We start from the raw sequence: 113,363 nt of genomic DNA, 5'->3' as shown, positions 1-113,363 counted from the left end.
GACCCCACTGCAGAGAAAAATGCACCCACCCCGTCATCCAATCTTCTCCCAGACTACACAAGACAATAGACACCCAGGTTGAGTCATTCTCCACCTCTCCAATATCTTTCCCCCACCTGCAGAGTCTGCTCCTGTAGAGAGGAGACCTCCTGCAAAGATGTAACAGCCTCCCCACCAGTTAGAGAGCCCTCCATTCAGGCCGATGCACCAGAGGTCCCCCGCTCCGGGGCTGAGCCCCCATGCACCACCCCGGCGACACAACAACCAGGACCCAAGGCCCCAAGGCCCAGCCAGAGCCCCAGCCTGGGGGCGGAGCACCCCCAGACCCCCAAGCCTCCACGCCCATCCCGGACCCACCCAGGGGCAGCCAGGCTACCAGGCCAGTAACCAACGTCCACCAGCACAGACCCTCCCCCATCTCCGCTGTAAGCAGCCACAAGGAAAACACCATCTAAGAGCCACCAGAGCCCCTTACCAGGTCATGGCCACAGGGAAAACGTCCCTAGGGAATCCCTAGATGCCCTAAGGCCGTCCCGACCCCCATATCAACCACAATAGCGAAGGCAGAACTAAACCATGACCCCCCACCCCCACTAGGTGATGAAGCCAATCAAAGTAGTCCAGAGGGATTGATCAAATGTGATGGCAGAGGCTGTATCAAGACTAATGTGATCTATTAGATGGTTTTTATATTGGTTAGAATTAAGATTATTTTTATTTTTCCAGTTAATGAGGACCATTTTCTTGGCAATGCATAGGGCCGTAAAAACAACGTGGGCTGTGTTTATTTCTGTAGTGACCTCATCCAAGTTGCCCAGCAAGCATACTAAAGGGGAGGCTGGAATGTTACATTTCAGACACTTTGATAAGTCATCACATATCTTGCGCCAAAACTTCTGAACTGGTGGACAGAACCAAAGAGCGTGGATATAATTGTCCGGTGTATTTGCTGTGCAGTGTGAGCAGTTGTTGGAAGACGTATAGCCGATCTTGAACATCCTATGACCAGTATAGTGCACTCTGTGTAATATTTTGTATTGTATTAATGGCAAACTGGGATTTCTGATCCATTGAAAGGTTTTTAAGCATATCTGAGACCAAAGGATTTGGTCTAAGCTGATTGATAAATCTGCTTCCCATTTTGCAATCGGAAGGGATATTGATTCATCTACTTTAGAAAGTGTACTGTATATTTTAGACAATAATTTTGGGGGGGGGGTTAGATTAAAAAATTGTACCACACTTGGTGGTTTTGTAATTCAGCTTCACTGGAATTAAATTTCTTTTTTTTACTATGGATTTAATTTGTTGATATTCCAAAAGTATTTTCTTGTTGATCCCATATTGTGTAACTAGTCTGTCAAATAAAATAAAGTCTGTTCCTTCCAATATATGTTCCAAGTTTTTAATTCCTTTATAACTCCAAACTGGAAAGTTTATCATGTTATTGTTTTGTAATATGTCCGGATAGTTCCAGATAGGTGTACGTTTGCATGGGATTAATGAAGACGCCGTCAATTTTAGAAACTCCCACCATGCTGTCAGAGAAGAGCTGATATTGATGCTTTTAAAGCATTCATGTCGTTTGATGTTTGAGCTGATAAATGGTAGGTCTGAAATCTCTAGGTTATTACATAGTGCCTGTTCTACATCTATCCAGGTTTCATCTAAGAAGATGTGTTTAAACCATCTAGAGATGAACTGAAGCCTGTTGGCTAAAAAGTAGTGATTAAAGTTAGGCAGATCTAATCCTCCTTTATCCTTGGTCCTTTGTAGTGTTTTTAAGCTGATACGTGGGGATTTATCTTTCCAAAGGAATTTAGAAATATACGAGTCTAGAGATCTGAACCAATCTTGTGATGGCTTATTTAGGATCATTGAAAATAAATAGTTTATTTTTGGCAAGACCATCATTTTTATAGCGGCGACCCTTCCCATGAGTGATATGGGTAGAGAAATCCATCTAGCCAGGTCGCCTTCTACTGTCTTTAAAAGTGGGATGTGGTTTAATTTAGTTAATTCTGCAAGCTCGGGAGAGATATTACTAACTCATCTACACAAGTCGTGTTGTAGAAGGTACTTTTGTTTTAGATAAATAAATGTTGAAATATCTTTTGAATTAGTTAAATGTCAGAATAAAAAGAGGGAGCTGTCTATTTTAATCACTTTCATCAAATGTAGGAGTACATGTACACTAAGTTTATTGTTAATTAATAAGAAACTCCAGACGATTCGATTCTGAGCTGAAGAAGCTTCTGATAGGTTAGTAGAGTCCATGTGAGTAAACTGGTGGCACAGCTGTGGATGCATATAAGGCAAAACACAGAGCCTGTTTCTGTGACATGGGAAAATCAAGAGATGTCAACCAAAACACCAGGAAAAGAATTGTGGAGCTCCATAAGTGTGGCTCAATTTTGAATACAGTTTGGTGCCATTTGCAATTAAGAAATACAGATAGTTTCTCTCTTTACTCTCAAAGTTAACAAATATGTTTTTTATATTTATCAATCTAAAAAAATAAACATTTAGTCTGATTTGATGTTACAATTAAAAAGTGTTTTTGTTTTTATCTGAAGAGTTTGTAAATATCTGGTTTCAACTGTATATTTGATGATGTTGGTGTTTGGCTTGATTGTCAGCACAAAGAGGGAGAGAGAGGGAGGGAGAGAGAGAGAGAGAGAGAGAGAGAGAGAGAGAGAGGAGCAGAGAGGGAGAGAGAGGAACAGAGAGAGAGAGAGAGAGAGGGAGAGAGAGGAGCAGAGAGGGAGAGAGAGAGAGGGAGAGAGAGGAACAGAGAGAGAGAGGGAGAGAGGGAGAGAGAGGAGCAGAGAGGGAGAGAGAGGAACAGAGAGAGAGAGAGAGAGAGGGAGAGAGAGGAGCAGAGAGGGAGAGAGAGGAGCAGAGAGGGAGAGAGAGGAACAGAGAGAGAGAGAGAGAGAGAGAGGGAGAGAGAGAGAGAGAGAGAGAGAGAGAGGAACAGAGAGAGAGAGAGAGGGAGGGAGAGAGAGAGAGAGAGGAACAGAGAGAGAGAGAGAGGGAGGGAGAGAGAGAGAGAGAGGAACAGAGAGAGAGAGAGAGGGAGGGAGAGAGAGAGAGAGAGAGGGAGGGAGAGAGAGAGGAGCAGAGAGGGAGAGAGAGGAACAGAGAGAGAGAGAGAGAGAGGGAGAGAGAGGAGCAGAGAGGGAGAGAGAGGAGCAGAGAGGGAGAGAGAGGAACAGAGAGAGAGAGAGAGAGAGGAACAGAGAGAGAGAGAGAGAGAGAGAGGGAGAGAGAGGAGCAGAGAGGGAGAGAGAGGAGCAGAGAGGGAGAGAGAGAATGACGACAGAACAGAGATGGAACAAGAGCAGGTGAGACACATGTTAGTCAAATGGTTGTTTGCCAAAACTCATCAGAACATGTATCTAGTACCTAGTGTTTCTTTTTAGATACCATTTGTTACTTTTCAAATTCTATATTTATTAAGTTATGCAGGCTTGTTTGCACAACAAGGCTAAATAATTATATAAACCTTTCTCAATCTAAATATTGTACTTTGGTAGAATTAAAAAATAAGTGTAGTGCAGGTCTATGATGATTTTTAGTGCTACTATCATCTAGCTCTGATTCTGGTTCTGTCTTGGTTACTGTTGTAGTCCTGTTTTAATTCCGGATCAGTTCTGGGTCTGGTTGAATTGGGGTTTAGTCCTCGTGTCTTGATACAGGCCCGACTTTGTTCTGCCTTGCTGCTTAATTAAAAAACTACTTTAAGGTGTCCTGCATATGTATATAGAATAGCATCTGGCTGCAGTTTAAAGACTTTTTTTGTCTCGGTCTTGGTCTCGTCTCAACTTGGTCTTGGTCTTGGTCTCGATACCCTCTGGTCTTGGTCTTGTCTTGGTCTCGGATTAGGCGGTCTTGACTACAAGTCTAGCATACAGCAAATACAGAACATGTGACTTTAAAGCATCCAGCAAAGTGATAACTGTCCTCTGCCCACTAAGTAGTGACTCTACAAAAGATTATTTTCAATATCATCTTTATATTATATTTAGTTATTCTCCAGCGCAACAATGTAAGGAGCTCTGTGATTGGTTAGGAAAGGACAGACTGGCCACCTGGATTTTTCTTCACTGCACATTGATCCATAGCTTTGCTCTGTAAAGGCTAACAAAGTGCTTTTGCTTTACAAAGACATTCAGCGTCGGTATTCACTCTTTTAAAATGCCACTGAACACTGGAGTGAAATGGAGCCCTGATCCTCAGAGTTTTATTGTTGCTAACATTTCTTATAGATAGCACAGATAGTGCCCCACTGCAGTAATCACTCATGTCTAGATATTCCTGTTAAAACGGAGTTTTTCCTCCCCACTGTTGCATAGCAAACCTAGCAAACACAAACTATTGTATAAAACGATCTAATTTAAACGAACAATCATATTGAAGCTTCAGACAGCCGTCATATGACAGTGAAACACTGCCATCTGCTGGACTCGAATAACAAAGACGCTGCTTTGACGGGTGAGGGAGTTTCAACAAGTCTGCAACGACTCAAGCATCAAACTACAGAACTATTGTAGCGGACATGGTGCTCTAATGACTGCTTCATTAACGCAGGTCAGAAAGGATCAAACATATCAATAAATTGTGAAATACAAAAAATTACTGTTTCACTGCACACACAAACCTTCTCTTATTAGCACAACACTGCCCAGGCCTCAGAGTGTATTCCATATAGACTATTAAACCTTAGCATGTTATTTTAATGTCTTACAGGTAAAACAGCCAAAAAGTAAAGTTAACTGTAATTTAAAATATTCAGCTGCAAAAATGCTTTTAGCAAATAATTTTTTATGACTGCTGCTAAAATTCAATACTAGATTTTTGCTGGTCTGATTAAAAGGTTAAATGTAGAAGTTTTGGGATAATATATTAATACTTCCAAAACAATAAAGTTGTTGTAGAGAATCTATGTTCATTATTGTTGCTCATCATGGAAAGACAAAGACATTACACCCTCCTACTCTCTGCACACAGTGGTCTGAGGGATCTTCCAGGATCGGGGATTTTATTTATTTTGTTCTTTTTCGGTCTTACTGGTTAGTAGGTGGTGATTTTCTACCTGTTGATCTCACATTTGGAACATGATTTGCTCTGGAGCAGATTAGGTTCAAAGCATGAGTTGACCTGGCATTATGTCTTGGATTACAAAAAAATCCCACATTAAATCTTGAAGTTAACCGGATAAGACAGCGTTGTGTTTCACAGTAAAGGCCTCAGAGAGTTGTTGCTAACCAAATTCCATCTTGTATGGCCACTCAGCATCTTATGATGTTTTGTAACCTGCCACTACAAAGAAGCAGTGAAACAGTTTCTGTTTTAGCGCACATACACTGTGTGCTGAACAGTATAAGGGCAATAAAGTGATGGTACAGAAATCTGCATCTGGTCAGAAGGAAAAGCACGCACACTTGGAAGACTTGGCCAGATTTTTATAAAATTATTGGCTGACAGTGGACAGATGAAAGGATGTGGATGGTCACACCCTCGTGCAGTAAAGACGGCGTTCGGTTCATTGAATACACAAAACCAAACACACAAAAGACACAATAAGACAGCTGATCAGTTTGCTTCACTGACTCATCTTTTTTTTTTTTTTTTTGCCTGTCCCGTTTGGATCTTTAGCCATCAGAATTGTTGTCTGAAGGCCAAGAAAGATGCCAAGCGGCTTTACTTTACCAATTGGATCATCACGGTCTTGCGTTTGGGCCATTTGATTGACCTTTATTATAATTATATATTTATTTGATTTGATTTTTGGTTGTTACAGATGGGACAGACATGACTGGGGGATAGGACAGGGAGAAAGAATGAAAGAAAGAGAGGGGGAGAAAAAAAACATAGAGGGGAGAAGAGACGGTGAGAAAGGGGGGAAGAAAAAAAGAAAAACAAACAAAACACCTGGATCACCTGTATGGAGATAAGAAAAAACAGAAGAGAAAACAAACAAGAAAGAGCAACATAATAAATATAGCACCATCACAATAAAACAGCTAACAGTAGATAACAGTAGATACCAAATATTAGATGTTATGTTACAGCACGCAAGATCGACAGCGCACAATGTGCTTTCAGGCAGCAGCCAAGAAAGGTGTAGTTTGTGTCTGTGAACACCTGTGTGCACACCTGTGTACACACCTGTGTGGATCAGCACGCTTGTATTCAAAAGGTTTCTCCATGTAACGATCTGCTAGGGAGTGTGGGGAGCCATAGCCCCGTCCCCCAGGGCATGAAGCAGGTATGGAGGAGATCCAGGCCCCAGACATCCAGAGGCCCCAGAGTACGAGGACCCGAGGAGGACCACCAGGGGGCCAACGTGCCACCCTCCTGGGAAGAGCTGAGGAGAGCCCCAAACGAGAGGTCACCCAGCAGCCACGGAGCAGAGGCCAGAGGGGGTTGCAGTGATGTGCCCGCGGGCTCTGCCAGCAGCCAGCTGTGCCAGAGAAGACCGGGTATCAGGCCAAGAGGCCTGAGGGCACCCGACCCCCCGTAAGGGGCCTAGCTGGGCCACAGGTGCCAGGCCCCGCCAATCGGCCACCAGGAGTGAGTCGGTAAATACATGAGCGCCCCGCCCCAGACACCAAAACGAATAACAATAATGGATTGCATTTATATAGAGTTTTTCTAGGCACCCAAAGCGCTTTACAATTCCACTATTCATTCACTCTCACATTCATAAGACTGGTGGAGGCAAGCTACAGTTGTAGCCACAGCTGCCCTGGGGCAGACTGACAGAAGCGAGGCTTCCCAAATCCCTGAGCCACAGTCGCCCCCAGAACCACCAACACACCAACACCAGCCACCGGCAGGGAGCGTGCCGAGGGGGGAGAGGTCTCCACACCTCGGAGAGCCCGAGATGTCCCCAGAGAGGTGGAGTCTTACACCCAAGCTCCCCCGCTGACCCCAGTAGGCACCCACACACTCTGGAACCCACCGGGGCAAGAGGGCCCAGGCCCATCCGGACCGGGACCCACAGCAGCAGCACCACCCGGCCCCACAGAGTCCGGGACAGCCCACCCGACCCCACTGCAGAGAAAAATGCACCCACCCCGTCATCCAATCTTCTCCCAGACTACACAAGACAATAGACACCCAGGTTGAGTCATTCTCCACCTCTCCAATATCTTTCCCCCACCTGCAGAGTCTGCTCCTGTAGAGAGGAGACCTCCTGCAAAGATGTAACAGCCTCCCCACCAGTTAGAGAGCCCTCCATTCAGGCCGATGCACCAGAGGTCCCCCGCTCCGGGGCTGAGCCCCCATGCACCACCCCGGCGACACAACAACCAGGACCCAAGGCCCCAAGGCCCAGCCAGAGCCCCAGCCTGGGGGCGGAGCACCCCCAGACCCCCAAGCCTCCACGCCCATCCCGGACCCACCCAGGGGCAGCCAGGCTACCAGGCCAGTAACCAACGTCCACCAGCACAGACCCTCCCCCATCTCCGCTGTAAGCAGCCACAAGGAAAACACCATCTAAGAGCCACCAGAGCCCCTTACCAGGTCATGGCCACAGGGAAAACGTCCCTAGGGAATCCCTAGATGCCCTAAGGCCGTCCCGACCCCCATATCAACCACAATAGCGAAGGCAGAACTAAACCATGACCCCCCACCCCCACTAGGTGATGAAGCCAATCAAAGTAGTCCAGAGGGATTGATCAAATGTGATGGCAGAGGCTGTATCAAGACTAATGTGATCTATTAGATGGTTTTTATATTGGTTAGAATTAAGATTATTTTTATTTTTCCAGTTAATGAGGACCATTTTCTTGGCAATGCATAGGGCCGTAAAAACAACGTGGGCTGTGTTTATTTCTGTAGTGACCTCATCCAAGTTGCCCAGCAAGCATACTAAAGGGGAGGCTGGAATGTTACATTTCAGACACTTTGATAAGTCGTCACATATCTTGCGCCAAAACTTCTGAACTGGTGGACAGAACCAAAGAGCGTGGATATAATTGTCCGGTGTATTTGCTGTGCAGTGTGAGCAGTTGTTGGAAGACGTATAGCCGATCTTGAACATCCTATGACCAGTATAGTGCACTCTGTGTAATATTTTGTATTGTATTAATGGCAAACTGGGATTTCTGATCCATTGAAAGGTTTTTAAGCATATCTGAGACCAAAGGATTTGGTCTAAGCTGATTGATAAATCTGCTTCCCATTTTGCAATCGGAAGGGATATTGATTCATCTACTTTAGAAAGTGTGCTGTATATTTTAGACAATAATTTTGGGGGGGGGGTAGATTAAAAAATTGTACCACACTTGGTGGTGTTTGTAATTCAGCTTCACTGGAATTAAATTTCTTTTTTTTACTATGGATTTAATTTGTTGATATTCCAAAAGTATTTTCTTGTTGATCCCATATTGTGTAACTAGTCTGTCAAATAAAATAAAGTCTGTTCCTTCCAATATATGTTCCAAGTTTTTAATTCCTTTATAACTCCAAACTGGAAAGTTTATCATGTTATTGTTTTGTAATATGTCCGGATAGTTCCAGATAGGTGTACGTTTGCATGGGATTAATGAAGACGCCGTCAATTTTAGAAACTCCCACCATGCTGTCAGAGAAGAGCTGATATTGATGCTTTTAAAGCATTCATGTCGTTTGATGTTTGAGCTGATAAATGGTAGGTCTGAGATCTCTAGGTTATTACATAGTGCCTGTTCTACATCTATCCAGGTTTCATCTAAGAAGATGTGTTTAAACCATCTAGAGATGAACTGAAGCCTGTTGGCTAAAAAGTAGTGATTAAAGTTAGGCAGATCTAATCCTCCTTTATCCTTGGTCCTTTGTAGTGTTTTTAAGCTGATACGTGGGGATTTATCTTTCCAAAGGAATTTAGAAATATACGAGTCTAGAGATCTGAACCAATCTTGTGATGGCTTATTTAGGATCATTGAAAATAAATAGTTTATTTTTGGCAAGACCATCATTTTTATAGCGGCGACCCTTCCCATGAGTGATATGGGTAGAGAAATCCATCTAGCCAGGTCGCCTTCTACTGTCTTTAAAAGTGGGATGTGGTTTAATTTAGTTAATTCTGCAAGCTCGGGAGAGATATTACTAACTCATCTACACAAGTCGTGTTGTAGAAGGTACAGTATTTATTGTTGTATTTATTATGTACCAGCTCAGGTAAAGAAAAATGACGTGTAACCAGATGGTTTTTTTAGTAACTTTTTTTATTGCTCAAACACAAGAAACATGCTTTGAAAAACAAAATTGCTGGGCAGCACACAGCCCTGGAATGCTGCTAAAAACAAAGAAAGAAATTAAAAAGTGGCTAACGCGTGTTCAGGTTGTTTACTAAGCTCCAAAAGAAATGACAGAGTCAAAGGTAAAAAGACAAAAAAGCGACAGTCTTCCTCCTGCTGTGACTGACAGAGAAACAGCTCATGTGTGTTCAGTGAAATGTGTGTGATCATGAGACTAGTCATTGACATCGTCCAGACTGTAAAAGTATCACAGAAACACAGTCACCTTTGGCACTGCGTCACAAGCCAGCCATGGCTGATGACAGAATCACTGAACAAGTGGCAGCATGTTACTGTTACGACATGTTAATGCTTTGGACCACAAACTCAAAGCAACACGAGCTTCAGGAATCGTTCGATGTTCTGTGATTACTTTGCAGTTTTAGAGAGATTCAAATTCATTGTGTGTTTAGCTACAGGTTAACAGTCTTCACAGCTAAGTTTTGCTTCCACCAAAGAGAAAAGAAAAAATAATATTAGGGGCTTTCCTGAACATACTTAACACTAGTTGTTAGCCGTCTAAGACCAGAATGTCTCTTGCAAAGTGTACAGGTAAATTATTTTCACAAGCAACTGCAACATATCTGTTAGTGAGGAGATTACCAGTATACTGGCATCTGGGTTTTCTGGCTCCCACATTCCTTAGTTCACACTTAACAACTTTGAACATCTTGTGACTTTTTGTCATTTGAAGTGTTTCATCAAATTTTCCCTCAACACAAATGTTTTTGATCTCACTTGGATTATCAAGGATGAACGTGTTGGTATCTTTACAGCTGTTGTCAACATTGTAGATCTGTTTCCTTCTTATAACCGTATCACAATCCATTGCAGTCATCTTGGCGTTTATGTGCTGTCTTCTAAACTGGCCATAGCGGGTTTCTTCAAGCGTTGAACTCTCAGTGGCAATGAGCAGCAAACAGATAAACAGGATCCTCATTATTACCTGGTGAAGAAAAAACAGAAACAATATTCTGATGGAGAATTTTATCCAGAAAAAGCACAAATTATTGCAACAAATATGTAATAAATTTGAGTCTACATGCTAACTTGTGGTTCCTAAAGTACAATGGGAAGTGATAGGTTTGTAGCATAAACCACAGTTTACTACACAGCAAAAATCAAGACACAAGTAGGCAAAGTTCTTTGTGTTACTCATGCATGAGGGAGACCTGCCTGGAGCCAAGTGTCTCTCTGAAGAGGAGTGAACGCACCCCCCTCTTCATGCTACACAGAGTTGTTACAGACCTCCTAGGATGAGACATTCTTTCAATCTACAAATGAATATATACTTCTAAGCATATATAAATATATATTTCTAAGCATAAATGACAATCCAACAATACAAATCTAACAGGAAGCAGAGGCTTCAACTATCACCCAGCCCTCTCCTGTTGAGCCTGCTCCTATTCTGGCTTCAAGCCCAGCAAGAAGCGTCGGATCAGCTGCTGAATGATTGCTTAGTTACTTTGCTTTTGTCTTTGGGTGCTCAGGGACTTCTCATACACTCCTTCCCTTTCATTCATATTCTACTGTTACATACACTATGTTGCCAAAAGATTCTGTTCCTCTGCTTTCACACACACATATAAACTTGAATTACATCCTATTTTTAATCCATATGATGTCGACCTCCCTGTAAATGCTTTCCACAGCGTTTAGGAGTGTATGGGGAATTTATGAGGTCAGCCACTGATCTCACACATTAACTTGCAGTCTCTGCTCTATTTATGAGCAGTTCTGTCAGGTTGAGATCAGGACTCTGTGCAGGCCAAACTCGCTCATCCATGTCTTTATGGATCTTGTTTTGTGCACTGGTGTGCAGTGACGTTGGAACAGGAAGGGGCCATCCCCAAACTGTTCCCACAGACTATGGAGCATGAACGTATCATAAGTGTTTTGGTGTGTAGAAGCATTAAGAGTATCTTTTACTGGAACTAAGGGGCCGAGTCTTAAATTGCTGTTGAATCTAAATGTCTTATAGTGAGACACATTAGAATTTTGATTTTGTCTTTTCACAAACTGATCGCCAGCCAGAAATCTTTACATCACACAATGAAACAATTTGCAAGAACTTAAACGTCGACTCGGACATGAAATCATCATAAATGTAAACGCTGGAAGCTTTCCTCACATCTCCTCGTGTATTGTGGCTTGGTCTGTAATAACAAATCTGCACTGCACATCTGAAAACGAATAAAACTCAACTCAAGAACCTCACGACCTTTGCTGCACTAAAAGGCATCCAGCATGAGATTACCTTATTTTTGCTTCACTGATGAGTGAATGAGTGGTTGTTGGTTGGTTGGTTGGTTGGTTGGTTGGTTGGTTGGTTGGTTAACCTGCAGCGGTTCAGGCACAAGTGGGTCGTGTGGAGCAGCAGGTGAAAGGCTCTGAAGCTGGCGAAAGATTACAATAAATCAAATACATGACTGAATAGGCAACATCTGATAGTCAGTGTGAATGAAAATGAAAGATTATCTAACATAAAGACTGGTCTCAAACTGTACATGCATGTAGCTTATGCAGGATTTGTGTGCTCACAGAACCCAGATAATGTCAGCATGTTTTTAAGCCCGTGTCTGGATTGTAAAAGTAGGTAAAGTGTGGCAGGAGCGAGGGTTGTTATACTTCCTTGGAGGTGTAGAACATGAGCCTGTTGAGAATTAAATATTTTTATTGTACAAACAAAACATTCTTACCAAATGAGGAGCGAAGACTCGAGATGAGCAGAGTGTAGCTGAGACACGCTGTTACGTTCAAGTCAGTCAAACTGGAACAAAGAACACTTGGTTCTTGTCACTTTCATTTTTATACATTTCAGCAGCACCGCCTTATGTAATCATTTAAATTATCACCTACATCACCAGTGCACCAGTTCTAAGAAAATGTACCACTTCTCTGTTTGTGTTTCAGAAACTTAATGCAACATGACCACAGCATCATGCAAATGTAGTTTGTCACTCATAGCTGGCTTTTCTACTGTTTTACGAAAAAAAAAGTTTTCTTGCATATTTGCAGGCCAAACAATCAGGTTGAACGATCAGGCTTGACGCCTCCATTTCTACCTGTTCGTGTTTCCAAAGTAGAATCACTGTGGCGATCGCTTTAAAGGCTGCATGGCTTTCATTGTTACATTGTGTTCATACCTAAATACTAAGAGAAAGTTCATATGTGTGTCCTCATTAGGACCGGGATTTGTGTTGGTGTGTGGGACTGTTTCCTAAGGTTTATACTGTTACTGGTTATAATGTGACAATGTGTTTCAGCTATTTTACAGAGTAACACAAAAGTAGAATAAAATAGAATAATCCTTTAATTGTCCCACAAGGGGAAATTTGGTTGTAACAGCAGCCAAAAAGACAAATATACAAACAAACAGGACACAGGACACAGAACAGAAACATACACAATTTTTCTTACATATTTACATTAAGGACAACGGTTACTATAAACAGAGAGTACTGTACAGTTATTAAATTAAATAAAAATAATTACAGGTAAGAGGCAAACCAGGTTGTAGTGCGAATTGGTTAATTAACTAACTTATTGCAGTTACAGCATTGATGTAAACATCTATGTTTGTTGGGAGCAGTTCTGATTGTACAGTCTGACAGCTGTACAATCGGGTGATGCCTCCAACATGCACAAACATTTGACCCACAGCATGCAATTCATCTGCATGAATGTAATAACTTTAATATGCTGCTTAGAGATGGTTGTAGATCTCAACGTGGAGCCAGTTACAACCCAATAAGAATCAATAAGAGAATCATATTGATAAGTGATATTGAGAATGCCATCCCTACCTGCTTGTGTGTCACCCTACTTGCTCATAGGGGTTCATATAATTGTTGGGTCTTCTGTTGTCCTTGTATTACTGTAGGGTTTTATCGTACAATATAAAGCACCTTTGTGATTTGGTTCTATAAAAATAAAGTTTAATTAAAAATAATATTTTTTCCGCTGTGCCTTGGCTCAGCCGGTTTCTCTTTTTGGTAATAACCTCTCCATCTCTGGAGAAAAACCCTTTCACGTGGTACTAAGTAGGCAGGGGTTTAAGGGTATCCCACAGAAAGCCTGTAAAGATTTGGATAGATGCACCTCTGCTTAGATTATATAGATTAGGTGTTGTTGTACCCCAGTTGCTTGGCACACACACAAAAAGAGGTGAAAAAGGTGAATCTCCAACATGAGCAGAAGAATTTTGCAGGGATCCAATAGCACATACAGTGGTCCCTCACTGTTTCGCTGATTTTTTCTTTTTTGTTGCATTTTTTATTTATTTTTTTAAGTGCATTGTATTCTGCGTCCTGACTGGCTGTAGACAATTAGACCATTGTCAATCAATCTCGTGTTGTGTCTCCTGTACAGTACAGAATGCGTTCAGCTGGTCAAATTTACATAAAGCTTCGATCGCTAGCAGTGTGACTCTGACGTGCTGTACTGTATGTTTGTAAGTTTTCTCCCCAACAAACACAACAATGTCGACAAAACATCGTCACCGGCGGGTGCCTTTGGTTTCCTTCTATAACACTGGACTTATTTTTCTACAAGACTTTGAGAGTGTTCAAACAAGAGAGAAAAGTGTGAAAATGTTCATGCCTGCCTGGGAAAAGTGTATAAAGTGTGTAGTGAGGGGTTTTACAGCCTTAAAACATCTATAATAATTGTAAAAAATAAAGTTGGCTACTTCATGGATTTCATCTATCAGTGACTCCTGCGATAAACGAGGGACCACTGTATATGGTCATTAATCACACCAGCACTCAAACCACTTTCTGAAACAGCAAGACTCTAATAATTTTCTTATCAGAGACATTACTCACTCTTAAATAAGCAAGCCTTGATACGTGCTTCATAAAAAACGTACTGGATTTCTCCACAAATGTTCAGTATGTCCCATCATTATTTATTTTCCTGTGTGCAGATCCCGTGGAGAAAACAATGTTGTGGTGAGCTGTTCAGGATTAATTCTAAAGTGTGTGAAGTGTGAAGTGGTTTGGATCTGTCAATGCCCTGTGGAATATCGCTCGCTATCATAATGAACAATAAGCTCATTTTTAACTTTGTTTCTTGAAAGGATATATTTTGCAAACTCTTGAGTCATGAGTTCTGTAGCTGCGTCTTTGGCTCAGTGAATTTGAATATCTTACTTTCACAGCTGTCTGTTGCTTATCTCTGCTCAGATATAGCGTTCTCATTTCTGGTTTTTTAATCAGTATAAAATGGTTTGTAAGGAACTTACAAAGCAGTTTCACCACTGAGCACCATATATGGTTAGTCTTTCTTTTACAGGCATTTATCAGAAATGCATCATCACTACCAGTATGAAGACAATGACTGCAGCGCTATTTGATCAGAATATGTTGTCTTTATATTGCTTGTTTTATGCTAGCATCTTCTTGCAATTGGGGCCTTCATTTGTTTCTCTATTTGGCTCCAGGAAGGAAACTATAAAATACTACAAGGTCAAATATCAACCATGGCTTTCGCTCTAGCATCCACATCACATAGACTATCTAGTCTTTTTATGCGGTACATGATCCCAGTTGTAGCAGAGTAACAAGCACATTACACATTTTAAGATTACTTTGATGCTTTTTTTTCTGATTTTGAAGTTTTCTCAGGTGTATGTTCAGGACAATTACTGGAAGCCACATTTCCTTACCCTTACCTCTAATGAATCTCTGTAGCCAATAAAGGCCCAAATACAGCTGCCCTCAGTTCTTATAACATACCAAAAGTTTGTCATGGCCTGAGGCATCTCATAGTAACGTGAAAGGTATCTTTCCGCATCCTTATGAGATGCTCCAGATTCCCATTTGAAAACAACCGAACGCTGCTCGCAGCAGTAACACACACTTGTAGCAGAGGCTCCTAACATTAACTCTATCCATAACTTTAACCTTAACCCTATCAGGTAGTGTTTTTCAAAGCGATTCATGATTAGAACAAAAAGCACATTTACATGTATAGATTCATTCCAAACGGCTCTCATGCCTCCAAACGCATACTGATGATTTGTCACATAGCATCGTTACCTGTCGGGATGAGAACGTGTTGTTTCCAAAGCACCACAAATTGGGGTGTCTGTAGCTCAGGTAGGAAACCTACTAATCAGAAAGTTGCTGGTTCAATCCCCCTCTGCTCCAGCCTGCATGCCAAATATCCTTGGGCAAGATGCAAACCCCAAGTTGCTCTCCGATGCATCCATCGGGAGGATGAATGCGTATTAATGTTAGATAGAAAGCACTTACAGAGAGAAAAAAGAAGTGATTGGGTGAATGAGGCAAGTTGTAGAGAGTAGAAAGGTTTTATATAAGAACCAGTTCATTTTTATATTTCAGATTTATTTTCAGTTTTCTACTTTTTACATGTAAGATTGATGTACATGTATCACATCTAACTCGGTGACAGCAAATTTGAACAACTGTAATCATTTTTTTCCGGCATCTGAAATATTAGTTTAGTTTGGGGTTGTTGTTTTTTTTGTTTCCTTTTGGCTCCTGATATTAGTCAACTACTATTTGTCAATGTTGAATAATGATAAATGAATTATCTACAGTTGCCTCAAAGCGGTGTATAATGCAATTTCACCAGCTGAGACCGCATCCTTTTTTTAGGTTTGATAGCATTTTTAGTAGATAATGGCAGATGGCTTGAGCATGAATTTAAGCTGCAGTTTGGGGAAGGTCACAGAGGGGACAGCCAGCGACTCCTGAGCTGTGCAGATCCCTGAGTGCTAATGAGAAGTAAACAAATTGGAAAAAGGAGGGAGTGCGGGGCTCAAAAGCAAGAACATACAGCCTGTAGTGCTGAGTGAAAACAAATATGTTCAAATTATACATTTTCACAATTTATTATCAAATGGTCAGAATTTCAAAGTAGTTTTACATGACGCCATGGACCTCCATCTCTCTGGCTCAAAGACAAAGGCCAAGAGCAAGAAAAAAACAAGAGGATGCAATGACAGAAGAAGCTGTGTCAACACACAGCTTCGATGGAAATGATGATGCAGCTTCAATAAGTGGTGCAAAAGTGAATATGAACGGTGCTCTGAGCTGAAACTGCTTTGCAGCTCCCAAAATGTTGATTCTGAAAACGTTACATCCAGATGAAGAGAATCAAAGTTTTCGTTACATGGATGATTGAGCAGCGTTTGATTAAATGAACAATAACTGCTGTTATTTGAATAAAGGAAAAAATGAGTACAACATAATATCTGAACAGAGATATAACATGTGCTAAATTAACATTCACTGAGCCAGCCACTTGCTTGCATGAGATCTGAGACACTGGAAGCAGCAAAACAGCTTGTAACATGTTGTTATGTTTGATTCAGGTGGACTGAAAGAGTCTAATACGGGTAAACTATTAATGATATCAATAAATGAAAGACTGCAGTCCACTTTAGCTAACTAAATAAGATCCAGAGGAGGCAGAGCATTAACAAGAACACTGTCAGTGTCTGTGTGTCATGGTTCTGGGTCTTTGTCCCAGTGTTTTGTGTTGGTGGACTTTTGAATGTTGCTTCATCATTATTGTTGTGTTCTTATACTGACTGAAGTTTCCTAGTTTACTTTTCCTGCATTCGTGAATTTTCTGATTATTGTTTTTTCTGTGTCTCCTGTGGATGTCAGTCTTGTTGTCACGTAACGTCTGTCATAGAGTTCGTCTCTGTGTTCTGTCCTCGGCGTCCCCTTAGTGTCCCCAGCCCGTCTTGTGTCTCCCTCTCTTTGTGTCTTAGTGCTGTCTCTGGGTTTTGTCTCCTTTACCTGTTTCCAGTGTCCCTCTCTTTGTGTGTTGTCCTTGTCTCCTCAGTCCGTCGTGTGTTCCCATGTTTGTTTATTTCCATCCTAGTGTCAAGCTCATGTGTCCTTATCTCAGTCTCTGTGTTCGTGCTACTTCTTGTCTTATTTTGATAATCCTAGTCTGTGTTCCCATGTTTGTCCACTCCCGGATCACCCCTCAGTGTATATACTGTCTCTGTTTTCCTCTGTCCTTTGTCAGAGTGTCTGTTCACCTACCCCCTGTGTCTCCATATTCCCAGTGTTCAAGGTTTCCAAGTGTTTTCCCAGTTTAGGTTGTCATGGTTGGTTCTGTTTGCTACTCAGCCAGAATAAACAGCTCGCTCTTTTTAAAAGTAGGCTCCAGAATGGATGATGGCATGTTCGCATGTCTTTATGCAACACTGAGTGTGCTGAACTAAAGGTAGGCCTAGTTTCATTTTCATGGTCATTATTATCAAGACAATGATTACGCCTTATTCTGATTATTTCTCCCTTTTGGAGGTGTAACGTTTACATGAGGGGTGTAGGAACATTTCCCCCTAAATATGTTTAGATACATTTTTGTTGAAGTCACAGTTTTTGTCGTATTGATGATGCAGCTAGAATAAGTGCTTTTAAATAAAAGAATAACCATTCAAAGTGCTCAGTGGTGAAACTGTAACTCTTTCAGAGTTTGACAGCTGGACAAGTGATGCCGTATTTAAAGAAACATGAGATGAGTGCAGCATATTATCTGAACAGAGATCATTCAATGAGCAAGAATAAACACTGAAAGAGAAACACTTCACTGTTGATTATCATATGAAGTCTAATGAAAGCTGTTAATCTGTTAATATCCTGTTAATCTGCAAATACAGAACATGCGACTTTAAAGCATCCAGCAAAGTGATAACTGTCCTCTGCCCACTAAGTAGTGACTCTACAAAAGATTATTTTCAATATCATCTTTATATTATATTTAGTTATTCTCCAGCGCAACAATGTAAGGAGCTCTGTGATTGGTTAGGAAAGGACAGACTGGCCACCTGGATTTTTCTTCACTGCACATTGATCCATAGCTTTGCTCTGTAAAGGCTAACAAAGTGCTTTTGCTTTACAAAGACATTCAGCGTCGGTATTCACTCTTTTAAAATGCCACTGAACACTGGAGTGAAATGGAGCCCTGATCCTCAGAGTTTTATTGTTGCTAACATTTCTTATAGATAGCACAGATAGTGCCCCACTGCAGTAATCACTCATGTCTAGATATTCCTGTCAAAAAGGAGTTTTTCCTCCCCACTGTAACATGGCAAACATAGCAAACGGATAAACCAGCTGAAGCTTCAGACAGCCGTCAGACAGTGAAACACTGCCATCTGCTGGACTCCAATAACAAAGACGCTGCTTTGACGGGTGAGGGAGTTTCAACAAGTCTGCAACGACTCAAGCATCAAACTACAGAACTATTATAGCGGACATGGTGCTCTAATGACTGCTTCATTAACGCAGGTCAGAAAGGATCAAACATATCAATAAATTATAAAACACAAAACGTCTCTTATTGCCCAGGGCTCAGGAAGTGAGTGTGTTCCTTATAGCCTATTAAACCTTAGCAGGTTATTTTGATGTGTTACAGATGAAACAGCTATCCAGTAACATTCAGCTACAAAAATGCTTTTTTATAATTACTTTTTTACAGCTTCGCACTTTTACACAAGTTTTATCATCAGTGTCACAATGGCTGCTGCTAAAATTGAGTACAAGATATTTGTTGGCCTGATTAAAGGTCTTGATGCGTGCTCAATCATCCAGGGAAGTAAATCTCCAAAAGTTGATTCTGTTCTTCTGGACGTAGCGTTTTCAGTCAGAGAAACCAGCCGACTGAAGGAACAATGGGCTGGGAGGTCAGTTCCTTAATCATGATTATGCAAATTCTCATGACCATTGATCAACAACCACTGATCAATGGTCTTGAGTACCATTCACAGAGAGTTGGAGAACGGCTGCAATCACAGCATTGTAAGATGGTGACAGATGTACCCTTAGGCCCCCTCCTTGATTCAGAGAGGGTCTTTCCCTTTTCACGTAAATGGCCTCCTTGACTCCGCCCTCAAACCAGCGTTCATTGCAGTTATTGTTGACAATCACATTGTATCGTGTAACCATCCAGCTCACATATTCAATGTAAATGATTTGTTGAACTCAAGACATGATGAATGTTCCTGCATTAAAACACATCCAGCCTAGTGTTCTCACTCTCCCTAAATGGATCTGTTACATTAGTGATATGTGGGAGTTGTGTTTCAGTCTTTTCCACATGAGGACATTTACATTTAGTTTTTGCTTTACTGATGAGTGGCTGGTTAACCTGCAGTGGTTGAAGTATGTGTCGGTCGTCTGGAAGAGTAGGTGTAGAAGACGTCTTTAATGAATGTAATGCTCTGAAGGTGTCAGTGATTACTGTGAATTCATTATAAAAGTGGATTTCAGTGAATAAAGACAGGCCCTCATGGTGAAGCTCAGGAGTCCATAAAGTGTAACAGGAGAGCTGTGTCATACTTTCAGAGATTTTACATGAGCCAGTCTTTCAAAAAATACATAAATAAATAATTCATTCATTCATCCACAGGAAACACAATGCTCATATCTGAAAGTAAACTCTGATATATATCCCCGACTAGCGTTACTACTAAATAAAGGCTAAATAAATGACTAAATATATAAAGACACTCTCCAGAAGAAGAAGTTAAAGGGATTTTATTTATTGTACAAGCAATATCTTCATAAGAATTACAAATTCTGCAGACATATTACCTTCTTACTGAACCTGTATAACTCACACACAGACGTGTCTGCTGCTTATCTTTGTTCAAACATGATGTTTTATCTTCTCTTCAAAACACATTACTCATCTTTCTGGCATCGTGTTACATGAAAACACCTGCATTCTACCTGTGTCATTGTACCACAAAGACAATGATTGCAACACTGTGCTTGCAAAATAGAAGAAATAAGACGACCAGCAAATACATCAAAGATGGTAAAAGTGATTCCATCTTTGTGTCTCCTCCCATTGTTTCCCCAGTCTGTCTAGTTCCCATATTCCCAGGACACCGCTGGACAACAAGTGGGTATTCCAAGACTGAGAGACAGCCAGAGTTGGCAAAAGATCAGACATTCTTAAGTAGAAGTAAAAATACTATTGTTCCAGTGAAAGTTAAAGTACTGATTCAACTTCATTACTCAGCTAAAGCAAAAAAGTACAGGCTCGAAGCACTTACAGAGAAAAGCATACAACAGAATGCTGATGGCGGCAGTAACACACACTTGGAGGAGAGGCTCCAGCCGTCCATTCCAGCCCTATCCCTAACATTAACTCTAACCATAACTTTAACCTTGACCCTATCAGGTCTTGTTTTACAAAGCGATTCATGATCAGAATAAAAAACACATTTACACATACCGATGATTTGTCACATAGCATCGTTACCTGTTGGGATGAGAACGTGTTGTTTCCAGAACACCACAAATTGGGGTGTCTGTAGCTCAGGTAGAGCAGGAAACCTACTAATCAGAAAGTTGCTGGTTCAATGCCCCTCTGCTCCAGCCTGCATGCCAAATATCCTTGGGCAAGATGCTAACCCCAAGTTGCTCTCCGATGCATCCATCGGGAGGATGAATGCGTGTTAATGTTAGATAGAAAGCACTTACAGAGAAAAAGCATAGAAAAAAGTGAGTGCATGAATGAGGCAAGTTGTAGAGAGTAGAAAAGTTTTATACAAGAACCAGTTCATTTACCGTTATATTTTAGTTTCATTTTCAGTTCTGTACTTTTTACATGTAATATTGATTCATTAGATTGACTACATGTATTAGACCTAACTTGCTGACAGCAAATTTAAACGACCGTAATAATTTATTTTCAGCGTCTGAAATATTTATTTAGTTTGTTTTTTGTTTTCTTTTTGGCTCCTGATATTAGTCAACTACTATTTGTCAATGTTGAACTAATAATGAATCTAAGAACAGCTATTTGTCACGGTTGTCCAGCGTCAACCGTGGGGATGTGAGGAAGGAGGAGCCAGGCACGGAGCTCTGAATGCAAGCAGTGCGTTTATTTACAGTGAATGGAAAATAACAATAAATCCGCAGTGCGTTCCCGACTCCCGTGAAATGTCCTCTTCCCAGTGCTAGTGTTCCTTGTCTCCGCTCCTCAGTGTCTGAGCACCCCGTGCTCGCTGCCCTCTCGTCTCCACGCTTCTCCTGGGGAGATAACAAACAGGCAGCCGTAAGACACATACAATGCGGCAGACTATCCGTACTGACTGGCCGAGAGACTAACGTGAAGTCACGCAATGATCCAGCGTCAGAGAGAGCGCCACCGCATTCTTAAGTAGCTCCTCCGACAAGGCTTGATCAGCTGTGTGATGGTCTTCAGGTGTGGCCAACCACCTGGCAGGGCCACACCCACCAGGCCTGAAGGTGCCTGTAAACAGGTGCTCTCAGAAACTCCGGCATCCACACACACACACACACACACACACACACACACACACACACACACACACACACACACACACACACACAAGCAGGGAGAACGAGGGACAGCACACCAAAAACACACATGTCCATAACTGCTGGGTCGTTTAGACTCCTGAGCTGTGCACGAGGGGTCGAACACCCACTGGAAGGCCGGGCACTTGTTTTCAACCGTAATATACCTGATGTGCTCAGGTAACCTGTAGCGCCATGAAACCTCTGTCACACCAGGGCGCATAAAAAATGATGCTTTAAGAGACTGATGGGATCGGGCAGCAGGGAAAACATCCACAAAATGCTACTTTCAGTTTTTAAGTAGAGTCATTACATGCTTGTTAAAAGCAAACTCTCATATAGTTTTTAATGTGCTTCTTTCATTACAATGACTAGATAAAGAATGTGGCACTGTCTCTATTTAACACTGGCTACCCCAAAATGTTTCCAAACCTTCAACCGTAACTTTCACTGAGAGATTTTTAGATACGGTTATTGAAGCTGTGGGGTTAATTTTTTAAGTAACACGAGACGAGAGGCAGCAGCATACACACAGAGCATCAGTGATAGAAAGCTAGGCTAACATAGGGTAGCTACCTGTTCAAGGAGAAACATGTATAGGCCCATCTCAAGTGCCAGTGAACATCTAAATGATTCAGGGAAGACTTTGGAGAAAGTGCTGTGGGGAGATGAAACGAAATTATGTGGCTTTAACTGACCTTTTGAAATAGGAGTGTGATGCAAAAAATAGCATCCCTGCAGTCAAGCAGAGAGATGGAAACATTATGATGTGGGCTACAGGACGACTTAGTCGGGGTTCCAAGCAGTCAGGAAATGTGACATCGTCAGACTGCAGGCCACGGATTGGCTTTTGTCTTTCACTAAAATCAAAACTGCAGTTTTTTTAAAACCCTGCAACAAGGCAAATAGCTGCACAACACCGTGGTTTCCAAGTGTGACAAAAAGCCACAGATACATCATCGCTGCGACGTCTTCCTTTGTTGTGGCATTCGTGTTGCTCATAAATGACAACATGGACATCGGGCCGCTTTGCTGTAATGACCCCACGCACATTAGGTGGTACTTGATTGTAATGGAAAATGAGTCACAGCAAGCTGATCTGAGTATGTACTAATGGAGAAGTGCTATAAGATCACGGAGTGGTCTAGTCAGTCTCCAGACATCAGTACTGTAGAAAATCTGTGGAGGGAGCTGAAGTTTCAACTTTCCAAGTGGCAGTCAAGAAACTTACAGGATTTAGAGAGTTTCTGTAAGGAGCAGAGGGTTAATGTTTGTGTGTCCTCACTGTAAAGACTGCAGGTTACTGGAGCGTGTCGTGTCATGTTTCCTGTTGCTCTGAGGTGCATCCAACAAATACACAAATCATTTACCACTAATAATAACACCTCCCCCACTTAAGTGTGTTCAACAGGAAGCTAAAGACTGGTGCTGTTAAAGTGTTCAAAAAACAGCAGGAACTCGGTGTGAGGCCACAGTGGGCCAAAAAACACAAGATGACCTCCAGCAAGGACAAAATGTATCTGGACGTCTCTGTGAGCATCTGTCTCACTGTGTAAGTGTAGCACAGTGTCTGTGTGTGCATGGCTGGGCAAGAGAAACAGCACAACTGAAAGCCAGCACTCAGACGAGGACCCGGTGCATCGTCTGTCTCATCTCAGCCAGTTTACTTACAAACTCTTTAAGTTTGAATTTTAAAGCCAACAATGTGCACAGGGCAGTGATATTTAAAATGAAGGTAAACTACTCCAATCTCTGCAGCCCCAATTGTGTATCTCACACACACACACTAAGTTCTCCTCCTGCCTTCAGCCCAACCGTTGAGCGCGATGACAAATAGAGCCGCAGAATTTTGCTGCTGTGTAATTAAATTGAGACGTGGGGTCAAAATTCCCACCTAGATTGAGTGAGATGAAATAGAAATCGGCTCTCCTCTAACTGACTTTATAGAAATAATTACATCAGCTGCATTTATAACTGTTATTAAATAACAGCAGCACACGAGAACTAAAGTGTAATCCCAGCACATTTCGCTTCGCTTGCACTGATTCTTTAGAGATGACGACCGTGGTGGGTAATTAAGGGCAAACAATATACAAGTGGCGTGAAAAATGGAGGCTGCATTACCTTTCCAAAGCTTCCTTTCCCGATGGCCCGCAGTATCTGGAAGTGGTCAAAGTTTACTGTGGAGAAAATGAGAAGCAGTTAGTGAGAACGTGTCAGTTTGAGCTGAGCTATAAAACAGGGAACATGACATGTACAGCACTGTGCAAAAGTCTTGAGCCATCCCTCATTTGCTTCCAGGGATCCGGACTTCCCTGTAATCTTTAAAGTGGTATTAAGGAATAGCTCTCCAGGCTTTTTAAAGTGTTTCTGATTTTTAATCCAGGGCTTGTATTTGACCACTTTTTGTCTGTTAAGACCCTTCACACTAATCTCTGAAACATTCAAACATAAACAGACACCTAAGTCACGGAAAGGACCAGAAAACTTAACAAAGAACCAATTTTAAATTGTATCTGTACACATTTACTTGCAGCCTATTGCAAAAAAACAAAACCCCACATCATTTGTTCTCACTTCTTTAGTTGAAGAATGCAGTTAATAACACCGTTAACACAGACTGACCTGGCAAAACACGAAAAAATAAGGGGGTGGTTCAAGACTTTTGATCGGTACTGTATGACAAATGCAAATGTGCACTTCACAATGTATCGCTGCACTTCGGCAGTACTGTGAAGATTAAATGTTTTTTCCTTCCCGATGCATGTGAAAGGTTAAGACTTACATCTCCAAATGTACTGGAACTGATTTGAACCAGAGGACTCAGCCACACTGTTACTATGTACTGCATAAACACGTTTACCGATGAAGGTAAATCAGACGCTGTCCTGACTGTGTGGCTAAATTTTGTGCTGAAAGCATCAAATCAATTGAATATGATTAACTTGCTATGAGAGGTTTTTACTCCAAGTGTGACTTTTTCTGGCTTCATACACCTTTCAGGGTCAAATTCAAGCACTTTGTAAGCACGTTTAATGTCCATTTTCAACATTTTCCAGCACATTACCATAAAAAGGATGCATATTTCACTTCGCATCACCTGAGTAAGACCACGTGAAAGGCCAAATTAATAAGTCTTCTCATCAGATATTGATGCTTCTTTCTTATGTGACACAAAAAACAGGAGGAGACAGATCTTTGCTTGTGTTGTTTTTTAAGTTCATTCATTCAAAACTAACTGTAAGACGCTTAACTACATTGCAGTCTGTGTTATTGTTGTAGACCTAATTATCACCTTTAAAGTGTTTGTGCTAATAACATCATGTAGAGTAAGACAGGCATAGAGAACAGCACTGACTGGGAGAGGCTTTGAACACATGACATACTCAGATCAATTCAACACTTTAGACTTTAAAAATGCACAAGCGTCTTTCAAAAACCCATTTATTTAATCTATCATCATTGATATTATTATGTACAGTTAGAATGTACTGTTCATCTCCCTTAAATAAACAGGCAGCCTTAAAGTGTGAAATAGTCACTTGTCTACTGTCTCAGTGGCTGATAGTGCCCCACAGGCCTCAATGTCAGCTCGAAGCCATTATGTTTCAATTGTTTAATGATAAACAGATTTTGAATGAAAGCGAGGAAACTTCGCTAGCACAAAAAGTGCCTATTCTTTCTTCCCATATGGTTCAGTCATATTACCGTCATTTCCCCCTAAGCTGTTCCCAAAGACACCAGGTTAATACTTGAAAAGGCTGCAGCGATACACAAAAATATCATCAATATTCTGTTTACTTGGTGACAACGTCGCTTTTAGCCTTCAATCAGAAAGCCTGACGTTGGCTAGTTAAGCATCGGGCTAACGTTTAACGCTTTCACTTGAGGGAAGTAACTCGTATTACTGCTACTGCTGTGTAATCTTGGTTCAATTCACAGCATATTCTACAAGTTACCCTGCAATAACTAACTGTTAGAATAGCGCCACCGTATTGTATCGCACTGAGTGCACTTCAATCCTTTATCCCGCGAGTTTGCTAGCTAGCAAAATAATAATACCAATTTTAAACAAATAACATGTGTAACGTACACACTCGAGAAAATTATTTACTAGTACTTACGCAAACTCCCCCGTTGTGAAAACGTACAAATCCTTCTTGTATTTTTCGTTTTCCAGCAAACACTCATTAAAACGGCCTCCAGGCACATTAGCGCACTCACCCCCGACTGATCAGGGAGGGGGTGGGGGGTCACACATTGAAACAGACTAACGTGCAGAGGTACAGCCCAGGCAGAGAAATGTTGCTTTTAGACTTTGCGACTCGTTTTATTTCTCTATCTGATAAGAAAACTATTCAATCAGATAGTTCTTTGTGGTGAATGAAATACGGTTACAGTTTCAAGAAGTTTTAAGCACCAAATCCGAAATCCAAGCACTGCAATATTAAAATCCAATTCAATTTCTTGTTTGCTCCGAAATCTACGACATGACTATATACAGAAAAGCTTGACGTGGTATGCAAAAAAAAACCCCGAAGACAATACAAATACAAATACATGAACAAAAAATGTTTTAACTGTCAGTTATGTCATTTTAAAATTTTCCAAAACTAATATTTTCTTTGATTGACTGATATTAAATTGATTAGAGTCAAGTTTAGTGTGAACAATATTACACAAGCAAGCACGTGTGCGCATGCGCACATATTAGAATCCCTTCGATCGCTTCTCATATGTGCGCATGCGCACATATTAGAATCGCTTCGATCGCTTGTGACGTGGTAACTTTGCTTTGATCCTTTCTGACGTCATAACTTTGCTTTGATCCGAAAACCTATAAATAGGAGCGCTCACCTGTTACTTTATGCTTAACGGACGTTGACCTGCAGCAACTAAAACCCTTTTGAGAAGATTTGAGAGCAATTTACGAGAGAAACCAAAACAAGTTCAGTTTTGTTTCTCACCAATTCACAGCGCAAACTTTACACCATGTCAGCCAACCCATCCTTCGGCTCAGATGAGCTTGGAATATCTAAAGGGACCATTTTGGGAGATCACCACATGGTGGAGGCTTTTCTTGGAGAAGGAAGCTTTGGTGTTGTAACCAGATGTCGCGATACAAAAAACAACAAAACTGTTGCTGTTAAAGTCAACAAGAGCGACCCTGAAATTCTGCTCCAGGCAAAACTGGAAATTTTCATCCTGGAGCAGCTACGACGCTTGGATCCAGACAGGTGCAACATCGTCGAATGGAACGGCTATTTCCTCGATGGAGAGCGCATTTGCCTGAATTTTGAACTCCTCGACCAAAGCCTGTCAGACTACATAGGGGACCGGAATAACCGAGGTCTCCCAATGAGAGAAATCAGGCCAATTTTGCATCAGCTCGCAAATGCTCTATTCCACCTGGGTTCTGTGGGAATAGTGCATGCTGACCTCAAACCTGTCAACATCATGGTTGTGAACCGCAGTGAGTCTCAAGTCAGAGTCAAACTCATAGACTTTGGCATCGCATGTAACACCTCTGCAGTGATTCCTGGTGACTGTGTGGGGACAATTGGTTATTGTGCACCTGAGATTATGCTTGGCACTCCATATGATGAAGCAATTGACATGTGGTCTCTAGGGCTGGTAGCTGTGGAGCTTGCTACAGGGGTGCCTCTCTATCCTGGGGAAGACGATTATGACGTTTTGAAATTCATAATTGAAACCCAGGGTCAGCTACCAGATCATCTCCTAGAGTCTGGCTTGTACACTGACAGCTATTTCATCGAGGATAACCACAAGGAACAGCGCTGGACATTTAAGACCCCAGAACAATTTCAATACGAGACAGATTATCGATCCAAAGAAACTCGATCGATAAAACTTAAGTGTCTCGATGACCTCGAACAACTGCTGAAAGTTAGGCGAGGACTGGAAAATGGCCAAACATTATTTGTAAGGCTAATCAAAGAAATGTTGGCCTTGGATGCAAATCTGCGCATAACACCCTCGGAGGTTCTGAAGCATCCCTTTTTCCACCCTGGCCTCTCAAGGAGAACCCCCTGCACTGACATGAATAGTACAGGGGGAGAACTCCTTGTGCTCTCTCAGCAGCCTTCAAGCTGGAAAAGTCATGGATTGCAAAAATTCAGCTGCAGTTTCCAAAACTCAGTTGAATTTCCTCAAAAAGGAGACATCAACACCTCAGCCAACCCATCTGCCTCTGAAGATGATCTTCAAATAACGGAAGGGACCATTTTAGGAGATCACCACGTGGTAGAGGCTTTCCTTGGAGAAGGAGGCTTTGGTTTGGTAACCAGATGTCGCGATACAAAAAACAACAAAACCGTTGCTATTAAAGTCAACAAGAGCGACCCTGAAATTCTGCTCCAGGCAAAACTGGAAATTTTCATCCTGGAGCAGCTACGACGCTTGGATCCAGACAGGTGCAACATTGTGGAATGGAACGACTATTTCCTCGATGGACAGCGCATTTGCTTGAATTTCGAATTGCTTGACCAAAGCCTGTGGGACTACATTGGGGACCGGAATAACCGAGGTCTCCCAATGAGAGAACTCAGGCCAATTTTGCATCAGCTCGCAAATGCTCTGTTCCACCTGGGTTCTGTGGGAATAGTGCATGCTGACCTCAAACCTGGAAACATCATGGTGCTGAACCACAGTGAGTCTCCCGTCAAAGTCAAACTCATAGACTTTGGCCTCGCATGTCCTGCTTCTGCAGTGATTCCTGGTGACCGTGTGGGGACAATTGGTTATTGTGCACCTGAGGTTATGCTTGGCATTCCATACGACGAAGCAATCGACATGTGGTCTCTGGGGCTGGTAGCTGTGGAGCTTGCTACAGGGGTGCCTCTCTATCCTGGGGAAGACGATTATGATGTTTTAAAATTCATAATTGAAACCCAGGGTCAGCTACCAGATCATCTCCTAGAGTCTGGCTTGTACACTGACTGCTACTTCATCGAGGATAACTACAACAAACAGCGCTGGACATTTAAGACCCAAGAACAATTTCAATACGAGACACATTATCGATCAAAGGAAACTCGATATATAAAACTTAAGTGTCTCGATGACCTCGAAAAACTGCTGAAAGTTAGGCGAGGACCGGAAAATGGCCAAACATTATTTGTAAGGCTAATCAAAGAAATGTTGGCCTTGGATGCAAATCTGCGCATAACACCCTCGGAGGTTCTGAAGCATCCCTTTTTCCACCCTGGCCTCTCAAGGAGAACCCCCTGCACTGACATGAATAGTACAGGGGGACAAAACCTTGTGTTCTCTCAGCAGCAATCATCGTTTGGGTGGCCAGAATTCTAGGGGAGCTAGAAATTCTTGTGGAAAAAAAGCCCAAAACAATAACATCAACAAAAAAAAGCAATGAATGTGGTCTTAAACTTGGGCACAATTTGGCTTGAAATCCATCAACTAATCTCTCAATATTCAAAGCTGAGCAGCAGACAACTTACCATCACATCAGTCCTTCAATCAGACCTACAACAAACGTCTTCAGTCTCTCACCCCAACCGGTCGCAGCAGATGGCCGCCCCGACCTGAGCCTGGTTCTGCCGGAGGTTTCTTCCTGTAAAAAGGGAGTTTTTCCTTCCCACTGTCGCCAAAGTGCTTGCTCATAGGGGGTCATATGATTGTTGGGTTCTCTGTATGTATTATTGTAGGGTCTACCTTACAATAATACATACAGCCTTGAAGTGACTGGTGATGTGATTTGCTGCTGAATCAATTCGGAACTAATTGGAAATCTGGATATTAATTAAATAAACCTGCTTTGAGCATCAATTAATTGTTGTTTGAAATTCTTTATAAATATATAAATATAGTGCCACTCTTCTACTGTTTAAATTGCAACTGTTTAAAACTGACTAATTTATTCATACACTTGAGCATAAACACATGCACAGTAAATGGCCTGTACTTGTACAGCGCTTTACTTAGTCCCCAAGGACCCCAAAGAGCTTTACACTACATTCAGTCATTCACACATTCACACACTGGTGATGGCAGCTACATTGTAGCCACAGCTGCCCTGGGGCGCACTGACAGAGGCGAGGCTGCCGGACACTGGCGCCACCGGGCCCTCTGACCACCACCAGTAGGCAACGGGTGAAGTGTCTTGCCCCGGGACACAACGACCGAGACTGTCGGAGGCGGGGCTCAATCTGGCAACCTTCCAATTACAGGATGAACTGCGAACTCTTGAGCCACGATTGACCTATATACACATATACTTTACAGTACTAGTCAGTGCTTACATACTAGTTCTTTTCCCTACTTTTTCATGCTTACTGGTACAAATGCCTGTTACTAGAGTTAAATGCTATCGATGTATTCTCACAGTTATGGAACTGTACAAATGCATACAAAATAACGCTCACGTAAACATAACTGTGCACTAGTTTGCCCTTATTGCTGCAGTTTGTTTCAAGTTGTTCTCTCTCTCTCTCTCTCTCTCTCACTCACACACACACACACACACACACACACACACACACACACTCACTATGTAACGTTTCAGCAAAAAAATACCGCCCCTTCCCCCCACAGTGACACCACCACCACTAGTCTGCACAGCTGACATAAGGCAGCATGGATCCATCCTTTCATGCTATTTATGCCAAATTCTGACCCGACCATCTGCATGTCAGAGCAGAAATCAAGACTCATCAGACCAGGCAACATTTATCCAATCTTCTCATGTCAAATTTTGAGAACTGTAGCTTCAATTTCCTGTTCTTAGCTGACCAAAACGCTCTTCTGCATTCTTTGGTTGCAACAAATGGTTGTATGAGCTACGGTTGCCTTCCTATCAGACATTTTTCTCTGACCGTTGACATCAATAAGGCAGTTTTTCCAAGAGAACTGCCTTTCACTGGATATTTTCTCTTTTTTGTCACCGAAAAGGGTGTCTGTGTTACTTCTTGTCTTATATATATTGTCTCTGTTTTCCTCTGTCCTTTGTCAGAGTGCCTGTTCACCTACCCCCTGTGTCTCCATATTCCCAGTGTTCAAGGTTTCCGAGTGTTTTCCCAGTTTAGGTTGTCATGGTTGGTTCTGTTTGCTACTCAGCCAGAATAAACAGCTCGCTCTTTTTAAAAGTAGGCTCCAGAATGGATGATGGCATGTTCGCATGTCTTTATGCAACACTGAGTGTGCTGAACTAAAGGTAGGCCTAGTTTCATTTTCATGGTCATTATTATCAAGACAATGATTACGCCTTATTCTGATTATTTCTCCCTTTTGGAGGTGTAACGTTTACATGAGGGGTGTAGGAACATTTCCCCCTAAATATTTTTAGATAAACTTTTGCTAAAGTCACAGTTTTTGTCGTATTGATGATGCAGCTAGAATAAGTGCTTTTAAATAAAAGAATAACCATTCAAAGTGCTCAGTGGTGAAACTGTAACTCTTTCAGAGTTTGACAGCTGGACAAGTGATGCCGTATTTAAAGAAACATGAGATGAGTGCAGCATATTATCTGAACAGAGACCATTCAATGAGCAAGAATAAACACTGAAAGAGAAACACTTCACTGTTGATTATCATATGAAGTCTAATGAAAGCTGTTAATCTGTTAATATCCTGTTAATCTGCAAATACAGAACATGCGACTTTAAAGCATCCAGCAAAGTGATAACTGTCCTCTGCCCACTAAGTAGTGACTCTACAAAAGATTATTTTCAATATCATCTTTATATTATATTTAGTTATTCTCCAGCGCAACAATGTAAGGAGCTCTGTGATTGGTTAGGAAAGGACAGACTGGCCACCTGGATTTTTCTTCACTGCACATTGATCCATAGCTTTGCTCTGTAAAGGCTAACAAAGTGCTTTTGCTTTACAAAGACATTCAGCGTCGGTATTCACTCTTTTAAAATGCCACTGAACACTGGAGTGAAATGGAGCCCTGATCCTCAGAGTTTTATTGTTGCTAACATTTCTTATAGATAGCACAGATAGTGCCCCACTGCAGTAATCACTCATGTCTAGATATTCCTGTTAAAACGGAGTTTTTCCTCCCCACTGTTGCATAGCAAACCTAGCAAACACAAACTATTGTATAAAACGATCTAATTTAAACGAACAATCATATTGAAGCTTCAGACAGCCGTCATATGACAGTGAAACACTGCCATCTGCTGGACTCGAATAACAAAGACGCTGCTTTGACGGGTGAGGGAGTTTCAACAAGTCTGCAACGACTCAAGCATCAAACTACAGAACTATTGTAGCGGACATGGTGCTCTAATGACTGCTTCATTAACGCAGGTCAGAAAGGATCAAACATATCAATAAATTGTGAAATACAAAAAATTACTGTTTCACTGCACACACAAACCTTCTCTTATTAGCACAACACTGCCCAGGCCTCAGAGTGTATTCCATATAGACTATTAAACCTTAGCATGTTATTTTAATGTCTTACAGGTAAAACAGCCAAAAAGTAAAGTTAACTGTAATTTAAAATATTCAGCTGCAAAAATGCTTTTAGCAAATAATTTTTTATGACTGCTGCTAAAATTCAATACTAGATTTTTGCTGGTCTGATTAAAAGGTTAAATGTAGAAGTTTTGGGATAATATATTAATACTTCCAAAACAATAAAGTTGTTGTAGAGAATCTATGTTCATTATTGTTGCTCATCATGGAAAGACAAAGACATTACACCCTCCTACTCTCTGCACACAGTGGTCTGAGGGATCTTCCAGGATCGGGGATTTTATTTATTTTGTTCTTTTTCGGTCTTACTGGTTAGTAGGTGGTGATTTTCTACCTGTTGATCTCACATTTGGAACATGATTTGCTCTGGAGCAGATTAGGTTCAAAGCATGAGTTGACCTGGCATTATGTCTTGGATTACAAAAAAATCCCACATTAAATCTTGAAGTTAACCGGATAAGACAGCGTTGTGTTTCACAGTAAAGGCCTCAGAGAGTTGTTGCTAACCAAATTCCATCTTGTATGGCCACTCAGCATCTTATGATGTTTTGTAACCTGCCACTACAAAGAAGCAGTGAAACAGTTTCTGTTTTAGCGCACATACACTGTGTGCTGAACAGTATAAGGGCAATAAAGTGATGGTACAGAAATCTGCATCTGGTCAGAAGGAAAAGCTTGGAAGACTTGGCCAGATTTTTACAAAATTATTGGCTGACAGTGGACAGATGAAAGGATGTGGATGGTCACACCCTCGTGCAGTAAAGACGGCGTTCGGTTCATTGAATACACAAAACCAAACACACAAAAGACACAATAAGACAGCTGATCAGTTTGCTTCACTGACTCATCTTTTTTTTTTTTTTTTTGCCTGTCCCGTTTGGATCTTTAGCCATCAGAATTGTTGTCTGAAGGCCAAGAAAGATGCCAAGCGGCTTTACTTTACCAATTGGATCATCACGGTCTTGCGTTTGGGCCATTTGATTGACCTTTATTATAATTATATATTTATTTGATTTGATTTTTGGTTGTTACAGATGGGACAGACATGACTGGGGGATAGGACAGGGAGAAAGAATGAAAGAAAGAGAGGGGGAGAAAAAAAATAGAGGGGAGAAGAGACGGTGAGAAAGGGGGGAAGAAAAAAAGAAAAACAAACAAAACACCTGGATCACCTGTATGGAGATAAGAAAAAACAGAAGAGAAAACAAACAAGAAAGAGCAACATAATAAATATAGCACCATCACAATAAAACAGCTAACAGTAGATAACAGTAGATACCAAATATTAGATGTTATGTTACAGCACGCAAGATCGACAGCGCACAATGTGCTTTCAGGCAGCAGCCAAGAAAGGTGTAGTTTGTGTCTGTGAACACCTGTGTGCACACCTGTGTACACACCTGTGTGGATCAGCACGCTTGTATTCAAAAGGTTTCTCCATGTAACGATCTGCTAGGGAGTGTGGGGAGCCATAGCCCCGTCCCCCAGGGCATGAAGCAGGTATGGAGGAGATCCAGGCCCCAGACATCCAGAGGCCCCAGAGTACGAGGACCCGAGGAGGACCACCAGGGGGCCAACGTGCCACCCTCCTGGGAAGAGCTGAGGAGAGCCCCAAACGAGAGGTCACCCAGCAGCCACGGAGCAGAGGCCAGAGGGGGTTGCAGTGATGTGCCCGCGGGCTCTGCCAGCAGCCAGCTGTGCCAGAGAAGACCGGGTATCAGGCCGAGAGGCCTGAGGGCACCCGACCCCCCGTAAGGGGCCTAGCTGGGCCACAGGTGCCAGGCCCCGCCAATCGGCCACCAGGAGTGAGTCGGTAAATACATGAGCGCCCCGCCCCAGACACCAAAACGAATAACAATAATGGATTGCATTTATATAGAGTTTTTCTAGGCACCCAAAGCGCTTTACAATTCCACTATTCATTCACTCTCACATTCATAAGACTGGTGGAGGCAAGCTACAGTTGTAGCCACAGCTGCCCTGGGGCAGACTGACAGAAGCGAGGCTTCCCAAATCCCTGAGCCACAGTCGCCCCCAGAACCACCAACACACCAACACCAGCCACCGGCAGGGAGCGTGCCGAGGGGGGAGAGGTCTCCACACCTCGGAGAGCCCGAGATGTCCCCAGAGAGGTGGAGTCTTACACCCAAGCTCCCCCGCTGACCCCAGTAGGCACCCCCACACTCTGGAACCCACCGGGGCAAGAGGGCCCAGGCCCATCCGGACCGGGACCCACAGCAGCAGCACCACCCGGCCCCACAGAGTCCGGGACAGCCCACCCGACCCCACTGCAGAGAAAAATGCACCCACCCCGTCATCCAATCTTCTCCCAGACTACACAAGACAATAGACACCCAGGTTGAGTCATTCTCCACCTCTCCAATATCTTTCCCCCACCTGCAGAGTCTGCTCCTGTAGAGAGGAGACCTCCTGCAAAGATGTAACAGCCTCCCCACCAGTTAGAGAGCCCTCCATTCAGGCCGATGCACCAGAGGTCCCCCGCTCCGGGGCTGAGCCCCCATGCACCACCCCGGCGACACAACAACCAGGACCCAAGGCCCCAAGGCCCAGCCAGAGCCCCAGCCTGGGGGCGGAGCACCCCCAGACCCCCAAGCCTCCACGCCCATCCCGGACCCACCCAGGGGCAGCCAGGCTACCAGGCCAGTAACCAACGTCCACCAGCACAGACCCTCCCCCATCTCCGCTGTAAGCAGCCACAAGGAAAACACCATCTAAGAGCCACCAGAGCCCCTTACCAGGTCATGGCCACAGGGAAAACGTCCCTAGGGAATCCCTAGATGCCCTAAGGCCGTCCCGACCCCCATATCAACCACAATAGCGAAGGCAGAACTAAACCATGACCCCCCACCCCCACTAGGTGATGAAGCCAATCAAAGTAGTCCAGAGGGATTGATCAAATGTGATGGCAGAGGCTGTATCAAGACTAATGTGATCTATTAGATGGTTTTTATATTGGTTAGAATTAAGATTATTTTTATTTTTCCAGTTAATGAGGACCATTTTCTTGGCAATGCATAGGGCCGTAAAAACAACGTGGGCTGTGTTTATTTCTGTAGTGACCTCATCCAAGTTGCCCAGCAAGCATACTAAAGGGGAGGCTGGAATGTTACATTTCAGACACTTTGATAAGTCGTCACATATCTTGCGCCAAAACTTCTGAACTGGTGGACAGAACCAAAGAGCGTGGATATAATTGTCCGGTGTATTTGCTGTGCAGTGTGAGCAGTTGTTGGAAGACGTATAGCCGATCTTGAACATCCTATGACCAGTATAGTGCACTCTGTGTAATATTTTGTATTGTATTAATGGCAAACTGGGATTTCTGATCCATTGAAAGGTTTTTAAGCATATCTGAGACCAAAGGATTTGGTCTAAGCTGATTGATAAATCTGCTTCCCATTTTGCAATCGGAAGGGATATTGATTCATCTACTTTAGAAAGTGTGCTGTATATTTTAGACAATAATTTTGGGGGGGGGGGTAGATTAAAAAATTGTACCACACTTGGTGGTGTTTGTAATTCAGCTTCACTGGAATTAAATTTCTTTTTTTTACTATGGATTTAATTTGTTGATATTCCAAAAGTATTTTCTTGTTGATCCCATATTGTGTAACTAGTCTGTCAAATAAAATAAAGTCTGTTCCTTCCAATATATGTTCCAAGTTTTTAATTCCTTTATAACTCCAAACTGGAAAGTTTATCATGTTATTGTTTTGTAATATGTCCGGATAGTTCCAGATAGGTGTACGTTTGCATGGGATTAATGAAGACGCCGTCAATTTTAGAAACTCCCACCATGCTGTCAGAGAAGAGCTGATATTGATGCTTTTAAAGCATTCATGTCGTTTGATGTTTGAGCTGATAAATGGTAGGTCTGAAATCTCTAGGTTATTACATAGTGCCTGTTCTACATCTATCCAGGTTTCATCTAAGAAGATGTGTTTAAACCATCTAGAGATGAACTGAAGCCTGTTGGCTAAAAAGTAGTGATTAAAGTTAGGCAGATCTAATCCTCCTTTATCCTTGGTCCTTTGTAGTGTTTTTAAGCTGATACGTGGGGATTTATCTTTCCAAAGGAATTTAGAAATATACGAGTCTAGAGATCTGAACCAATCTTGTGATGGCTTATTTAGGATCATTGAAAATAAATAGTTTATTTTTGGCAAGACCATCATTTTTATAGCGGCGACCCTTCCCATGAGTGATATGGGTAGAGAAATCCATCTAGCCAGGTCGCCTTCTACTGTCTTTAAAAGTGGGATGTGGTTTAATTTAGTTAATTCTGCAAGCTCGGGAGAGATATTACTAACTCATCTACACAAGTCGTGTTGTAGAAGGTACAGTATTTATTGTTGTATTTATTATGTACCAGCTCAGGTAGTATAAAGAAAAATGACGTGTAACCAGATGGTTTTTTTAGTAACTTTTTTTATTGCTCAAACACAAGAAACATGCTTTGAAAAACAAAATTGCTGGGCAGCACACAGCCCTGGAATGCTGCTAAAAACAAAGAAAGAAATTAAAAAGTGGCTAACGCGTGTTCAGGTTGTTTACTAAGCTCCAAAAGAAATGACAGAGTCAAAGGTAAAAAGACAAAAAAGTGACAGTCTTCCTCCTGCTGTGACTGACAGAGAAACAGCTCATGTGTGTTCAGTGAAATGTGTGTGATCATGAGACTAGTCATTGACATCGTCCAGACTGTAAAAGTATCACAGAAACACAGTCACCTTTGGCACTGCGTCACAAGCCAGCCATGGCTGATGACAGAATCACTGAACAAGTGGCAGCATGTTACTGTTACGACATGTTAATGCTTTGGACCACAAACTCAAAGCAACACGAGCTTCAGGAATCGTTCGATGTTCTGTGATTACTTTGCAGTTTTAGAGAGATTCAAATTCATTGTGTGTTTAGCTACAGGTTAACAGTCTTCACAGCTAAGTTTTGCTTCCACCAAAGAGAAAAGAAAAAATAATATTAGGGGCTTTCCTGAACATACTTAACACTAGTTGTTAGCCGTCTAAGACCAGAATGTCTCTTGCAAAGTGTACAGGTAAATTATTTTCACAAGCAACTGCAACATATCTGTTAGTGAGGAGATTACCAGTATACTGGCATCTGGGTTTTCTGGCTCCCTCCTTCTTTAGTTCACACTTAACAACTTTGAACTTCTTGTGACTTTTTGTCATTTGAAGTGTTTCATCAAATATTCCCTCAACACAAATGTTTTTGATCTCACTTGGATTATCAAGGATGAACGTGTTGGTATCTTTACAGCTGTTGTCAACATTGTAGATCTGTTTACTTCTTATAACCGTATCACAATCCATTGCAGTCATCTTGGCGTTTATGTGCTGTCTTCTAAACTGGCCATAGCGGGTTTCTTCAAGCGTTGAACTCTCAGTGGCAATGAGCAGCAAACAGATAAACAGGATCCTCATTATTACCTGGTGAAGAAAAAACAGAAACAATATTCTGATTGAGAATTTTATCCAGAAAAAGCACAAATTATTGCAACAAATATGTAATAAATTTGAGTCTACATGCTAACTTGTGGTTCCTAAAGTACAATGGGAAGTGATAGGTTTGTAGCATAAACCACAGTTTACTACACAGCAAAAATCAAGACACAAGTAGGCAAAGTTCTTTGTGTTACTCATGCATGAGGGAGACCTGCCTGGAGCCAAGTGTCTCTCTGAAGAGGAGTGAACGCACCCCCCTCTTCATGCTACACAGAGTTGTTACAGACCTCCTAGGATGAGACATTCTTTCAATCTACAAATGAATATATACTTCTAAGCATATATAAATATATATTTCTAAGCATAAATGACAATCCAACAATACAAATCTAACAGGAAGCAGAGGCTTCAACTATCACCCAGCCCTCTCCTGTTGAGCCTGCTCCTATTCTGGCTTCAAGCCCAGCAAGAAGCGTCGGATCAGCTGCTGAATGATTGCTTAGTTACTTTGCTTTTGTCTTTGGGTGCTCAGGGACTTCTCATACACTCCTTCCCCTTCATTCATATTCTACTGTTACATACACTATGTTGCCAAAAGATTCTGTTCCTCTGCTTTCACACACACATATAAACTTGAATTACATCCTATTTTTAATCCATATGATGTCGACCTCCCTGTAAATGCTTTCCACAGCGTTTAGGAGTGTATGGGGAATTTATGAGGTCAGCCACTGATCTCACACATTAACTTGCAGTCTCTGCTCTATTTATGAGCAGTTCTTTCAGGTTGAGATCAGGACTCTGTGCAGGCCAAACTCGCTCATCCATGTCTTTATGGATCTTGTTTTGTGCACTGGTGTGCAGTGACGTTGGAACAGGAAGGGGCCATCCCCAAACTGTTCCCACAGACTATGGAGCATGAACGTATCATAAGTGTTTTGGTGTGTAGAAGCATTAAGAGTATCTTTTACTGGAACTAAGGGGCCGAGTCTTAAATTGCTGTTGAATCTAAATGTCTTATAGTGAGACACATTAGAATTTTGATTTTGTCTTTTCACAAACTGATCGCCAGCCAGAAATCTTTACATCACACAATGAAACAATTTGCAAGAACTTAAACGTCGACTCGGACATGAAATCATCATAAATGTAAACGCTGGAAGCTTTCCTCACATCTCCTCGTGTATTGTGGCTTGGTCTGTAATAACAAATCTGCACTGCACATCTGAAAACGAATAAAACTCAACTCAAGAACCTCACGACCTTTGCTGCACTAAAAGGCATCCAGCATGAGATTACCTTATTTTTGCTTCACTGATGAGTGAATGAGTGGTTGTTGGTTGGTTGGTTGGTTAACCTGCAGCGGTTCAGGCACAAGTGGGTCGTGTGGAGCAGCAGGTGAAAGGCTCTGAAGCTGGCGAAAGATTACAATAAATCAAATACATGACTGAATAGGCAACATCTGATAGTCAGTGTGAATGAAAATGAAAGATTATCTAACATAAAGACTGGTCTCAAACTGTACATGCATGTAGCTTATGCAGGATTTGTGTGCTCACAGAACCCAGATAATGTCAGCATGTTTTTAAGCCCGTGTCTGGATTGTAAAAGTAGGTAAAGTGTGGCAGGAGCGAGGGTTGTTATACTTCCTTGGAGGTGTAGAACATGAGCCTGTTGAGAATTAAATATTTTTATTGCACAAACAAAACATTCTTACCAAATGAGGAGCGAAGACTCGAGATGAGCAGAGTGTAGCTGAGACACGCTGTTACGTTCAAGTCAGTCAAACTGGAACAAAGAACACTTGGTTCTTGTCACTTTCATTTTTATACATTTCAGCAGCACCGCCTTATGTAATCATTTAAATTATCACCTACATCACCAGTGCACCAGTTCTAAGAAAATGTACCACTTCTCTGTTTGTGTTTCAGAAACTTAATGCAACATGACCACAGCATCACGCAAATGTAGTTTGTCACTCATAGCTGGCTTTTCTACTGTTTTACGAAAAAAAAAGTTTTCTTGCATATTTGCAGGCCAAACAATCAGGTTGAACGATCAGGCTTGACGCCTCCATTTCTACCTGTTCGTGTTTCCAAAGTAGAATCACTGTGGCGATCGCTTTAAAGGCTGCGTGGCTTTCATTGTTACATTGTGTTCATACCTAAATACTAAGAGAAAGTTCATATGTGTGTCCTCATTAGGACCGGGATTTGTGTTGGTGTGTGGGACTGTTTCCTAAGGTTTATACTGTTACTGGTTATAATGTGACAATGTGTTTCAGCTATTTTACAGAGTAACACAAAAGTAGAATAAAATAGAATAATCCTTTAATTGTCCCACAAGGGGAAATTTGGTTGTAACAGCAGCCAAAAAGACAAATATACAAACAAACAGTACACAGGACACAGAACAGAAACATACACAATTTTTCTTACATATTTACATTAAGGACAATGGTTACTATAAACAGAGAGTACTGTACAGTTATTAAATTAAATAAAAATAATTACAGGTAAGAGGCAAACCAGGTTGTAGTGCGAATTGGTTAATTAACTAACTTATTGCAGTTACAGCATTGATGTAAACATCTATGTTTGTTGGGAGCAGTTCTGATTGTACAGTCTGACAGCTGCAGGGAGGAAGGACCTGCGGAAACGCTCCTTCATGCATCTAGGATGCAGCAGTCTCTCACTGAAGGAGCTCTGCAGTTCAGCAACATCTACATGCATGGGGTGGGAGACTCTGTCCATCAGAGATGTTATTTTGGCCAGAGTCCTTCTGTCTCCCACCACCTGCACTGGGTCCAGGGTGCATCCCAGAACAGAGCTGGCCTTCCTGATGAGTTTATCCAACCTCTTCCTCTCAGCTGCCGATAAACTGCTGCTCCAACATACCACACTGTAAAAAATGACAGATGTAATGTGTAAATAATGCATTGCAATACTTTTAAGAACACTGTTCTGTGTAATGCATTACTTTTTTGACTAGGTTCATGTTTCCCCAGTATTGAACTCTATAAGAACGGGCGATGCCTCCAACATGCACAAACATTTGACCCACAGCATGCAATTCATCTGCATGAATGTAATGCCTTTAATATGCTGCTTAGAGATGGTTGTAGATCTCAACGTGGAGCCAGTTACAACCCAATAAGAATCAATAAGAGAATCATATTGATAAGTGATATTGAGAATGCCATCCCTACCTGCTTGTGTGTCACCCTACTTGCTCATAGGGGTTCATATAATTGTTGGGTCTTCTGTTGTCCTTGTATTACTGTAGGGTTTTATCGTACAATATAAAGCACATTTGTGATTTGGTTCTATAAAAATAAAGTTTAATTAAAAATAATATTTTTTCCGCTGTGCCTTGGCTCAGCTGGTTTCTCCTTTTGGTAATAACCTCTCCATCTCTGGAGAAAAACCCTTTCACGTGGTACTAAGTAGGCAGGGGTTTAAGGGTATCCCACAGAAAGCCTGTAAAGATTTGGATAGATGCACCTCTGCTTAGATTATATAGATTAGGTGTTGTTGTACCCCAGTTGCTTGGCACACACACAAAAAGAGGTGAAAAAGGTGAATCTCCAACATGAGCAGAAGAATTTTGCAGGGATCCAATAGCACATACAGTGGTCCCTCACTGTTTCGCTGATTTTTTCTTTTTTGTTGCATTTTTCATTTATTTTTTTAAGTGCATTGTATTCTGCGTCCTGACTGGCTGTAGACAATTAGACCATTGTCAATCAATCTCGTGTTGTGTCTCCTGTACAGTACAGAATGCGTTCAGCTGGTCAAATTTACATAAAGCTTCGATCGCTAGCAGTGTGACTCTGACGTGCTGTACTGTATGTTTGTAAGTTTTCTCCCCAACAAACACAACAATGTCGACAAAACATCGTCACCGGCGGGTGCCTTTGGTTTCCTTCTATAACACTGGACTTATTTTTCTACAAGACTTTGAGAGTGTTCAAACAAGAGAGAAAAGTGTGAAAATGTTCATGCCTGCCTGGGAAAAGTGTATAAAGTGTGTAGTGAGGGGTTTTACAGCCTTAAAACATCTATAATAATTGTAAAAAATAAAGTTGGCTACTTCATGGATTTCATCTATCAGTGACTCCTGCGATAAACGAGGGACCACTGTATATGGTCATTAATCACACCAGCACTCAAACCACTTTCTGAAACAGCAAGACTCTAATAATTTTCTTATCAGAGACATTACTCACTCTTAAATAAGCAAGCCTTGATACGTGCTTCATAAAAAACGTACTGGATTTCTCCACAAATGTTCAGTATGTCCCATCATTATTTATTTTCCTGTGTGCAGATCCCGTGGAGAAAACAATGTTGTGGTGAGCTGTTCAGGATTAATTCTAAAGTGTGTGAAGTGTGAAGTGGTTTGGATCTGTCAATGCCCTGTGGAATATCGCTCGCTATCATAATGAACAATAAGCTCATTTTTAACTTTGTTTCTTGAAAGGATATATTTTGCAAACTCTTGAGTCATGAGTTCTGTAGCTGCGTCTTTGGCTCAGTGAATTTGAATATCTTACTTTCACAGCTGTCTGTTGCTTATCTCTGCTCAGATATAGCATTCTCATTTCTGGTTTTTTAATCAGTATAAAATGGTTTGTAAGGAACTTACAAAGCAGTTTCACCACTGAGCACCATATATGGTTAGTCTTTCTTTTACAGGCATTTATCAGAAATGCATCATCACTACCAGTATGAAGACAATGACTGCAGCGCTATTTGATCAGAATATGTTGTCTTTATATTGCTTGTTTTATGCTAGCATCTTCTTGCAATTGGGGCCTTCATTTGTTTCTCTATTTGGCTCCAGGAAGGAAACTATAAAATACTACAAGGTCAAATATCAACCATGGCTTTCGCTCTAGCATCCACATCACATAGACTATCTAGTCTTTTTATGCAGTACATGATCCCAGTTGTAGCAGAGTAACAAGCACATTACACATTTTAAGATTACTTTGATGCTTTTTTTTCTGATTTTGAAGTTTTCTCAGGTGTATGTTCAGGACAATTACTGGAAGCCACATTTCCTTACCCTTACCTCTAATGAATCTCTGTAGCCAATAAAGGCCCAAATACAGCTGCCCTCAGTTCTTATAACATACCAAAAGTTTGTCATGGCCTGAGGCATCTCATAGTAACGTGAAAGGTATCGTTCCGCATCCTTATGAGATGCTCCAGATTCCCATTTGAAAACAACCGAACGCTGCTCGCAGCAGTAACACACACTTGGAGCAGAGGCTCCTAACATTAACTCTATCCATAACTTTAACCTTAACCCTATCAGGTAGTGTTTTTCAAAGCGATTCATGATTAGAACAAAAAACACATTTACATGTATAGATTCATTCCAAACGGCTCTCATGCCTCCAAATGCATACTGATGACTTGTCACATAGCATCGTTACCTGTCGGGATGAGAACGTGTTGTTTCCAAAGCACCATAAATTGGGGTGTCTGTAGCTCAGGTAGGAAACCTACTAATCAGAAAGTTACTGGTTCAATCCCCCTCTGCTCCAGCCTGCATGCCAAATATCCTTGGGCAAGATGCAAACCCCAAGTTGCTCTCCGATGCATCCATCGGGAGGATGAATGTGTATTAATGTTAGATAGAAAGCACTTACAGAGAAAAAAAAGAAGTGATTGGGTGAATGAGGCAAGTTGTAGAGAGTAGAAAGGTTTTATATAAGAACCAGTTCATTTTTATATTTCAGATTTACTTTCAGTTTTCTACTTTTTACATGTAAGATTGATGTACATGTATCACACCTAACTCGGTGACAGCAAATTTGAACAACTGTAATCATTTTTTTCCGGCATCTGAAATATTAGTTTAGTTTGGGGTTGTTGTTTTTTTTGTTTCCTTTTGGCTCCTGATATTAGTCAACTACTATTTGTCAATGTTGAATAATGATAAATGAATTATCTACAGTTGCCTCAAAGCGGTGTATAATGCAATTTCACCAGCTGAGACCGCATCCTTTTTTTAGGTTTGATAGCATTTTTAGTAGATAATGGCAGATGGCTTGAGCATGAATTTAAGCTGCAGTTTGGGGAAGGTCACAGAGGGGACAGCCAGCGACTCCTAAGCTGTGCAGATCCCTGAGTGCTAATGAGAAGTAAACGAATTGGAAAAAGGAGGGAGTGCGGGGCTCAAAAGCAAGAACATACAGCTTGTAGTGCTGAGTGAAAACAAATATGTTCAAATTATACATTTTCACAATTTATTATCAAATGGTCAGAATTTCAAAGTAGTTTTACATGACGCCATGGACCTCCATCTCTCTGGCTCAAAGACAAAGGCCAAGAGCAAGAAAAAAACAAGAGGATGCAATGACAGAAGAAGCTGTGTCAACACACAGCTTCGATGGAAATGATGATGCAGCTTCAATAAGTGGTGCAAAAGTTAACATGAACGGTGCTCTGAGCTGAAACTGCTTTGCAGCTCCCAAAAAAGTTGATTCTGAAAACGTTACATCCAGATGAAGAGAATCAAAGTTTTCGTTACATGGATGATTGAGCAGCGTTTGATTAAATGAACAATAACTGCTCTTATTTGAATAAAGGAAAAAAATGAGTACAACATAATATCTGAACAGAGATATATCGGACCATGAAAGAACTTTCTGCAGCCATTAACAAACACCAGAATAAACACCCCGAGGCTGCTTTTATTGTTGCTGGCGACTTCAACCACACCAACTTAAAGACAGTCCTCCCCAGATTCCACCAACATGTCTCCTGCCACACCAGAGGAGACAAGACTTTAGACCATGTGTATTCCAACCTGGCTGGAGCCGTTTCTGGTCACCACCCAGAAACGGATCACCATGTACCCCAACCAGAAGCCTTGGATGAACCGGGATGTTCGTCTCCTCCTGAAGGCCCGCAACACCGCCTTTAGGTCAGGATATGCACACGCCTACAGCACAGCCAGGGCTAATCTAAAGAAGGGCATCAAAAAAGCCAAACACCATTATAAAAAGAAGGACACTTCTCCAACTCCAACCCCCGACGCATGTGGCAAGGACTCCAGACCATTACAGACTACAGGACCACCAAACCCTCCCCCGCATCCTCTGATGTCTCCTTCCTCAACGAGCTCAACAACTTTTATGCTCGTTTTGAGCGAGGGAACCCCACAACCACAACCAAAGCAGACATGACGCCAGACCACCAACCTCTGACTCTCTCCCCCACCGATGTAGGAGCGGTGCTGAGCAGGATCAATGTCCACAAGGCTGCAGGTCCCGATGGCATCCCCGGGCGTGTTCTCAGAGCGTGTTCTGGGGAGCTTGCAGGAGTGCTCACAGACATATTCAATCTGTCCTTGGCCCACGCTGTGGTACCGGCCTGCTTCAAATCCACCTCCATCGTCCCGATACCCAAAAACTCCAACCCATCTTGCCTCAATGACTACCGCCCAGTAGCACTCACCCCCATCATCACTAAGTGCTTAGAGCAGCTGGTCCTAGCACACTTCAAATCCTGTCTCCCCCCCACCCTGGACCCCCACCAATTCGCATACCGCCAGAACAGGAGCACAGAGGATGCAGTCTCCATCGCACTGCACTCTGTCCTCTCACACCTGGACAACAACAACACCTACGCCAGAATGCTGTTTATAGACTTCAGTTCAGCATTCAATACAATCCACCCCTCACAACTCATCAAGAAACTGACAGACCTGGGCATCAGTTCCCTCATCTGCAAATGGTTACTGGACTTCCTGACCAACCGCCCCCAACATGTCCGGCTGGATAACCACTGCTCATCTACCATCACAATGAACACCGGTGTACCACAAGGCTGTGTGATGAGCCCTTTCCTCTACTCCCTCTTCACCCACGACTGCAGACCTGCTGATGGTTCCAACACCATCATTAAGTTTGCAGATGACACCACGGTGATTGGCCTCATCAGTGACAACGATGAGGCCGCCTACAGGGAGGAAGTGGATCGTCTGGCTGAGTGGTGCGACAGAAACAACCTGCTGCTTAACACCGAGAAGACCAAGGAGCTCATCGTGGACTACAGGAGGAATGCTGACCCACATCCACCCATCCACATTAAGGGGACGGCTGTGGAGCGTGTGAGCAGCTTCAAGTTCCTGGGAGTCCACATCTCCGAGGATCTCACCTGGACGACCAACTGCTCCAAGCTGGTCAAGAAGGCTCATCAGCGCCTCTTCTTCTTGAGGACTCTGAGGAAGAACCACCTGTCCTCAGACATCCTGGTGAACTTCTATCGCTGCACCATCGAGAGCATCCTGACCAACTGTATAACAGTCTGGTACGGGAACTGCTCTGCCTCGGACCGGAAGGCGTTGCAGAGGGTCGTGAAAACTGCCCAGCGCATCGCCGGAGCACCACTTCCTGCCATAAAAGACATCTACAGGAAGCGGTGTCTGAAAAGGGCTGGGAAAATCATCAAAGACCCCAGTCACCCATCACATGGACTCTTCACCCTCCTGCCCTCTGGGAGGCGCTACAGGAGCCTCCGGACTAAGACCACCAGGTACCGGAACAGCTTCTTCCCCACAGCTGTCAGACTCCTGAACTCTGCCTCCTGACATCTGACCCACGTTAACATATGGACTGAACATACACACACCCACAATGGACAACTGTACCCTCAAACACACAATAATAACATGGACTGAACCACCACTCACAACCACTAGCACTTTATATAGCCTCTGTAGAAACTATCTACACCCTCACTTATCTTAACTGCACTACTGTATAGCTCTGTGTAAATAATCATTCTGTACATTCGATAATCTTTAACCCTACAACTGTTTACAACTTGCATAGTTCCCATTTCTGTATAGCTGTATATCTCAGATTTCTGTAAAGTTATTTATTTCATATTCTGTATAGTTTTTCATATTTATATCCTGTTCATAGCCTGTACATAGCTTGTACTCACTACAGCCTGTACATACTTATAGTTATAGAATATTCACAACATACTTCATACCGTGTACATTATAACATACCATAATAGACCCATTTCTGTAATATACTTACATATCTATACTATTGCTAATATATATTGTAATATATCTATATCACTAAAGCACTTCTGGATGGATGCAAACTGCATTTCGTTGCCCTGTACCTGTGCGTGTGCAATGACAATAAAGTTGAATTCTATTCTATTCTATTCTATTCTATTCTATTCTATATAACATGTGCTAAATTAACATTCACTGAGCCAGCCACTTGTTTGCATGAGATCTGAGACACTGGAAGCAGCAAAACAGCTTGTAACATGTTGTTATGTTTGATTCAGGTGGACTAAAGAGTCTAATATGGGTAAACTATTAATGATATCAATAAATGAAAGACTGCAGTCCACTTTAGCTAACTAAATAAGATCCAGAGGAGGCAGAGCATTAACAAGAACACTGTCAGTGTCTGTGTGTCATGGTTCTGGGTCTTTGTCCCAGTGTTTTGTGTTGGTGGACTTTTGAATGTTGCTTCATCATTATTGTTGTGTTCTTATACTGACTGAAGTTTCCTAGTTTACTTTTCCTGCATTCGTGAATTTTCTGATTATTGTTTTTTCTGTGTCTCCTGTGGATGTCAGTCTTGTTGTCACGTAATGTCTGTCATAGAGTTCGTCTCTGTGTTCTGTCCTCGGCGTCCCCTTAGTGTCCCCAGCCCGTCTTGTGTCTCCCTCTCTTTGTGTCTTAGTGCTGTCTCTGGGTTTTTGTCTCCTTTACCTGTTTCCAGTGTCCCTCTCTTTGTGTGTTGTCCTTGTCTCCTCAGTCCGTCGTGTGTTCCCATGTTTGTTTATTTCCATCCTAGTGTCAAGCTCATGTGTCCTTATCTCAGTCTCTGTGTTCGTGCTACTTCTTGTCTTATTTTGATAATCCTAGTCTGTGTTCCCATGTTTGTCCACTCCCGGATCACCCCTCAGTGTATATACTGTATCTGTTTTCCTCTGTCCTTTGTCAGAGTGCCTGTTCACCTACCCCCTGTGTCTCCATATTCCCAGTGTTCAAGGTTTCCGAGTGTTTTCCCAGTTTAGGTTTTCATGGTTGGTTCTGTTTGCTACTCAGCCAGAATAAACAGCTCGCTCTTTTTAAAAGTAGGCTCCAGAATGGATGATGGCATGTTCGCATGTCTTTATGCAACACTGAGTGTGCTGAACTAAAGGTAGGCCTAGTTTCATTTTCATGGTCATTATTATCAAGACAATGATTACGCCTTATTCTGATTATTTCTCCCTTTTGGAGGTGTAACGTTTACATGAGGGGTGTAGGAACATTTCCCCCTAAATATTTTTAGATACATTTTTGTTGAAGTCACAGTTTTTGTCGTATTGATGATGCAGCTAGAATAAGTGCTTTTAAATAAAAGAATAACCATTCAAAGTGCTCAGTGGTGAAACTGTAACTCTTTCAGAGTTTGACAGCTGGACAAGTGATGCCGTATTTAAAGAAACATGAGATGAGTGCAGCATATTATCTGAACAGAGATCATTCAATGAGCAAGAATAAACACTGAAAGAGAAACACTTCACTGTTGATTATCATATGAAGTCTAATGAAAGCTGTTAATCTGTTAATATCCTGTTAATCTGCAAATACAGAACATGCGACTTTAAAGCATCCAGCAAAGTGATAACTGTCCTCTGCCCACTAAGTAGTGACTCTACAAAAGATTATTTTCAATATCATCTTTATATTATATTTATATTATATTTAGTTATTCTCCAGCGCAACAATGTAAGGAGCTCTGTGATTGGTTAGGAAAGGACAGACTGGCCACCTGGATTTTTCTTCACTGCACATTGATCCATAGCTTTGCTCTGTAAAGGCTAACAAAGTGCTTTTGCTTTACAAAGACATTCAGCGTCGGTATTCACTCTTTTAAAATGCCACTGAACACTGGAGTGAAATGGAGCCCTGATCCTCAGAGTTTTATTGTTGCTAACATTTCTTATAGATAGCACAGATAGTGCCCCACTGCAGTAATCACTCATGTCTAGATATTCCTGTCAAAAAGGAGTTTTTCCTCCCCACTGTAACATGGCAAACATAGCAAACGGATAAACCAGCTGAAGCTTCAGACAGCCGTCAGACAGTGAAACACTGCCATCTGCTGGACTCCAATAACAAAGACGCTGCTTTGACGGGTGAGGGAGTTTCAACAAGTCTGCAACGACTCAAGCATCAAACTACAGAACTATTATAGCGGACATGGTGCTCTAATGACTGCTTCATTAACGCAGGTCAGAAAGGATCAAACATATCAATAAATTATAAAACACAAAACGTCTCTTATTGCCCAGGGCTCAGGAAGTGAGTGTGTTCCTTATAGCCTATTAAACCTTAGCAGGTTATTTTGATGTGTTACAGATGAAACAGCTATCCAGTAACATTTAGCTACAAAAATGCTTTTTTATAATTACTTTTTTACAGCTTCGCACTTTTACACAAGTTTTATCATCAGTGTCACAATGGCTGCTGCTAAAATTGAGTACAAGATATTTGTTGGCCTGATTAAAGGTCTTGATGCGTGCTCAATCATCCAGGGAAGTAAATCTCCAAAAGTTGATCCTGTTCTTCTGGACGTAGCGTTTTCAGTCAGAGAAACCAGCCGACTGAAGGAACAATGGGCTGGGAGGTCAGTTCCTTAATCATGATTATGCAAATTCTCATGACCATTGATCAACAACCACTGATCAATGGTCTTGAGTACCATTCACAGAGAGTTGGAGAACGGCTGCAATCACAGCATTGTAAGATGGTGACAGATGTACCCTTAGGCCCCCTCCTTGATTCAGAGAGGGTCTTTCCCTTTTCACGTAAATGGCCTCCTTGACTCCGCCCTCAAACCAGCGTTCATTGCAGTTATTGTTGACAATCACATTGTATCGTGTAACCATCCAGCTCACATATTCAATGTAAATGATTTGTTGAACTCAGGACATGATGAATGTTCCTGCATTAAAACACATCCAGCCTAGTGTTCTCACTCTCCCTAAATGGATCTGTTACATTAGTGATATGTGGGAGTTGTGTTTCAGTCTTTTCCACATGAGGACATTTACATTTAGTTTTTGCTTTACTGATGAGTGGCTGGTTAACCTGCAGTGGTTGAAGTATGTGTCGGTCGTCTGGAAGAGTAGGTGTAGAAGACGTCTTTAATGAATGTAATGCTCTGAAGGTGTCAGTGATTACTGTGAATTCATTATAAAAGTGGATTTCAGTGAATAAAGACAGGCCCTCATGGTGAAGCTCAGGAGTCCATAAAGTGTAACAGGAGAGCTGTGTCATACTTTCAGATATTTTACATGAGCCAGTCTTTCAAAAAAATACATAAATAAATAATTCATTCATTCATCCACAGGAAACACAATGCTCATATCTGAAAGTAAACTCTGATATATATCCCCGACTAGCGTTACTACTAAATAAAGGCTAAATAAATGACTAAATATATAAAGACACTCTCCAGAAGAAGAAGTTAAAGGGATTTTATTTATTGTACAAGCAATATCTTCATAAGAATTACAAATTCTGCAGACATATTACCTTCTTACTGAACCTGAATAACTCACACACAGACGTGTCTGCTGCTTATCTTTGTTCAAACATGATGTTTTATCTTCTCTTCAAAACACATTACTCATCTTTCTGGCATCGTGTTACATGAAAACACCTGCATTCTACCTGTGTCATTGTACCACAAAGACAATGATTGCAACACTGTGCTTGCAAAATAGAAGAAATAAGACGACCAGCAAATACATCAAAGATGGTAAAAGTGATTCCATCTTTGTGTCTCCTCCCATTGTTTCCCCAGTCTGTCTAGTTCCCATATTCCCAGGACACCGCTGGACAACAAGTGGGTATTCCAAGACTGAGAGACAGCCAGAGTTGGCAAAAGATCAGACATTCTTAAGTAGAAGTAAAAATACTATTGTTCCAGTGAAAGTTAAAGTACTGATTCAACTTCATTACTCAGCTAAAGCAAAAAAGTACAGGCTCGAAGCGCTTACAGAGAAAAGCATACAACAGAATGCTGATCGCGGCAGTAACACACACTTGGAGGAGAGGCTCCAGCCGTCCATTCCAGCCCTATCCCTAACATTAACTCTAACCATAACTTTAACCTTAACCCTATCAGGTCTTGTTTTACAAAGCGATTCATGATCAGAATAAAAAACACATTTACACATACCGATGATTTGTCACATAGAATCGTTACCTGTTGGGATGAGAACGTGTTGTTTCCAGAACACCACAAATTGGGGTGTCTGTAGCTCAGGTAGAGCAGGAAACCTACTAATCAGAAAGTTGCTGGTTCAATGCCCCTCTGCTCCAGCCTGCATGCCAAATATCCTTGGGCAAGATGCTAACCCCAAGTTGCTCTCCGATGCATCCATCGGGAGGATGAATGCGTATTAATGTTAGATAGAAAGCACTTACAGAGAAAAAGCATAGAAAAAAGTGAGTGCATGAATGAGGCAAGTTGTAGAGAGTAGAAAGGTTTTATACAAGAACCAGTTCATTTACCGTTATATTTTAGTTTCATTTTCAGTTCTGTACTTTTTACATGTAATATTGATTCATTAGATTGACTACATGTATTAGACCTAACTTGCTGACAGCAAATTTAAACGACCGTAATAATTTATTTTCAGCGTCTGAAATATTTATTTAGTTTGTTTTTTGTTTTCTTTTTGGCTCCTGATATTAGTCAACTACTATTTGTCAATGTTGAACTAATAATGAATCTAAGAACAGCTATTTGTCACGGTTGTCCAGCGTCAACCGTGGGGATGTGAGGAAGGAGGAGCCAGGCACGGAGCTCTGAATGCAAGCAGTGCGTTTATTTACAGTGAATGGAAAATAACAATAAATCCGCAGTGCGTTCCCGACTCCCGTGAAATGTCCTCTTCCCAGTGCTAGTGTTCCTTGTCTCCGCTCCTCAGTGTCTGAGCACCCCGTGCTCGCTGCCCTCTCGTCTCCACGCTTCTCCTGGGGAGATAACAAACAGGCAGCCGTAAGACACATACAATGCGGCAGACTATCCGTACTGACTGGCCGAGAGACTAACGTGAAGTCACGCAATGATCCAGCGTCAGAGAGAGCGCCGCCGCATTCTTAAGTAGCTCCTCCGACAAGGCTTGATCAGCTGTGTGATGGTCTTCAGGTGTGGCCAACCACCTGGCAGGGCCACACCCACCAGGCCTGAAGGTGCCTGTAAACAGGTGCTCTCAGAAACGCCGGCATCCACACACACACACACACACACACACCTGCAAGCAGGGAGAAGGAGGGACAGCACACCAAAAACACACATGTCCATAACTGCTGGGTCGTTTAGACTCCTGAGCTGTGCACGAGGGGTCGACCACCCACTGGAAGGCCGGGCACTAGTTTTCAACCGTAATATACCTGATGTGCTCAGGTAACCTGTAGCGCCATGAAACCTCTGTCACACCAGGGCGCATAAAAAATGATGCTTTAAGAGACTGATGGGATCGGGCAGCAGGGAAAACATCCACAAAATGCTACTTTCAGTTTTTAAGTAGAGTCATTACATGCTTGTTAAAAGCAAACTCTCATATAGTTTTTAATGTGCTTCTTTCATTACAATGACTAGATAAAGAATGTGGCACTGTCTCTATTTAACACTGGCTACCCCAAAATGTTTCCAAACCTTCAACCGTAACTTTCACTGAGAGATTTTTAGATACGGTTATTGAAGCTGTGGGGTTAATTTTTTAAGTAACACGAGACGAGAGGCAGCAGCATACACACAGAGCATCAGTGATAGAAAGCTAGGCTAACATAGGGTAGCTACCTGTTCAAGGAGAAACATGTATAGGCCCATCTCAAGTGCCAGTGAACATCTAAATGATTCAGGGAAGACTTTGGAGAAAGTGCTGTGGGGAGATGAAACGAAATTATGTGGCTTTAACTGACCTTTTGAAATAGGAGTGTGATGCAAAAAATAGCATCCCTGCAGTCAAGCAGAGAGATGGAAACATTATGATGTGGGCTACAGGACGACTTAGTCGGGGTTCCAAGCAGTCAGGAAATGTGACATCGTCAGACTGCAGGCCACGGATTGGCTTGTCAGTCGCGGCACTCAATGAGTCATGAGACGGTGTCTTTCACTAAAATCAAAACTGCAGTTTTTTTAAAACCCTGCAACAAGGCAAATAGCTGCACAACACCGTGGTTTCCAAGTGTGACAAAAAGCCACAGATACATCATCGCTGCGACGTCTTCCTTTGTTGTGGCATTCGTGTTGCTCATAAATGACAACATGGACATCGGGCCGCACTCAGACGAGGACCCGGTGCATCGTCTGTCTCATCTCAGCCAGTTTACTTACAAACTCTTTAAGTTTGAATTTTAAAGCCGACAATGTGCACAGGGCAGTGATATTTCAAATGAAGGTAAACTATTCCAATCTCTGCAGCCCCAATTGTGTATCTCACACACACTAAGTTCTCCTCCTGCCTTCAGCCCAACCGTTGAGCGCGATGACAAATAGAGCCGCAGAATTTTGCTGCTGTGTAATTAAATTGAGACATGGGGTCAAAATTCCCACCTAGATTGAGTGAGATGAAATAGAAATCGGCTCTCCTCTAACTGACTTTATAGAAATAATTACATCAGCTGCATTTATAACTGTTATTAAATAACAGCAGCACACGAGAACTAAAGTGTAATCCCAGCACATTTCGCTTCGCTTGCACTGATTCTTTAGAGATGACGACCGTGGTGGGTAATTAAGGGCAAACAATATACAAGTGGCGTGAAAAATGGAGGCTGCATTACCTTTCCAAAGCTTCCTTTCCCGATGGCCCGCAGTATCTGGAAGTGGTCAAAGTTTACTGTGGAGAAAATGAGAAGCAGTTAGTGAGAACGTGTCAGTTTGAGCTGAGCTATAAAACAGGGAACATGACATGTACAGCACTGTGCAAAAGTCTTGAGCCATCCCTCATTTGCTTCCAGGGATCCGGACTTCCCTGTAATCTTTAACGTGGTATTAAGGAATAGCTCTCCAGGCTTTTTAAAGTGTTTCTGATTTTTAATCCAGGGCTTGTATTTGACCACTTTTTGTCTGTTAAGACCCTTCACACTAATCTCTGAAACATTCAAACATAAACAGACACCTAAGTCACGGAAAGGACCACAAAACTTAACAAAGAACCAATTTTAAATTGTATCTGTACACATTTACTTGCAGCCTATTGCAAAAAAACAAAAGCCCACATCATTTGTTCTCACTTCTTTAGTTGAAGAATGCAGTTAATAACACCGTTAACACAGACTGACCTGGCAAAACACGAAAAAATAAGGGGGTGGTTCAAGACTTTTGATCGGTACTGTATGACAAATGCAAATGTGCACTTCACAATGTATCGCTGCACTTCGGCAGTACTGTGAAGATCAAATGTTTTTTCCTTCCCGATGCATGTGAAAGGTTAAGACTTACATCTCCAAATGTACTGGAACTGATTTGAACCAGAGGACTCAGCCACACTGTTACTATGTACTGCATAAACACGTTTACCGATGAAGGTAAATCAGACGCTGTCCTGACTGTGTGGCTAAATTTTGTGCTGAAAGCATCAAATCAATTGAATATGATTAACTTGCTATGAGAGGTTTTTACTCCAAGTGTGACTTTTTCTGGCTTCATACACCTTTCAGGGTCAAATTCAAGCACTTTGTAAGCACGTTTAATGTCCATTTTCAACATTTTCCAGCACATTACCATAAAAAGGATGCATATTTCACTTCGCATCACCTGAGTAAGACCACGTGAAAGGCCAAATTAATAAGTCTTCTCATCAGATATTGATGCTTCTTTCTTATGTGACACAAAAGACAGGAGGAGACAGATCTTTGCTTGTGTTGTTTTTTAAGTTCATTCATTCAAAACTAACTGTAAGACGCTTAACTACATTGCAGTCTGTGTTATTGTTGTAGACCTAATTATCACCTTTAAAGTGTTTGTGCTAATAACATCATGTAGAGTAAGACAGGCATAGAGAACAGCACTGACTGGGAGAGGCTTTGAACACATGACATACTCAGATCAATTCAACACTTTAGACTTTAAAAATGCACAAGCGTCTTTCAAAAACCCATTTATTTAATCTATCATCATTGATATTATTATGTACAGTTAGAATGTACTGTTCATCTCCCTTAAATAAACAGGCAGCCTTAAAGTGTGAAATAGTCACTTGTCTACTGTCTCAGTGGCTGATAGTGCCCCACAGGCCTCAATGTCAGCTCGAAGCCATTATGTTTCAATTGTTTAATGAGAAACAGATTTTGAATGAAAGCGAGGAAACTTCGCTAGCACAAAAAGTGCCTATTCTTTCTTCCCATATGGTTCAGTCATATTACCGTCATTTCCCCCTAAGCTGTTCCCAAAGACACCAGGTTAATACTTGAAAAGGCTGAAGCAATACACAAAAATATCATCAATATTCTGTTTACTTGGTGACAACGTCGCTTTTAGCCTTCAATCAGAAAGCCTGACGTTGGCTAGTTAAGCATCGGGCTAACGTTTAACGCTTTCACTTGAGGGAAGTAACTCGTATTACTGCTACTGCTGTGTAATCTTGGTTCAATTCACAGCATATTCTACAAGTTACCCTGCAATAACTAACTGTTAGAATAGCGCCACCGTATTGTATCGCACTGAGTGCACTTCAATCCTTTATCCCGCGAGTTTGCTAGCTAGCAAAATAATAATACCAATTTTAAACAAATAACATGTGTAACGTACACACTCGAGAAAATTATTTACTAGTACTTACGCAAACTCCCCCGTTGTGAAAACGTACAAATCCTTCTTGTATTTTTCGTTTTCCAGCAAACACTCATTAAAACGGCCTCCAGGCACATTAGCGCACTCACCCCCGACTGATCAGGGAGGGGGTGGGGGGTCACACACTGAAACAGACTAACGTGCAGAGGTACAGCCCAGGCAGACAAATGTTGCTTTTAGACTTTGCGACTCGTTTTATTTCTCTATCTGATAAGAAAACTATTCAATCAGATAGTTCTTTGTGGTGAATGAAATACGGTTACAGTTTCAAGAAGTTTTAAGCACCAAATCCGAAATCCAAGCACTGCAATATTAAAATCCAATTCAATTTCTTGTTTGCTCCGAAATCTACGACATGACTATATACAGAAAAGCTTGACATGGTATGCAAAAAAAAATTCCGAAGACAATACAAATACAAATACATGAACAAAAAATGTTTTAACTGTCAGTTATGTCATTTTAAAATTTTCCAAAACTAACATTTTCTTTGATTGACTGATATTAAATTGATTAGGGTCAAGTTTAGTGTGAACAATATTACACAAACAAGCACGTGTGTGCGCATGCGCACATATTAGAATCCCTTCGATCGCTTCTCATATGTGCGCATGCGCACATATTAGAATCGCTTCGATCGCTTGTGACGTGATAACTTTGCTTTGATCCTTTCTGACGTCATAACTTTGCTTTGATCCAAAACCTATAAATAGAAGCGCTCACCTGTTACTTTATGCTTAACGGACGTTGACCTGCAGCAACTAAAACCCTTTTGAGAAGCTTTGAGAGCAATTTACGAGAGAAACCAAAACAAGTTCAGTTTTGTTTCTCACCAATTCACAGCGCAAACAGACACATTACACCATGTCAGCCAACCCAGCCTTCGGCTCAGATGAGCTTGGAATATCTAAAGGGACCATTTTGGGAGATCACCACATGGTGGAGGCTTTCCTTGGAGAAGGAAGCTTTGGTGTTGTAACCAGATGTCGCGATACAAAAAACAACAAAACTGTTGCTGTTAAAGTCAACAAGAGCGACCCTGAAATTCTGCTCCAGGCAAAACTGGAAATTTTCATCCTGGAGCAGCTACGACGCTTGGATCCAGACAGGTGCAACATCGTCGAATGGAACGGCTATTTCCTCGATGGAGAGCGCATTTGCCTGAATTTCGAACTCCTCGACCAAAGCCTGTCAGACTACATAGGGGACCGGAATAACCGAGGTCTCCCAATGAGAGAAATCAGGCCAATTTTGCATCAGCTTGCAAATGCTCTATTCCACCTGGGTTCTGTGGGAATAGTGCATGCTGACCTCAAACCTGTCAACATCATGGTTGTGAACCGCAGTGAGTCTCAAGTCAGAGTCAAACTTATAGACTTTGGCATCGCATGTAACACCTCTGCAGTGATTCCTGGTGACTGTGTGGGGACAATTGGTTATTGTGCACCTGAGATTATGCTTGGCACTCCATATGATGAAGCAATTGACATGTGGTCTCTAGGGCTGGTAGCTGTGGAGCTTGCTACAGGGGTGCCTCTCTATCCTGGGGAAGACGATTATGACGTTTTGAAATTCATAATTGAAACCCAGGGTCAGCTACCAGATCATCTCCTAGAGTCTGGCTTGTACACTGACAGCTATTTCATCGAGGATAACCACAAGGAACAGCGCTGGACATTTAAGACCCCAGAACAATTTCAATACGAGACAGATTATCGATCCAAAGAAACTCGATCGATAAAACTTAAGTGTCTCAATGACCTCGAACAACTGCTGAAGGTTAGGCGAGGACCGGAAAATGGCCAAACATTATTTGTAAGGCTAATCAAAGAAATGTTGGCCTTGGATGCAAATCAGCGCATAACACCCTCGGAGGTTCTGAAGCATCCCTTTTTCCACCCTGGCCTCTCAAGGAGAACCCCCTGCACTGACATGAATAGTACAGGGGGAGAACTCCTTGTGCTCTCTCAGCAGCCTTCAAGCTGGAAAAGTCATGGATCGCAAAAATTCAGCTGCAGTTTCCAAAACTCAGTTGAATTTCCTCAAAAAGGAGACATCAACACCTCAGCCAACCCATCTGCCTCTGAAGATGATCTTCAAATAACGGAAGGGACCATTTTAGGAGATCACCACGTGGTAGAGGCTTTCCTTGGAGAAGGAGGCTTTGGTTTGGTAACCAGATGTCGCGATACAAAAAACAACAAAACCGTTGCTATTAAAGTCAACAAGAGCGACCCTGAAATTCTGCTCCAGGCAAAACTGGAAATTTTCATCCTGGAGCAGCTACGACGCTTGGATCCAGACAGGTGCAACATTGTGGAATGGAACGACTATTTCCTCGATGGACAGCGCATTTGCTTGAATTTCGAATTGCTTGACCAAAGCCTGTGGGACTACATTGGGGACCGGAATAACCGAGGTCTCCCAATGAGAGAACTCAGGCCAATTTTGCATCAGCTTGCAAATGCTCTGTTCCACCTGGGTTCTGTGGGAATAGTGCATGCTGACCTCAAACCTGGAAACATCATGGTGCTGAACCACAGTGAGTCTCCCGTCAAAGTCAAACTCATAGACTTTGGCCTCGCATGTCCTGCTTCTGCAGTGATTCCTGGTGACCGTGTGGGGACAATTGGTTATTGTGCACCTGAGGTTATGCTTGGCATTCCATACGACGAAGCAATCGACATGTGGTCTCTGGGGCTGGTAGCTGTGGAGCTTGCTACAGGGGTGCCTCTCTATCCTGGGGAAGACGATTATGATGTTTTAAAATTCATAATTGAAACCCAGGGTCAGCTACCAGATCATCTCCTAGAGTCTGGCTTGTACACTGACTGCTACTTCATCGAGGATAACTACAACAAACAGCGCTGGACATTTAAGACCCAAGAACAATTTCAATACGAGACACATTATCGATCAAAGGAAACTCGATATATAAAACTTAAGTGTCTCGATGACCTCGAAAAACTGCTGAAAGTTAGGCGAGGACCGGAAAATGGCCAAACATTATTTGTAAGGCTAATCAAAGAAATGTTGGCCTTGGATGCAAATCTGCGCATAACACCCTTGGAGGTTCTGAAGCATCCCTTTTTCGACCCTGGCCTCTCAAGGAGAACCCCCTGCACTGACATGAATAGTACAGGGGGACAAAACCTTGTGTTCTCTCAGCAGCAATCATCGTTTGGGTGGCCAGAATTCTAGGGGAGCTAGAAATTCTTGTGGAAAAAAAGCCCAAAACAATAACATCAACAAAAAAAAGCAATGAATGTGGTCTTAAACTTGGGCACAATTTGGCTTGAAATCCATCAACTAATCTCTCAATATTCAAAGCGGAGCAGCAGACAACTTACCATCACATCAGTCCTTCAATCAGACCTACAACAAACGTCTTCAGTCTCTCACCCCAACCGGTCGCAGCAGATGGCCGCCCCGACCTGAGCCTGGTTCTGCCGGAGGTTTCTTCCTGTAAAAAGGGAGTTTTTCCTTCCCACTGTCGCCAAAGTGCTTGCTCATAGGGGGTCATATGATTGTTGGGTTCTCTGTATGTATTATTGTAGGGTCTACCTTACAATAATACATACAGCCTTGAAGTGACTGGTGATGTGATTTGCTGCTGAATGAATTCGGAACTAATTGGAAATCTGGATATTAATTAAATAAACCTGCTTTGAGCATCAATTAATTGTTGTTTGAAATTCTTTATAAATATATAAATATAGTGCCACTCTTCTACTGTTTAAATTGCAACTGTTTAAAACTGACTAATTTATTCATACACTTGAGCATAAACACATGCACAGTAAATGGCCTGTACTTGTACAGCGCTTTACTTAGTCCCCAAGGACCCCAAAGAGCTTTACACTACATTCAGTCATTCACACATTCACACACTGGTGATGGCAGCTACATTGTAGCCACAGCTGCCCTGGGGCGCACTGACAGAGGCGAGGCTGCCGGACACTGGCGCCACCGGGCCCTCTGACCACCACCAGTAGGCAACGGGTGAAGTGTCTTGCCCCGGGACACAACGACCGAGACTGTCGGAGGCGGGGCTCAATCTGGCAACCTTCCAATTACAGGATGAACTGCGAACTCTTGAGCCACGATTGACCTATATACACATATACTTTACAGTACTAGTCAGTGCTTACATACTAGTTCTTTTCCCTACTTTTTCATGCTTACTGGTACAAATGCCTGTTACTAGAGTTAAATGCTATCAATGTATTCTCACAGTTATGGAACTGTACAAATGCATACAAAATAACGCTCACGTAAACATAACTGTGCACTAGTTTGCCCTTATTGCTGCAGTTTGTTTCAAGTTGTTCTCTCTCTCTCTCTCTCTCTCTCACTCACACACACACACACACACACTCACACACACACACACACACACACTCACTATGTAACGTTTCAGCAAAAAAATACCGCCCCTTCCCCCCACAGTGACACCACCACCACTAGTCTGCACAGCTGACATAAGGCAGCATGGATCCATCCTTTCATGCTATTTATGCCAAATTCTGACCCGACCATCTGCATGTCAGAGCAGAAATCAAGACTCATCAGACCAGGCAACATTTATCCAATCTTCTCATGTCAAATTTTGAGAACTGTAGCTTCAATTTCCTGTTCTTAGCTGACCAAAACGCTCTTCTGCATTCTTTGGTTGCAACAAATGGTTGTATGAGCTACGGTTGCCTTCCTATCAGACATTTTTCTCTGACCGTTGACATCAATAAGGCAGTTTTTCCAAGAGAACTGCCTTTCACTGGATATTTTCTCTTTTTTGTCACCGAAAAGGGTGTCTGTGTTACTTCTTGTCTTATATATATTGTCTCTGTTTTCCTCTGTCCTTTGTCAGAGTGTCTGTTCACCTACCCCCCGTGTCTCCATATTCCCAGTGTTCAAGGTTTCCAAGTGTTTTCCCAGTTTAGGTTGTCATGGTTGGTTCTGTTTGCTACTCAGCCAGAATAAACAGCTCGCTCTTTTTAAAAGTAGGCTCCAGAATGGATGATGGCATGTTCGCATGTCTTTATGCAACACTGAGTGTGCTGAACTAAAGGTAGGCCTAGTTTCATTTTCATGGTCATTATTATCAAGACAATGATTACGCCTTATTCTGATTATTTCTCCCTTTTGGAGGTGTAACGTTTACATGAGGGGTGTAGGAACATTTCCCCCTAAATATTTTTAGATACATTTTTGTTGAAGTCACAGTTTTTGTCGTATTGATGATGCAGCTAGAATAAGTGCTTTTAAATAAAAGAATAACCATTCAAAGTGCTCAGTGGTGAAACTGTAACTCTTTCAGAGTTTGACAGCTGGACAAGTGATGCCGTATTTAAAGAAACATGAGATGAGTGCAGCATATTATCTGAACAGAGATCATTCAATGAGCAAGAATAAACACTGAAAGAGAAACACTTCACTGTTGATTATCATATGAAGTCTAATGAAAGCTGTTAATCTGTTAATATCCTGTTAATCTGCAAATACAGAACATGCGACTTTAAAGCATCCAGCAAAGTGATAACTGTCCTCTGCCCACTAAGTAGTGACTCTACAAAAGATTATTTTCAATATCATCTTTATATTATATTTAGTTATTCTCCAGCGCAACAATGTAAGGAGCTCTGTGATTGGTTAGGAAAGGACAGACTGGCCACCTGGATTTTTCTTCACTGCACATTGATCCATAGCTTTGCTCTGTAAAGGCTAACAAAGTGCTTTTGCTTTACAAAGACATTCAGCGTCGGTATTCACTCTTTTAAAATGCCACTGAACACTGGAGTGAAATGGAGCCCTGATCCTCAGAGTTTTATTGTTGCTAACATTTCTTATAGATAGCACAGATAGTGCCCCACTGCAGTAATCACTCATGTCTAGATATTCCTGTCAAAAGGGAGTTTTTCCTCCCCACTGTAACATGGCAAACATAGCAAACGGATAAACCAGCTGAAGCTTCAGACAGCCGTCAGACAGTGAAACACTGCCATCTGCTGGACTCCAATAACAAAGACGCTGCTTTGACGGGTGAGGGAGTTTCAACAAGTCTGCAACGACTCAAGCATCAAACTACAGAACTATTATAGCGGACATGGTGCTCTAATGACTGCTTCATTAACGCAGGTCAGAAAGGATCAAACATATCAATAAATTATAAAACACAAAACGTCTCTTATTGCCCAGGGCTCAGGAAGTGAGTGTGTTCCTTATAGCCTATTAAACCTTAGCAGGTTATTTTGATGTGTTACAGATGAAACAGCTATCCAGTAACATTCAGCTACAAAAATGCTTTTTTATAATTACTTTTTTACAGCTTCGTATTGTAAGATGGTGACAGATGTACCCTTAGGCCCCCTCCTTGATTCAGAGAGGGTCTTTCCCTTTTCACGTAAATGGCCTCCTTGACTCCGCCCTCAAACCAGCGTTCATTGCAGTTATTGTTGACAATCACATTGTATCGTGTAACCATCCAGCTCACATATTCAATGTAAATGATTTGTTGAACTCAAGACATGATGAATGTTCCTGCATTAAAACACATCCAGCCTAGTGTTCTCACTCTCCCTAAATGGATCTGTTACATTAGTGATATGTGGGAGTTGTGTTTCAGTCTTTTCCACATGAGGACATTTACATTTAGTTTTTGCTTTACTGATGAGTGGCTGGTTAACCTGCAGTGGTTGAAGTATGTGTCGGTCATCTGGAAGAGTAGGTGTAGAAGACGTCTTTAATGAATGTAATGCTCTGAAGGTGTCAGTGATTACTGTGAATTCATTATAAAAGTGGATTTCAGTGAATAAAGACAGGCCCTCATGGTGAAGCTCAGGAGTCCATAAAGTGTAACAGGAGAGCTGTGTCATACTTTCAGAGATTTTACATGAGCCAGTCTTTCAAAAATTACATAAATAAATAATTCATTCATTCATCCACAGGAAACACAATGCTCATATCTGAAAGTAAACTCTGATATATATCCCCGACTAGCGTTACTACTAAATAAATGACTAAATATATAAAGACACTCTCCAGAAGAAGAAGTTAAAGGGATTTTATTTATTGTACAAGCAATATCTTCATAAGAATTACAAATTCTGCAGACATATTACCTTCTTACTGAACCTGAATAACTCACACACAGACGTGTCTGCTGCTTATCTTTGTTCAAACATGATGTTTTATCTTCTCTTCAAAACACATTACTCATCTTTCTGGCATCGTGTTACATGAAAACACCTGCATTCTACCTGTGTCATTGTACCACAAAGACAATGATTGCAACACTGTGCTTGCAAAATAGAAGAAATAAGACGACCAGCAAATACATCAAAGATGGTAAAAGTGATTCCATCTTTGTGTCTCCTCCCATTGTTTCCCCAGTCTGTCTAGTTCCCATATTCCCAGGACACCGCTGGACAACAAGTGGGTATTCCAAGACTGAGAGTCAGCCAGAGTTGGCAAAAGATCAGACATTCTTAAGTAGAAGTAAAAATACTATTGTTCCAGTGAAAGTTAAAGTACTGATTCAACTTCATTACTCAGCTAAAGCAAAAAAGTACAGGCTCGAAGCGCTTACAGAGAAAAGCATACAACAGAATGCTGATCGCGGCAGTAACACACACTTGGAGGAGAGGCTCCAGCCGTCCATTCCAGCCCTATCCCTAACATTAACTCTAACCATAACTTTAACCTTAACCCTATCAGGTCTTGTTTTACAAAGCGATTCATGATCAGAATAAAAAACACATTTACACATACCGATGATTTGTCACATAGAATCGTTACCTGTTGGGATGAGAACGTGTTGTTTCCAGAACACCACAAATTGGGGTGTCTGTAGCTCAGGTAGAGCAGGAAACCTACTAATCAGAAAGTTGCTGGTTCAATGCCCCTCTGCTCCAGCCTGCATGCCAAATATCCTTGGGCAAGACGCTAACCCCAAGTTGCTCTCCGATGCATCCATCGGGAGGATGAATGCGTATTAATGTTAGATAGAAAGCACTTACAGAGAAAAAGCATAGAAAAAAGTGAGTGCATGAATGAGGCAAGTTGTAGAGAGTAGAAAGGTTTTATACAAGAACCAGTTCATTTACCGTTATATTTTAGTTTCATTTTCAGTTCTGTACTTTTTACATGTAATATTGATTCATTAGATTGACTACATGTATTAGACCTAACTTGCTGACAGCAAATTTAAACGACCGTAATAATTTATTTTCAGCGTCTGAAATATTTATTTAGTTTGTTTTTTGTTTTCTTTTTGGCTCCTGATATTAGTCAACTACTATTTGTCAATGTTGAACTAATAATGAATCTAAGAACAGCTATTTGTCACGGTTGTCCAGCGTCAACCGTGGGGATGTGAGGAAGGAGGAGCCAGGCACGGAGCTCTGAATGCAAGCAGTGCGTTTATTTACAGTGAATGGAAAATAACAATAAATCCGCAGTGCGTTCCCGACTCCCGTGAAATGTCCTCTTCCCAGTGCTAGTGTTCCTTGTCTCCGCTCCTCAGTGTCTGAGCACCCCGTGCTCGCTGCCCTCTCGTCTCCACGCTTCTCCTGGGGAGATAACAAACAGGCAGCCGTAAGACACATACAATGCGGCAGACTATCCGTACTGACTGGCCGAGAGACTAACGTGAAGTCACGCAATGATCCAGCGTCAGAGAGAGCGCCACCGCATTCTTAAGTAGCTCCTCCGACAAGGCTTGATCAGCTGTGTGATGGTCTTCAGGTGTGGCCAACCACCTGGCAGGGCCACACCCACCAGGCCTGAAGGTGCCTGTAAACAGGTGCTCTCAGAAACTCCGGCATCCACACACACACACACACACACACACACACACACACACACACACACACACACACACACACACACACACCTGCAAGCAGGGAGAAGGAGGGACAGCACACCAAAAACACACATGTCCATAACTGCTGGGTCGTTTAGACTCCTGAGCTGTGCACGAGGGGTCGACCACCCACTGGAAGGCCGGGCACTAGTTTTCAACCGTAATATACCTGATGTGCTCAGGTAACCTGTAGCGCCATGAAACCTCTGTCACACCAGGGCGCATAAAAAATGATGCTTTAAGAGACTGATGGGATCGGGCAGCAGGGAAAACATCCACAAAATGCTACTTTCAGTTTTTAAGTAGAGTCATTACATGCTTGTTAAAAGCAAACTCTCATATAGTTTTTAATGTGCTTCTTTCATTACAATGACTAGATAAAGAATGTGGCACTGTCTCTATTTAACACTGGCTACCCCAAAATGTTTCCAAACCTTCAACCGTAACTTTCACTGAGAGATTTTTAGATACGGTTATTGAAGCTGTGGGGTTAATTTTTTAAGTAACACGAGACGAGAGGCAGCAGCATACACACAGAGCATCAGTGATAGAAAGCTAGGCTAACATAGGGTAGCTACCTGTTCAAGGAGAAACATGTATAGGCCCATCTCAAGTGCCAGTGAACATCTAAATGATTCAGGGAAGACTTTGGAGAAAGTGCTGTGGGGAGATGAAACGAAATTATGTGGCTTTAACTGACCTTTTGAAATAGGAGTGTGATGCAAAAAATAGCATCCCTGTAGTCAAGCAGAGAGATGGAAACATTATGATGTGGGCTACAGGACGACTTAGTCGGGGTTCCAAGCAGTCAGGAAATGTGACATCGTCAGACTGCAGGCCACGGATTGGCTTGTCAGTCGCGGCACTCAATGAGTCATGAGACGGTGTCTTTCACTAAAATCAAAACTGCAGTTTTTTTAAAACCCTGCAACAAGGCAAATAGCTGCACAACACCGTGGTTTCCAAGTGTGACAAAAAGCCACAGATACATCATCGCTGCGACGTCTTCCTTTGTTGTGGCATTCGTGTTGCTCATAAATGACAACATGGACATCGGGCCGCTTTGCTGTAATGACCCCACGCACATTAGGTGGTACTTGATTGTAATGGAAAATGAGTCACAGCAAGCTGATCTGAGTATGTACTAATGGAGAAGTGCTATAAGATCACGGAGTGGTCTAGTCAGTCTCCAGACATCAGTACTGTAGAAAATCTGTGGAGGGAGCTGAAGTTTCAACTTTCCAAGTGGCAGTCAAGAAACTTACAGGATTTAGAGAGTTTCTGTAAGGAGCAGAGGGTTAATGTTTGTGTGTCCTCACTGTAAAGACTGCAGGTTACTGGAGCGTGTCGTGTCATGTTTCCTGTTGCTCTGAGGTGCGTCCAACAAATACACAAATCATTTACCACTAATAATAACACCTCCCCCACTTAAGTGTGTTCAACAGGAAGCTAAAGACTGGTGCTGTTAAAGTGTTCAAAAAACAGCAGGAGCTCGGTGTGAGGCCACAGTGGGCCAAAAAACACAAGATGACCTCCAGCAAGGACAAAATGTATCTGGACGTCTCTGTGAGCATCTGTCTCACTGTGTAAGTGTAGCACAGTGTCTGTGTGTGCATGGCTGGGCAAGAGAGACAGCACAACTGAAAGCCAGCACTCAGACGAGGACCCGGTGCATCGTCTGTCTCATCTCAGCCAGTTTACTTACAAACTCTTTAAGTTTGAATTTTAAAGCCGACAATGTGCACAGGGCAGTGATATTTCAAATGAAGGTAAACTATTCCAATCTCTGCAGCCCCAATTGTGTATCTCACACACACACACACACAGTCCTGAATTCATTACTGAAGTCTCATCCAGACATTCAATGTGCTGTGTAATTAAATTGAGACGTGGGGTCAAAATTCCCACCTAGATTGAGTGAGATGAAATAGAAATCGGCTCTCCTCTAACTGACTTTATAGAAATAATTACATCAGCTGCATTTATAACTGTTATTAAATAACAGCAGCACACGAGAACTAAAGTGTAATCCCAGCACATTTCGCTTCGCTTGCACTGATTCTTTAGAGATGACGACCGTGGTGGGTAATTAAGGGCAAACAATATACAAGTGGCGTGAAAAATGGAGGCTGCATTACCTTTCCAAAGCTTCCTTTCCCGATGGCCCGCAGTATCTGGAAGTGGTCAAAGTTTACTGTGGAGAAAATGAGAAGCAGTTAGTGAGAACGTGTCAGTTTGAGCTGAGCTATAAAACAGGGAACATGACATGTACAGCACTGTGCAAAAGTCTTGAGCCATCCCTCATTTGCTTCCAGGGATCCGGACTTCCCTGTAATCTTTAACGTGGTATTAAGGAATAGCTCTCCAGGCTTTTTAAAGTGTTTCTGATTTTTAATCCAGGGCTTGTATTTGACCACTTTTTGTCTGTTAAGACCCTTCACACTAATCTCTGAAACATTCAAACATAAACAGACACCTAAGTCACGGAAAGGACCACAAAACTTAACAAAGAACCAATTTTAAATTGTATCTGTACACATTTACTTGCAGCCTATTGCAAAAAAACAAAACCCCACATCATTTGTTCTCACTTCTTTAGTTGAAGAATGCAGTTAATAACACCGTTAACACAGACTGACCTGGCAAAACACGAAAAAATAAGGGGGTGGTTCAAGACTTTTGATCGGTACTGTATGAGAAATGCAAATGTGCACTTCACAATGTATAGCTGCACTTCGGCAGTACTGTGAAGATCAAATGTTTTTTCCTTCCCGATGCATGTGAAAGGTTAAGACTTACATCTCCAAATGTACTGGAACTGATTTGAACCAGAGGACTCAGCCACACTGTTACTATGTACTGCATAAACACGTTTACCGATGAAGGTAAATCAGACGCTGTCCTGACTGTGTGGCTAAATTTTGTGCTGAAAGCATCAAATCAATTGAATATGATTAACTTGCTATGAGAGGTTTTTACTCCAAGTGTGACTTTTTCTGGCTTCATACACCTTTCAGGGTCAAATTCAAGCACTTTGTAAGCACGTTTAATGTCCATTTTCAACATTTTCCAGCACATTACCATAAAAAGGATGCATATTTCACTTCGCATCACCTGAGTAAGACCACGTGAAAGGCCAAATGAATAAGTCTTCTCATCAGATATTGATGCTTCTTTCTTATGTGACACAAAAAACAGGAGGAGACAGATCTTTGCTTGTGTTGTTTTTTAAGTTCATTCATTCAAAACTAACTGTAAGACGCTTAACTACATTGCAGTCTGTGTTATTGTTGTAGACCTAATTATCACCTTTAAAGTGTTTGTGCTAATAACATCATGTAGAGTAAGACAGGCATAGAGAACAGCACTGATTGGGAGAGGCTTTGAACACATGACATACTCAGATCAATTCAACACTTTAGACTTTAAAAATGCACAAGCGTCTTTCAAAAACCCATTTATTTAATCTATCATCATTGATATTATTATGTACAGTTAGAATGTACTGTTCATCTCCCTTAAATAAACAGGCAGCCTTAAAGTGTGAAATAGTCACTTGTCTACTGTCTCAGTGGCTGATAGTGCCCCACAGGCCTCAATGTCAGCTCGAAGCCATTATGTTTCAATTGTTTAATGATAAACAGATTTTGAATGAAAGCGAGGAAACTTCGCTAGCACAAAAAGTGCCTATTCTTTCTTCCCATATGGTTCAGTCATATTACCGTCATTTCCCCCTAAGCTGTTCCCAAAGACACCAGGTTAATACTTGAAAAGGCTGCAGCGATACACAAAAATATCATCAATATTCTGTTTACTTGGTGACAACGTCGCTTTTAGCCTTCAATCAGAAAGCCTGACGTTGGCTAGTTAAGCATCGGGCTAACGTTTAACGCTTTCACTTGAGGGAAGTAACTCGTATTACTGCTACTGCTGTGTAATCTTGGTTCAATTCACAGCATATTCTACAAGTTACCCTGCAATAACTAACTGTTAGAATAGCGCCACCGTATTGTATCGCACTGAGTGCACTTCAATCCTTTATCCCGCGAGTTTGCTAGCTAGCAAAATAATAATACCAATTTTAAACAAATAACATGTGTAACGTACACACTCGAGAAAATTATTTACTAGTACTTACGCAACTCCCCCGTTGTGAAAACGTACAAATCCTTCTTGTATTTTTCGTTTTCCAGCAAACACTCATTAAAACGGCCTCCAGGCACATTAGCGCACTCACCCCCGACTGATCAGGGAGGGGGTGGGGGGTCACACACTGAAACAGACTAACGTGCAGAGGTACAGCCCAGGCAGACAAATGTTGCTTTTAGACTTTGCGACTCGTTTTATTTCTCTATCTGATAAGAAAACTATTCAATCAGATAGTTCTTTGTGGTGAATGAAATACGGTTACAGTTTCAAGAAGTTTTAAGCACCAAATCCGAAATCCAAGCACTGCAATATTAAAATCCAATTCAATTTCTTGTTTGCTCCGAAATCTACGACATGACTATATACAGAAAAGCTTGACATGGTATGCAAAAAAAAATTCCGAAGACAATACAAATACAAATACATGAACAAAAAATGTTTTAACTGTCAGTTATGTCATTTTAAAATTTTCCAAAACTAACATTTTCTTTGATTGACTGATATTAAATTGATTAGGGTCAAGTTTAGTGTGAACAATATTACACAAACAAGCACGTGTGTGCGCATGCGCACATATTAGAATCCCTTCGATCGCTTCTCATATGTGCGCATGCACACATATTAGAATCGCTTCGATCGCTTCTCATATGTGCGCATGCGCACATATTAGAATCGCTTCGATCGCTTGTGACGTGATAACTTTGCTTTGATCCTTTCTGACGTCATAACTTTGCTTTGATCCAAAACCTATAAATAGAAGCGCTCACCTGTTACTTTATGCTTAACGGACGTTGACCTGCAGCAACTAAAACCCTTTTGAGAAGCTTTGAGAGCAATTTACGAGAGAAACCAAAACAAGTTCAGTTTTGTTTCTCACCAATTCACAGCGCAAACAGACACATTACACCATGTCAGCCAACCCATCCTTCGGCTCAGATGAGCTTGGAATATCTAAAGGGACCATTTTGGGAGATCACCACATGGTGGAGGCTTTCCTTGGAGAAGGAAGCTTTGGTGTTGTAACCAGATGTCGCGATACAAAAAACAACAAAACTGTTGCTGTTAAAGTCAACAAGAGCGACCCTGAAATTCTGCTCCAGGCAAAACTGGAAATTTTCATCCTGGAGCAGCTACGACGCTTGGATCCAGACAGGTGCAACATCGTCGAATGGAACGGCTATTTCCTCGATGGAGAGCGCATTTGCCTGAATTTTGAACTCCTCGACCAAAGCCTGTCAGACTACATAGGGGACCGGAATAACCGAGGTCTCCCAATGAGAGAAATCAGGCCAATTTTGAATCAGCTCGCAAATGCTCTATTCCACCTGGGTTCTGTGGGAATAGTGCATGCTGACCTCAAACCTGTCAACATCATGGTTGTGAACCGCAGTGAGTCTCAAGTCAGAGTCAAACTTATAGACTTTGGCATCGCATGTAACACCTCTGCAGTGATTCCTGGTGACTGTGTGGGGACAATTGGTTATTGTGCACCTGAGATTATGCTTGGCACTCCATATGATGAAGCAATTGACATGTGGTCTCTAGGGCTGGTAGCTGTGGAGCTTGCTACAGGGGTGCCTCTCTATCCTGGGGAAGACGATTATGACGTTTTGAAATTCATAATTGAAACCCAGGGTCAGCTACCAGATCATCTCCTAGAGTCTGGCTTGTACACTGACAGCTATTTCATCGAGGATAACCACAAGGAACAGCGCTGGACATTTAAGACCCCAGAACAATTTCAATACGAGACACATTATCGATCCAAGGAAACTCGATCGATAAAACTTAAGTGTCTCGATGACCTCGAACAACTGCTGAAAGTTAGGCGAGGACCGGAAAATGGCCAAACATTATTTGTAAGGCTAATCAAAGAAATGTTGGCCTTGGATGCAAATCAGCGCATAACACCCTCGGAGGTTCTGAAGCATCCCTTTTTCCACCCTGGCCTCTCAAGGAGAACCCCCTGCACTGACATGAATAGTACAGGGGGAGAACTCCTTGTGCTCTCTCAGCAGCCTTCAAGCTGGAAAAGTCATGGATTGCAAAAATTCAGCTGCAGTTTCCAAAACTCAGTTGAATTTCCTCAAAAAGGAGACATCAACACCTCAGCCAACCCATCTGCCTCTGAAGATGATCTTCAAATAACGGAAGGGACCATTTTAGGAGATCACCACGTGGTAGAGGCTTTCCTTGGAGAAGGAGGCTTTGGTTTGGTAACCAGATGTCGCGATACAAAAAACAACAAAACCGTTGCTATTAAAGTCAACAAGAGCGACCCTGAAATTCTGCTCCAGGCAAAACTGGAAATTTTCATCCTGGAGCAGCTACGACGCTTGGATCCAGACAGGTGCAACATTGTGGAATGGAACGACTATTTCCTCGATGGACAGCGCATTTGCTTGAATTTCGAATTGCTCGACCAAAGCCTGTGGGACTACATTGGGGACCGGAATAACCGAGGTCTCCCAATGAGAGAACTCAGGCCAATTTTGCATCAGCTTGCAAATGCTCTGTTCCACCTGGGTTCTGTGGGAATAGTGCATGCTGACCTCAAACCTGGAAACATCATGGTGCTGAACCACACTGAGTCTCCCGTCAAAGTCAAACTCATAGACTTTGGCCTCGCATGTCCTGCTTCTGCAGTGATTCCTGGTGACCGTGTGGGGACAATTGGTTATTGTGCACCTGAGGTTATGCTTGGCATTCCATACCACGAAGCAATCGACATGTGGTCTCTGGGGCTGGTAGCTGTGGAGCTTGCTACAGGGGTGCCTCTCTATCCTGGGGAAGACGATTATGATGTTTTAAAATTCATAATTGAAACCCAGGGTCAGCTACCAGATCATCTCCTAGAGTCTGGCTTGTACACTGACTGCTACTTCATCGAGGATAACTACAACAAACAGCGCTGGACATTTAAGACCCAAGAACAATTTCAATACGAGACACATTATCGATCAAAGGAAACTCGATATATAAAACTTAAGTGTCTCGATGACCTCGAAAAACTGCTGAAAGTTAGGCGAGGACCGGAAAATGGCCAAACATTATTTGTAAGGCTAATCAAAGAAATGTTGGCCTTGGATGCAAATCTGCGCATAACACCCTCGGAGGTTCTGAAGCATCCCTTTTTCCACCCTGGCCTCTCAAGGAGAACCCCCTGCACTGACATGAATAGTACAGGGGGACAAAACCTTGTGTTCTCTCAGCAGCAATCATCGTTTGGGTGGCCAGAATTCTAGGGGAGCTAGAAATTCTTGTGGAAAAAAAGCCCAAAACAATAACATCAACAAAAACAACCAATGAATGTGGTCTTAAACTTGGGCACAATTTGGCTTGAAATCCATCAACTAATCTCTCAATATTCAAAGCGGAGCAGCAGACAACTTACCATCACATCAGTCCTTCAATCAGACCTACAACAAACGTCTTCCTTCTCTCACCCCAACCGGTCGCAGCAGATGGCCGCCCCGACCTGAGCCTGGTTCTGCCGGAGGTTTCTTCCTGTAAAAAGGGAGTTTTTCCTTCCCACTGTCGCCAAAGTGCTTGCTCATAGGGGGTCATATGATTGTTGGGTTCTCTGTATGTATTATTGTAGGGTCTACCTTACAATAATACATACAGCCTTGAAGTGACTGGTGATGTGATTTGCTGCTGAATCAATTCGGAACTAATTGGAAATCTGGATATTAATTAAATAAACCTGCTTTGACCATCAATTAATTGTTGTTTGAAATTCTTTATAAATATATAAATATAGTGCCACTCTTCTACTGTTTAAATTGCAACTGTTTCAAACTGACTAATTTATTCATACACTTGAGCATAAACACACGCACAGTAAATGGCCTGTACTTGTACAGCGCTTTACTTAGTCCCCAAGGACCCCAAAGAGCTTTACACTACATTCAGTCATTCACACATTCACACACTGATATTCTCATGTTAAAAATATAGAAAAAGGATTTTATCACCCATAAATGTTAACTTCTCATGCCTCTTAGCACAAGCAGGAGCAGAAGCGCCCTCTGCAGTTTGTGTGTGGAAGTGCAAAAGCTTACAGCACCTGGTATTCCCAGGCGGTCTCCCATCCAAGTACTGACCAGGCCCGACCCTGCTTAGCTTCCGAGATCAGACGAGATCGGGCGTGTTCAGGGTGGTATGGCCGTAAGCGAAAGCTTTGCTATATAAAGGGCATTTTATAAGTGGCAAGTGTCTCACAGTTTGATATATATTATTGTGCCAAGCTTTATATGTTACAGCGAAAGCATGCAGCTATTCGTTGTTAACTGCAGCTTCAACACTGAGCTGCAGAAATACTTTTCCCACAGTAACATCTCCATAATAACATATGTTAGATTATTATAGAACCGTGTGTTTTGTAATTCTAACATTTTTGTCATTTGGAGACTTTAACTTCTATATAGAAGAGAAAACGTGTGCATGTGTCATCACAGCATGTTTAAAAAGGCTGTTTCTGTGCTCTTCTTTCCCTTGCGGCCATACCACCCTGAACACGCCCGATCTCGTCTGATCTCGGAAGCTAAGCAGGGTCGGGCCTGGTCAGTACTTGGATGGGAGACCGCCTGGGAATACCAGGTGCTGTAAGCTTTTGCACTTCCACACACAAACTGCAGAGGGCGCTACTGTTTAGTAAGAAACTTCATGACCTCTCTTCTAATTTTTTGCTTGTGTACCGTTAAAAAATTAAAACAACAATCATCTCTGCAGCTTATTGGAGACACCTTTGTGATTCTGTTGTAGAGCAGAGCAGAGGCAGACATTTGATACACCCGGGGCTTAGCCCTAAAGGGTAGTATGCATCTGGGATTTGGGGGGGGGGGGGTTAGAAATGACTGAAAGATTAATTGGCTCTGTTTTGAGTTCATATTCATATAGGGAAAAATATATCACATGTGCAGGACACCTTAAAGTAGTTTTTTAATTAAGCAGCAAGGCAGAACAAAGTCGGGGCTGTATCAAGACACAGGGCCTAAACCCCAATTCAACCAGACCCAGAACTGATCCGGAATTAAAACAGGACTACAACAGTTCAAAAGCAGGACTACTTAGGATTTAACCAAGACAGAACCAGAATCAGAACTAGATGATAGTAGCACTAAAAATCATCATAGACCTGCACTACACTTATTTTTTAATTCTACCAAAGTACAATATTTAGATTGAGAAAAGTTTAGATAATTATTTAGCCTTGTTGTGCAAACAAGCCTGCAAAACTTAATAAATATAGAATTTGAAAAATAACAAACCTAAAAAGAAACACTAGGTACGAGATACATGAGGACCTATGATACGCTGATACTTTTGGTAAACAACCATTTGACTAACATGTGTGTCTCACCTGCTCTTGTTCATCTCTGCTCTGTCCTCTCTCTCTCCCTCTTTGTGCTGACAATCAAGCCAAACACCAACATCATCAAATATACAGTTGAAACCAGATATTTACAAACTCTTCAGATAAAAACAAAAACACTTTTTTAATTGTAACATCAAATCAGACTAAATGTTTATTTTTTATGTTGATAAATATAAAAAAACATATTTGTTAACTTTAAGAGTAAAGAGAGAAACTGTCTGTATTTCTTAATTGTAAATGGCACCAAATTGTATTCAAACTGAGCCACACTTATGGAGGTCCACAATTCTTTTCCAGGTGTTTTGGTTGATCTCTTGATTTTCCCATGTCACAGAAACAGGCTCTGTGTTTTGCCTTATATGCATCCACAGGTGTGCCACCAACCTATCAGAAGCTTCTTCAGCTCAGAATGGAATCGTCTGGAGTTTTCTTATTAATTAACAATAAACTTAGTGTATATGTGCTCCTAAATTTGGTGAAAGTGATAAAAAAGAGACAGCTCTCTCTCTTTAACTAATTCAAAATATATTTCAATATTTATTTATGCAAAACAAGTTTACTCTAAATTGATGTTGTACAGTAAAAAAATGTTCTTGTGTTTTCCATAAAGTGTATGTAAATATCTGGTTTCAACTGTGAATATACTGCTGTGTATTGAAATTCCTTTTGTTTTGCATAGAAATATACTGAACAACATACAAAGCATAATATATAAAATAACATCTACCAGAGTTTTTCTTTGAAAGAAGCTCCTTATGTCCAGTCTTGTATATCAGTGCATAACTGAAACCGATTTATTTAGCCGTGGAGGGAAACAACTGAAAATATGAAATAAACACACATGTAAGCTGAGACTCTCTAAAGAAACAGCATTGTTGTTGTTCGGCTTTTCATTTCACCTTTTGTTGATTCACTTGAAGAGCAAGTAACATAATATGGGTCAAGTGATCAGTTTGATATCAATCTTTTGTGATGCACCGTCATATTTGTACAGTACGAATGATTTTCTTTGGAACCTGGTCAAACTTCAGTTCTCTGTCTGCCTCCCTGCGCTTCTCCAACAGCGCACTCGTAGGCAGCAGCTCCCCCCGCCCCCTCGCTCAGTGCCTGAGCTCGGATCATACCAATATTAAGGGGGATTTACTCACAGTCGTAAATTCCCACAGTGTACACTATGTGCTTCGAATATTGTGAGTGTTTTTTGTGTTATACAGTTGTCAGCCAGGCATCGAACTATGAAAAAATTACAGTCCAAAAGACCCCGGGCTTCTGAAAAACAACCCGGGCTTAAGCCCAGTAAGAGTAATGATGTTGGACTATATGTCTGTTATGCAACTCAGCTCAGTCGGACCAGGATGGCCGAGTGGTGAAGGTGTTGGACTTAAAATCCAATGGACATTTGTCCATGTGGGTTCAAACCCCACTCCTGGTAGAGAAATCAACCTACTAAACTGACATCTTACAAGGTGTCAAAGGTCGGGGTGACGAGATGGGGTTTCACTGTCAGCGATAGTGCACACAACATAGCCTCATGCATATTCACCTGATAAAGGTATCGCACATAATCAAGTAGTATTGCCTTATTGTCCACATCTGTACTCATCAACCTGCAAAACGTACCACGGCCATGTATTAATTCTCTCCAACAACTGTGTCTCAATATCCTCTGCTATTTCCTCGATGCAACGAGTGACGGTGCCAACAGAGGCACCTGTGCTATCGTTTCAGCCGCCATCTCTCCGAAAAGTTCACAGCAAATGTCTTTAGTGGCAGGAAGGATCGATTCTTCACCAATAGTGAATGACTTTTTAGCCTTAGCAATACGGTTAGCCACCAAGTATGATGCTCTCAGTGCACTTGTATTTGTTGTTGTGGAGGCCCTCAGTAATGGCTTCTGTCCCTGTTGTTCCCGCTTTTTTTCTTTTAGACTAGTCCAAAGGCTTGTTTTTTAATGTCGGGTGCTTGGTCTCCAAGTGACGAAGCAGTTTTGAAGGCTTCATTGCCTCATTGGAGAGCTGGTCTCCGCATATATTATGCAGAGCGGGCTTGGTGCATGGGAATCACTTGTCGCAATATAGCCATATTTCAAGTAGGTCTTTTGGTATTGTCTGTTAAATGCAGCTTTCTTTTTCTTAGTAGTTGTCATTTTGTGATCTCGTAACCAATGCCCACTGCCATCAAAGTCGAGAATTAGTTAATGGGCATCATGTGACTAGTGGAAGCCAGATCCTTTTATTTAGCAAAATTGGGGTTATTAGTTAAATGTTATTGTTGAGGGGCACAGACAGCACATGTACACAGATTAAAAAATAGTAATGCCTCAAGAACAGGGCTCTTGGGACGTCCAAGAGGAAAGGGGCAAATGCTCAAGCCCCCTCCGTTATGGCAAAAACGTTTAGACGTTTAGAAAAGTCTTAGAAATGAATCGCATGCCAAAATGAAAACAAAAAAATTGGATGACATTAAAAACAAAAGAAACAAGAGACAGGGCGCTGAATAAGAACTTGTCAGCTTGTGAGTCTTGTAACTGGTGATGCTCCAAATGTTAAAAAATAAATATATAAAAACCAACAAACACCAAAAAGTGACATTTATTATATGCTTATTCTGTGATCAGATAAAAATTTTTTTATTAGAAGCAAGCTGGATCTAAGAGATTATTTCTACACAGCATCCTACAGTCAGTACAATTAATATGTCGGTATTGGTGGGATGAATATAAAATTCCCTCATCAGAAGGAAATAATAGTTTTATGTTATTTCATGTAACATGTGAAGAAATACAGGTTGATCACATGTTAAAAAATGTATATACTTATTGCTAAGACAGACTCAAATAAAAACGTATAATGAAGAAGACGTTTCCAGCGACGTTTAGTTAGCGCTGATGCTAAATGTTGCTCTTTTGTTATCTCAGAAATGTATATTTGTGGGTACAGAAGTAGAGCGCATGGGGATTTTTCCTATAGTTGCATTATTGGATTCAAAGGTCATTTCATCACCACAATAGTGCACAGGTAACTTTCCTTCACATTTGACCACAACTATTCTGTTAGTGAGAAGTGTGCCTTTATACTGACACTTGGGTTTCCTGGCTCCATTGTTCTTTAGGTCACATCTAACAATGCGAAACTTTGCTACACTCTTTGTCGTGCCATTCGTCTGATCATATCTTCCTTGACCGTTACAAATGGCTTTGACCTGTTTGTAATCACTGAGGATGAATGTGTTAACATCCTTACATTTGTTTCGATCAGCATATATTTTCTTTTTTTTCATTTCTGTATCACATTTTTTCACGCTCATCTTGGCATCTACATGCTGTCGTCTAAACTTTTCATAATTTGTTTCATTCAGTTGCTTCTCAATTCGGTTGGGTTGAAGATTGGCTGGTTTTGAGAGGAAGAGAAATGCTGAGTGTAACCCACAGAACATCATCCCCACTGTCAAGCACAGAAGTGGAAACATTATACTGTGGGGCTGTTTTTCTGCCAAGGATACAAGACGACTTCACCACACTGAGGCGGCCAGTAGATGGAGCCATGTACTGCAAAATCTTGGACAAGAACCACTTTCTCTCAGGCAAAAGACTGAAGATGTGTCATCGATGGGTCTTCCAGCATGACAATGGCCTAAAACATACCACTGATGCAACAAAGGTGTGGCTAAAGAAGAAGCACAAGGACATGGAGTGGAGCTAAGGCAGTCTCCAAACCTCAGTCCTGAAGAAAATCTGTGGAGGGAGCTGAAGCTTAAAGTTACCAAACAGCAGCAAAGAAATCTAAAGAATTTAGAGAGTTTGTGGAAGGAGGAGTGGAAAAAAATCCCTCCTGAGATGTGAGCAAACCCAGTGACCAACTACAAGAAACATATTACCGCAGTGCTGGGCAATAAGGGTTTCTCCACCAAGTACTAAGTTGTGTTTGAGATCAAATACTTACTTCACTCAGTGACATATAAATCAATTCATTTATTTTAGCAAATATATTTTTTATTCAATTTTGGTTGATATTCTGTCTCATTACATCAAAATGAAAATACTTAAAAAAATTAGAGACTGATTTTTTTTTTTTTTTTTTTTTTTTTTTAAATGACATCAGAAACAGCAGTATGCGACATTACGTGATGGCAGAGCTTCAGTTCATCCTTTGTCATTTTTTTTTTTTTTTTTTTTTTTTTTTAATAAATAGGACAGGGGGAATGAATGAGAGAGAGAGGGGGAGAGAAAGAAAGAAAACCCAAGGGGAGAAGAGACGGTGAGAAGGGGGGAAGAGAGACAAAAAAAAACAAAAAAAAAAAACAAAAAAAAAAAAACAAAAAACTCCTGGGTCACCTGTATGGAGAAAAAACAAACAAACAAACAAACAAACAAACAAACAAACAAACAAACAAACAAACAGAGGAGACAGCAAACAACAAAGAGCAACATAATAATAGAGAAAACAAAGCACCATCACAATAAACTAGCTAGTCATAGATATCAGTATTTACTAAGTAATAAACGATATTGTGCAGCACGCAAGATAGACAGTGCACAGTGTGCTTTGAGGCAGCAGCCAAGAAAGCTTTAGTCCGCGTCTGTGAATACCCATGTGTGCATACCTGTGTGGATCAGCATGCTTGCATTCCAAAGGTTTCTCCATGTAATGATCTGCTAGGGAGTGTGGGGGGGCCACAGCCCCGTCCTCCAGGGTGTGAAGCGGGTATGGAGGAGATCAAAACTCCAGATATCCAGAGGCCCCCAGAACACAAGAGACCATGGAAGACCAACAGAGGGGCAGCCGCGCCACTGATTATTTAATATAAGTGAACAAACTTACAAACTCAGCAGGGGATCAAATGATTATTTCCCCCCAGATAATAGCTTATTTTTATGACCAGCTTTTTTCTTTTTTGTCTTTTTGAAAAGCTGCTGGCCAACAAAGTTTTATTCATAGATGTTTTTTGCATTAGATAAATTTGCAAACTGAACTCCACGCTTCCAGAACCTCTCAGTTTCTTTGGCAGAGTTTACTTTTCATTTTTAATGGCTTGTTGTTTTTTTTATTGACTTATATAGAAACCCACACAAGTTTAACTTTAAAAACAACTTATGTAACAAAAAAATGAACCAACTTAATGGATCAACATAAATAAAAGGATAATTTCAGTGTTTTTCATCTATTCTTTATGGAGTTTTTCCAAAAGATTTTCAAACGTTCAGATCTGTCTTTTATTTTCTTGTTTTAACATTATACATGGTGAACTAAAAACCCTGGAACATGGTTTGAAACATTGAAGGCAGCATGTTTCGCTTTTTGGCAGCTTTTATTTTGAAACTGCAACACTAAGCAGTACTTCTCCACACCTGTGGTGCACGCGCTGCGCAGACCCCGTCGGGCATGCGCGGCAGAGGAGGGGGCTGACTTGAGCAGAAAGCGCGGAGAGACAAGTCGAAAGGAAAAGACAGACGATCTCTGATAAAGCAAAGCAGACAGAAAGAATTTACCTGAGCTCTCTGCTGGACAGGTAATTACCGCAGTTTGGTTTAATATTTTGTTTTAAACAGTGTAACTACGAAGCGAACATAAATACAGGTGATATATTTTCATACAGTTATGTTCCAGTCGGGTTAATGTTTGTGTGTCCTCACCGTAAAGACTGCAGGTTATTGGAAAGTGCCTGAAAATATGTCTGCAAAGCACCCCTCAGTTGAAATATTAATTTTGGCTCGCTATCTACTCTAGAAAATAATTTGCGCGTCTACGTCGCCATTTACGGTTCAATGTGTGGCCGTAAGCAAGGAATTCCTGGTGCTTGAGGGTCATCTAGTAAACGCCAACCATCATTTAAAAATAACCAAAAACAGCTGTCGTTACTTTAATGTAGTCTTTTAAATCATTAAATGATAAAATAAAGAAAATCAAAATCAATATAACAGCTTCAAAAAATTCAACATCTAAACCAGTCATTTTTTTCTTCAGTAAATATTTTGAAACTTATCAGAGGCACTGGAGGACATGTTGAACAATAATATTGTGTACGTTTTTTAGAGTATTACTGGATATTTTTAAAACAGGCAATTTTAATCATTTACTTACATATGGTAATGTAAATACATGAGGTGTATCTAAAGACAACTTCTCTACTTGCATCCACACATTGAACCTTACAGAGGGAAACGGTCATTGCACTCAGTCATGACAACATTCTTGTTAAATGTAATTATTATATTAGAAAGTTATGAAACTTTTAAGCAAACATTTCCAACTGAGGACACTTACCGTATTTTTTGCTTTACTGATCAGTGGTTGGTTGATTAACCTGCAGGAGTTCAGGCACGAGTCAGTCGTCTGGAACAGCAGGTGGTGAAGATGTCTTCAGTAAATGAAATGCTCTAAAGGGGAATTAAAATTGAACATTATTTGAACATAAATAAAAAAAGATAGGCCTCTGCCTGTGCATGCACATTTCTTATTCACGATATTCATGGTCACAGAACCCAGATGATGCATGTTTTAAAGCCCATATCTGGTTAGTGAATGTGAGTATAAGTGTGGCAGGAGATCGAGTTATTCAAAATAAGCCTGTTGTCTATAAAAGATTTTAAATATACAAATAAAAAGTTCTTACCAAACGAGGAGTCAAGATGAGCAGAGACCAGGTCTAGTGCAGCTCAGCTGTTAGTAAATTCTACCTGAGCAGGTTGGAGCTCATTTGTGTCACAGACAAGTAAAACTTTGGGGGCTTCAGCTTTTAAACATTTCAGCAGCCCCACCTTAAATTAACTAGCATCAGTGTCTACATCACCAGCCCACCAGTTAGCACTGCTCTGTTTGTGGTTCAGAACATGCTGCAAACATGATGTGAGGACCAGTGACCACAGCTGCAGATGCAGGTAGTCTCTCATAGCTCGCGTTACAACAATTGCAGCTATTTTTTTTTTTTCAATTCAATAAACCACATGTTTTAAAAATAAGTAAATAAAAAAATATTGACATTTGTGAAAAAAGTGCAGAAACTGCCTTTTGGCTTAGTTTTTGTTAAGGCAAGGCAAGGCAAGTTTATTTGTATAGCACAATTCAACAACAAGGTGATTCAAAGTGCTTTACAGAGACATTAGAAACAAGAACAAATAAAAAGCATGATTTAAAATTGATTAAAACAAGCAAATAAACTAACTAACTAATTAACAAACAAACAAAACAGTATATAAAATCAAAACAGTATATAAAATCAGAACAGTAGATAAAATCAGTAGTTAAATGTAAGTTTTGAAATTTAAGCTTAAAGTGTGGATTTGGTGCTTTATTCAAATGCAGCTGAGAACAGGTGAGTCTTCAACCTGGATTTAAATAAACTGAGTGTTTCAGCTGATCTGAGGCTTTCTGGGAGTTTGTTCCAGATATAAGGAGCATAAAAGCTGAATGCAGCTTCTCCGTGTCTGGTTCTGACTCTGGGAACTGATAAAAGACCGGATCCAGATGACCTGAGGGATCTGGATGGTTCATACTGGGTCAGGAGGTCATTGATGTATTTTGGTCCTAAACCATTCAGAGCTTTATAGGCCAGCATCAGAACTTTAAAGTCTATCCTCTGACGGACAGGCAGCCAGTGTAAGGACCTCAGAGCTGGACTGATGTGGTCCACTTTTTTGGTCTTAGTGAGGACTCGAGCAGCAGAGTTCTGAATGAGCTGTAGTTGTCTGACTGATTTTTTTAGGTAGACCTGTAAAGATGCTGTTACAGTAATCAAGCCTACTAAAGATGAATGCATGGACTAGTTTTTCCAGGTCCTGTTGAGACATCAGATCTTTTATCCTTGATATATTCTTGAGGTGATAGTAAGCTGACTTTGTTATTGTCTTAATGTGTTTTTCTAAGTTTAGGTCTGCATCCATCACTACACCCAAATTTCTCGCCTGGTTTGTGGTTTTTAGATGTATAGATTGAAGTTCTCTGGTGACCTGTAATCGTTTTTCTTTGGCGCCAAAGACTATTACCTCAGTTTTGTTTAGCTGGAGAAAATTGTGGCACAACCAGTCATTGATTTCCTCAATGCATTTACCAAGAGCCTGTACAGGGCCTCGGTCTCCTGGTGACATTGTGATATATATTTGTGTGTCATCTGCATAGCTGGGATAGTTTATTTTGTTGTTGTTTATAATCTGTGCCAGTGGGAGCATGTAGATGTTAAACAGAAGGGGTCCCAAGATGGAACCTTGGGGAACTCCACATGTGATACTTGTCTGCTCAGATGTGAAGTTACCTATTGATACAAAGTATTTCCTGTTTTCTACGTATGTTTTGAACCAGTTTAGTACAGTTCCTGAAAGACCTGTCCAGTTCTCCAGTCGTTTGAGTAATATGTTGTGGTCAACTGTATCAAATGCTGCACTGAGATCCAGTAAAACTAGGACTGACATTTTTCCACTGTCTGTATTCAGACATATGTCATTAAACACTTTGGTCAGAGCGGTTTCAGTGCTGTGGTTCTGTCTAAAACCTGACTGGAAGGCATCGTAGCAATTATTCTGTTTTAAGAAGTAACTGAGCTGTTGAGAAACTGCTTTTTCAATGATCTTACTTAAAAACGGGAGATTTGAGATCGGCCTGTAGTTGTTCATTTGTGTCTTGTCAAGATTGTCCTTTTTCAGTATAGGTTTGATTACAGCAGTTTTTAGTGATTCTGGAAACACACCTGATAATAAAGAAAAGTTGACGATCTGTAACAGGTCTGACTCTAAAGTCTTTGAGACCTTTTTGAAAAAACTTGTTGGCAGGACATCTAAACAGCAGGAGGAGGAGTTCAGTTTACCTAAGATGTCCTCCAGGTCTTTGCTGTTAATAGGTTGAAACTGTTTCATGGTGTTTAAACAGTTTTTTGGTGGACACAGTACATATCCTGGATCTGCTGTTGATGTACCAATTGCTTGTCTAATTTTTTGGATTTTTTCAGTGAAGAATTTGGCAAAGTCATTGCAGGCCATGGTCGAATGAAGTTCAGCTGCCACTGACACAGGAGGGTTTGTTAGCCTGTCAACTGTAGAAAATAAGACCCGAGCATTATGGCTGTTTTTAGTGATGATGTCAGAGAAGTAGGACCTCCTTGCATTCCTCAGTTGTAAATTATAATTGTGAAGTTTCTCTTTATAAATGTCATAATGAACCTGGAGGTTTGTTTTTCTCCATCTGCGCTCAGCTTTCCTACACTCTCTTTTTTCTTTTTTCACCAGTGTGGAGTTTCTCCATGGAGACTTTTTCCTTCCAGAGATAACCTTCACCTTAATGGGAGCAATAGTGTCCATTACATTTAACATGTTAGCATTGAAGCTATTGACGCGCTCATTGACTGAACCTTTGGACAGGTCAGGTGTTAATGGGAAGACCTGGTTAAAAATTGCACTACTGTGTTCAGTTATACACCGTTTTGTGATCACTGTTGTTGATATATTTGTGTGGGCTGAGATTTTACTTTCAAAGAAAACACAGTAATGATCAGACAGGCCCACATCAGACACAGTAACCTTTGAAATGCTCAGGCCTTAAGTAAATAATGGCACGGTGTAATATATCACGTGTTGTTATTCCCCTGATGTTGTATACACCTAATTTTAAAGTGGGCACTAAGACTCTATTGTAGAGTCTGACAGCAGCTGGAAAGATATCTGAAATTTCTCCTCGCACACTGTTGTTGCAGCAGCGTGTCACTGTAGGAGCTGCTCAGTGCTGCTAGGATGACCTGCATGTGGTGGGAGGTGGGTTTTTGTTTTATTTTTAATATCCTGTCCTATCTGCCAGCTTTTGCAATCAGAATTGTGACCTGAATGCATTGTGGTGCAGAGCACATTTTGCTTTTGCAAGATCAGCTACTTAGAATCTCTATAGGCTCCTCTTGTTCATGTGACTATGTTATCTGTTTATTTATTCATTTCTATTTGTGTTATTTCAGTTATTACACTGGTATAGTATGACTATGTCACCTGCAGCCTCCAGCAGTACCAGTTACCTGAGACCACACATCTCAGCGACGTGTGCGTGCCCATCCCAGCAGGGGAAAGAGGGAAGCCCCAGCTGTCCTAGCAGAACACACCATAAAAGATGATTGATGTCACCCCAGAGTCATAGACGGTCTTCAGAAACTCCAAAACAATTGAATCTAGGCTTCTAGGTGTCCATCAGGTGTGATGTCAGAGCCACCAGCCTGCAGCTGTTGTTCATTTACATCTGCCTAATTTATCATTTATCCTCAGCACAATTTTCAGTTCCCTTGCCTGAAACTGGATAACATGTAAAGTCTAAATTCAAACAAAGGTTGGGGAAACCTGCACTGAGCCGAGACAGAAGAAGTCTGAAGTCGAACTCGGATGAGTGACAGAGCGTTCCTGCTACTGAAAACTCTACGTCCAGATGAACAAAATGAACTTTTCGGGGCAGGTCCCCAGATGTTTTCTCTTCTCAGAATCCTCTTCACAGATCGTATCTCTTTTATCTGACATACAGTCATGTGGAAAAGAGTGTTTTCATGGGAATCTATAGAGTACTCTGAAAAACTAAGCACTGTACATGAGTGAGTAGCTTGCAGAGCCACCTTTTAGCAGCAGTAGCGTCACCAAATTGTTTCTATATGACTCTTAGTCTCCATTCGCCTGACGTTTCTTTACATCGTTTTGTCAGTTCATTGAGGTTTGTGGTATTGTTTATGTAAAGCCCTCTTAATTTCCCAGCACTGTTTTTCAGGTTGAGGTGTGGACTGTGACCTGGTCATTGCAACACCTTGATTCTGTTGTAGCTCTGCTGATGTGCTTGGGATCTTTGTCCTGCTGCATTACCAAAACTCAGTTTTGACTGTAGACTACTTGGTATACAAGGGAATTCATGGAAAACTCAATGACTGCAAGGGCCCAGGTTCTGTAGCTGCAAGACAAGCTCAAATCATCACCCCTTCACCACCGTGATATATATATATATATATATATATATATAGAGAGAGAGATATAGAGATATATATATAGAGAGAGAGATATAGAGATATAGATATATGGATATATATAGATAGATATATAGATATATATAGAGATATATATATATATAGATATATAGATATAGATATATATAGATATAGAGATATATATATATATACAAAAAACTTGAATCTTACAGTGTTTATTTATCGGATAAAATAAGTTAAATGTCACCGTTATTATTGTCCAGCCGGAAACAGGCCAGGGGTGTCCAAATTCAGAGTCTGCGTCCACCTGAGGACCCGGCCTTCGTGGTCTAAGTGGGCTGGGTCCTCCAAAAGCCGGGCAGACCGGAAATGAGCAACTGTGAAATTGGACGGTCTAGCCTTCAGAATTATGTCACGAGGTCTCTCGGTGGAGTGAAACTCAGGTGTCTGCTCCTTGCTATCTAAAATATAACCGGACGCTGGCGTAAATTTTTGACCATCTCACACTTCTGTTTAATCAGTTTTCTGTTTGACGTTTATTCAGCTGTGTGAAAACCCCGGAGGAATCCTCCCGAGGGATTAATAAAGTTTTATTTAATCTAGTCTAATCTAATAACTTTAATCTCAGCCAAACCGATTTACTCACGAACAAATAAAACCCAATAACAAAAACATGTTTCAGTTATTTAAGTGACTTATATATCATGTTTAACCTGAGTAGCGAAAGACCGCGGGGGTTTGAAAACGATGTTCCAGGAGTTTGCTGTTCTCCCCGGCTCAGATATTTGAAGTTTACACAGCTATATTGTCGCCTGAAAATATGTTAAAAGTTTATTTTGTGACCCAGAAAGAGTAATAAGAGTAAAATTAAAACTAAGTAGCTGCAGTAGTAGTATCCATTGTTGGAAACTGGAATTGGCTGGGCCAATCTGGGATATGGTTTTTCAATTTTGTTGTCCGGGTGGAAAATCGGGAGAAATTGGGGAGAATGGTGGCTCCGGGAGACTTTTGGTAGCGGCACTGAAATTCGGAATTCTCCCGGAAAAATCGGGAGGGTTGGCATGTATGCATGTGAATCAACATTGCGGTTATTGTTGACAGCAGGCCTAAAATTTTATGATATTGGATCATGAAACTGTCCTCAGATATTAAATGTAAATGATTTGTTGCTGCCACAGGATTAGTCTTTCCTGCTTTGGTTTTGATGGAGCTGATGGTCTGTAGGAACAATGATATTCTCCTCAGAGAGGTGCAGCATAAAACAGGACTTTCCTGCATTAAAAGACATCCAGCGTAGTGTTCTTACTCTACCTAAATGGATCTGTTACATTAGTAATATATGGGAGTTGTATTTAAGTCCTTTCCACATGAGGACACTTACCTTATTTTGTGCTTTACTGATGAGTGGTTGGTTAATCTGCAGTGGTTGAGGTATGTGTCGGTCGTCTGGAAGAGAAGGTGAGAAGACGTCTTTAATGAATGTAATGCTCTGAAGGTGTCAGTGATTACTGTGAATTCATAGTAAAACTGGATTTCAATGAAAAGTTTATTTAAATTTGAGCATAAATCCATAAATTTGGTGTGTATAAATATACATAATATAAATAAAACATTCTTACCAATTGAGGAGTGAAGACTTGATGAGCAGAGATCACGTCTGGTGCAGCTCAGACACGCAGTTCTGTCACACAAGCAGAAGAACTGACACTTGGCTCTGGAGGCTTCAGTTTTTATACATTTTAAGTAGCTCCAAAAATAATCAAGACCTACGTCACTAGTGCACCAATTGTAACACACTTCTCTTTTTGTGGTTCAGAAAAACATTGCAAATATGAGGAGAAATGACCACAATAGCATGCAGATGTGCTTTGTTATTCACAGCTGAGTCCTGCAAGCAGTTCCTGTGGCCAAACTATTGACAATGTCTTTAAATTATTTTTCTTTACATAAATAAACTGAGTGCACCTAAGAATTGCAGGCAATTGCTTTTCAGATTTACATTTCAAATAAGGATCCAAATGCAGACACAACAGAGAAAAGGGAAGAAAAAGGTATTTAATTAAAACAAAAGTCAAGGCTCAACACAGGCATGAGAAAAACTAAATATTCCAAAATTAAATAAGGACATGAAAAACACACAATGGACTGGAGATACAACTTCATATGGCATAAATTTCTTATTGAAAACTAATTTTAAAAGACTCCTAAAATGTAAAATAAAGACACTAAAATCATCAAATAAGAACCTCCAGCAGGTTAAGTCTCAAACACAACTGAAGATGAACACACCAGACCCCCAGGGGCTCTTACTGTTACAGTCCACCCTTTTTGTTCAGTTCAGGAAATCCTGTATTATCCAGTTCTGTATTTCATAGCATTACCAGGCCACTTTCCCTGTAAGAATCCATTATCTCTCTTTACTCCCAGCCAGTTGTCTGTCAGAGGAGCACAGGTGCCATCTCTTACACTTTGTAAGTGATAGTTGGACACAAAAGAAACCTTTGATAATAACCAAACATAATATCTGTGTACTAATAAGCAAACACAATGATCTTTCTTTTACTTTTTACACATGAACACAAACCTGACGAAACAAAGCAAAGATGAAAACCAGCCCAAAGTGACTTTAAAGCGATTGCCACAGTGATTCTACCATAGAAACCTGTACAGGTAGAAACAGAGGCTGCAGTCTGACTGCCCATAACTGTCTTTCCTTAGGGATTATTAAACTATTCTGATTCTGACTGATTGTTACCTGTTGAGGGTCAGGGTCTGGCTGGTTGGTCGGAGTCAGCATGCACTCAGCTGTATCATCACTCTTCTTTGTTAGCTCTTTACGTTAGCATGTTGTCTGTGCTGTTGGTTTGATTTTGTTTTGTCTGTCTGCCTGACATGCAGATTACCGAAGATCATTTCTTAAGCAACAATTAACAACATCATTGTAACAGTAACGTAATTAGCAAATTTAATACAGGATTGAGTTAGATTACTGCATTATTAAAAAATGTAATGAGATTACAGTAACAGTTTGTAACACATTCCTTGTGCTCAGAACATCTTTAACATGAGTTTTCAGGGGACAAAGACACAAACAAAACAAACATATGACACACAAATAGTCAGGTCTGTTTTTTACAGATGCAGAGCAACACTAACATCTGCATTCACTTCTACTCAGTGAGCAATACACATATTATTAAAGTTATATGAAATTATGAACTTCTTTACCTTTTGTGACACTAATTCTGTCAGAAAACAGTGGAACAGTTAGATCAACAATTTAATTCTGAAATCCTAATCTTTGAAAAGCAACACTGTTAAATCATTGAAAAGATTTAATTGTGCATGTCAATACAAATGTGACCTAGGGGTTTGACTGTCTGGTTATAGCTACATGGGTTTCTTTTAGCTTGCAGGGCCCTGTTTCAGGAAGCCGGTTTAGAAAACTCAGAGTGAAAAACGATACTCAGGGTTGAGTAACCCCGAACTGTCCAACTCGGAATATTCGGTTTCAGAAAGGCTGATAACAATTAGTTCAATCAACGCGGAGTTGCTTTAACCCCAAGTAAAGCGCGCGCACGAGGATACATAAAGCCCTGATAAGCGGAGCACAGAGTAAGCGAGTCACCATGGAGACGGAGGGAAAGAAGGCGCGGTCAATGTATTTTACAGCGCTTGAGGCCGAAATTCTGATGGCAGCATATGCCGATAACATGCAAATGTTGCGGAAAAAAAGTAACACAGCCTCAGGTGCCAAAGGAAGGGAGCATGCATGGCAAAACAAAGCCGACAGAGTCAATGCGTGAGTGTTAATGTAAACATTGATCGAGGGATTTCCACCCATTTAACACGTTATTTTATCATATGTTATTTTATTTGTTATTATATACATTTTATTTTGTGATGTGATGTGAGCGCAGGTGCAACCCAACAGGCCCCAAACGTGCCTGGCAGCAAGTAAAAATGAAATATAAAAATATAGTCCAAACAGGTAAGGTGTAATTGTATTATGAGCCATAGTGCTTGGTCTGTTTGTCCCATGTAAATCAATTGCAGTTAGAGGCTACATTAATTTTCTTTCTGTAAGCACTTATTGAAATTATCTGAGCACATTACAAGTACATATTTGCTTACTCTGTATGCTCAAATGTGACCCCGTTATAGCCAACAGAAAAAAAGCGGAGGCCCGAAAAACAGGTGGGGGTCCTCCACCACCACCACTCACAGAGGCTGAGCAGTTGGCCCTCAGCCAAAACAGTGGGCGCCCTGTGGCCGAAGGCATCTCTGCGGGGACATCCTCTGAGTCAATAACCCCGCAAGACACAAGTGCCTACATAGGGGGTAAATTCAAAATAATACATGATGTGCATACATCCTTTCTTCACAGTCACCTTTGCAGTGCTACTCATTCATTTGATAAACTCTTTACCATAATGGATTATTTTGTAGTGAAGTTATTTTCCTACTGATTTTGCCTTGCCTCAGTCTTGGTTGTCTTTGAGAGCATAATGACAATGAAGTGTAAGGTGATTGGTATGTTTGTTAATTGCCATTTGGTCCCTTGTAAGTTATAAGTGACCTGTATAAACCTCATATTCTATCAGTTGATGGTGGTGGTGTACTGCATCTGGTGCAGCCTCCTGTTGAGCCAGACCAACATGCAGTTGTGAGTAATACTCCACAGATTATATGAGTTTACAGTAGAACAGCAATGTTGTTTATTTCTTTACTGCAGGAAAATAATGAAGAAACATTGACAGCTGTTACAGAGGAGGAAGCAACAGAGACACTTTATGAGGTTTACATCTTTTAATACTTTGTGTACAGGAAATACAGGCGACCAATAAAGCCAGTTGAACAAAAAATCTGTTTATTCTTCTTTCAACATGTTGAGGTGATGGGTCAAAAGAAATGATTGTGACATATGGTGTCTCTGACTGCTCTTCCATCTTGTATGTCCGTGGGAGGGTCAGGATGTTCATGGTTTGGATCACTGCTGATGTTTGGTTCAGAAGGACAGTGTTCTCCTCTAATTGTGGCAATGTTGTGAAGAATCACACATGCCACAATAATGTCACATGCCCTTTCTGGGGTGACCCTGAGTCTTTGCAGGCACTGGAACCGGGCCTTAAGCATTCCGATAGTCATTTCAATTCTGGCTCTTGTCCTGCAATTAGCCAGATTATATCGCTGCTGTGGGCCCGGTTCAGGGTCAGGGTAAGGGGTAAGCAAATAGGGTAAACATGGATACCCCCTATCACCAAGCAAGTAGCCAGTGAACTCTCCTAAGACAGAAGGATACACTTCAGTTCAAATGTCCCTGAAGCAATTGGTCTTTATATATTTTACAGTATTCTCAACTCACCATGTCCAAATTTTGTGCTCAGTGTACATTCACGGAATATTTGTGAGTCATGGACAGAGCCTGGCCACTTGGCTTCCACATTTGTGATAATGTTGGCAGCATCACATATGATCTTCACAGTGCAGAGAACACAAATTAGCATCCATTACTATAATGAAATAATTTGTTAGTTTGAAATGCTACAGGGAACTATGTACCTGCACATTAATGCTGTGGAAGGATTTCCTGTTCACATAGTCTCCTTCATTTACTGAAGGAGCAATGATTGGAATGTGAGTGCCATCTATACAGCCAATCACGCCTGGGAACCCTGAAAATAAATGTAGAATTTAAGTAGTAGTCCAGGTATCACCACATCATACATTACGTTTTGGTCATCCTGATACCTGCAATTTTGTGGAATCCCTCTTTGATAAATCTTGTGGGTCTGTGACCGGGGAACACCACAGACGAGTACAGGAGACGTTTCAGTGCAACTGTAACATTCCTGACTGCCCGACAGACGGTAGCCTTGGAAACGTGCTCAGCGTCACCAATATTATACAGAAAGCTCCCGTTTGCAAAAAACCGAAGTGCAATACAAATAATATGTAATGAACTGAGAGAATGTCCGCGATGTGTCACATGCGTAATATATGGCCTGAGGATGTTATTCAAATAAATTGTAGATTGTGCTGAAAAACGGTAACGTTCACACAGAAAATCATCAGGAAATGATAAAATGTCCGAACGCGCTCTGATCACTCTCTCCCGGCGGAGAGCTCTGCGGAGAATTTGGGCTTCACGATCTACTGGCTCTTCAAGGAAGGGACACGCCATGTCCGACACTTCCTACTGTCAGGTTTCCGACAAAGGGGCGGAGACAGTCAGGGTTAGTTGTAGTAAACCTGCTAGGGGGCAGGTTAGCTTCACGGCGTGTGTCGTCATAGTGACTCACTCAGGCTTCAGCTGAACTCGCTTTGTGAAACCGAAAACCCAGAGTTTTCGTTAACTCAGGGTATACTTACTCAGTTTTTCCACTAAACCGGCTTCCTGAAACAGGGCCCAGGTCTTTCACAGAAGAACAAAAAACACCCCTGAAGGCTCAAGATTTCTGATGGTCAGTGCAACCTCACACACTAAGTTCGTCTTACCATCAGATTTCAAACAATTGAAACACAGTAAGTTATTGTTTTGTATGTGTCATGATGATAGATTCATTTACGGGTATCACAATGCTCATATCTGAAAGTAAACTGTGATATATATGTTGCACACTTGGACAAATGACACTTCCAGGCATGCATGAGTTCAGAATCGTTCTCTTTACTTGCTCATTTGCAACTGCAAATACAAAACACAAGCACTTCAGTTCAGCGTAGCTGCACTCTGCAGGCTATCTGTGCAGTAGAACACACAGGACCCCAAAGCTGCCCGATTCAGTGCCTGCGTGAGCGCCACCCGTGGGAATCATCATTGATCAGAATATCCTAGCTGGATTGCCAGTTATCACAGTATGTGTCAGAAATAGTAATAAAGAACTGAACGCATAACATAACAATGATAAGAATGCATGAAATTATGGAGGTGGGGGGGGGGAGGGGCAATATCTATTACAATACTTCCATTACATGAGTCCCACACTCTCCCCTCCAAAAATGAATGTCATCCTGACATTAGAGATTTCCCAGAATACACGTCTTCAACAGAAGGTTACAGCAGTAGCTTCACTGGGAGTCAGCCTCTAAAGATACTTTCTGTCCGGTAACAGTCTTTGGCATGACATACATCTCCCCCTTCATGTCATGTACCAGCAACAGACACTACTGGCCAGGCAATGTGTAAAGTCTCTCCGCCTCTCAGCCGTGCTCTGTATCAGACTGAAGGTGTAGACCTATCACTCTACCATGTAACCTTTTACACAGACACACATTTACTGCTGTATATCTCACATACAAGCCAGTATCTCTCTTTGTGTAGCTAGTCTGGTTCTGGTACTCCCTGTTTAACTCATGTGTACTATTAAACTAATACATGCAGTTGTTGCTCTGTCAAATTTGCTCTTTTTAACATTTGCTACTGTGAACACTTCCCTTTCTGTTTAAACTGTCACCACAGTAAACTCAACATGTGACAATGAACTTAGTTTTTTTTTTTCTTAGCTGTGGACATCATTTGTGTCTGTTTATGACTGATGGCTGACCTAAGGTGTCATATGTGAGTGTCTTGGGTGGATTTCTGCATCGAAAAGGATACTTTCTTATGGGAACTGGCTGTGAGTTGGCCTCTCCCTTGTCTTCCTCATCAGATGACGACACCTGTTCTTGATTTCTTCTGTTCTCCTCCCCAGACAGCTCACTTCGCCCTGCCTCCTCCTCTGCACTTGACTCCAGTCCACCTTTTCCACCCTCGTCTAGGCACTCGCTGCTGACACCACCACTTGACAGTTCTCCGTTAGCTTCTTCTGGCTGGAACTCCTCTGCCTCTGCCCGCAGCTGACTCCTGATCTGGGTGGGTGATTCCGCAGCTTGTGTGGTGATAATTCCCCAGTCACCCTCATCCTCTGAACCGCTGTCGTGGTCACTCTCCTGCTGCTTTTCTTGGGTCTTTCCTTTTCTTTGTTGTTTGGCATCCTCCTTCCCATTCTTGTTTTTCTCCAGCTTCTCCTCCTGAACGGGGAGAAAGTCACAGGGCAGTAGGAGGTTCCTGTACAGAACTCTCACTTTCCCTGGTCCTCTCTCTGGCTGTACGGCATAGACAGGGCTATCTTTGTGCTTTCTTTCTAACACAACATGTACTCGCTCCTCCCAGTAAGACCGTAGCTTTCCGGGCCCACCCCGGTCTCTGAAGTTCTGTACTAGCACTCGACATCCCGGTTGCAGTTCCACTCCATGAGCCTTTCAATCGTACTGCCTTTTCGCTCTGTTCCTCTCTTTCTGAGCTGTTTCTGATGCCAATCTGTATGCCTCTTGCATCCTACTTCTCCACTTACGGACATAATCACCGTGAGAAGTACTCTGGTCACCTGGAACCAGGCCAAACATGATGTCCACTGGTAGGCGGGGGTTTCTGCCATAGAGAAGATAATATGGGGCATATCCTGTTGCTTCACTGCGTGTGCAGTTATACGCATGCACAACTTTGCTCAAGGAGTTTTTCCAGTCTGCCTTGGCTTCCTCTGCCAGGCTCCTCAACATGGAAAGGAGTGTCCGATTAAATCTCTCCGCCTGACCGTTCCCCGCTGCATGGTAAGGTGTTGTGCGTGACCCCTGGATTCCACAGTACCTTTCCAGGGTGGCAAACAGCTGGTTCTCGAACCCCCTTCCCTGATCATGGAGTAACTGGGCAGGGAATCCATATTTGAGCACAAAATCTCCAAAGATCTTTTCTGCTGCTGTTCTTGCTGACTTGTTGGTGCATGCATATGCCTGTGCAAACCGGGTGAAATGATCCATCACGACTAGAATGTACTCATATCCTCCTTTACAACTCTCCAGATGCAGGAAGTCTATTGAGACCATCTCAAAAGGGTATGTGGTGACAATGTTGACCAGCGGTGCTCTGGTTGGTTTGCCTGGACATTTCCGTTTCAAGCAACTGCACACCTTAGTCACATAATGTTCCACATGTCTTTGCATATGTGGCTAATAGAATCGATCACGGACCAAGGCGAGTGTCCGCTCCACTCCGAGATGTCCCATTTCCTCATGGAGCTCCTTGTACACCAGCTGATGGAATTTTGTGGGTAACACTAGCTGAGCTCGAGCAGCTGATTTCCTGTACAGGATGTCGTCTTTGTCGAGATACAGCTTACTCTTTTCCCGGCTTAGAACTGAAGTGTCTTCACCCCTGTCTCTTCCTCTCCAAGGAGGCCATTGTCCTGTCATAACACATTCTCGCACCCTGCCAATGACTGGATCATCCTCCTGTGCTTTCTTTAGTGTCTCTTTGGAGATCTGTGTCACTGGGGCCATTACTCGTTCATGCTCTACATCAGCACATGCTGTGGTTATGGTAACCGGACACATCCATGGCTCATGTTCATGGAATTTCAGCTGAAGTGCCTGTGTCGCAGGTGTGATTATCTCTGGTTTCATTTCCTGCGAGCATGTGCGCATGTAGTCCTCCATGTCTAGTGGCATCCGTGATAAACCATCAGCATCGCCATTAGCCCTTCCCGGCCGATACTTGATTGAGAAGTTAAAATCGGCTAGCTCAGCAACCCACCGGTGTGTTGTAGCATTTAGCTTCGCTGTAGTCAGGACGTAGGTCAACGGATTGTTATCTGTATACACTGTGAAAGAAGGTGCGTAGTACAGATACTCCCGAAACCTCTCACAGATTGCCCACTTCATTGCTAGAAACTCTAGCTTTCCAGAGTGGAGGTGGTAGTTGGTTTCTGGAGCTGTTAGAGTTCTCGACCCATACCCAATGACAACCAGTTGGCCCTGCTGTCTCTGGTACAGGACTGCACCAAGCCCTTCTTGAGAGGCATCGCAGTGCAGCACAAATGGCCTTTCGAAGTCAGGGTATGCTAGGAGTGTTGGACTCAGCAGGTGTTCTATAAGTTGGCATAGCACTGCCTGGTGTTGTTCCGTCCATGTGATTGGCTGGCTTGAGTGGAGTTGGTCTGATTTTTTCCACTGTCCTTTGTGCCTTATTACCGTTGATCTTCTGTCAGTAATCACTTGAATCTTTCTGGTCGATAGCAGCTGGTATAGTGGCTTGGCAGTGCGTGAGAAGTTTGGAATGTAGGGGCGGTAGTATGACAGGAAACCTAGCATTTTCCTTAGGTCTCCCACAGTCTGAGGTTTGCGGTTTTTTAGTGCTTGCACTGGTGCCAATTCAGCAGGGTCCATGCAGTAGCCATCTTTGGATACAATCTTTCCCAAGAATTTCACCTTGTCTTTGAACACTTCACACTTTTTGGGGGTTAGCTTCACCCCGTGCTCTTGATAGCGGCGCAGGACCTCCCTCAGATCACGCAGGTGGTCCTCAAATGATCTGCTGTGGACCAAATTGTCATCCAGATATGGCTGAGATATTTCATCCCTCAAGCCTGCAAGGCACTCTTCCATACTGCGCTCGAACTCTGCTGGAGCCGAGGACAAACCAAAGGGAATCCTTACCCACTCATATAAGCCCCAAGATGTGATAAAGGCTGTGAGGGGTCTGCTACTCTCCTCCAGGAAACCCTGGTGGTACGCCTTGCCCTGGTCCAACACTGAGAACCATGCACTCCCAGTCAGGCTGTTTAACATGTTTTGAACACGAGGGATGGGGTGACCGTCAGGAATGGATTTCCGGTTTAACTCACGGTAATCCACGCAGAGACGCAGACTTCCATCCTTCTTGCGCACGCAGACGATGGGTGATGAGTAGGGGGATCGGGATTTCTGAATCCATCCTCTATTCAACAGGTCCTCCAAATACTCCTTCACCTCCTTGTGCAGTGGCTTGGGGACTGAGATGTATGTGCATCTTACTGGGGTTGTGTCATTTAATCTGATCTTTAACTTCAGGGAGGGGATGCATCCCACATCGCTCTCATCTTTTGAAAATGCAGCACACTCTTCACACAGGACTTTTCTCACCTGCTCCTGCTGATCTGGGGTCAGGTGATCAACTGACACAGGTGGGTCCCATAAATCTTGGCTGCAACTGCCCACCTCTTCATACTCCCCTTTGTGCTGTTCTGGGGCGCTGACGGTGCTCCCTGTGTTTTCACTAGCACACGTCAACTTGCCCATGTTTTCAGCACTTACTGGTCTTACGTCTACTGGGTAAATAGCCTTCACTTGCTATAGTTGTCCCAACACTACATGAGGGAGGAGGGTGATGTCCTGGCTGCCACCATTCGTGACTGGAATAACCACCCTGGACCGGGTTCCCCTCTGCAGGCCAATGACAGTTTCATTCAGGTTAACCCCCTCTGGTAGTTTTGAAATGTCCTCTGGTTTGAAAAGAACCTCCTGTGTCAGGGGGAGGGGACCTGTCCTCACACTGCACTTAACCTCCCTGCTTTGTCCAGCTGGAATCACTATCTTTTGTCTCCCGACTTTCACCACACCCTCCTCGTCATTTTTGTAGCAGCGCTGCACGATGTTAATTAGCACTTCCGCTTTCTTACAATCAATTGAGAAGGCTTCCTTTACCACCGCAGGTGTAACGTCTGGATGCTGCTCCATTCCATCCTTTACAAAATGTTCAATCACATTATAGCCAATGATAGGTGGCTCTGCTACTCCTGGTTCTTTTGAAACAAGCACAGGGACAACTAACTCTGGCTGTGGATCTCTAGTCGACCCCAGTCTAAATTTTAGCTCAACCCAACCTGCGAAGGGTATGGGTGTTTGGTTCGCTGCTTTGCCCACCAGAGCCTCATCCTCACCTAGGAGTTCACTTGTGCTTCTCAGTTGGATATGTGGAAAGCAGGACTTCCTCCAGTTCTCATTAATGATAGTCACCTGTGAACCTGTATCCCACAATGCTTGTGTTTCTACACCTTCAAAGAAACAATCCACCATACACTTCTTCCCGATCAGGGCTCTCAGCTTAGCCTGACAGCGTAGTGAGAGATGACTGGCATACGTGGCACCCACAGTCTCTTTAGCCTTGCCACTCTGCTCTAATTCTGCCTCCAGCTGTCTTATTCGATTCCAAAGCAGTTCATGCAACTTGTCGTCTGCTTCAGCATGGATGGGAATTAATGATTTGGGAGGGGCAATGGTCTGGATTCCCACTTGAGTGCCCTCCGATCTTTCTGTTGCCCCCTTCGCCCTCTACAGCCTCTGGAGGCTGGCCACAGCTCCTGGCATGCCTTACATCCCCTCCTCCCACTGGTTCTTAGTGGGCGAGTGGGGCCATGAGGGGTGGTGATGCTCCTCCTTAATTCAGCCATCTCCTCTCTCAGCAGCCTGACCGCTTCATGCAGCTCTGACTCTCGGGAAGCAGCTACAACAGGTGTTCTGCGGTTCTTGGGTTTCACCACTTCAGCTGATTGCTCTTGAGTCCTAGTTTCGCCTACACCCAGACCCAATTGACTGGTTGGCCTTTCCGTCTGGAGTTCATTTACTTTTACAGATTTGCTGCCTGTAGTTTTCTTTTGCTTCAATTGCCTTTCTGATTCAACACTAGCTGCTTCATTCATCTTATCAATGAGGGTTTCATCTGATAAGGACTGATAAGGAATGGGAAGGAGAGCTACAGGCAGAAGATGGAGAACCAGCTTCAACAAAACAACGTTGGTGAAGTCTGGAGAGGCCTCAGAACCATCTCGGGCCACAAACAGCAGAACTCTCTGCCTGGGAGGGATGTGAGATGGGCAAATGAACTGAATCATTTCTTCAACAGATTTGACTCAGCCATGAGGCAGTCTGCAACATCGGCTGCAGACTCACCCACCCCCACTGCTGCTGTTCCACCTCAGACACTTCACACCTCCTCTATTCACCCTGCTCACTCCCCCCCACCCCCAACAACAGCATCCAATACACACTCAACACAAGGCTCCAGCCTGTCTCTCTCAACCACCCAGGTTAGGAGGGAACTGAGGAGGATTAATGGCAAGAAGGCAGCGGGTCCAGATGGCATCAGCTCGAGGGTCGTCAGGTCCTGCGCGGACCAACTGTGTGGGGTGATGGAGCACCTCTTCAACCTGAGCCTGAGGTTGGGAAGAGTCCCACAGCTCTGGAAAACCTCCTGTGTTGTACCAGTGCCAAAGACTTCACGCCCCAAGGACCTCAACAGCTACAGGCCGGTGGCTCTGACATCCCACCTGATGAAGACCCTGGAGCGGTTGGTCCTGGCTCAGCTTCGGCGCCTAATAAGCTCATCACTGGACCCACTTCAGTTTGCCTACCAGCCCGGCATTGGAGCGGATGATGCCGTCATTCACCTCCTACATCGTTCCCTCGCTCACCTGGAGACCGCTGGAAGCACTGTGAGAATCATGTTCTTTGATTTCTCCAGTGCCTTCAACACCATTCTTCCCTCGGTTCTAAAGGACAAGCTGGTGAACTCTGGAGTGGACCATCACCTCACTACCTGGATCCTGGACTACCTCACCGACCGACCACAGTATGTGAGGACTCAGGGCTGTGTGTCGGACAGGGTCGTCTGCAGTACGGGGGCCCCACAGGGAACGGTTCTGGCTCCGTTCCTCTTCACCATCTACACTGCAGACTTCTCCCACAATTCCACCCAGTGCTTCCTGCAGAAGTTCTCTGATGACTCTGCAATAGTCGGCCTCATCACTGATGGGGACGACAAGGAGTACAGAGGTCTGACCCAAGACTTTGTGGACTGGTGCCAGCTGAACTACCTCCAGATCAACGCCAGTAAAACCAAGGAACTGGTGGTAGACTTCCGCAGGCACAAGCATTCTCCACTGCAACCACTGAACATCCAAGGTATGGACATTGAGGCTGTGGACAGCTACAGGTACCTTGGTGTTCATCTGAACAATAGACTGGACTGGACTCATAACTCAGACGCCCTCTACAGGAAAGGGCAGAGCAGGCTGTACCTGCTGCGGAGACTCAGGTCATTTGGAGTGGAGGGCCCACTCCTGAAGACCTTCTATGACTCTGTTGTGGCTTCTGCTATCTTTTATGGCGTGGTCTGCTGGGGCGGCAGCATCTCTGCTGGGGACAGGAAGAGACTGAACAGGGTGATCCGAAGGGCCAGCTCTGTTCTAGGATGCCCTCTGGACCCAGTGGAGGTGGTGAGTGACAGGAGAACGGCGGCTAAGCTGTCATCCCTGATGGACAACATCTCCCACCCCATGCAGCAGACTGTGACAGCACTGAGCAGCTCCTTCAGTGGGAGACTGCGGCACCCACGGTGTGGGACGGAGAGATTTCGCAGGTCTTTCCTCCCCACTGCTGTCAGACTCCATAATAAAGACTTTAACTGATCAAGCACACACATCCATACATATGCAATAATACTAAGTGCAATAATCCTTTCTGTCATCGTTGTATTTTTACTCAGTTGTATATAGTATTTGTATTTGTATTCTATTTTTATCTTATTGTATATTTATTTTATTTTATTCTACTGTATATAGTATTTTATTTTATTCTATTCTGTACAGTTGTGTACTGTATTTATTCTTATTGTATTCTAATTTTTGCCTCATAACTTTTGCACTGTCCACTTCCTGCTGTGACAAAACAAATTTCCCACGTGTGGGACTAATAAAGGTTATCTTATCTTATCTTATCTTATCTGTCACCCGAGGGTCATCCAGATAGGGCTTGAGCTGAAACTTGATAGGGTCACTCAGTAGCCCAGTACTAACCGACCTCAAGAATTTCTTCTGGATGAGCTCAGGGCTGTATTGTTCATCGGACCCCGTGTCTTCCGATGCGAGCAGCAGCCTCTCTTTTAACTCAATTGCTCTGAAGAGGAAGTTTTGGGGAGACTCACGGCTGTCTTGTGTGACGTTCACTAGCCTGTGATACAAATCTGTGGTGCTATCTTCTTTAAAATGCCCCTTTAATATGGCCTTCAATTGGGGGAGGGTGAGGTCACGTTTTATCTCAAGCATGTCTCTAAGACTCAAACCTGGGCTGACAGACTTCACCACAGCCTCTATAACCTCCGCTTCACTGTGTCCTTTGTTCAGACCTCTGTCAATCTGATGCATCAGGTTGGTGTATGAGAGTCTGTCCTTTTGGCCCTTCTCCCCAATTTGACCACAGATCTTGAATTCCCTCCTTATTGAAGGAAATTGCCGTCCCGGGTTTCCTCCGTGGCGTGAGCGATAAGCAGAGTTTTGTCCTTTCCTTATAAGATTCCTAATTATTTAAAGTAACACTCAGGTATGCCGTTCAGCTGGGTTAGTTACGATATCGGGAGCAGTTAGGAGAACAAAGTGATACAGAAACTGTTCAGATTGCTTTCCCAGAATCAACTCAAAGGTTTATTTGATACACAGCAGTTTATATAGAGAAAAAAAGGTTCGTGTGTCAGCTTTCCCAGTTCAAACCGGTACAGACTAAATAAGGAAACATCTTCCTGCCTTCTGAGCAAAGTATCCCTTGTGTAGTTTATCAGTTCAGCTATAATTTATGATCATCCCAGCAAAATACACTCCTAGACATAAAATACAGAGTTCTTTCATTAGTGAATTCTGAAACAAACCACCTAGCCTTTAACGAGCCTTTTCCAGGAGATAAAGAAAAAGGGAGGATGGGAGTAAGGAAGTGGTCTCATCTCTGTGGTGTTTTCGACCTTGGGGTACCAGCTTGTGAGTCCTACACATTAATTCTTGGGTCACAGAGAAAGAGAAAAACAACTAGTAGATGGACCTTATTGAGTAACAGTTTTCCTGTATAAAACAATATCCTGTAAATGCTTACCGTGGTATCAAAATATCATAACACTTATCGTCACTTCCGAAAGGCGGTTGGCTGCAACAGGAAACACATTTTGTGGGGTGGTTGGCTGACTTGGTGGTGTCCTCTCCACCCTTTCACTCAGCCTCCTAATTTCTTCCTGCAGTGCTTCGCTGTTTCTCTGGAGCTGTGCGTATCTCTCTGCTAAATCAACTTCTTCCCTTGTTTCCTGGGTTCCCTGTGGCGAGCTCGTTGTATTTGATCCACTTTCTGTGTTTCTGGAGCTCCCTATCGCTGGGTCGACACTTTCTAACATTTTCTTTAGATAGCAGAGTGCAACATCCTGCTCTTCATCATTAATAACCTTGTCCATAGATTCTGTAATTAATTTTATTAACACTCGTCTTGTTGTGACATTTCCACTAGGGATTTTAGCTTCAGCACATACCCCTTTGAGTTGGTCGAGTTGTAGGTTCCAGAGTGTCTGGGACACAGTCTCTGCCAGCTCCTCGAGGTCCATCGTGGTTGCTGTAGCCACGCCCCTTCCTTATTTTCATCACGCTGGACACGGCATTAATAATCCCAGCGGTGCCTCCAATATTTGTTGCACACTTGGACAAATGACACTTCCAGGCGTGCATGAGTTCAGAATCGTTCTCTTTACTTGGTCATTTGCAAATGCAAATACAAAACACAAGCACTTCAGTTCAGCGTAGCTGCACTCTGCAGGCTATCTGTGCAGTAGAACACACAGGACCCCTTTTACACATAACTACTGAACACGTGTTAACAAAGTACTCATTTACTCAGTATTTTCCTACCAATGTTCATATTACAATATTCTGCACACTCGTATGCTCCTCCAACTAGTATTGTTGCGCATGGAGACTACCCTCTCGATCCCCTTATTAATCATTTGCGATGTGACATCCCGTTTAACACCAGTTCAGGTACATCATGTAAATCACAAACTCCGACATTAGCGTTGTGTTCCATTAATGACAGTACCTTACTCTAATACATTTCTCATACGTCAACATCATTCTGTTTATCAACACATAACTTGTGCTCACCTGCAAATACAAAACACAAGCACTTCAGTTCAGCGTAGCTGCACTCTGCAGGCTATCTGTGCAGTAGAACACACAGGACCCCAAAGCTGCCCGATTCAGTGCCTGCGTGAGCGCCACCCGTGGGAATCATCATTGATCAGAATATCCTAGCTGGATTGCCAGTTATCACAGTATGTGTCAGAAATAGTAATAAAGAACTGAACGCATAACATAACAATGATAAGAATGCATGAAATTATGGAGAGGGGGGGGGGGGGGGCAATATCTATTACAATACTTCCATCTGTGCCATCCCATTACATGAGTCCCACATATATCCTCAACTAAGGTTACTACTAAATGAAGGATCTGTCACGGAGCAGTCGTAGTGTGCTGTGGAGCAGGCAGGATGGAGGACCCACACACAGGACTCGTAACCAAGAGGTTAACTTAAAGTGCAGTTTATTTACTGGGATGACTCATCAGAGAAATAAACATTACTGAAACACAACCAAAATCATGAACATGAAACTAGACTGGACACTGGAACCTAAACATAGAGAACCCATGGGTTCTCTATGTTTAGGTTGTTTGTTTGTATGTTTAGGAACAGGACTAAGAGCATGAACAACTGCCAAACACAGCACCAGGAGGACATGAACATCAACAACCCAACACAGAGCAGGGAAAACACAGGGCTTAAATACACACTGGGATAACGAGGGCATGAGACACAGAAGGGGAGCACAGCTGGGAGTAATCTGACATGACGAGAGCAAGGGAAGCAAAACTCAATACACTGACATAAGACAACGACTTTCAAAGTAAAACAGGAAACAAAACAGACGCCGACATAATTTAGGGATACAGCAACCATAGAACACAGAACAGAAATAAAAAAGACTAGAAAAGATAAGTGATGACAAAAATTCAATAATGATACAAAACTGAAAACACTGGGTCACCAACCCAGGACCGTGACAGGATCGCCCCAAAATGACTAAATATATAAAGGCACTTTCCAGAAGAAGAAATTAAAAAGATTTTATTTATTGTACAACCAATATCTGCACAGGAATTACAAATTCTGCAGACATATTACCTTCTTACTGAACCTGAATAACTCTCACGCAGACGTGTCTACTGCTTATCTTTGTTCAAACATGATGTTTTATCTTCTCTTCAAATCACATTAGGCATCTTTAGGGCACCAGTTTGACCACTGAAGAACAAACATGCTTTATCTTACATGAAAAAGTCTGTATTATGCCTGTGTCATTGTACCACAAAGACAATGATTGCAACACTGTGCTTGCAAAATAGAAGAAATAAGACGACCAGCAAATACATAAAAGATGGTAAAAGTGATCCCTGTTTAGTTTCTTGTCTGCTATCAGTGTTGGGGAGTAACAGAATACATATACCAGAGTTACGTATTTAAAATACAAAATATGAGTAACTGTATTCCGTTACAGTTACAGTTTAAAAACTGTAACGGACTGTGAGCTCAGGAGTCGCTGACAGTCCCCTCTGAGGCCTTCCCAAAATTGCAGCCTAAATTCATGCTCAAGCCATCTGCCATTATCTACAAGAAATGCTGTCAAACCTAAAATGAGGATGTGGTCTCTGTCAGAATTAATAATTTAAGATTGTCATTTGTGCTAAGATATATACAACCATTTCTTCTATGTGTCCTAATATGGTTGTCATTGTGCAGAAAGAGCTCGATCAGCTTTAATTCCATTACTTGCGTGTGTGCTGATTAAAATAAAAATGTACCTTTGTGCAGACAGGAAGCAGCCTCGACGCAATAATTTCCCATTGTAGCTTTAGAAACCAGACTGTTCTGTTCTATTAAAGTGCAAGACTTCACACCTTTAAATGTTCAATAATGTACAAATAAACAATTACAGTCAGTGAGTTAGGTCTGATACATGTAGTCAATCTAATGAATCAATATTAAATATAAAAAGTACAGAACTGAAAATAAAATGAACATGTAATGGTAAATGAACTGGTTCTCATATAAAACTTTTCTACTCTCTACAACTTGCCTCATTCACCCAAGTACTTTTCTCTATGCTTTTCTCTGTAAGCGCTTCGAGCCTGTACTTTTTTGCTTTAACTTGAGTAATGAAGTTGAATCAGTACTTTAACTTTCACTGGAGTATTTTTTAACAGTAGTATTTGTTCTTCTACTTAAGTACAGAATGTCTGTTCTTTTACCAACTCTGGCTGTCTCTCAGTCTCGGAACACCCACTTGTTGTCCAGCGGTGTCCTGGGAATATGGGAACTAGACAGACTGGGGAAACAATGGGAGGAGACACAAAGATGGAAACAGTTAAGGGACACGAGACATGGAGGCAGAGAGCGAGAGAGAAGGAACAAGAGACAGAGGGACAGACAGAGAGAGCAAGAGACATGAAGGTGGAAGAGAGGGAAGAGAAAGAGGCAAGACGGACTGGGGAACATACATGAATGCACACGACAGACAGAGGGGACATGGAATGAAACACAAGGAGGGGAATATGTAAAAAGAAAAATTAGACATGACAAACACAGAGAGGCAGCGAGGTACACAGATGATGAAGACACAAAGAGAACCTAATAGACAGTGTTGGGAAGGTTACTTTTAAAATGTATTCCACTACAGATTACAGAATACATGCCCCAAAATGTATTTTGTAACATATTCCAAATACGTTACTCAATGAGAGTAACGTATTCTGAATACTTTGGATTACTTAATATATTATCATGCTTTTTACAACTACATGAATGTACTATTGCTGTGTGACTTATTACTATTACTGAAGGTTACTCTCCATACCAATACCAACTAGATTTTTAAATCTTAATAAAAATTGAGTAACAGTAGGTGGACATTAGGTAAAGCTGCACTTTTTGCAGCGATCTCGTATAGAAAACTATTCCGCGCGTATATATAAAAGAGGTCCGCGGCTCCAAACAGCACTGAAAAAAAGGGACTGGCCATCTCTTGGATTTATGTAAGCATCTTGCATGCATTTAACACAATTGCCTCATGTTTTAAAGTTAAATGTAACTATATAGTGTAAAAACTACATGATATGCAGAAAGGGTGTATTAAATTGTTCATATCATGTTCAGGTGAAGTAAGTCAATAAGATAGCAACGTTAAATCTCGTGAAACCACGCGTGATTTCATCTCGCGGGCTTTGGATCGTGGTTTAAAAAAGGCATCCATCTCAGTCAAGTCGAGCAGCCAACTCTACGTTTTTGGTATGTCTTGATTTTTTGAATTCATTTTTACCATATTTCAGCCAAATGTAGTTAAACGTCTAGAGTGTCGCCATGTAACATGCTAAAAAAGAGCCGTTAGCTTATTTGCTGTTTTATCTGTTTTCAAAGAATTGGCGCTTTTTCATTTGAATTTGTCTTTGGCACAAGAGCCGTAATATCACATTAAACCTAATTACGAGGCACTCATAACATAATTTGGTTTTCTGTGTGAATAGATTTGTCAACTGACTCTTCAGTTACATTGTGTATTTACTGCACCGTGGTGTTAGTGAGATTTTGGACATTGAACAGCTTTAGCTAATATCATCAGCGGCATTATGCTAGCTTACATCCCTACCCCTCCTGCCCTCACCTGCTGTCCTTTTGTTTTTGTTTTTGTTTTTTTTGCTGCACATTGAGAGACCACATCTATTCTGCATTTCACCAGGAGTCAGCTGATGGATTGTGGGTTCAAGGTGTTATGGTAAGAAAGTATATTCTATTTTCGTTTCTGTAACTTAATTAGGTTTTTTATAATTATTAGGTGCATGCATACTCACCCTATTAATACAACTGAGAGATCCAAAATAGAATAGAATAGAATAGAATTCAACTTTATTGTCATTGCACATGCACAGGTACAGGGCAACGAAATGCAGTTTGCATCCATCCAGAAGTGCTTTAGTGATATAGATATATTACAATATATATTAGCAATAATATAGATATGTGAGTATATTACAGAAATGGGTCTATTATGGTATGTTATAATGTACACGGTATGAAGTATGTTGTGAATATTCTATAACTATAAGTATGTACAGGCTGTAGTGAGTACAAGCTATGTACAGGATATGAACAGGATATAAATATGAAAAACTATACAGAATATGAAATAAATAACTTTACAGAATCTGGGATATACAGCTATACAGAAATGGGAACTATGCAAGTTGTAAACAGTTGTAGGATTAAAGATTATCGAATGTACAGAATGATTATTTACACAAAATCTGCCATAGGTTTAACTTATACCTGTATGTATTGCCAGAAAGGTGATTACTGGACTCGCATTAATGCACACTTGAACTGAAATGAGGTTGTAACTTGTGGGTTGTTGGGTTGCAAATCAGAAACAAACATCTTTGGATTTTTTTTAATCCCATAAGATCTGGAAACACAGTTTTTATTCAACAAAACATTACTGATTAACCAAGCACAGTGCCTGCTGTTATTTCAAAATAATTTTATGTCATTTCAGATAAAATGCAGCATTCCAGTGCATCCCAACCATGCCTTTACAGTCAAGGTTTCTGACGGAGCTGAGTTTTTCTCTGACAGTCTGCTGAAAGTGTTTGCAAAGTGATCGGGGAACAGGGCACAAAGCTAAAGGATGTAGCTGCCATAATGACAGTAAGAACTTTAAAATTCTTTAACTACAAAGTGTATATGTATTGCATTAGGTCAGTAAAAGATTTTTATGCTACATCCATTGAAACAGTCAACTATTACCTGTGAGTAATGATTCCACTAAAAGGATGCCATAATTTTCGTCATGCATTTACTGGCCCACTGAGAAAAAATTATCTTTTTTTAAAAATAAATGTTCTGGAAACTATATATCCATAAAGTTGATGTCAAACAGGAACTTTTGATATTGCTTTGTAGATGCTGGTGTTGCATGTTGACTGGTTTAAAAAGTCAAGAGTTTTTGTCTGGGATCATTTTCTTCTGTGCTACTGAAAAGTTCACAAATCTCTGTTTTCTTTGTTATAATAGTCAAGGATGACATTAATGCTCGGAGTCCCTCATCAAAGTGCTCCGCATCTGTGTGAAAGACAATTGCAACATCTTGGTGCAGGAGTTCATGGTGAGTGTTTTATGAGTAGATTGTGGCTTTGCAACATTTAAAAATGCATTTAGTTATCCACTTGATCCTCATTGGACTGGTTAGGACCAGTAGTCCTCTTTAATAATTTGAAGTTCACATGAGGCCTGGTAGTGAACTCGGCCGCCGGCCCTTGAGGCCCCATCCCCACCCCTGTATTAGGGGTCACATCAGTGTGAAAAAAACTTTAAATTTGTCATTCTAATGAACAAAGGAAAATCCCACCAATATTTATATTAGCTTTTGTTTGAAAAAATGACCAACAGCTAACCAAATTGTGGGGCTGAAAGTCTAAATTCTAACATCTTCTGAGTGACATAACCTGGATTTCTGATGGGCCGGTGTCTTTCTAACAAAAACTAATGTAAAGCATTTGAAATTATTATGTTTTTCACCCTCTCTTAGAAACTCTGTTAGACCATGAATGGCAGCATGGCAGGCCACTCTTTGGCTATAGCTATTTACTATGTTGCTTGCATTGGTTTAAATTACTCTAACATTAGAACTGGTAGATTCAAAAGAGATGAGTTTAAAAAGGAATCTTAAAGAAATGTTTTGTGTTTAACCAGGACTTGACTGAGGCCACTGCACAGATTGAGAAAACCACAATGAACATCTGTCTCCAGAGGATGCGGCAGGCAATGACTTTTCTGATGTTGTTCTTCAAGATCTGGATAACGTGACCTTTGCAGTAGCCATGCTGTTTGGACCTTTTTTATTCCTTCAACATGAGTTACCCATCACAACTCTGCTACACTTTTGAGGTGATTCAATGGGTGGTAATGGAGTTGGATGCAACTCAGCTCTCAAGAAAAGCTCACAACTAAGACAAAACTGCTCCTGCAACGAAGCTCACTGTTATGCATGTGAGGTGACCAGCTCTAGGTGAGAGGACATTTAAATCTCACACTTGTTCTGCTGCATTTTTGAAGCTCAATTCCAGGAACGGATCGCAGGGTTCATTTTTATATACTCTGCAACTGCCATGAGGACGAGCCGTTTTTTGTTGTTGTTTGTTTTTCCTTTTGCTCTGTACAAGTTCTGTTTGTCTGTTTGGCAGCATTTTTAAATTTCTCTTTGTATTTTTTCTTTCTTTTACTAGTGAAGAGATGTAGCGTGAACAGTTATACAGTCTAAATATCCCATATGGGCCGTGTGAAATGGTATTTTCAGTTTCATTCAGTTGAAGTAAAGAACGTTGAATATTTCTAAGTGTGCTGTTTTGAACCAAGATGTCACAGTATGATCAGTGCTGTAATTTTTGACAGTCACTGTATCAATGTTATTTTTGCGTCTCTTGAATAAAGGTTTTGACCTGCAAGTGCTAATTTCTTTAGTTATTGGGGTAAAATGGGTAGTGTTAATAGGAAGGTGTTTGCCAATTCAGTAACCTAATTTAATGTTAATGGAAACTAACATTACCTCAAATTGTTTAGTCATAATTGTTGTTTAACTGAATCTTGACGTTAGAGGCCTTAAATAGAATGTTTTGATTTGTTCTTTCCCAACATTTTTCAAAAGAAACAGTCCAATTTCTTTGCTGTGATTGATTCCAGAGAACACGGAAGAACTGACATTATTTAACTGTTGATTTATATAGATTCAGTAGAGGAGTAATGTCAGTTTAATTCTTTACCTACTGTCAATGCAGTGAAATTAGACATTTTGTTTTGAAAGGTTACTGGTGGATGCCAGCAACCATCTTGGAAGAGAACAATACAATCTGTTATAAGGCCTCCATTTGAAAATTGTGTATTTGATACTAGAATATAATAGCAAAATGTAATTTGAAGATAACATGTAGTATTTAAGTGACCAAGTAGTATTGGGTAAAAGTTATTGAATCGTGTTGGGATAACGTGAGAAAATTGTGAAGGATTAAAATATTCCAAGAGCTCAAATTACTTCATCAAAACATGTTTAAGTCACATTTTATCAACACAAATTGCACAAGTTTATTGAACATGAATAAATTGTGTTAATTTAACTCAATTGTTTAAGTTGCTGCCAAAGCAAAACATCTGTGTGCAACAAATGTCCACCATTGAATTAAGTAAATCCAACAACATATTTTTTTCAGTGAGTAGTAAAGGGACCTCTGACTAATACGTCGGTTTCTGTGTCGGGCTCGTAGCTGAAAACTAGCTTTGCTTTGTTGTCTGGGTCAAGTTTGCTAGCGAGAGACAGAGAGAGGCGTTGAAAAGCTGAGGCTACATTCTTTAGGGCTATGCCTGTAACACTTTGCCTATTGCCTTCATATTAAATCATTTTTTGAATAATAATTGTTAGGTTTATATTGTTGATTGTCATTTATGCTTAGAAATATGCACTCATATGTGCTTAGAATCTTATAATCGATTGCATATTGATAGTATGTCTGATCCTTAGCAGTCTGCAAAGACCCTGTGTGCCTCCCAGAGCACTCTGGCATACACACACATCTTAAGGTCATGAGAGAGGTCGTGCCTTCTCTTACTGATTTGTGGTCTAGGAGGACACCTACTCTGTATCTGTTTAATAAGTATAAGAGCCCTTTGTTTAGAAGGACCGCTGGACGCCTGGCACCAGCTTTAAGGAGTCTTCACTGGATCACATCTTGACCACACACACACACACACGCACACATACCTACACGACACACAAACAAGGTACTCTTTGTTTACATGTATACACCTATGTAAGACGTCATATGTTAATGATTCTTATGCATAGTCATATAACCGCAATAAAGAGCAGTGTTACGAGGGAGCAGACGAGAGTGGCTGGGGTTCGAGCGTCAGGAACAGCGCTCGTCACAGTTCTCTCCCTCGTGCACGAGATCAAACAAAGAGCTCTGGTTGGTGTTCAATGCTTTCTGCTGTTGTAGTATAATTGTCTCGTTACAGCGGTGGGTCTGTGCTAGACAGAGCCATCAATAATTTTAAAAAAGTTTTCTATGGGCAGAAATCTGTGCCATCAGAAACTGAATTTGAATAAATTCAATTTGAATTTGAATTGCTCAGATTGAATCTGAATTGTAACTTGAATAAATGCTTTTGAAAACTGAATTTGAATTAGTCTAATTTGAAATTGAATTTTAAGGCTCCAGGTCCAGACAGCTTTCCTGCAGAATTCTACAAAGAATTCTGGTCGATTCTAGCACCAGTTTTCTACAGAACGTTGTTGGAAATCAAAGAAAAGGGCAGACTTCCATCAAATATGAATTCTGCAAACATTAATCTCCTGCTAAAACCAGGCAAAGACCCTGTATATCCCTCAAGCTATCGTCCAATATCCCTTATAAATGTAGACCTTAAAATAATCTGCAAAGCTCTCTCAAAGAGACTGGAGAAAATAACCCCCCTGTTAATTCATCCTGACCAAACTGGTTTCATAAAAGGTAGGCACTCATCAACAAATACACGTAGATTACTTAATTTGATAGACTACTCATACAGTAAAAACCTAGAAACTACAATATTCTCTTTAGATGCAGAAAAAGCATTTGACAGAGTTAACTGGAAATTTCTATTTGCAACTTTACACAAATTTGGTTTTGGATCCTCTTTCATAAACTGGTTAAAAATATTATATAATTCCCCAACAGCTTGTGTTAGAACAAATGACCAGACATCCTCCAGCTTCTGTCTCTTGAGGGGCACCAGGCAGGGATGCCCACTCTCCCCTTCACTGTTTGCAATTTTTATTGAACCACTAGCAGCAGCAATTAGACAGAATTCAGTAATTAAAGGGCATAAAATGCAAGAACGTGGAACATAAAATCAGCCTTTATGCGGATGATGTGTTACTCTTTCTCCAAAATTCACAAACCAATTTCTCTGGGGTGATTGAACTCCATAATTCCTCTTCTACACCACTGCAATCGGGAAATATAAAATATTTAGGTATTAATGTTTCTCCCAAGCTTGCAGATCTAACTAAATTAAACCATATCCCACTTTTAAAGAAGGTAGAAGATGATCTGGCTAGGTGGAAATGTCTACCCATATCACTCATGGGAAGGGTTGCCGCTATAAAAATGATGGTCTTACCAAAAATAAATGATTTATTCTCAATGATCCCAACTAAACCGCCACAAGATTGGTTCAGATCTCTAGATTCATGTATGTCCAAATTCCTTTGGAAAAATAAACCCCCACGTATAAGCTTAAAAACACTACAAGAGACCAAGGATAAAGGAGGACTAGAACTGCCTAACTTTCAGCACTACTTCTTAGCCAACAGGCTTCAATTTATCTCAGGATGGCTAAAACACACCCTCTTAGATGAACCTTGGCTAGATGTAGAACAAGCACTCTGCAATAATCTAGAGATCTCAGACCTACCATTTATCAGCTCAAACATCCAACGACATGAATGCTTTAAAAGCATCAACATCAGCTCTTCTCTGACAGCATGGTGGGAGTTTCTAAAATTGACGGCGTCTTCATTAATCCCATGCAAACGTACACCTAACTAGAACAACCCTGACATATTACAAAACAATAATATGATAAACTTTTCAGATTGGAGTGGTAAAGGAATCAAATATTTAGAACATATACTAGAAGGAACAGAATTTATTTCATTTGACGGACTAGTTACACAATATGGGATCAACAAGAAAAGATTTTTAGAATATCAACAAATTAAATTCATAGTAAAAAAGAAATTTAAACCGGGTCAAGTTGAACTACAAACACCACCAAGTGTGGTTCAATTTCTTACTCTTAAAACCCCCAAATTACTATCCAAAATATACAGAATGCTTTCTAAAACAGATGAATCAATATCACTTCCTATTGCAAAATGGGAAGCGGATTTATCAGTTAACTTAGACCAAAACTTCTGGTCTCAGATTTGCTTAAAAACCTTTCATCTAATTAGAAATCCCAGTCTTCAATTAATTCAATACAAAATATTACATAGAGTGCACTATACAGGTCATCGGATGTTCAAGATGGGCTTTACGTCTACCAACAACTGCTCACACTGCCAAACCAATTCACCGGACAATTATATCCACGCTCTTTGGTTCTGTCCACCAGTTCAGAAGTTTTGGCGCGAGATATGTGAAGACTTATCAAAGTGTCTGAAATGTAACATTCCAACTTCCCCCTTAGTGTGTTTGTTGGGCAGCTTAGATAATGTCACTTCAGAAAAGAATATAGCCCATATGGTTTTCACTGCCCTATGCATAGCCAAGAAAACAGTCCTCATGAACTGGAAAAATAAAAATAATCTTAATTCTAACCAATATAGAAATTATCTATTAGATTACATTAGTCTTGATACAGCCTCTGCCACCACATCAGATCAGTTGCTCTGGGCTCCTTTGATCAGCTCCATCACCTAGTGGGGGTGGGGGGGTCATAGTTTGGTCCCGCCTTCACTGTTGTGATTGGTGTGGGGGTAGGGACAGGCTTAGGGCATCGGGGGTTTCCCCGGAGGCATCTTCCTTGGGGGGCTCAACCCGGGGTAGCGGTTAGGGACTCTGTTGGCTCTCAGGTGACTGTTTCCTTGTGGCTGCGTGCAGCGGGGCTAGGGGAGGGTCTGTGCTGACGGACGTGGGTTACTGACCTGGTAGCCTGGCTGGCCCTGGGTGGGTCCGGGATGGGCGTGAGGTTCTGGGGGCGCTCCGTCTCTGGGCTGGGGCCCTGGCCGGGCCTCGGGGGCTTGGGTCCTGGTTGGTGTTTTGCCGGGGTTGTGGGCGGGTGGGTGCATGGGGGCCCAGCCCTGGCGCAGGGTACCGCCGGTGCGTCGAGCCACCTGGGGGGCTCTTCAACTGGTGGGGGAGATTGTCACATCTTGCAGGAGCTTTCCTCTCTTCAGGAACTCTCTCTGCAGGAAGGGGAGATACAGGAGAGGTGGAGGAAGATCTCAGCCTGGGCGTCTATGTAGTCTGGAAGATGAGTGGATGGTGGGGTGGGTGCAGTTTTCGCTGTGGTGGGGTTGGGTGGACTGTCCCGGGCTCTGTGGGGCCGGGAGGCGCTGCTGCACTGGGCGCCGGTCTGGATGGGCCTGGGCCCTCTTTCCCTGGCGGGTCGCGGAGTATGGGGGTGCTGTTGCCAACTCCTCAGTAAGGAAAATCGCTATTGGTTGTCCTAAAAGTCACTAGAAGTCGCTAAATGACGCCATCGCCTAATTTGCATAATTGGTCATGCTAATGTAATTGTAACCTACGTTGTTGAAGAGAGAAATAACAACATGGAACAAGACATAAAGTGAGTAAAGCACGTCTTAAATGCATTTAGAATTTATTTAGAACTACAAATTAAATTTCTTTTAGCAATTATTGTTTTTTAATGTCACAATTCCAACCCTGCTCCTTTACCCGGGCTTGGACCGGCAAAAGTGACCCGAAATAGGCACTCTGGTGGAGTTACTTTGTGTGTGTGTGTGTGTAAGTAGTTTTAAAACGTGTGTGTGTGTGTGTAAGTAGTTTTAAACCTTGTGATCCACGAAACAGCATCACTGTAAAACAAGAATTGACTGCGTTACAGTCAGTGCGGGAGCGGCGGCTTTGCTCGTGCGCGATTCATTTGCAGTTTGGATGCATGGGTGTGAACCGATAGCAGCTGGGGAGGACTATCCTCCGCCTGTGAGCGCTTTGGCACGAGCGAGGTGCCCACGGCAGCATCCGCTGCTTGCTGAGAGTAAGAGCAATACGTGCTTTCACGCCAAAAAGTCATCATAAATAAGTCGCCAATAACACCAGAAAAAGTTGCCAGATTTGTCGCTAGTCGCTTTTTAG

At 41.8% G+C, this 113,363-nt stretch overlaps 2 protein-coding genes, 9 long non-coding RNA genes and 3 other non-coding genes across 16 annotated transcripts; 6 read left to right on the top strand and 8 right to left on the bottom strand.

The window, feature by feature from the left end:
• Positions 1 to 9,214: 9,214 nt before the first annotated feature.
• On the bottom strand, positions 9,215 to 12,064 carry LOC147302592 (uncharacterized). Its single transcript, XR_015127078.1, has 3 exons — positions 11,993 to 12,064; positions 11,551 to 11,689; positions 9,215 to 10,236 (listed from the first exon to the last, which is right to left on the bottom strand). It is a non-coding gene; the product is annotated as an uncharacterized LOC147302592 (long non-coding RNA).
• Positions 12,065 to 21,156: 9,092 nt separating this feature from the next.
• On the bottom strand, positions 21,157 to 25,890 carry LOC147302591 (uncharacterized). Its single transcript, XR_015127077.1, has 2 exons — positions 25,741 to 25,890; positions 21,157 to 23,796 (listed from the first exon to the last, which is right to left on the bottom strand). It is a non-coding gene; the product is annotated as an uncharacterized LOC147302591 (long non-coding RNA).
• Positions 25,891 to 26,479: 589 nt separating this feature from the next.
• LOC147302590 (uncharacterized) lies at positions 26,480 to 29,422 on the top strand. The gene has a single exon (XM_086281726.1). The coding sequence runs from the start codon at positions 26,609 to 26,611 to the stop codon at positions 28,943 to 28,945; it is 2,337 nt and encodes a 778-aa protein (XP_086137852.1). The 5' UTR covers positions 26,480 to 26,608; the 3' UTR covers positions 28,946 to 29,422.
• A 7,995-nt stretch (positions 29,423 to 37,417) lies between these two features.
• Positions 37,418 to 39,417, bottom strand: LOC147302589 (uncharacterized). Its single transcript, XR_015127124.1, has 3 exons — positions 39,281 to 39,417; positions 38,863 to 38,977; positions 37,418 to 37,548 (listed from the first exon to the last, which is right to left on the bottom strand). It is a non-coding gene; the product is annotated as an uncharacterized LOC147302589 (long non-coding RNA).
• A 12,011-nt stretch (positions 39,418 to 51,428) lies between these two features.
• LOC147302588 (uncharacterized) lies at positions 51,429 to 55,975 on the bottom strand. The gene is made up of 2 exons (XR_015127372.1): positions 55,413 to 55,975; positions 51,429 to 53,468 (listed from the first exon to the last, which is right to left on the bottom strand). It is a non-coding gene; the product is annotated as an uncharacterized LOC147302588 (long non-coding RNA).
• Positions 55,976 to 55,998: 23 nt separating this feature from the next.
• On the top strand, positions 55,999 to 72,154 carry LOC147302586 (uncharacterized). The gene is made up of 2 exons (XM_086284710.1): positions 55,999 to 58,404; positions 70,261 to 72,154. The coding sequence occupies exons 1-2, from the start codon at positions 56,288 to 56,290 to the stop codon at positions 71,675 to 71,677; spliced, it is 3,534 nt and encodes a 1,177-aa protein (XP_086140836.1). The 5' UTR covers positions 55,999 to 56,287; the 3' UTR covers positions 71,678 to 72,154.
• On the bottom strand, positions 63,822 to 68,896 carry LOC147302587 (uncharacterized). The gene is made up of 2 exons (XR_015127371.1): positions 68,422 to 68,896; positions 63,822 to 66,477 (listed from the first exon to the last, which is right to left on the bottom strand). It is a non-coding gene; the product is annotated as an uncharacterized LOC147302587 (long non-coding RNA).
• Positions 72,155 to 72,489: 335 nt separating the features above from the next.
• Positions 72,490 to 72,608, bottom strand: LOC147302585 (5S ribosomal RNA). Its single transcript, XR_015127462.1, has one exon. It is a non-coding gene; the product is annotated as a 5S ribosomal RNA (ribosomal RNA).
• A 319-nt stretch (positions 72,609 to 72,927) lies between these two features.
• On the top strand, positions 72,928 to 73,046 carry LOC147302584 (5S ribosomal RNA). Its single transcript, XR_015127413.1, has one exon. It is a non-coding gene; the product is annotated as a 5S ribosomal RNA (ribosomal RNA).
• Positions 73,047 to 75,161: 2,115 nt separating this feature from the next.
• trnal-uaa (transfer RNA leucine (anticodon UAA)) lies at positions 75,162 to 75,244 on the top strand. Its single transcript has one exon. It is a non-coding gene; the product is annotated as a tRNA-Leu (tRNA).
• Positions 75,245 to 79,184: 3,940 nt separating this feature from the next.
• Positions 79,185 to 84,734, top strand: LOC147302582 (uncharacterized). Its single transcript, XR_015127373.1, has 3 exons — positions 79,185 to 79,320; positions 83,491 to 83,548; positions 83,743 to 84,734. It is a non-coding gene; the product is annotated as an uncharacterized LOC147302582 (long non-coding RNA).
• A 1,202-nt stretch (positions 84,735 to 85,936) lies between these two features.
• LOC147302581 (uncharacterized) lies at positions 85,937 to 87,520 on the bottom strand. Its single transcript, XR_015127374.1, has 3 exons — positions 87,497 to 87,520; positions 86,361 to 86,422; positions 85,937 to 86,187 (listed from the first exon to the last, which is right to left on the bottom strand). It is a non-coding gene; the product is annotated as an uncharacterized LOC147302581 (long non-coding RNA).
• Positions 87,521 to 89,590: 2,070 nt separating this feature from the next.
• Positions 89,591 to 91,149, bottom strand: LOC147302580 (uncharacterized). Of its 2 annotated transcripts, XR_015127376.1 has the most exons (3): positions 90,493 to 91,149; positions 90,304 to 90,416; positions 89,591 to 90,218 (listed from the first exon to the last, which is right to left on the bottom strand). It is a non-coding gene; the product is annotated as an uncharacterized LOC147302580 (long non-coding RNA). The 2 variants fall into 2 exon arrangements; XR_015127375.1 differs by having other exon boundaries at positions 89,591 to 90,416.
• A 13,303-nt stretch (positions 91,150 to 104,452) lies between these two features.
• LOC147302579 (uncharacterized) lies at positions 104,453 to 107,951 on the top strand. Of its 2 annotated transcripts, XR_015127241.1 has the most exons (6): positions 104,453 to 104,489; positions 104,611 to 104,742; positions 105,191 to 105,226; positions 106,004 to 106,155; positions 106,522 to 106,612; positions 107,200 to 107,951. It is a non-coding gene; the product is annotated as an uncharacterized LOC147302579 (long non-coding RNA). The 2 variants fall into 2 exon arrangements; XR_015127240.1 differs by lacking the exon at positions 104,453 to 104,489 and having other exon boundaries at positions 104,496 to 104,742.
• The last annotated feature ends 5,412 nt before the right edge of the window (positions 107,952 to 113,363 follow it).

Source organism: Aulonocara sp. 'chitande type north' Nkhata Bay, linkage group LG23 (genome assembly GCF_057382095.1).
Source record: "Aulonocara sp. 'chitande type north' Nkhata Bay isolate Kocher_YH1m ecotype deep benthic linkage group LG23, A_spYH_male_GT1.1, whole genome shotgun sequence".
NCBI lineage: Eukaryota > Metazoa > Chordata > Actinopteri > Cichliformes > Cichlidae > Aulonocara > Aulonocara sp. 'chitande type north' Nkhata Bay.
Note: the sequence above shows the minus strand (reverse complement) of the source record. Positions and strands in the feature narration are given on the sequence as shown.

Bases quoted from the DNA above. Each gene is read 5' to 3' on its own strand.
- LOC147302590 (XM_086281726.1), top strand. From the start codon at position 26,609: ATGTCAGCCAACCCATCCTTCGGCTCAGATGAGCTTGGAATATCTAAA.
- LOC147302586 (XM_086284710.1), top strand. From the start codon at position 56,288: ATGTCAGCCAACCCAGCCTTCGGCTCAGATGAGCTTGGAATATCTAAA. The intron at 58,405-70,260 runs GCGAGGACCGGA...GCTGAAAGTTAG, and splicing joins GAAAAACTGCTGAAAGTTAG to GCGAGGACCGGAAAATGGCC.